Raw genomic sequence first — 144,179 nt, forward strand, 5'->3', positions numbered from 1 at the left:
CGGGTTAGGGTTAGAAATTGGGTGGGAAAAGGTCAAAATGTCCTCACAAGTATAGCAATACTCACAGTGTGACTGTGTGTGTGTGTGTGTGTGTGTGTGTGTGTGTGTGTGTGTGTGTGTGTGTGTGTGTGTGTGTGTGTGTGTGTGTGTGTGTGTGTGTGTATGGGGCTCCGTTAGTGCCACGAGGGGCGCATGACGCCTCCTGTGACCACATGATTTTTTCTTACGTGTGTGTGTGTGTGTGTACACGTTCGTTCTGCGCGTGCACTGCACAAAAGCACGCGTTACGCGCTGCAACGCGTCGTGTACATTTACGCGTAAGCTACATGCGCTACAACCTGTCACGTACATTCACACGTAAGCACGCGTTACGCGCTGCAACGCGTCGTGTACATTTACGCGTAAGCTACATGCGCTACAACCTGTCACGTACATTCACACGTAGTAATAATAATAAAAAATAAAATAATAATAATAATAATAAGGGTAATAATAATAGTAATAATAATAATAATAACAATAATAATCCTTTATTAAATAATGATACTGCCCAAGATATTGCCTTACTAATGTAATAACGCAATAAGGGTAATAGTGTAATGATACTGCCCAAGATATTGCCTTACTAATGTAATAACGCAATAAGGGTAATAGTGTAATAATGCAATAAGTGTAATAGGTGTAATAGTGTAATAGGTGTACTAATGTAATAGTGTAACAACGCAATAGGGGTAGTAGTGTAATAGGTGGAATAGTGTAATATTGCATTAAGTTTAATATGTAATAGGTGTAATAGTGTAATAGGTGTAATAGTGCAACGTGTGTAATAGTGTAATAGATGTAATAACGCAATGAGGGTAATACTCTAATAGTTGAACAGGTGTAATAGTGCAATAAGTTAATAAGTGTAAAAGTGTGATAGTGTTATAAGTGGTCACATTCACCCAATTCCGCCCACATCCACCCAAACCCCAACTACTTCACTACACTATAACACCTATTGCACTATTACCCTATTGCGTCATTACACTATTACACCTATTACACTTTTTACCCTTTCTACACTATTATACCTATTATACTATCACACATATTGCACTATTACACTATTAAACCTATTACACTGTTACCATTATTATGTTATTACACTATTACACTATTAAACTTGTTGCATCATTACAATTATTACACTATTACACGTATTACAACATTACCCTTATTCCGTTAATATATCATATAGCAGTCACTGGGTACCGGCCACTGGGTGCCAGGCAACGGCCCCGGTCGACCCGCCAACAGCCTTTTGGTGAAGAACCTGGGCTCGGTCCACCTCTATATTTTCATGGTATGCAGAGACTGACTCACGCATAGGAAATACATTGCCTTTTTCTCCAAGTCCTCAAACCAGCCAGGATGTGGAGTTGCGAATGAGAGGAAAGTGTCTTCCTCCTCCTGCCACTGCCCCAGTTTAGGAGACACCTTCAGGCATGGGAAGACGTAGTCTATATCCTCCTCCCACAGGCCCTCTGTTGACCAGTTCTCCTCCAAGAAGGTGTTCAGGTGTGGAGGAAGACTCATTGACTTCCTTAACGATCTGCTTTAGCAGCCTAGGCCAAATGTGGACCCGCTGTTGTAGGGTCTCAAACGGCACCAGCAAGTGTCCCAGCTTAGTACAACCGGGTTCCCTGAGAAATTTTCTTATGCACACCGAGCACAGAGTTCCGACCCAACGCAAGCCACAGCCACATACCAGTTGTGGCATCAGTGTCTCTAGCAACTTTTAGGAGTCTCCAAGCCTCCAGAATGGACTCATGAATGGTGACAGCCCTGGCAGATATGCATTGTCTTCTGACGTTTCCCGATACAAATATTCAATTCATTGGTGAGAGTCAGTGTAATGTTTTTTTTATTTTACAGGAACACTGCAATTAAATTCTGGAATCGCATCTTCTCATAGGAATATGGAGAAATATAACACAACTGCTCTGGGATTTGATCTATAGGTCCAACATGAATCCAAGGATTTTAGTCAGCTAATTAAAGATGCTATTTCTCAGGGTGTCAAAAATGACAAAGGCTGATCAAACAAGTTGAAAATAATTTATTCACCAAATCAAATTTCACACAGGGAACTTTCTGACCGAAATTGAAATATAAATTAAGCAGATTCGTTTGAAAACAGTATCGGTGTAACAATTGAACATCATTCTACCATCCGGATTTGAACTAGAGGTGTCGGTTTCATGGTCCATCTCCTGTCATGGTGAGCTAAGCAATCGCAAGAACAATTTGTTTTGTCCGTATTTCAACAATCAAATCATTGACACTTAATAGAAGGGCGAAAGCAAAACGGAATGGAATGGAACACCTGGCGCGGGTCGGACCGAGAGAACCCCGCAATGCCACACACACACACACACACACACACACACACACACACACACACACACACACACACACACACGTTGTTTATGTAGGATGGACAATCATGTGATCCATGTTTTATATTAAAATACATTATTTTGATAATGATTTTATGATTTTCATTTTAAAATATGGACTGACAGTCCTATAGCTATAATGTCCATAGAGAATATGTCCCCACCTGAAAGATGCTTATTAAACTTTATAGCCTAACTTGCCTGGTACCATGCATGCTTCATCTTACCATCTAAAATTATATTCCTTGGCTTGCAAACAGCCAAAAAGTGTGTAGCCGATGAAACACAACGGCTTTGCATTGATGACACCAGGTATAAGAAACTCATGAGCACACTGGCCAATACAAACTAATAGGCGAGTGCGCTCTGGTGCGCAATTTCCGCACTGCTGCTGTCCAATGTGTCCAAATTCATCTTTAAATGCCCTGTTTTCAGCACTGTCACATATCTTTTACACATATCTTTTATACTCTTTATACCAGGAGTCTTCAACGTTTTCAGGCCAAGGACCCCCTAGCTGAGAGAGAGACGAAGCAGGGACCCCCTCTATATTGTATAAAATTGTGTTTCAGATTAAACTTTTTTTGTTTACTTGGTCTGCTCTTTTTTCCCCTCTACACCTATATATCTCTTTGCCAAAAATAGCCGATCTACAAGGCGTTGTGAGCTTGTAGATCTGCTATTTTTGGCTAAAGTTCTCCTCAGAAAAGGGATGCCAGGGTTCAAGTGGTTAAGGTAAAAAAAAAAAAAAGATAACACACAAAGATTTGGTGGACCCCCTGTAGTAACTCTGAGGACCCCCTAGGGGTCCCGGACCCCCTGTTGAAGACCCCTGCTTTATACTTTTGGATAGTGTCATTTCTCTTGATAACTAGCAGATTAATGTTTAGCGATCTCAAGCAGTCTGTCTCTCTCAAGTAGCAGCTGCAATCCATCCAGTAACGACCAATTTATGCTTCGACGTACAACGGTCAGTGCATGGTGGGAAAAGTACTCAGATATTTTACCTAAGTAAAAGTCTGGAATTCAAAATTGAGTAAAAGCACAAAAGTATTAGTATCAAAATGTACTTAAAGTACCAAAAGTAAAAGTACTAATATTTGAAAATAGCAGATCTACAAGCTCACAATGTGTTGCAATGCGATGCATTAGATTGGCTATTTTCAAATAGCCTATGTAGGCCTATAAAATAGGGCTAAAGTGGTTTTATAATATAATAATTGATAATAGCAAAGTAACTAGTAACTAAAGTTTTCAAATGATTGTAGTGGAGTAAAAGTACAATATTTGCCGTTGGGGTGTAGAAGTAATACAATAGTAGGCCTACTGAAAATTGGCAATACTCCAGTAAAGTAAAAATACCTAAAATTTGTACTTAAGTGCAGTACTTGAGTACATGTACTTTGTTACTTTATGACAACGGTGTTGCGCCCCGAATATATTCAATCTGAGCTGCAGTGTGAGCTTGTGGATTTGCAAAGCGATCCTGATGAATCATGCTTAATAATGTGACGTTGCAGCCTACGTCTGGCATTGCGGGGTATAATGAGAATAAAAGTAAAATCATTCAAATTATTGAATGATTATGATGAGGACGGTAGGCTTTGCTACATGGTCAGTCTTGGAGGGGGGGGGGGCCGCTGTTTACGGTTTATTATGCCACCTAATAGCTTACATTTTGATTCATTCTCTGTGACTGTGAGAGTATCACAAATGTGTGCCAAATATAAGGCGTTCTGTCTTGACTCTTGGAGTTCCAGTACATTTGTTAACTATCCATTTCTTAAATTAGCCTTTCATTATGTTCTGGCCCGCCATCTAATGCTTTAGAAAAGAAACGTTCATGTTGGTGCACCCTTCATAGTTCTTAAATCCATGAATTTTGCAAAAATGTTGCAAGGGAAGTCTCTGTGCCAGCCAGGATTATTTTGTTCTTCGTCGCACAATGGTTTCGAGTGGTTAACATTATGCGATATTAGCTGTAGAATACAACTCTCGTAGACGTATTTACGATTCTGACGTTTTCAATCTACGAGAGTTGTAGGGTTCACCCCCCATGGACACAGGGACTTTCTGCACTATGCCCCGTAGACACTCCAAACATGTACAAATTGAAAATAAAGGTGCTTACCCCCACGCAGCAAATGTTAACTATCGCTACGGGGTAGTAGTTTAATGTAATAATCCATATCTTTCAATAAAGAAGTGTTTAATGCCGACTGTGGCTGATTCTGTCGGAAGTTCCCAATGGGCGGTAGTGACGCGCCCATCTGGTGAAACCCGGAATTACACTCAATGTAAACAGGAAGTAAGCGAGGGTGAAACAATGGCATTCGGCCATAGACGGCATTAAAACACTTCTTTATTGAAAGATATGGATTATTACATTAAACTACTACCCCGTAGCGAGAGTTAACATTTGGGGCATGGAAGCACCTTCATTTTGTATTTGTACATGTTTGGAGTGTCTACGGGGTATAGTGCTGAAAGTCTCTGTGTCCATGGGGGGTGAACCCTACAACTCTCGTAGATTGAAAACGTCAGAATCATAAATACGTCTACGAGAGTTGTATTCTACAGCTAATGCGATATACAAGACCACAAGTAGCCTACCGCGAATGAGACGCGTTGTGAGCTTGTAGATCTGCTCTGATGCGGTGCACTGTGTGTGTGTGTGTGTGTGTGTGTGTGTGTGTGTGTGTGTGTGTGTGTGTGTGTGCGTGTGCGTGTGCGTGTGCGTGTGCGTGTGTGTGCGCGCGCGCTGCGCTGCTCAGGAGCGCAGCTGGCTGTTGGAGAAAAACACTGAATTGACATATGAAAATGTTGCCTTCAAAGATTGGTGTGGATAATGTGGGAAGGGTCTAATTATTTTATATTGATCTTTTTTGGGGTCACATTATTATATTTAGGCCTATCTTTTTTTAGGTCACATTATAGCTTAATATGGAACATGAACATCTCGCCATCAGATTGGATTGCCATGTCTGTCAGGCTGTCAGACTGTCTGTCTGTCTATCTCGAGACAGAAAAACAGAGAGACATGATAGTATTATAATTTTCGGGGAACCATGACTTCATCACAACCCATCAATCATCATTGAATGAATAGGCACTTGGAGAGAGGAGAGAGAGAGAGAGAGAGAGAGAGAGAGAGAGAGAGAGAGAGAGAGAGAGAGAGAGAGAGAGAGAGAGAGAGACAAGTGCGTGTCAGATAAGTGGCAGGCCGGCAGCGGACCACGGACTAAACATCTAATAGGCCTATAGGCTACACATGAACATTTTGCAAGGGCTGTTCTGGTATATACTTTAATTCATCAACGTGATGAAAGCGACCAAATAGGCTATTTCCATGGTGGACACCAGCCTAGGGTTAGACTTGCACAGCAGTTCATTGTCTGTCCATTGTCTGAGAAGCGCAGTGCTGATCCAATAATACAACTCATAATGACTACAGGCGTCGAAATTAAAACCTGTCCCATCCATAGAAGCCAATCTATAATAACGCATAACAATGAAGTAACTGGAAATCTGATTTCCAGTTATATTTATTCCCATGATTTGCTCTTAGGATGAATTAAACCCCGTATTTAACCAGGTCAATCTAAATGAGATTAAAGTTTATTATCTATTACATTAACATTGTAAAACGCATATGAAAAACACACCAATGGGAGACAGATTCTATAACACTTTGAATTGTATCAAAATGTGTGAAATCGTTATCTAGACGAGCAGGTGAGATGTGGTTTCGCTACTTTTTTCTTTCTGTTTTTCCTCTCTCCTTTTTGAGAGAGAAGGATAATTGTTGCGCTCTGCAGTCATGTAACACAGAAGTAATACCTCTATGGCATAAACGCATATGTTTATTGTTGTTGGAAGGGAGCTTGGCGCATTTGGGGAGCATATAGGCATTTGAAAACATGGTCACAATTGGACCCGTTGGAAAGCCAGAGCGGCACCATTGATTTGACACCATAGGCTATACTGTACAGCTGTTTATTGCCTTGAAATAGAAGATTATTTAAGAGAAAATACTATAGCCTAGGGCTAGGCCTACATGTTACTGATGATAATATATTTGCAATGATGCTAAATGAAGCAAATTCGTGTCAGATCAAAGCCACGTACGGTGATGCCCTGCACCATGCACTCTGCTTAAAAGCCGCTGTTGCTTAATTGCTTTATCAATGGATATTGATAGAATATACAGTGATGAGCTGTACACGAAACAAAAGCTAAGGTTCCAAAGAACTTAAAATTGATTTGATTTGAGAGAGCTCTAAGTGTTAGAAGACACCCACGACCGCCGAGTTTTTGGCACCGACCGCGCCGTGATTGCGTAATTCCTTGCGTAATTCATTCATATCAGGAAATAATGAAAGAATCCAGCCATGGGCCAGATAAACATACAAAGCTTAGATTTCACGGATTCTGGCGTTCTTTTTATTTTAATTTTTGGTTATGATCTGACTGAGTATTAGCTAATATAAAAATCGCCTCGAACCTCCGGAAAAAGACGAGAAGAGTGCATGGCGCGGTGATCAACCAAACCCGATGTTGGAATCATACTGTACAGTTTATAATTGCCTTGAAATAAAAGATTATTTGACAGAAATTAATACAGCCTATATGTTACTGATGACTTGGAATTAAATTTTATTGCAATCAATGCAATATTGATTGCAAAGGACAGGATTCAAGAATGGAGACTTGGAGAGGGACAGCGCACCTTCTGTGCGTAATTGCAGAAAGCCACTTCATAAATTGAATCACATATCAGGAGAGGTAACTGAATTAATTAATACAAATATTTTATTTTTTTTATTTTAAGACTTACACGTGCATATGAGGCGTTCTGTGCAGGGCAGAGTTATGTCACAAGGGCACACGATGCGTTATGTACAGAGCTCAGTTATGTCACACGGGTAGGTGAGGCGTTCCACGCAGCGCGCACCAAGGTGGCACAGCACCCACTCATCTCTCCGCGCCTCGCCTAGTCGCGTGACCAAATAAATCATGCGTGCGTTGACGCGTGCCTTTGCTACAGACGCATGAATCTACACGTAGACGTGTTACCCTGTAGGTCAAGATGCAGTGGTTGCACTGTTACGCGTGAACGCGCGCGTGCACGTGTTCCCATTGTGAGTCAATGGGAAAGTACACTACACGTCTATGCGGTTCTGTGCAACACAAAAAAAAAAGTACACGATTACAGGACAGGGGGTGTGCTTACGTGGCACTAATGGAGCCCCATAGTGTGTGTGTGCGTGCGTGCGTGCGTGCGTGCGTGCGTGCGTGCGTGCGTGCGTGCGTGCGTGCGTGCGTGCGCGCGTGCGTGCACACTCCTGTCTGACCAGCTGTACAGTGCTCAGAGTCGGGGTAACTCGGAGGCAAGGCAGGAGACAGACGGTGAATGTCACATGTGCACGCTTGTTGTTCTTATCTCCTTTTTCCTGTTTGGCCTCTATAAACAAACGTCCCTGTTATTCACTCACACCAGACCCCTCTGTCTCTCCCGCTGTTCCCTCTCATTCTCTCCAGTGGTGGGGCAGCGGTGCACAATGGCATTCCGTGGTAAACAATCGGCAGTCGGCTTGTGTATTGCCTTGTTTGCCAGTGGAAGTTTCGGCGGGGGCCTCGAGAGGTCAGTGTGTTTGTAGGTCAGGTAGAGAGGTCAGGAGGCTGGTAAGGTCATGAGATGAGCGCACGGGAAACTTGCTGATTGGATGAAATTCTATAGGAGCCCTGTTTGTAGAGTGAGTGAAAGAGAAAATTCTATTAAAAAAAATAAAAACTTTTAAAATAGCTGACTCACTCAAGCTTGTGGGTCAGTTATACAAAAAAGTGATTCATATTCTATTTTATTTTAAATAGTTTAGATATATGTTTTTAAATTGGGCTTAAGTGGTTGAACAAATCTAGGGAGAATACCTGAGTGTGTTTTGAAGTTTCTTGTTAGCCACTGCGGTCTGGCCTCTGAACACCGAAGGCTGTGATGAACACGTTGACCACCACAATGATGAACACCAGACCTGTGGCCACGTCCTCCAGGATGTTCAGCCTCCAATGTTTGTGTTCATCATTCAGGTTCCATCGTACTGTGGACAAAAGCATGCCACGCGCACAGCCGTACACACACACACACACACACACACACACACACACACACACACACACACACACACACACACACACACACACACACACACACACACACACACACAATTGAAATGTTTACACTTAACAACATACTGGTTGCCTTTAGACAATAAAAGTGTAGATATGTAAACTGCAAGAAAACTGTAGATATGTATAGTGTAGAAACATTGTATATGCGTAGTGTAGAAAAATTGTATAAATGGGTAGTGTATAAACATTGTATATATGGGTAGTGTATAAACATTGTATATATGGGTAGTGTATAAACAGTGTATATATGGGCAGTGTATAAACAGTGTATATATGGGTAGTGTAGAAACATTGTATATATGGGTAGTGTATAAACATTGTATATATGGGCAGTGTATAAACATTGTATATATGGGTAGTGTATAAACATTGTATATATGGGCAGTGTATAAACATTGTATATATGGGTAGTGTATAAACATTGTATATATGGGTAGTGTAGAAACAGTGTATATATGGTTAGTGTAGAAACACAGAAGTCAGCTTCAGGCGCGCCGCCTGAAGCTGACTTGAGCCACGAGAGGCACCGCCGAGCAAGCTTAGACGAACCCCCCCCCCCCACTGTGACATATTTATGGGTACATTGGGTAGTGTATACGGGTAGTGTAGAAACATTGTATATACTGTAAATTTACCATATACTGTACTGTATGGCTAGTGTAAGATACAGTATGTGTAGTGTAGATGTAGATACATTGTAGATGTGTGTAATGTAGAAACATTGTATGTACAGTATGTGTAGTGTAGAGTGTAGTATAGGTATGTGACCTCAGATGTCCCTGACTGAACCCATAAATGTGAATAATGAATGTGGCAAGGAGCGACGAGGGAACCAGAGGTTAGAGGGAAATACGCTTACTGCATTCGCTCATCTTTGTAACAGTGGTTGACACTAAATGTTTCGAGAGCACTTGCCTATCGTTCAGTACTGCAGACAAACAGATGGCTGTTCATTTTATTGGCAGGTAAATATAGTTAGTGTGTGTGTGTTTTGTTTTGTACATTTCATAAGTGGGAGTATGTCCCTAGAGAAGTGCATGGATATAATATGCAGTAAAATGGAGGAGTGATAAATGTTCTGAACCAAAATACACAGACTACCTTTTTTCTTTTCCTTTCAATGTTTTGCTCCAGTAAATTCAGGGCAAAAACATCTGTGAATTGCAGCCATCATGTGATGTGATCCGGTGATTATGCGCGAGTGTGTGTTTGCGTGCGTGTGTGTGTGTTTGCGTGCATGTGTGTGTGTGTTTGTTTGCGTACATGCGCACGCGTGCGCGTGTGTGTCTGTCTATCTGTCTGTCTGTGTGCGTGTGTTTGTGGCAAATTAGCAGAGGTTAAACGGTGCAAAGACCTGTGTGTCTGCCCTGCCTGTGGGGTGGGGTGGGGTGGGGTGGTGGTATGTAGGCCATTCACGGCATGCACCACTGACTCCAATAGAGACAGGACTGGAGCCACCAGAGAGGAAAAGTGTGTGCGTTGGGGGGGCGGGCGCAGGGTACAATGGGCAATGGGTATGAGAATAGTTGAGCAGATGGAGGGAAAGGAAGTATGAAGTGAGGAGAGAGAAAGGGATGGACACAACTATTCAAACATGTTGTTTGAATAGTTGTGGCAGCGGGGGGATCAGGAGATGGATGATCAAAGGGGGGCATGTGAGAGAGAGCGTCATCATCATGTGTGATAACTCACGTGCTGGACGTTTTGACGCCAACTGGATTTGAGCTTCCTGACACATAGAGGCACATATCGGCTGTATTTGGTGCCCCTTAAAACCACTTGAACCCTAGCATCCCTGCTCTGGGCATGTTATAAGAGGCAAACATCTGACGAAAATAGGCAAATATTCTGTGTTTCGACACATTGTGAGCTTTAGATCTACTATTTTTGGCAAAGAGATTTGGTGTGGTACACATTCTAAAAAAAAAAAAAATTACGTAAATCAAAGTTTTAACTACTTAAAGGGATATTTCACTTTCAAAAAAAAATTGGGTCATTTTATCATCTACTCAGGCTTTTGTGAGCCCCCCAGACAGTTTTTAAGTTGCTTGATTCACTATTTAGATATTTGATATTCATTTTATCAGACACGCCCCCTTCCTATACAAACCCATTATAACTTCAAACTAAATTTTTAACATGTTAGATTAATCAAAAACACCCGTCCTTGGTTCTGGTGACTCACCCTGCCCTCCTAATACGCGAGGGGGCCGTGTTTTTTTTATTACTTTTTTCATTCTTTTTTTTATATTTTTGGGCGGTGAAACCGCCCCTATAAGTGAGATTTGGAAAAATGTACATTTTCCTGCGCTGTGATCTGGGCCCAGGAAATTAGTAGAATTATCCTGCGCTGTGATTGGCCAATCACAATCTATTCAGGACTGTGATTGGCCAGTGTCACATGACACATGTGCATAGCCCTATATAAGCAACCATAACTTGAAAAAAACCAAGTATTTGTTTTTTTCAAGTTATGGTTTCGTCCATCATAAAGAGTGTTTCAATAAATGTATTTATCTTTTGTACATGATTGGTTGACTCCATTCAGTATTGTGATTAGCTAGCAAGACACCGCCCACTTCACACAGGGTGTGATTTTTTTATTGTATTTAACTTTTTTCATTTTCCAATAAAAAATAAATGAAAAAACACGGCCCCCTCACGTATTAGGAGGGCAGGGTGAGTCACCAGAACCAAGGACGGGTGTTTTTGATGAATCTAAGGATAGGATAATTCCTTTAACAGGTCCGTTCATGAAAGTCCTTGCGGTCTTGTTTCCAATGAGGGCCTGTGAGCAATTAGGGGTTAAGAGTCTTGCTCAGGGACATATTTCATTTCATCGACACATTTGCTGGCCTGGCCTGGAATCGTACCTGGGGCAACCAGGGCCTCTGGCTCCCTAGGCGGGCTCACTAACCACTCAGCTATGGCCGACCCATCTAACATGTAAAAAAATTAGTTTGAAGTTATAATGGGTTTGTATAGGAAGGGGACGTGTCTGATAAAATGTATATCAAATATGTAAATACTGAATCTGGGGGGCTGACAAAAGCCTGAGTAGACGATAAAATGACACAAAGTTTTTTTGAAAGTGAAATATCCCTTTAACTACTGTGTGCAAGAGTTGTGGCTCTTCATTATCCTAAAATGTATTTTTTTTGTCTACTTCACGCTCACACGCCTACATATCTTCTCTCTAAATATGGAAATAACAGGTTTACTGACCTGATGTTCAGTCTGTCAAAAGAAAATGAACAACACTACTCATGTTACTAGTGCATCTTTCTGAATGTTTCTTGACCACAGCATTTGCTGTCCAGTCAAAGCACACTCACCTCAACTCAACTTCATTGTCACATCACAGGTTTACAGGTGTAAGGAAGTGGGCGAAATTCTGTGTCGAACAAGCTCCATCATTGCATTGTTTCAAGACAGGTGGAAAGAGGTCAGATATCAATATGGGCAATGTGAAATATAAACATTCTGTAAGGTGCATGATATATACATAAGGTGCATGGTTAAAAATAGATGAGGTGGCTAAAAGAGCAGCAGATGTAGCATCTATCATGCACCTTATGTATATATTTCACACTGCCATGTTGAAATCTGATCTGTTTTTCTGTTCCACCTTTCTTGAAAGTGCAATGATGGGAGCTTGTGCAACAAATAATTTCACCGACTCCTTTACACCTGTTAACCTGTAATGTGACAATAAAGTTCAGTTGAAATGAATAACATATTTTTATAAGGTGCATGGTTTAAGGAAAATATCAATACAATGAGGCAGTTATAACAGTTATAACACATATTTGACATGACCTTTATGTATGTAACATAATTTAGACTTTTTTTCTTCCTTTTTTTGGTTCATGTCTTATTGGCCTTTTTTCTGTCTAGTACATGTATTGACATAAAACATACGCATCTGCACACACACACTCAATCACATACATGCACGCAGACGCAGCACTAGCCTCTCTCCCCGCCCCTCCTCCACCAGTGCTGACAGCAGCACTAAAGCCCAGTGAACTCTGACCTGGTGGCAGGTGCCGTTGCCATGGTTGCGGCTAGGGTCTGGAAGGTAATGGGTTGTTTGTTAGGAGACAGTGGACTTGACAGTGCATGGTGAGGGGATTCTGAGGTAAAGGAAACAACAGCTCTGAGGGACAGGAGGAGGACGACAACACACAAAAGGTCAAGTGAAGGTGGACAGTAAAGCTGCAACTACTGATTGTCTTCTTAGCGATTATTCTATCGATTACTTTTTCGATTCGAGAAGCACATTTTTTCCCATAATTTTAAAACGTTATATATCAATGAATCAATATATTTTTTTAATAATCGACTAAACTAATTATTCTTACAGTATTAACCACTTTGCCCTATGTTATACTATTTTTTCCTTTTTTTCTCCAAGATGTTGTTTGGGACCAACCAACCGACCGACACAGCCATCCTAAGAGCCCTGTCGCTGATGGGGCTAAAAGTAGGCCTCAAAAAACAACATTCAGATCTTATAGAAATTGAGTCCCGGACCGGTACTGATTCAGGAACCAGGGCCTATTATGAAAAGCCATAGGGAAGTTTTAATTTTCTCACCCATGAAGATGAGCAGAATCCCGACAACAATCTGCAGACAGATGGAGATGCTTATGAGGGTGATGACGGTGATGTTGTAGGAGAATTGTGGTCCTTGAACCAGCGCTGCCTTCAGCTGGGAGGCGTTGGCCATCAGCAGTGCCACGTCCAGCATGCTTTCAGCTGCGCTCTTCTTGTTGACGTAGTGGTTGATATTCAGAGGGGCTTGATTGTGGCGGGGCCCGTCACCAGTACGCGAATCCTAAAGACAAGGACATGAGTGGACAAAAACTCATTGAAATACCACAAATAACATAACATAACATAACATAACATAACATAATATAAAAAAATATAAGTATAATTGTACAATCTGTCAACAGTGAATATGAGACTGATATGTACAGTACAGTGTCAGCTGGTCTTCCACAGTTATGGTTCTGTACTGTACTGTACATCCTAGTAGTCCATGTGCAAGTGTGCCAGACGTGGTGTGTGTGCCCACATGGTTATCAGATAATGTTTGATTGGCATTATCAAATGTGATGTTCCATAGCATACAATATGAAGTGTCAGGGATAAGGTTTTCCTTCCTTCCTTCCTTCCTGTGAAGGAAGTAAGGAAGGGAGATATGGCTATTAACATACAGGCTGACTTAATTAGTGTAGCACACACCCATTATGGGAGAATGACCTTTGGAAACAGATCCATTAGTAGGCAGACGACATCTTGACACCCTTTCAGTGCCTTTAAGACATGGGGAATATGTATACTATTAGTATGTATGTATGTATGTATGTATGTATGTATGTATGTATGTATGTATGTATGTATGTATGTAAATTATGTATGTACCATATGTATACGTATGGATATATGGATAGATGGATAGATGGATAGATGGATGGATGGATGGATGGACGGATGGACGGACGGACGGACGGACGTACGTACGGACGGACGTATGGACGGACGGACAGACCTTTACTGATGATCATGGGGTATGGACATGCATGTGCACTGTGCAAGGATTGACAGTGTGTTGACTTCCTATTCCTTATCTAAGTGCAGTCCCAAATAGCTATTGAGTTCTTGTGAACCATGCCCTTCACCCGATTCCACTGAATAGTACTATTTGTTGACACTGCACGTCAAAGCAGTATCTTGTGTTTGTAAACATACTGGTGGTGAATGATACTGAGACCAGTAGATTACATTGTGGTGGGTCATCATCATCTGTTTAAAGTCCACTGTCCAGGCACCACTGGGTTGGATTTGGATCTTTGCTATGGCTTTCTTCCACCGGGGACGGTCCATGGCCACCTCCTGGTCGATGCTGCACACTCTCATGTCAGCTGACATGGTCATCTGCCAGTGGGTCTTGTGATAGCAGTGGTTCACAAACAGTGGTGGCGTGCCGTTAGACAAGTCCAGGTGTGCCTTGGGATTTTTAACAACCACGCATTATTATTGCAATACAACTATACAAAAAGTTATGAATATTTGTTTCATGTACTATATCCAGTACTTTGTGTGCACTCATTTCCCTTTGTGTGCACTCATAACCCTAACCCTAACACTAACACAGAGGCGAATTCCCTAAAAAATATTAAATTTGGTGTCCCTAGTTTGGGCATGACATTATCGGCAAATTATTTTTCATTATTGTCTCCGCCAGGCCGAAGGCGTGGCAGAGACTATGTTTTGTACGCTGTCCGTCCGTCCGTCAGTCCGTGTGTCCGTCCGTGTGTCTGTCTGTCTGCGAGCAGCTAATCTCCGGCACCGTTGGCCCGGTGGCAGCGAAACTGTGCAAACACACTCCCTGGATGCCAGAGTAGAACCTCTGCCATGAATCTTTCAGATCGGCCTGTTATAGGAGGCCGATTTTTACAAAAAAGAGTTTATATTACTCCTACAGATTTTATCCAAACATCACGCAAATACACGGTATCTCTATAGTCATTTGATCAAGACGGATCTGTCTGATTTCTCAAATCATGAACGCAGCGTCCAATTGCCGTGAAAGGCCTGAGAAGAAATGGCACCCTTTTCACATTGGCCTATTATAGCGCCACCAGGAGGCCCCAATAACCTACCTGACCTGGTGGAGACCTTTGAGGAGCACTTTTTCTAGTTATATTATGATCTACAAGCTCACAACACATCGCATTGTCTACAAGTGAGCTTGTAGATCTGCTATTTTGATTTGTGAAAGTATGAAATAGTGTTTAAGTGGTTAAATTTTTATTTGGTATTAGTAAATAAAATAAACATTTACACGAGTAATAACACGTGCTATGCAGGGTATTTTTTTATGGATATGAATACATGCATGCCTTGAGATTTTGACTTGCCCATTGCTGTGTCTCAGGCACAAAAAGTTTGAAAACCACTGGTGTAACAGAGTCCAGTGCAGATTGATTTTAGACTTCCCATGACCCACACACAGGTCACTGTCGTACCATGGAGTATAGTCTAAAATTAAGCATTAGACAACATCCTGTTTGTCGGTGACCAACAGTTGATTACCAAATCCAGTTGGGATAAATTGACCACAGCCCACAGCCCAGGACACTCATCTGTTGAGATGATGAGAAACATCATAACTTAAAAACATATAGCAAACTAATAATGTTATGAGTAAGTATGAATAAAAGCATTCTTACACTTTTTTTGCTTTAACTATTGCTTGTATTAGACTCTCTAATACTTAGGAGTGATGCTGATGTAACATGTGAAACTGCTTTCCTCATCTCCAGTCTGTTCCAGTGAACTAAGTAACTCAGAGAGAACCATGTGCAATGGACCTACAGGGTTGAAAGGTTTAATGTGCTCGTTTATTTAAGAGAGATTACTCTATAAGATGATTAAAATACTTTGAATTGGAACCACATTAGCAGAATAAAACATTCTCAGGTGTTTACTGGCATAGAATATTTGCTGAAGATTGCAGCCTTACTGTTTTCCACAAACACCCCACTCCTAGAGAGCTGGCTTTTAGAGTATCAGTGATGAACAGAACCACAGAACTGCACTGAACCATCTTTCACTGTGATCCAGGAATAGAGACAACGGGCCGGAAATGCTGCGTTTGTAGAGAGAAAGGAAAAGCACTCTCTAATTTGCAACAGAGCACAGCTGAATTACCATCCCCTTGTGTGTGTGTGTGTGTGTGTGTGTGTGTGTGTGTGTGTGTGTGTGTGTGTGTGTGTGTGTGTGTGTGTGTGTGTGTGTGTGTGTGTGTGTGTGTGTGTGTGTGTGTGTGTGCTCGTGCACGTGCGTGCGTGTGTGCGTGCGTGCGTGTGTGTGTGTGTGTGTGACTGTGTGTGTGTGTGTGTGTGTGTGTGTGTGTGTGTGTGTGTGTGTGTGTGTGTGTGTGTGTGGATAAGGGCTGAGCTTGACTTGCAGGCCTGTAGGCTACAGCAATTATTTTGATTGAGCTGTTTCAAATGTTTTCAATTAATTTGATGTGATAACAAATTGACAAGCTGTGTTTAATTCTCTTATTGAGTCATTGCTGTATTTAGGCATGGCCAGATTATTTGGTTTGCTGAGCATCTATGTAATCATTAATCATTTTGTAATTTGGCTTGACCTCTCATGCAGGCACATGCACATATATGCACATATGCACCTTCCCAATTACCTCATAGGAAAAAGTGTTCATAAGTAGTCACTCTCTGTCCTATACTGTCATTCAATACAAAGGCTAGGCTAGATTGTTTTGTTGGCAGGGTCCCACATTTTCCCCTCCAGATAAGTCTGGTTTTAGGACATGCCTAGCACGTCTATCCCATGAACGACACACGCCACACCCCAATGTATGGTTAATCAATGAGTTAATTAACGGGTTAATCGGTATAGATTCTTAGGGATTATCTAATCGTTACCATCCAAATTTGCAACTAATATATAAAGTGCACACTTGTTTGACTGTGTCTAGATCGTATCGATTTTCTGGTTTGTAAATGGTTTCTACATTTATGAATGAATAGGCTATTTTCTTTATCATTTCAGTTTTCGTCTTCCTGTCTTCCTGTGCACAGCCATGCTTTTATGCACAGAACAGGGTCAATTCATTCACAAATGTAACGCAACTGGTATTCACATGAATTTCCACAATATATCCAAACAAGCCACCAATTTACACAATCAAAATGCCACAAATGGTACAGTGTCATGACGTTTCAGAGTCACCAATTCAAATACTGAGCACACGCTTTTCAAAGAAAAGATGATCCTTCATCCCCTTGTCATCAGCCCTGTCATGAGATAATGGCTGTTATGAAATCACAAGTCATGCCTTAAAAGTGCAGTTACTGTAGGTATTCCTGAAACATTGTAGGGCTACTCACTCTTTCCTTACAGCTACTGACAAATCTATAGTGCTGTTTCTTGCCTTATCGATACTCCCTCTTTATGTACACAATATTAGGCCTAGTGTGATGATATGATCTGTTGTCCACTCATGTCATATTGCTACCATACTGAGTTCTTCTTAAATGATAGCAGACCTCACAACTATTCCTCTCAGCAGAGGAGCTGCAACATTTTCATTATATTAAAGATACTGTATCATAAAGATACTGAGCATACAAGCAGTATGTTCAGCAGTATTGTGCATTCTGGCGCATTGTTCAACAGTGAGAGCAAAAGGGTAACCAAGAAAATGACTTTTTTGAAAACCCCAAAGTAGGCTATGGAATACCACATCCACTTTTGATGCACATTTTGTGAAGGTTGAAGTTCATGGAACACAGCCCATATTCACATATTTGCACTGAACTTTTGTTGTCTCCCATGAGAAGCAGCGAGCTCATCAGTCATCTAACCACGGCAGATCCATTGTTATTTTAGACAGCCTAAAACCAAAATGTACGGAAGGTCCTCATTAAGTCAATTGCTCTCTGCTGGCCCCAGCGTTTGATGCTTATTTTTGCGATAAATTATTCACAGTGCATTCCTTGTTTGAAATGGTCTCATGAGACTTCCAAAGGAGGAGGGGTGGCGAGAGGAGTGGGGACGGGTGTGGACAGGGGAGGACGAGGAGGTTTTACGCATCTTCTGCACCGCCTTGACAAGCGCGGCTCAGCCCTCAACTGTGACATAAAAAATAGAATATAATAGTAGTATCCTCAATCACAAATTATTTCAGTCAGGTGTCTGTAATGAATTCCTAACAGAAAACCAAAAGAGTCTCCTTCCTTCCTTCCTGAATGATGGAAGCTTAAAGGAAGCCATGTGGTGTTTGTCACACTCAAGCCTTGCCCTTCCTCCATCACAACCTATCACCCATCATCATCATACGTACTGTACGCACTGTAGGTATGAATGAAATTGTGCTGCAGCAGCCCGAGGGGTGCAGCACCACGCCCATTCCCACAATAAATCACCGTCTTGGCGGTCACCCTGTTGCCAGCTGAACACAGTACGCAAACCTGCAGGGCTTTGATTTACAAGATCCCACTGACGGCAGCGCATGTTTCATTTTTTTATGTTAAAATTATGGTTCAGCGTAACATTTTAATCCAAACCTCCGATTTGATTAAACCATATCAGAGTGGTGTTTTTGTTTTACAGTTTTTTACTGACATATTCTAGGCAAATCAATCAGTTCTACTTCTTGTCCGCATCAAAAACTGTATTCACCGTTTTACTAACATTTTCCACATCATAATAGCAAAGCCTAGAGTCAGTTTTGCTAACCATGGTCAATTCTGGCTTGCTGATCATTGTGGGAATCTGCCATGATAAATGTGTTACCTCTAAGTACTTGCAACAGATAATGTCAATAATAACATGGCGCGGTGGGATCACATATTATACATATTATTCAGTTCCTTCGACGTGTCCCTGTTTGACTTTCACTCTGTGTGTGTGTGCGTGTGCGTGTGCGTGTGCGTGTGTGTGTGTGTGTGTGTGTGTGTGTGTGTAATGTATATGCCAACGAACTTGCTTCTGCAGCTGGATGTGTTTCCCTCTTTAGTCTTTCCTTTTTTACCTTTTTCTTTATACATCAGCACTTCTATGCTCTCCAGCCATCCATTCATCCATCCATCATGTCTCATCAGCATGCAGCCTCCTGCTCTCCGTTACCTCAAACCCTGGCCCTCCTCCAGTGGAGGATCGACCCAGCTGTAAATCTAATATCCACGATTCACTGTTGGGGTTTCAGTTTTACAGCCTTACACACTGCAAAGCAAACATGGCTTTCTCAGGGCATGCATACTAGTAGTTTGCCAAAGATGACAGGCAGACAGGCAGACAGACAGACAGACAGACAGACAGACAGACAGACAGACAGACAGACAGACAGACAGACCTGCTCACTCTACTCGAACTTGGGATGTAAAACCTAGTGACAGTCACACACGGAGACGGAAACCAGGCAAGGTTCAAGAATGTGAGCGGGGGAATTATGTGCACAGAGACATTTCTGCACAGTAAAATCCTCAGAGTTAATTCATCCATTCATGTAACTCTGAGAGTGTACAAATGGAACCAAGTGGACATTTGTGAGTGAAAATATCACAGAGGATTTTATTGCTTGCGTTGGGTGAAAACGAGACGAACTGCAATCCTCAAAATGCCCATGGATCAATTTCTCTGTTATCGACTGACACTGCTGGGAGACACATTGTAAATGACACCAATTGCTCATTTTATCGAGCGTCAGGATTCTCCACAGAGCTGGGACAGGCTAAAGGAACTATATTTACCTACCGCCGTCTCTCCCTCTCTGTGTCTCGACACTTACACACTCAGAAACAAAAACACAGACGCGCGCACACATGCACACACGCGCGCACACACACACACACACACACACACGCATGCACAGCACACGCGCACACACACACACACACACACACACACACACACACACACACACACACACACACACACACACACACACACACAGTGAAAGTCAAGCAGGGACACATTGCAGGAACTAAATCATATTTAGTTCTTTCATTTTTCAGGTACAAACACACCTCCCTGAAATTAAATGGATCTGTTAGGAGAGTAGTCATTAAGATGTTACATTGTGTGCATTTGTTTTGCTTTTTATGTAAGCCAAGTATTATGACAAATAAATGACAGGTTTATTTCGGTCATACTCATACATGCATACATGCTGTTCACAGCTAATTGCTGATAACTACTACCACTACATATTCTACACACACAAAAAACACAAATTTAACAGTTTTATCACCACTACACATTCTGTTACAGAACGAAGTGTGTGTGTGTGTGTGTGTGTGTGTGTGTGTGTGTGTGTGTGTGTGTGTGTGTGTGTGTGTGTGCGTGCGTGCGTGCGTGCGTGCGTGCGTGCGAGAGGGGGATCACATCATGTAACTTGTCACATCACAAGTTAAGAAAATAGTCATAAGCAGATAACAATAAACAAAGTAAAATACATAAGGTGTGTGTGTGTGTGTGTGTGTGTGTGTGTGTGTGTGTGTGTGTATGTGTGTGTGTGTGTGTGTGTGTGTGTGTGTGTGTGTGTGTGCGTGTGCGTGTGTGTGGAAACAATTGGCAATATTCATTATTCAGCAGGGCACTCGGGTGCCAACAATACTTCACTCCTCAGAAAGACAGTCTGTCACTGTCACCCAAGCCTGCAGTGATCAAAAACAAACATAATGATATTTGCCTGACTATTTTATCCCAATTAGACTTTCCCACCATCATTATTATTATTTGTATTAATTAATTTTTTTGCAATGAGCCCATATGGCAAGAGAAGACAGGAACTATTCAGCAGAGGGCAAGGAAACTGAGAATCAATAGATGAATCAATACCTTGATAGGCTCTATCCTATCAGTCTCAGGCTGTCTTTGATCAACAATGCTGTTCTCATCAAAGAAAGCTGTGACGCTTTCAAATGAGGTCGGCTGGAAGTTAAATATACTACTCAAAAGCGACGGGCATTACAACTTGATGCAATTGTTCCTCTTATCGAAGCATGGTTCTCAAATGTCTTACCTCCGTTCCACTTTCTCTGTTGACGCTCGCGTTCATCACTAGTTCTCCATAAACTGTAGCTGCAAAGTTCAATTCAAAGGCCCCGGCAAGTGGTGATGGATCAAGAGAACAGCAACGTAATCTGAGAATAGTCACATTTCCACGGTTATTACTAGGCCCATTGTTGTATGTTTTTAGGCTACTAAGATAGTGATAGGCCTACTGACAGTACTGAGTGTGTTGCTCAGAGAGAGAGAGAGAGAGAGAGAGAGAGAGAGAGAGAGAGAGAGAGAGAGAGAGAGAGAGTTGGAGAGAGAGGGAGAGAGAGAGAGAGTTGTACATGAGAGAGAGAGAGAGAGAGAGAGAGAGAGAGAGAGAGAGAGAGAGAGAGAGAGAGAGAGGGGGGGGGGTGGTATGAAGGAGCTAAGGCATAAATGCGGATTTCATTTTCACCTTTATCCATTTAACTGTGCATATTCTTAATGTAGACACTAGAGAGTGAGACCACTTTAGTGTTTGGATGTGTTCCCTTCATTGCACCGACACCGAGCAGCACGGCAGCCAGGAGGTGCGGCCTCCTCTCACACCGTGCTGTGATTGGGTGGTCCTCGGCTCCGGGTCGTTACCAGGGGCGTGGCTTCTCCTCACAACGTGCTGTGATTGGGTGGTCCTCCTCCTCCGCTCCGGGGTCGTTACCAGGGGCGTGGAGCCACCAAGTGGGGCTGGATGGGGAAGCACATTTTGTCGCGATTCACCACCCGGCATGTCATCATTATTATCTGCTGTGTTTTAGACAGGAGCAGCAGGAGCAGAACCGCTGGCGAACCAGCGAAAACAGTTAAAGTCGGTGTTCAATTAGTCGCGGCTTCTTTATTTTAGACGAACGAACGCGTTTTTGCCTTGCCATCTCTCTCTTAAAGGAGCCACCGCGCTGCTGTGCTGCCACACCGACTGGTTGCTCATTTACACGCCTCTCTTCCAGCTGCGAAGACATATTGAAGAGACGCTTATTTACCGCACTGGACAGAACAGAGGTGCGAGGAGGACTCTCTGACTGCGGGAAATAATACAATACAACGCGTTTTGCCAACATTTTCTGTGATGTTATCTCGTGAGCGCGGGCTGTAGCCTGTGGTCTACAACTCCGCATCGCTTCTGGATAATATAGTTTGCGAAAACGAGGATATGTGGACGGTGTGCGTGTGTTCGTGGAATGCTAGTCCTGCCCTGGACTGGCGATAATAACATCATTGCTGGTCAGTCAACCTGCCGCTGTTCTGGTGTTGGTGTTGGACCCTCTTTTCCCCCCCGTAAAGGTCGGGTTTTCCTCCGGTAAGTCGTGTCACACATTCACCCAACACAGCCACTGTGGGTTGGAATATAGCTACTCCAGTGTTTGTGAATGGAATTAACGTTTTAAAGATGGCTAAATGACTGTTGATTATTGAAGTTATAACGACACTGTGGAATTGGCGTGTCTGTTTAAACAGCCATGATCTACAAGGCAACACCGCTCGAGCGTCAAGTGATGAATTGTGTTGCCTTGTAGATCAGGGCTTTTCGGAAAGCGACACCGTTATACTTAATGTTACGCATTATTGTTTGATACTGACTGCTTGAAAGATATAACACCATCATTCCCACTTGTCCTGGCTTTGTATTTTCACCAGGTTAGTTAGGCTATCCTGATTTATTCTCCTTGACATCACGCTTAATCCCCACGAGAAGCGACACACGTCAAATTTAAGCTCCCAGCTAATCGTTGGCTATAGTGTTATTTATCTGCTTTTCTGCTACATTATTTTGCAGCTCCTGGGATTTGATGAAACCTCATGACATCCACCCCGATGTTGATACGGGCCCATGCTGGAAAACTGCGTCACCGAGTGGACGCTGCAGGTATTCGGCTCTGACTCCTGTGTTGGACACTCCTAGCCATGGCTCATTCCATCTGGAAGTGTAAGTGATTTGAACTTTCCTATCACCATGGAGCCTGGGGAGGATTCAAGCTCGGAGACCCCCGAAGAATTGAAATCTCCAGCAGTACCTAACTCTCAATGCGAACTCAACATAAATATGTATGAGACCATAAGTCCTGGAAATGTCAATAATATGGACTCGACTCTAGTGAGAGGTGGCAGTGACCCCAGCGCATACCCTCCATCCAGTTATCAGCGGATTGTGCATCAGAGATTCATCAGGAGAAGTTTATGGTTCTCGGACTCGGATGAACAGGCATTTGAGGCACCTGAATGTGACAACAAGAGTAAGATCCTGAACATAAACCTGCGTACAATTGTTGACAGGACACTGGTGACCAACTCCAGGTTGCAGGAGGGTTCTAGCACTGAGAGTCAAGGTGGGCAAAAAGACAGCGCAACAGAAAGCGCCAGCGCTGACGAAGAAAGGGAGAAAGGTGGAGATACGTTGAACGTTGCATGTAATGATGGTGGAAAAACTGCTGTCAAAGCCCCCAGCGAGGAGAACGAGGAGGAGGCTGAGATGAAAGCTGTATCTACGTCCCCGGGAGGAAGGTTCCTCAAGTTTGATATCGAGCTGGGCAGAGGGTCGTTCAAGACTGTGTACAAGGGCCTGGATACCGATACCTGGGTTGAAGTTGCCTGGTGTGAGCTGCAGGTATGGTAGGATTTGGAAAACCATTAACCCAATTAAATCCTCCAATGTCTTGCATTTTAGACACCACTTAGTCCTATGTCAGGTAGGACTTATTCGTTCAGTGGGTGAGGAAAAATATGTGCGAAAGAAAATAATCTTAGCTATGCAACCACTTTAAACTAAGGCTAGTGATAAAGGATATTATTACTAAGGTGAAGATGAGTCTGTCTACCCCTATTCTCTATGATCGATGACACATGGGTTGTTTTTCCCTGAGAGAGTTCCATTAGTGGAGTATTGGACCCCTCTCTCACAGGAAGCCCCCCACCCCCTCTTATTTGCTCTCTGCTGTCTGTCAGAGCGGGTTCACACATCTTGACAGAGTAATGTTGATGACCGCAGGGACTTCAATCAGCCCAACGATGGTCAGGGAATCAAGTGCAAATGGTTTCCCACTAAATTTTAAATGGTTTACACTGGCGCAGTGAATGACAAGCATTAGTCACTGAAGTGTACTGGAAACACATGCCAAGCATTGTACTAGAGATCTGCAGTTTTGCAAGTACGCAAGGAGAGAACCGCTAGTCTTGTGGCATTACAAAGAGACAGGAAAATCACCAGCTTAGACTATGCAGAGGTATTAACTAATTATTTCCGTCCTTTGGAGACTGCAGCAGGGATTATGTCTCTCTCTTGTTCTCTCGTTCTCCCAGGAGGCTTAAGGCGACTACAGTAAGCATGACTGGCCTTCTCATGGGCAGAGTACCATTAGTTTGACCTCTTGTTTGCTTTCCTTATTCAGACTCTGGGCCATTAGGAAACAAGAGAGAAGTACTCTTAAATTAGTAAATACAATCATGTGCCCTATTTGTCACTCAAGTCAGGAATGTACAGTCACTGTGATGGACTGTACGTACATGAGGTGTTTGTTTGTGTGTGTGTGTGTGCACCACCCCAGTAGTGCATCGCCACTGCAGGTTGTGAGCTGCACTGCCCCCTGCCTCCCTCCCTCCATGCAACAGGAGGCACGCAGACAGGAAACAGCTGATGTACGCTGCAGCGTGCTGGGAGCAGTGTGGCCCATGGTATTCATCGAGGCCCTGTGGCCTCGATGAATACTTTGCCCTGGGTGCCGAAAACACGCTGGGCCAGTATGTCGGAAACAAAGGGCAAGAGAATGTGGCCTACGTGACCTGACCCGGGTGTGTGTGACATGTAGCAATCGCAAGACAATGATTTTTAGTAAATTCCAGAAAAAACTTTGGAAGGTGTGGTGTTGGCTAGGAGGGGTTTTGCTCGGATTATGTCTAGATTGAGGATGACTTCATGCAGGTGGTGATGTCATCGTGTATAGTAGGCAGCTTTCTGACTCAACCATAACTAGACACACCGGATGATACAATATTGAGGCTATTAAACCATATATTTTGCTTCTCCTCAGTGACACATTCTGCAAGTCCCCCTAATGGCCACTGTACATATAAAATGTACTGTGGTCATACAACAGGTAATTTCCCCACAGATAGATTGTCATCAGTGTAGCCCTCTGTCTTTTCTTTGTTCTATCGGAGCTTTGAACGGATGCCTTTAACAGGAAAACTGCTTGTTAAACAAAAAAGGCTATGCTGACTTGAACAGTGTGTTGCATCTGAAATCAGAATGCCTCCTGGTTCTTCCACTTGAAGAGCAAATTGATCAGGGATTGCGTGGCCATGTCGATCAGATCTCACATGCTGCATTCTTTGGTCAGTCAGTTGTGCTTGTGCTGATAGATTCCGAGTCACAGTGTCTGGTTAATATCGGCTGTTAAACTGATATGTATAACCGTGATTCTGCATTTCAAACCTGATGGTTCATTAGTAAATAAGTGCGAGCAGTCTTTTGATATCAATGCCAAACTACTGTAATCAACTAATTGTAGCCTCCACGATAGGTGCCCATAATGGGCACACTGAGTGTATAATGTGATTTATTCTTTGTTGCGTGCTGGGTCATGCACAGAAAATAGCTCACAGTGTCTTAAGCTGCAACGTGATGTGAGCTTGTAGATTGGCTGCATTCGGTCCATGACACTGGTCCGACCAATGTCCCGTTCATCAAAGTGCAGCCATTGTTTCATTGAGTTGCCTAATGAGAGCATCACAGTTTGTAGTCCCAGTGAGGTTCATCAGTATGTTTAATGATTTTGTCTTGTCATACAAGATTGGTGTTGGTAGTAGCCTGAAAAGGGAGGAGTCCAATTTACATATTGGACTACATATATGCCCACCACATCATTCATTTCTTATTTGCGTTCAGCAACATATCGTATGTGTTATCTGGGCACTGGGTGGCTTTTAGGGCAGACGGGTTATACCCATGTTATTCACATTTCCTTCAGTGATGTGACCGGTGCCACCTTGAGTTTGCCGCCAACTGGAGTGCCACAGGGGGCTTGGGGGATCATTCAGTGCAAGCCAGAAACACTGATTGTCCGTTGCGTACCTCACTCTTGTGGTCACATGGCTCCGTAGCATAGAGATAATCTGTGTGCTGTAATTTTACCTTCACTTACTGTCGATCTCGTTCTCTCCCTCTCTCTCTCACGTCCATCTCCGCCCTCGCTGCTGGCATCACACGGATGGCCCTGGCACAGGGGATGGATGTTGACCTGAGAAGCAGATCTATACATCTCTCTCTCATTGTTTGTCAAACACAAACACTTCTCCAGTTTCTATTTATGTCTTAGCTTTGTCACTTATCATCACCATTTTGGAAACGTACAGATTCTGCCGAGTGCCGACAGCTTGCTTGTAGATTTGATCTATGTGCACATCCACACTCTCACACGCCCAGTTCACCTCTGACTTTGTGCAGACAGGACTGTGGAATTTGGCTACAGGCTTGTTGTTTCACTGATAAGATCTGCTGTGCTGTTGAGCTTCTGCAGAACTGCTGATGACACCACGACAGCGGAATGAAGCTTCTCATTCGCCACTGAGAGTATGTGGGCTGAGGAACTGGACAGAAACACAAGTCTTTACATGATGACTCCATTGGAGAGTTGCTGGCCAAAGGCTTTAGCTCTTAAAGGGAAATGTTCTGATGTAAGGAGATCATAAATAGTGTGGAATAATGCGGAAGTATATGCCAGCGACGTCAAGCGTGTCATTTTGTGTCATCGTCGTGTGCGAAAAGACACGCCTGATGTCATGAAGCAGCTGGTTATACAAGCGGATACAATAGACGGTCTATGGGTCCTTAAAAAGTCTTAAATAAACTTAAATAAATATTTATAGGCCTTTTTATTTATTTTTGTTTCCCAATCTGAGTTTTGTCATGTGATAAACTGAAAGAAAACTAAATACAATAGAAACTGATTTGTTTCTAAAGTGGAAGGATCCTTTTTATGTGTTTGCAGGTACTTGTACTTTGCAACTTTTCTACAGTAGTGCTGTCAGTAGGAGCATTTCTGAGAAGATGTATGACTTTTTCCTTTAAGCTTCAGTCAGATTCAGTCAAGCTAGGTAACATTCTGCATTCTGCATTCTCTGTAAGGTAGCTAATGCACCAAACTTGCAGGTTCATGGGTTCATAGGCAAGTTTAACAATAAATTGCTTGAGAGAAGTGAATTCAACAGTCAACATGGTTAAAACCCGTGCCCGGTAATGTCCCGATGTTGTTTATTTTCATGGCAAGTTTGGTCTTCTTAGGTTTCATTCTAGGAGGCATAAAAATACATCTTACATTTAATTTCCTCATTTTCCTTACACCTGCAGACACCAGATTAGCTAATCTTGTTTTGGATAATAGTCTTTGGCGTTGTCTCTTTATATCACCGTGTGCAGTTAACAACAACAACCCCTTCTTGGTCAGCGGGATGGAAAAATAAAAACAAAGTGGGACCTGTTCAAGTGGGTCATTTGTTCCAGACCATTGGGTGGTAAGAGGCCCATGGGAGCAGGACCAGGGAGGCTCGTGGCTATAACTAACAAGGCCTCATCAGTAGCCACTGCTCCAGGCATGTCACAGCTCTTCTGTCACTGCCAACCCGGTACCCAGGGGAGATGAGGCCCAGGCCTGTTGGAGGCTCAGCAGATACCTAGTTAATGGGGTGTAGGCCTCATGGCCTGGTTTATTTAAAGGTGGCGCACGTTTTTAAAACCGTGGGCCCAAAATTTCAGTAGGCCTACCTGGGAATGCAACATATGTGTGCTAGCATCATCTAGAGATTTAAAAAGAGGGGCAAATGGTAATCCCAGTGGAGTATAAGAGAGAGACTAATATGAGTGACTATAGCAGAGCCACACAAACACAATCGCAGAGCAGGCAGAGGAAAGTGTGCTACATTAGAGTATCAGTGCACCAGATGACCAACCCCAACCTGCCAACCCTGCTTTGTGCTTTCCTTCCCAGGCGCAGCTCCATATAGGGTGGAAGTGCCTTTTTAACAGTAACTGCTCAAACTCGAGACCAAAGCCTGCCTAGCTCACAGAAGATTTCCCGGCATGCATGTTTGACTGTAACAAAGTGGCAACCATTACTTAGCTACACTTTGTATAGACCTTGGATATTGTACAATTTATGTGCATGCCACTGCAGTGCAACTCACAAATGACTGATGACATCATTGCGGCGGGCAGCTGGAAGGAAAGGAAGCTATGTGTAACATGGGGAGGGTATTTATCTTCTGGCGTGCAATCAAGAAGCCTTTGCAGATCAATACGGAGCATGCACACCCACTCACACTTATGTGCAATTGTGCATGAGACATTTTACATAAAGGGTTAGAAATGCTATTTGGTGACCGGAAGGAACAACAACAGATTATTGGACAGTCAAGGGAAGAACTGTGATTGAATGAGGAACCCAATACGTTGTGTGTTTTGTAGAAATCATTGAGGAGATCGTGGATTCCACGTTTTAAAAACGGAACACATAATACATGGAGCTTGTTTATGAGCAGGTGTATAATGCTTGGTAGAACTGGGCTACATGATGTGTTGTTGGCTTGTGTAGTGAAATCACATTTTACACATGGTAGATAAATCCCTGTAGGCTCACCTTAGATCTGACTGAGAACATTGGCTCTTGCGTTTTCCTTCATGGCACAGACCGCAACAACAGACACACCCTTTCCAACAGAGAAACTCAGACGTAAGACTTATGCTTGCCGTTTGTGCTTCTCAGTGTCATATCTTTGGTCAAATAGTATGTAGTTGTGTCTGTGATTGTATCGTGGTGGATGGGGAGGTGGTTTGTACAATGTCCCGGTCGCTCGCTAACCCGTGTGTAATGGTGAGGCGAAGAGGGCGAGGTGCAATAGCTGACCAAATTAGATGTTTGAATTAATTGCCAAGTTTTACGATTATGTGAAATGGAGATTATGTAATTGAGAAATATGATTATGTATAATTATGTAATTGAGAACACTATAATCTAATTTTTTGATTAATTGTGCAGCCCTACTTGGCTGGTAAAAAAAGAAAGAAGCTTAAATCTACACAGTGCCAGCATCCCCCAACAGTGGCTAGTGTCACAATAGTTCATTAGGACCGTTAATGCCTTTTGGAATTCGGGGCATTTATTTACAAACTCCTCAGCATCCGGTTGTGGCCCCATACTTAGCTCCTGAAGTATGAAGACAAAGGTTACTTTTAACGGTAAAGGCTTGTTGATCTCTAATGAATGTCTTCACTGACACATGCTGTTGGCTGCATGTTTTACTTTACCAGGTTTTCTATGTCCATGTGCACCCGGCCGTCATTACAATTACAATATTATCATATCGATCATATGGATCATATCGTCAGGCAGAAAGCTTGTAAAAAAAAATACGGAAAGAAGAACCTGTGTTCCAATGGATCCATTGTAGTTATTTAGTTACAAGCTCTAAATACTTTTCTCTGGTTAAATATTTTTAAAACCCACACACACTGTTAACCTGGTGTCCCTGTATTGGTCATGTCATTAAACAAAAATTCAGCTAATTTCACAACTTTTGCCAGACTGTCATGCTGTAGCAGGGGCAGGATTGACATTTTGGGTGGGCACACAAAAGTAACGGGTGGTCCTGAAACCTTTATTTTGAAGTCTCTCTCTGGTGGTTGGCAGACTGGTGCATTATCAATTAATGTATTTTTTCTTTACGTATTTTTTTAAAGTTTTAAGTGTTAGGCCCACTCTGGTCGTAGTATTAAATGGGGCATTAATTCATGAAAAAATATTAATTATGGAGATGGGCTTTTGTGCCCGACGGTGACGATGTGGATCATGTCCAACTGGGTGTAGCCTGTTCATAAATGAGTGTATAAGCAAGACCTGAAGAGTCCACGATAGTTGTTGTTGTATTGCCTCCCGTGTGGTGTTTAGTCTGGGATGGGTGAGGGTATTCTGCTGAATCAAGGCTGTTACCCTGGCTCAGTGCCCCCTCACTGCAGCGCCTGATAAAACGGCAGAGAGAAAGCGAGAGTGAGAGGCCCTGCTGGGCAGTTCAGCCCAGGACAACTCCACCCAGCCAGAACTTTGGCAGCTTTAAGTGCAAACCACAGCCTGGGAATAAGGTCACGTGTCTCTATGACCGTCTTCCCTCCACCAGATTCTGTCACTTACTAATTTACGCTAGTGCATTTTGGCTCCATTAGGTTTTACTAGTTTGCTCCATTAGGTTTTACTAGTTTGTATGGTGGTCATTCACGTTTGCATGGTTAATGCTGGTCCAGGGCAGATGGGTGAAATTGGGTATCATAGCACCACAGCTGTTACCAAATATCTTGTGTTGGCTCGCCTGGGTTTTATTTATAATGGATCCATCTGACTGTATCTTGTGTAATGCTTGAGCATGTATGGGTTGGACACTGTGTTTAGGATGTCACTGGCAGCTGTTGTGCTTCTGGATTTGTTGGCCATGCAAAATAACACTCCTGCTCTGTGTATGGGAGTTAAAAGGATCCCTGGATAATGAGCCAAATATGCCTTAATGCATTATAATTGCCCTCAAACCTTTTTATTTATTTTATAAATAGTTCATCTTTTACTCAGGGGGGACAACGCCTGTTGCAAGTTGATGACATAATTTGTCCATGTGTGGTCCAGCCCTAAGGAATGTTATTGGCATGTATTAATGATAAACAACTTATGGTTAAGGTTAATATGAGCATCAAAACAATATTGTAAATGCATTTTTATTAGCACATGCCCACATTCTATACATTCCATAGGGCTGGACCACACATGGACAAATGACATCATCAACTTTCAACAGGTGTTGTCTCCCTTGAGTAAAATATTTATTATTTATACAATTTTAAGTAAATTATTAAGTACCTTAAATATTGAAGGTGCTTTTAATTTAACATTTTAGTTATAGATGGCAATTGTAATGTATTCAGGCATATTTGGCTTAATAGCCAGGGATCCTTTTTAAATGGCAACTTGTCTTTTTAACCTGAATCATATTGTTGTATTGTGAGAAGGCCGTGAAAATCTGACACATAATTTCCCAGTGTGCTCTGTGTAGGGTTGGGTTCAAAAAGGATTTGATCGAATCCATAATTAAACGTGAATCAACTTATTGAATCCCAGTCTTTTCGAATTCCTATCAAAACTTTTCATTCAAATGTTAGTGGACAGCGGGTAGAAAACTATTTGTGCGAAAATGTGTGTTTGAGGGCAAGCTCTCAGACACAGAAGGCATTAAGTGTTATGCCAGATTTTCACACTGCCTCCTCACATTAGAACAAAAAAAAGTCCAGGTTTAAAATAGGTGAAGTGAGCCTTTAAGCCCAAAAGAAGGGTGGCACTACTTTGGTTTATCCTGCTGACTTTGGAGAAGTCCACAACAATCATAACAGGCTACTTTACTTTAATACCAAAATGGGCCTCATGTGGAACCACCTATAACCTATTGGTTGCTTAATGTGAACATAATTATCAAGTGGCCTAGTTCTTTGGTAAAAGGCCCAGACTCTACACTGACGCTTACGACACAATACCAACACAGAGGAACCTGAGCTGACCACTGAGATTAGGCGGCCTCCGTGAGCCAGATGCTCCAGTCCTACCGGTCATCTGACAAACCCTCACAACAACCCTCTGAGAGAGGCTCACTCATTAATTATAGTGAATAATTAAATCCCTAAAATTAAAGAGAAAAAGGTCAACCTTGTTAGATCAGAGAACTTATACCCTCCTACGACGTTGATCTTTAGGCAGCAGCTTTGCGTTTGAACCCCTTGAGAGCAGTGGAGGGCCTCTGGAGAGCAGCTGAAAAGCCACATTAGAGACCTCGGAGAACTGCCCTCTTCTGTGGCCTTATCTCTAGTCTCTGGAGACTAGCCTAAACCGCAGCCCTCGAGGGAGGTGGACTGGGAATCTGTCTGAGATGAGGCCTATGTTAAATCCATTATTGTAATACTAATCATGAATATATTGGGATTGTTTAAGCTCAAAATGACCTCAATTGCCCTTTCAAAACCCATCCATCCATCAAATGCCAGAAGTCTGTCTCTCTTCCTGCCAGGTAGACGTAATTAGCCAGAACATGACTCGGCAGATATCAGAACTGTTGCATAAGCAGAATTAGGGAAAGAGGAAGGCTTCTCGGTGTTCATTTTAGTTGCTTTGTCCGTTGTGCGACAAAAGCGCTGCTTGTTCGCAGCCTTCGTACTTTGCCTTTGACAAGGAAAGAGGTTTATATTAGGAGGTATGCATGTCCTAATACAGGCTGCTGAACTCCAGGTAACCTCCATCCAGACGCAATTGCTCACTTGCACACCCGTGCAAAATTGCGGGTGCCATGAGCCACCGGTATAACTGACAACATTTTGTTTTTGTTTTTTTTGTGTAAAGCCCACCGATGGGGTGTGGTTTCCCCATGACGTAAGAGCAAAATGGCCACTGTGTGAATATGATCAATCGCTGTGTCTCTATACCAGACATCTTAGCTTCCCCCATAAGTCATGACTCCTCATCCTCCTTTTGCCTGTGTTTACTGACTCCCAACACATCCACAGCACAGGGGCCTTGTAACTTTCAGCCTGATAGACCTGACTGTTGTATTGGTATTTGGCAGGTGTTGGCTGAGAGTATTTTAGTTTGTTTGTCGTCTTTCACTGTGGTGTGGCGTGGTTGTGTGCTGGGCTGCTGGCACACTTGTCTTTTCAGGCTTCTCGTCGCCGGATGATGCACGCAATGCGAAAAACACCTACAGTCCTCTCCCCCTTGGCCTTTTCACTGCCTCGTCACATCATCGTGCCAGTCGCCATCATGTTAAATATTTCACTCTGTCACCCTGGAGACCAGCAAGCCAATTACAGCTGAGCCTGTCAATGGAGCAACAGCGTAGCCAGGCTCTAACAGAGAAAAGGTGATGACAGGCCGGCAGGCGCGGCTACCGTCCAAATCCTCTTGCAGTCCATGAATGATGGGACACAATGCAGTTGGATTCTATCTATCTGCTGGCTCATAGCATGTCCTGTACCATCATATACTGTAGGCAGGAGTAGACACGTGCTAAAGTACAGATTAATTATCGCTATTTTTGCAGAATGTTTGCCCCAGCCAGAATAGGGACACTAGGCCTAGGGTTCATGTGGTTATTATTGTTTCGCAACACACAGCGACGACATTACTTCCTGCTGTCAAAGGGCTACTTTTGGCCTAAATCTCATTAGCCAAATGTTGTGACACATCAGGGGGGACCCCAAGTAGAGCTGACCACATTCTAGTGCAGAGGCTGTTGACGAGGCATGTTTGGAACATAATCCCCTTCACGCTTTTGTGCTTACAATTTAAATGAAAATAAGCCCAGAATATTGCTAATCTGGGCCTCGTTAACCACGGATCAGGCAGGAGGAGCTCATAGAGTGAAGGAGTGGAAATGGTGGTTGAAAACACCAAGTGGAAGTGCAGGGCCAAGTTGAATGTATATTGTAATGTAATTAAATCTGCAGTCCATAACTTTTTATGTCCTAACTCCTAACGGGATTCGAACCCAGTCTAAACATCTACACTACAGTATCGCTTATCCAAGAGGCAATCCCTACTGGGCCTGAACAGATATTGCACTTATGACATTCGGGCAGTACACCTTGTCAACCAGTAGGTGTCCAACCCAACACCCACATTTCTCAATGGAAGTGTAGGGAAGGAGACTACCTCCAATTGTGTTGGTAGTTATATTGTATTTAAATGTTTTTTTGTTTGTTTTGTTTTTCATTGTTGTATAAATTCCAGATTTAAACTGCAATAATGACAATGAATGCCAAAACCTTTGGTATCACAATAAGTCTTAGTGCTGTGTATCACCGATGCATTGGTATTTTTAGACAAGCATGCAAAGTCATGCATGCAAGATTATAAAAATTAGAGATCATAGATTATAAATGTTAGGTCCAGGTGGTGGTTTGCCTTTGCAGGGCACAGCAGCAGCACACGAGAGACTTCACATCTTAATTTCCGGTGTGGTATGAGATGAATCCATCTCTCTTAATGACCATACTCGTCTTTTACTGCCTTCACAGAGCAATTGTGGGCAGGCCTGCGTCTGTGTGCATGCGAGTACTATTAAGGATGAGCGACGGCGTTAATAAACAGCCCACGTTTTCCTCAGCCTCATAGCAGAAATACATCCTTCTGCCTGAGAATTGTGTGTGTGTGTGTGTGTGTGTGTGTGTGTGTGTGTGTGTGTGTGTGTGTGTGTGTGTGTGTGTGTGTGTGTGTGTGTGTGTGTGTGTGTGTGTGTGTGTGTGTGTGTGTGTGTGTGTGTGTGTGTGTGTGTGTGTGTGTGTGTGTGTGTGTGCGCTACAGTAAACCGATTACTGGACAATTCTGTTGTCAATTAAAGGATCCATATTACCTGTAGTCTCTCCCCTCCTGATCCACAATAAGAAAGTGCTTTCATGGCAAAACTTGGTGTGGTCCAGCTGACAGTCCCTTGACAGAACTAGAGTGAATGCACAGCTTACTTATTTGATGATTCTCAAATGCAAACCCGTCTTTCACTCCTCTAGCAGAGCTTTTACATGAAGGAGGGTTGATAGCAAGGAACATCTAGAAAGATATGACAAATTGCCGTCTGTATTGTGTCACATATTCAGCATGTGGATCCCTTAGTTTGATGCATGATGTAAATAGGCCTCTTCTGACTGCAAGCGATGTAGACTATATTGACTATATTGACTATATTGGCTTGTATCAGATGACCTTTTCAACTGGGCTCTTAATACGGCCCTTAATGTGTGCAGTAATAGGAAGCTATGCGTGTCTTAAAAGTTCACCAATAGTGCAGTGCTCCACTTAGCAGATCTATGTTTAAGCGCAACGTCTATCGGCCCTTGTTAAACAACTTCACTTGTCTGATCTTCTATCTTTTGTTTAACCACATTAACCCTTGAGTCCCTATTTTGGGCATGTTTTTATAGGCAACGTTTAAAAAAAAAAAGAGCCTAGGCTCAAGCCTTGTACAGTGTATATATACATTTACAATTTAGACAGTGTAGTGCCTAAAGAAACTAGCATACCAGGTTAACCAGGAACCTAGCATCAGTCTAACAATATGAAATGGCAATCTGTACCTTGAAACTATAGGATACCATATACAAAATGTATATACATGCATGCCGTTACGGTACGATGGTGCTGCGCAGCGAAAATAGCACATCTACAGGCACAGAATCACATCCGCGTTGTGAGCCCAAATAACATTTCTGTCCTATCAAGAATCGAATCAGATTGTTTTTTTTTAATCAAGTATGAACAGCAAAAAAAACAAGTGGAGACATATTTTTGATTATCAGATTTCAACCACATGGTTTGAATATGATTCAAATCTGATTTAAAACGCCTGCTCACAACCCGTTTTATTGCGACGCTTTGTGTGCATGTAAATCTGCTACTTTTGGCTGTACACGCCCATGCCTATGTTGCTATGTTGTTAGGACAGAAACCAATGCAGCTAGGTTGACAATGTCAATCAGTGTTGGGCAATATTACTTTGGAAAGTTATGTTACTTATTACTCCTTTTTATAAAAGTAATAGTATTCTATTACTTATTACTTTGTATCAAGAGTAATATGTTATATTACTTTTATTTTTATTTAAAAAATTATTAATAAATATCAAGATTCAAGAGATTTATTGTCACAAGGATGTATGACGAGTACATGCACTGTGAAAAGCTTAGGTTGGGGTGCTCCATAATACACATTAAAAACAATTCATAAACTAGAAAAAGTGCTCCTCGGAGCACAGGTCTCCGCCAGGTCAGGTAAGTTATTGTGGCCTCCTGGTGGCGCTATAATAGGCCAATGTGAAAAGGGTGGCATTTCTTCCTCGGCCTAGTGGGAATGTGCGTGCAAATTTTCACGGAAATCGCACGCCGCGTTCATGATTTCAGACATTTTGTTCAAAACGGACCAATCCTGCAAACTTTGGAAGTCAACCTTAGTCAATCAGGATGGAATATGAAATATCGGACAGATGCGTCTTGATCACATGACTATAGAGATACTGTGTACCGATTTGTGTGATGTTTGGATAAAATCTGAAGGATTAATATCCAAAAATGTATTTGACATAAGTCGGCCTCCTGGTGGCGCTGTAAAAAGCAGATGTGAAAAATGCAGTGCAGATGTTTTTCCTTGGCCTCTAGGGAGTAGGTGTGCAAAGTTTCACGCAGATCGGTGCAGTTATAGTTAAAAATGCAAATCGGCCTGTTATAGCGCCACCATGAGGCTGATGTGAAAAGTTTTAAGTGCCATTTCTTCCTCGGCCTAGTGGGAATGTGCGTGTGCAATTTTATGCAAATGGCAAGCTGCGTTCATGATTTGAGGCAGTTTGTTCAAAACGGACCAATCCTGCAAACTTTGGATGGTAACCTTAGCCAATGAGGATGGAATATGGGAAATCGGACAGATCAGGGTTGATCACATGACTATAGAGATACTGTGTACCGATTTGCATGAGGTTTGGTTAAAAACTGTAGGAGTAATGGGAAAAAAATGGGTTTTGCACAAATTGGCCTCCTGGTGGCGCTATAACAGGCCCATGTGAAAAATTTGAGGCAGAGGTTCTGAATTGGCATCCAGGGAGTGTGTGTGCACAGTTTCGCAGCGACCGGGCCAACGGTGCCGGAGATTTGGTGCTAACACACAGACAGGACACACGGACGGACGGACACACGGACACACGGACGGACGGACAGGGGCGAAAACATACTCTCTCGCCATGCCTTTCGGCCTGGCGGAGACAATAACAATACTAAATTAATAACAGCCCTAAATCCATTTCTAAAATGAGGTTAAAACATCCCTGTCCTTATACAGGAGGAGTCACAAATCAACCAAACAGCTGAACTAAACATATTGAAGATAGCCGATCTACAAGCTCAAACACGACGCGTTGTGACCTTGTAGATTGGCTATTTCCGGTGCGCGACCCAGTCGTACAACAAAGTATACATTTGGTTTTAGATGTCGGTTCAATACTTCATAGACCGCGGTTGAAAGCAATTAGCCCATGCTGCCTGCCCTGCACAAAGTTTACAATGGACAACAATGTTTGTATGTTTGACTGACACAAACTAACATAAAATAATGACAATACCTCCAAGTGTTGAAAGTATGCATGTGTACATGGCTTCGTTTTTTGAGCCACGCACGGAGGAACACGGTCCTGCGTCAGACCCCAGACCTGCATGTACATCATAACTTTACGCGATGGCGCATGCTTAACTCATTCACTGCCTGAATTATTTCTGGCCGCGTTTGCCCACTGCCAGAGATTTTTAATTGAAAAAAAAAAAGTACTCAGGAGCCGAGATACAACAGTTTTAAGTTAACAAGGAAGTGGATGGGAGTCTAGATCTTCGAAAAATCATATCTCCTTGGTCTTTGGGTCAAATGAAAATAGAAAAAAAATATATATATATTTTTTTTTTGTGAAAAAATTAAAAGTCGTTTTAGTCTTTCTAGGCAGACAGGGCTTATGGGACAAAAGTCGTTTTAGTCGTTCTAGGCAGTGAATGAGTTAAAAAGAACAGATCTACAAGCTAACATTCTGTACCATCGCCCAGTGTTGATGGCTTGTAAATCTGTTCTTTTTGCGCACGTGACAGCCGTTTAAATGCACTGCTCCACGAGTCTGCAGCTGTCTGCTGGACACACACACCGTGGCGCCGGCTCATAGACCTATACAGGGAGAAGAGAGAGCGCTTTTATGTTGATCAGAAACTAAAACAAATCACGTTCATTGTAACAAGTGATGCAGCGCTACTTGGATGAGTAATATGTAATATTACTGTTTTGGCATAGTAATAAGTTACACTACTCGTTACTGGGTAAAGTAATAATATTACTGTAATATATTACTAAGTAACGAGTTACTGCCCAACACTGGTCTTAACTCATTCACTGCCACTGACGTAAAAAACGTAATTTGTCCCGTTTACCAATCCTGCCACTGACGTAAAAAACGTAATTTTTTTTTTTTTCAAAAAAATTAAAAAAATTTTTAGTTTTTTTTTTTAGTTTTTTTTTCAAATTTGACCCAAAGACCAAGGAGATATGATTGTTTAAAGATCTACACTCCCATCCACTTCCTTGTTAACTTAAAACTTAAAAATTCTGTATCTCGGCTCCTGAGTACTTTTTTTTTTAAATGAAAAATCTCTGGCAGTGGGCAAACGCGGCCAGCAATAATTGTGGCAGTGAATGAGTTAATACACAAATATGATCTCATCACTTGCAAATAACAGTGTGGACAGTCGGTTCTAAAGATCTGATTTGAGAAACAAATTGGATTTGCCTGCAGTCTGACTCTGAACAAAACCTAATTTGATTGGAGACATCAGTGTAGTTGCTTTCATTGCAGTGCAGTCCAACATCCTCTCCTGGGTTATATTGGAGCCTCAATATTTCCTCATAATGGCCTTTTGCAGATTTACAGTATTAACCTAATGATTTCTTTCTTCACAAATACATGATTAGAAATTCATGTATTAAATAGACCTTTGGCAAATCCTACCACATGTCATTAAATGTTCATTTCTTTCTCAAATTATGGTTCTTAAAGTTAGTTTACACTTTCCAATAGTTATTGAGAAGGCATAATCCAGTTGTGTTGCTTGCAAAGATAAATAAAACCTGTACAATTGATATAAAAAAGGAGAATTTCCTAACCAAGGACTGCTGATGCAAAAAACATGTGTGTATGTGCAAAACAAATGGGTAATATTCAAAAAAGTGTATATTCATGTTTTTCATATTGGTGTGCAGGATTTTCAAATTTTGACCTTAAAATGTTATTTTCTTTTCTACACCTAAAATACGTATTACTCCCCCCCTACCTCCCATGGTCTCACTGTTTTCTTTGGTCATTTTGGTCTGTCTTGGTGTGCTGACATAGTCTCCCTCAACGGCAGCTGCACTAATATAGCTGAACATGAGAGAGATGTAGTGGGTGGCAGCTGTATGGAGCAGAGTTTTATAGATTACTTCCTGCTAATGTCACAATCAAATTTTTCGACCCCTACCAGTTGTGCGTGTGCCTTGGTGGCTGCATACTTCACTATGGCCAGCCTGTAGCTCTGTTCTTGCCAAGTTATTAACCACTTTCACTCTGGCGTTCCTTTTGAGCATAGGTGAAAAAAACGTTAAAAAAAAACAACTTCCATATTTTTCTAAAATGACAGCTCTGACTACAAGCTCACAATGCGCTATAGTGAGCTTGTAGATCAGCTATTTCTGAAAATATTTTGAATAGGGTTTAAGGGCAGCGCACGTGATGAGATTCCTGAAAGCTGCACCTGCAAATTGTTTACACACAGCTGTCAATTAAAATAATAAGAGAATAATGAGTGATGCTGTGCCAGACATAGACACGTTGATGATTCTGTTTTGCTTGTGAGATTTTGTGTGTGTGTGGGGGGGGGTGCGAGAGAGAGTGTGTGTGTGTGTGTGTGTGTGTGTGTCAGGGTGGGGGGCATGGATATACTTTTAATGCCTTGGTGTGCACATGTGTTTGTCTGTGTATCTTGCCATGCCAAGTGCAACAAGCCTCAGTCACCATGTGGCTCCTAAATTATGCAGGAGCCCCCGTGTTTGCTAAGAGGGAAAACAGATATGCAGGAGAGCAAATGGAGGAAGAGTCGGAGTGTGCGGGTGGTGGTGGGGGATGGGGGAGGACTTGGGGTTATTTAGGAACAGCCGTGTGATTCCTGAAGAACAAACGATGACAGAGGCCAGAGGGAGGCCCCTTGAGAACTTTAGGGTAGTGGGGCAATTGTTTGGGGAAAAGCAGCAGGATGCTGGGAAGTGGGATTACGATGATGAGGGGTGGGAGAAAGGAAAGTGAAGATTTTAGGGTGAAGAATGGGGGTTTGGTTGTCAACTTAAAAGTAACGGATCCTCCTGCGACTCGAACCACCTTCCTCCTTTTTCCTCAGTTTTTGTCAATTGACAGTAGACAACGTCGACCCCCCCCCCCCCCCCGCCCCGGTGCGGCAAGGTGCATTTGGGGATAACCCGGCCAAACTTAGCTCAGCCCAAACTCCACAGTGTCAGCCCTGTATAGCTCTGCTTGGCTCAGTGGAACAGGCTCTCTGCAGGACTGAATTATTCATGGGACTTTAGAGGAGTGCAGTGAAAATGCCCCCCCCCCACACACACACACAAATACATAGACCCACATGTGCACACATATCCGGATGTAACGCACACACAAGCAAGCCATGTTTTACCACCACATCACGACTCTCCTCCCTGCAACGCATTACATCCCAACATTTATTTCATATATTGATTTATTTATCTGCGTTGACTTATCATTTGTTGCACTTGAACCCTTTCAGTCTAATAACCCCTCTCACAGGGGAGATCGCTCCTGTTGAATAATTAAACAGATCCCCCCCCCCCCCCCCCCCCCCCCGGCTTGTGTCGTTACATTCTGCCGTTAATGTCAGTCTGTCTCCGCGAGGGGCGGGGACCGCGCTTCGTGCCCATGTGGTCCTTGCTTGTCTGTGTTACGTAAGCCTTCTCTGCTGTGTCTGTGTGTGTGTGAGAGGGGGGGGTAAAGTTATAGTTAAAGAAACCATAACACAATTGATCACCAAAAAAAAAAAAAAAAAACCATAACACTATGAAAGTGCTCTTCGCTAGTGTCGCCATACAATCGTGGTGTACAGAGTTGGAGTGTGCGTTGTTTGGGGGGAGGGCAGATGGAGCGGTGCGAGTGGGATGCTGGGGGATGGTGATGGGAGTGGTTGGTGCGAAGGGGTGCAGAGATGGAAAAGGATTGCAGATATAGGGGGAGGGGAACGAGATATAACATAGGGGTAGTGTGGGTGAGGAAAGCGAATAAGTGGGCGATGCGGGATGATAGGGGAGGTCTGGTGAGAGAGAGATCGATGAACTGTAACCTTTTGCTGCAGTGTCTGTTGGGTGTGACTTCGCTGATGCGTGAGCCCACGGCTCCCCTGGGGACCGCTGTGGTTATCATCCGCCTTTCCGTTTATCATTAGAAGGGGGGGGGGGGGCACACCATTTATTCACAGCTTCGGGGATGTTGTGTTTGGTTTTATTTTAAAGATCACGGATAAATCTGGGTGGTGCAAAGCTAGTGCGAACAGAATCACATCTGACTGGGACAGCGCTCTGAATCACTCACTCGCACATGTGCATCATATTATTATAAAGGCTGGCTGTTATTACTTGAAGAAGCCGTTGCCCTGGATTCCTCCCAGGTGCTTCCACTCCTGGCTGTCATCAGCCGGGACATTACACATGATCCAATTAGAGCAGACGTCTGCGCTGAGGTGGATACACTAATTACATACACGTATACGCATGCATACGCACACACTGCACAAACACGCGCACACTCACAAACAAGATCAAGGAAATTAACAACTCCGAACACTGTATTTATTATCTCAATAGTTATTATACCTTTGTCCTCTTATCCCTTTTGGCCCTTTATCTTATCCCCCCCCCCCTCTCTCTCTTTCTCTGTCTGTCTCTCTCTCACTCACACTCCGTCTCTCTCTTTCTCTCTCCAGGATCGTAAGTTGTCCAAAGCGGAGCGTCAGCGCTTCAAGGAGGAGGCAGAGCTGCTCAAAGGTCTCCAGCATCCCAACATTGTGCGCTTCTACGACTTCTGGGAGTCGCCCCTGAAAGGGAAAAAGTGCATTGTCCTGGTGACGGAGCTCATGACGTCAGGGACACTAAAAACGTGAGTGTTGTGCTGAAGATGAGAGGCAAACACAGTCACACTTGACACTAGGGCAGACACACACACAAACCACTGATTATCGCATCGCACACGCACAGAGACAACCCCAGGAAATGCATTAAATCCGTTTTTGCCATGGAGGGTAAAATAAAATGTGTAATTTTATGTTACTCATCACCCTCTTCTAGTATGACGTAAAACGTACCTCTTTTAGTAAGAATATGTTGTGTAAGTACCTTTTGTTACTGTATATAGGGGTGAACCGATTTACACTTTTTCATGTACGACCACTTTGTTTTTCAGTACTTGCATATAGCAAGGGTGGGTATTTTACACTACTGCAATTTCTTTGCCAACATGTCTCAAAGACAAGGACTCAAAGAACTGTCCGAACGTGTGCATATGGGAAACAAAGTAGCTAAGTGATTGTTGGAGGGCGGGGTTGGGGCATCAGTTCTTGGCATCGGATGAGTGCAAGTATTTTATCCTGGCATCAACCCAGCATCGGTGTCGGTGTGCCCACGTAATTTAAGTTGAGTCTTTTCTCTCCCTCTAGCTACTTAAAGCGTTTCAAAGTAATGAAGCCCAAAGTGCTGAGGAGCTGGTGCAGACAGATCCTGAAGGGTCTCCACTTCCTCCATACCAGAACCCCACCCATCATCCACCGGGACCTCAAATGCGACAACATCTTCATTACGGGACCCACGGGCTCAGTGAAGATAGGGGATCTGGGACTGGCAACACTCAAGAGGGCATCATTCGCTAAGAGTGTCATAGGTAGGAGACTCTGTCAAGAGCGCGGTGCAAAAATTTAAGCTCGTCATTTTACGCTCTTGATGGTTTTAACCACATGAAACTCTGCATCCCTATTCTGGGGCGAACAATTTGGGGGAAATGGGTAGGGTTTAAGTGGTTAATTAAATGACGTGCCTACTGACCCCATTTTCCGCAGGCACCCCAGAGTTTATGGCCCCGGAGATGTACGAGGAGCACTATGATGAGGCTGTGGATGTCTATGCCTTTGGAATGTGCATGCTAGAGATGGCTACTTCAGAATACCCCTATTCCGAGTGTCAAAATGCTGCTCAGATCTACCGCAAAGTCACAAGCGTGAGTTCCAACTTCTGTTTTGTACATCACCTCAACACATTCGCCAGAACTGAAAAAACTCCTAAAAGCACTCCTAATTTCCATAAACCATATCCAATTTAGAATATACAGTACAGCAAATAATTGTGTAATATCATAATTTACTCCCAAACAAGACGCCTCGCTTATACACAAGTTACTATATCAAAATCTTAAAGGAGAATAACAGACTACCCTTTTCTTACCTTTTTATATGATATTAATATATCCTAGGACGATATGATATCATATAAAAGGTAAGAAAAGGGTAGTCTGTAATTCTCCTTTTAAAGGATTACCATGAAACTTTTTTTTGTATTGATCAAAAAGCAGAGACATAAGGTCAAAACATATTTATTCAAGGTGGCACACCAGGTCTTTTTGCCCAGCAAGGGTTCCTAAGTTCTGTCCTCTTCCTCTAAGACCTCTGGGAATGACTCCTTGTCTGAAGGTGTGTCAGACAAAGGGTCACTGCAGGGGATACCTTCTGTGACGCTGGCTGAATTCAAATGATTCTTGGTGTATCCAGTGATGATTTAACAGTTTAACTACTACTACCATGGGTAAAAGACTCGACATGAAAAATTCAAGGCCTTTACGGCAGCATTGGCCAGCTGGCTGCGTGACAGAAGTTTGGTTACACTGTGGGGTCATAGAGAGTCTTATGTAATTCTTTTGAAATTGCTTGATCACAGGCCGGCACACAATAGTCGATTACATTTTTTTAATTTTGTATTTGCACAACAGGAATGATATGGGATTCATATACACAGTATGTAACTTCTTTCCAAAGGAAAGAGGTGACAGAATATTGTTGTGTGGGCGAGGTAAGAAACCCTAGGAGGGCTTATGAGAGAACCTCACCGTTAACAGTACATTACATTGCACTTAGAATTTGAATTGTATTAACATAAAAAATTAACACAACTTTAAAAGATAAAAATGTAAAACACTAAGTAGATTAAGTAGTACATACATACATACAGTCATACATACATACTGCAGTATACATATATAGTCCAGCTATGTTTGGATTGTTAATACACTTTGACGCTAATGAAAACTGATGTGTCACGATATGGACTCAAGGAAGAAGGTCCACTGGTTCATGGTTTTCTAGATGAACTTCAGGCTCTGTTGCATTGGCTCAGTCTGCTGAGCATAGGGAAAACCGTTTTGAAGTCATGTGATACTTCCTGATTTGATGAGAGGTATTGATTTCTCACTCCTGAGACTTGGCAGTGCTGGTACCTGATAGGTGAGTCATTCACCTGCTGTTGAAGAAAGGCCCTGTATGCCCATTTAAATGGCATGCCAACTGTCTCTCTCTGCATAGTGCATACTGCTGTACTCTTTGTTGTTACTGTATGCCTACCACAGTGATTGCGACTGCCCTGCAGGGACTGCTGTGGAATATTAGTAGGAGACTGATCAAAGAGAAATCTTGAAATCCTGTATGCTACGCTTTGGTACATCAGCAGGATTTTGCCTCTTCCCCTGAAGCCAGTTCTTTCTCAGATGCAAGAAGTGGCTCTGTGTAAGAATTTAATGAGCTGACAATTTTGAAATTGCTTCACCTCCAATAATGCACCGCTACGGAGAAAACAACTGAGCACAGTATTTGAAATAAAAAGGTTGGAATACCACTGAGAAGGATGAGAGTTTGACCAAATGTCCTGTCATATTTTAAGAGATGGATGAGAGTTTGGTATGTTTGCCACCGTCCTTCCTTTTTGTTTTGTGTAAAATAAGATTCCCCATTGGGAAAATTCAGCCAGCAGCCAAAAGTCATAGCAACAAGAGGTACGGGTACTGTAGTATAAGAGTCAATAACCAAACCAAGATGAATACAAATAAATACAATAGTTTGATTATAGTTGGATTCTCTCACTAGACATCTCTGCACTGGGTTTTTGAATGAATGAGTTAACTGTACAGTTCACTAACAGTGAATGTGTGAATGAATGTACATCTATCACCAATGAGTTAATGAATTGATATACAGTATGTACAGATTTTTTTTGTTTTGGATGAATATACTGTACAGCCTGAATATACTGTACAGCCTGTCTACAATGAATATATGACTAAATCTATGCAAGGCGAGTTTATTTGTATGGCACATTTCATGAAGGCGATTCAAAGTGCTTTACACAAAGCATTAAGAGCGTTAAAACAAAGTGCAAAGAAAGACATTATAAATGGTCATTTGCATAAAATAGTTATTAAAGTCATTTTATCCATGGTATATTCTTAAGGTGATAGTAGGATGACTTTAACGTGGCTGTTCAAATTCAGATCTAAGTCCATGACTACACTAACATTTCTGACTTGGGTTGTGGTTTCTAACTTTTTTGTCTTTACATCTTTTTCGTTTAAGAATGAATATGATTAAGTCTCTCAGCAGTTATCATAAATGGGCATCTGTCAAGATTCTGTTAGTACATCTTAATAGCCAGAGTCAAGTCAGTAATCCAAAGGACAGAGAGTGCCAGATTAATCCTAATAGAACAGAACAGACAGGGCAGGTCTTAAGCTCTCATATGGGGGTCAAGCTTTGTTGTGGAGCCTGATGGCTGCTGGCACAAAGGAATGTCCAAGTCTCTCAGTGGTGTGCTGAGGAGGGATGATATTGTTATTATTCCTTCCAGTTCACAGCACGTTCTCATTGTTTTGCTTTGATGTTCCTCTCCTCAGGGGGTGAAGCCAGCTAGCTACAATAAAGTCATAGATCCCGAAATCAAGGAGATTATAGGGGAGTGCATCTGCCAAAAGAAAGACGAGAGGTGAGTGATTACCTGCCATTTATCTATCAAATGTGTTTGATGATTCTATTAATTCTATGTGATTTAAATTGGACCATAATAAAGTAATAAAGTGTAAAATGATGTTAATTGCTCATCACAAGTTGAGCTGAACTAAACAGACGTCTTGAAATTGCTTAATTATCGAGCAGTCAGAAATATGACATGACGCATCACTAAACCGTATTATTCAATAACAAAAAGTTGAGTTGATTAAATTTCCCGACGATCGACCCCACCCAGGTACTCCATCAAGGACCTGCTGAACCACGCCTTCTTTGCCGAGGATACTGGTGTGAGGGTGGAACTAGCTGAGGAGGACGATGGGACAAAGGCCTCCATAGCTCTCCGGCTGTGGGTTGAGGACCCCAAGAAACTAAAGGGGAAGTACAAGGAGAGCGGTGCCATCGAGTTCAGCTTTGACCTGGAGAAGGAGGTCCCTGAGGGTGTCGCGCAAGAGATGGTGAGTTAAGAGGTGGCTATCTACAGTATCTGGGAATACGCCAAGATATAAAATTGGCAGAATCAATATCCTGATGTTGTCAGACAGTCGAGATCAACTCGGAGCAGAGCATGTGATACATGATGCTCCTTAGCCAAAGGATTTGTTATTTTTGTTTTATTGATCTGTGGTTCCCACACACACATTAGAACATATTATGCAAGATGACTACTCGAGAGCTTTCTCCATCCACTGAAAGTCATGTCACAGTAAATGGCAGCCAACAGGTCTGGACAAGGCAGATACATTTTTATTTGATTATATAATGGTGTTTTTGTTTTAGGTGATTATAATTGCATATATGTCTATCTCTCTCATATGTTAACATTTCCCAGTAGACCAGGAAATTAGTCAAAAACAGTAAATAAGCTTGCTGTTATCCCACTGTAGGGCTTACGATTACTGGTCACTGTGTTTTCACTTTTACAGACAAGCGAGGTATCCCACTTCTCGTTAAACAGGTCTCTTGTTCCAAATCATGTTTCAATCAATGATTTCAGAGGGAGCTAGTCTTGCAGTAGCCAGACGATTATATGGCTGCCCAACCTCTGTCGCTGGAGCTGATGTGCGAAGATGGGTCTGACCACGTGAGACTAGGGGGAGGAATCTGGTCGTGTCGGGGACACGGAACACTGATTTTAGTTCACTCAGTGTCCTGCCTATGTGTAATTTTGAAACGGGTATTAACCTATTCTGTCCACCACAACTTGCCAACCCGGATGGCGCACTAGTCTATACTTGAGGCTGCTTGCCGTGGGCACTAGCTTGCATAGTGGCTCGCTCTGGCACGTCTCACAAGCCTCAAGGCGCCACTGACACCGTGCTTGCCTTCATGTAAGTGATGCATGCAAAACCACTCTTTATCCAGTTGAGAGTAAAGCAAAATGAGCACTCCCTCTGCCTCTGAAATCTAGCATTAACCACCTCATATTATTCAGATGGACCGCTTTTGGGTGGGTGTTATTTTTTTCACATTTCCTGGTCTGCTGGGAAATTTTCTTTGTAAATAAAAACAAATCCTAGTAAATAAAATGAGAAATTCTTCCACATTCATTGTGACGTTTACATGTTTTAGTCACATTAATTATTCCGTGTGTGAGGGCTCAGTGAAAAGTTTTCCGGGCATGGCATTGCATCGTGTGTGCCAACAGTGCCAGTATCTCATCATCAGGGAATGCGCCCACATGCAGATGGCCAGTGATAAGCTACTGCGCATTTCCAGGAATCCGGTGATTGGCCCTCTATTTTTTTCTCTTGCTTTTCCTCAGTGCCCATCATCAGATAAGATGCCCTGGGAGAAATGTATGATCCAGTAAAGTTGTACAGTACATGCCTCTATTTATGCTTGTTAATATATCTCTCATCTAACAGTGAAAACTCAGATTAACACATTGACAGATGCTTTGGAGAGGTCAACCTTTGGTTTGACACATTTAGGATACGGTTTGACACATTTTAGGACTGTTTCTGTATCTAAAGTGGCTCAGACACAAATGAACCCTATCTATTCCACCACATACAGTACGCGATAGGAGCATCTTGTCTGCCATTATCAGATGTTACTTAAGCACCGTTTCTCAACCAGTGGTCTACGGACCACTAGTTGTCCATGACATAATTACAGGTGGTTCATGGTAAAGTGTTTAAATATTTAATCCAATTTGTCTTTAATAAAATTATGACTGTTAACTCTTTGACTGCCCCGGACGGGAATTCCCGTCCGATGGCTCTATGGCTATCATGGCCAATGACGGAATGACGAAAATATAATTTTTCTGAATTTTTTGGTCTTTTTTTTTTGGTTTATCTCAAAGGAACTAGAAGATAACACTATCCAAAAAATTGCTGCTCCATTCACTTCAATGTTAAAAAACAAACAGAGGAAAAATGCACCTTTTTCCTGGCACTGGGACGACACAGTCTGAAATAAGTCTGGCAGTGAAAGAGTTAAGGGCTTGATATACTTTGTTGCCTGTGGTTCCGTGCGCCACGTGATGCATTGTGACCTTGTAGATCTGATATATTTGGTGTGCAATACAGGCACAGTATAAATCCGGCTTTCAGATTTGTAATTGTATTAAATATTAATAATTTAATGTATTTACGAAATACTATATTGTTGTAGGGACTAGGGAGGTGGGGTGGGGTGGCCCCTGAGGATTGTTTGAAATATGTTAGTGTCCAGAGCTAAAAGAAAAAAAGATTGAGAACCACAGGAGCCCCATGTCGATTGGCAGGCTCTTGTGTGTGTGAGAGAGTAAAAAAAAAGCTAAAGATACGTTTTGAAAGAGAGAAGTATTAAATTATTAGATGCGAAGATATACTATATTGCTTTTGTTGATGGAACAGAGCACTCCCTGCTGTTGTAATGGGAGTGAAGCTTCTGAGAATATCAATTTATCCCACAGACAACTGACCTGTTTTCCCATCCTTCTCTTTATCTAGATCCCTTTTCCAGTCAATATTTCTGAAAATCTTTTCCATTTTATAATTTGTCGTCTTTGTAATTGTGTTCTATCTCTTTCTATCGTTCTGTCTGTGTGTCAGTATATCTGTCTCTCATTCCCCCCGGCTGTGTAGTCCTGCCTCAGCCCTAAACACAGTGACTGTGGTGAAAATGTTAGGGCTTGGTTTTTAACGAATGCTGTGGGAATGACAGCAGACATTGTGGGCTATAAGAGCACAATGAGACTGCACAGTCAGCATGCGCCCATCTCAGATCTCCCTGATGACTAATTTCCCAACAGACGGAGAGATTCAGGTCATCTTCATAGACGGGCCTCCTGTCTGCGGCCGTGCACCTCCATGCTATTTGCGGATATGGTGTCATATTGCTCTGGTTTATTATTTAGGTCGTATTCTAACATATTCATAACATATTTTAAGTGTTATTATAATATTATGTGGCTTACGTATAGTCATGCCTACTTTTTATGTCAGGTTCTTTAACAATATTGCGAACATCTTTATCTTGTATTATTGTAGTAATTAACTACACCTTTTTACCATGTTTGTTATGGTAGTCTTCTCCTTAAGGTTGTGAGACAAAACGGCAGGTAGAGGTGTGTCCTCTGTATAATTGGTGTGTAATGTATGGTGCATTATTATCGGTAGAGGAGGTAGCTTTAGCAGCACAGCCGGTTAATGTTGGGAACCAACTGAATCCAGCTGCTTTCAGAAGCAATAGTGCTCCACTCCTCTGAAACACCCCAAAATAGATTTTCTATTCCTTCACTTTCCTGCTCTCTCACTTCTCTCTCCCCTCCTGTATCTATGTTGCTCCCTCTTTTCTCTCACGTATTCAACTCTAAAAATATCCTATTAAGCCACGCTTTCCCTCTTTCTGTAAGGTGGAGTCTGGCTTCTTCCATGAGAGCGATGCAAAGACTGTGGGAAAGTCGATCAGGGACCGCGTGGCGCTTATCAAATGGAGAAGAGAGAGAAGCGCTTCTGCGGCGGCAGACCGGGGTGAAGGGGTTCTTGGCACCCAGACAACCCCGACTCAGGGCTCCTCCACCCCGGCCGCACCTGGTAGACAGCCCCCACCGCTGGAAATGGAGGAACACGAGGTGGACAGATTGTCCAAGCTGCCGGCTAGTGCCACCTCTGTGACATGTAAGAATTTCCCCGTGCCCTCTGCCCTGGGACACACAAGCCATCAACGTTGTTTGTTTTACCTGTGCGTACACTGTACGTGACCCTTTGATCTCTGTACACCCCTGCAGCAGACAGCACATTCGACAGTGGTTTGGGCTCGGCCGTGTATTCAGACTCCCACAGCAGCCAGCAGAGTGTCCTCTACCAGTCTCTGCACGAGCCCATCACCATGGCAACGCAGCAGGTCTGTACCGTGAGCAGAACACATGCAGGGCCCATGTACATTTATTAACACACACTCTCTCTCACACACAAACACACACACACTCACAATGTAAAACAAATTACTGGACATGTGCATCAAGGTCATTAAGTGCAAACAAGCACTGTGCCCACACACAGATCCGCAGGATCATTACCCCACACAGAAGCTTAGCAGACTCTTGGCACACATCAGCCCTAATTAACATAGTCATATGCATTACATATATGTATATTGTATGTCCATGTCCATCCCTGACAAGTGTGCAAACATGCCACTCAGTTCTAAATCGCTGTTCATCATCATTCCATCCTATTGTATTGTTTTGTTTTTTGTGAAAGTGTGATGTGTAGTAACATCTGTTTTGCTTTCGGGTTGCTGTTGGATCAGCACCCACACAGTGGTCTCTGTTTGGCCTCCTGTGAGAAGCGTGAGGCTTGGCAGGGAGCTCTGGGCCCACAGCTCAGGGCAGAAATGGGCGGCGTGGCACGGAGAGGAAGTGCCCCCGTCATCGACAGTCTCGGGGCCAACCGCATCGCTCAGTTCCAAGCCCTCGCCCGAGCCCAGAACGCAAGATCAATCAGCCCCATCCCCACCACATCGGAGAACCGATCGGAGTTCAGCCCCACCGAGGTCCACTTCGAGGCCGAGGATGGGTTCCCCTCCCAGAGCGCTTTGCCTCTGCTGCGGCCGTCCAATCCCGTCCTCTCGCACCTAGAGGCCCGTCGCCACAGCGACACGTGCATGCAATCGCAGCCGGGAGCCCCCAGCGGGGGTGCATCAACACCGGTTCCTGGTGGACGGCGACACTCTGACCTCAGCAGTCTCCTGAGTCTGAACTCTCAACACCACCACCAGGCTCTGCCTAGAACTCACATGTGCCACGCGTGTCTCTCTCTGTTGCTCCACCACCATCTCCCCCCTGTTGCCAGGCCAGCTCATTCCTATGCATGTGCCTTCAGACACCACCATCACGCCTCTGGTGGGGCACCGACCACCTCCGGGTCTGGAGGTGTTAAAGGTCAGAGTGACTGTTCAGACTTCTCCCTGCTGCAGAAGTCCCTGTTCAACATCATCAGCCGCAAAACAACCCCCGCTAACGCCTCATGCGCACAGGGCCCAACCCTGCCCCACCCATCCCCCCAGCGGCCTGCCCGCAGCTATGGAGACGGCACCCTGAAGGTTCACCCTCAGAGTGGCGGTCTGGTTGGGGATCCCAAGCCCCCCCATGACCGCAGGGCCAGCTACTGTGCTGGAGAGCAGCGAAGCGCCGGGGCTGAGGGAGTGGTAGGTTCTCATCGGGCGACAAGCCCCCCCACCCCCTGTTGTCCTCCGTTTGGGTACCCCGAAGCTTGCATAGCCGATACCTCCTAGCCTGTAGGAGGCACAGCACTATTCTGCATGGAGCCAGTCTGATCTCCTGTCTGCTGTCTGCACCTTGCTGCCTCTTGAAGGCCTCTTGGCCTTACTATCTTCGTAGAAATCAGTAGTCTTAATGTTTGGGGGAACGTGGGACAAACTGTGGGAGATCAACTTCATGTCCTGCTGACTAATGACCTTAACATGCTGTCTTTCCGCTTCACTGACCCAGTGCCCAGCTGTGTTTTGTTTTTTTCCCTGCCTCGGGATTGTGTACATCCTTTGACACTCCTCTGGACAGAAGGCCACTGGTGGTACTAGGAGCAGTGGCCGCCTAACCTCTTTCCTCAACACCTCCCTCTCCTTCCCTCCTTCCCTTGTGTCCTTCCTTATTTTAGTGCACACCTGCTCATTGTGGAGACGGATGTTTTATGAACTTATTTTTAAACCTTCATCCTCTCATTATGTTTACATCCTGCATTATTTATTCTGTATTGAGGGTGTCATTTTCTGTGGCTTTTGTGGGCTTTTGTCTTGGGCCCAGTACTGGTCTCCCCCAAGAGATTCTAAAATAGTTAATTTCTTTCTTCCTCACTCAGGTCAACACTCCCGGGCTCCAGAACCAACCTTCACTCCAGAGCCTTGCTTCCTCCAGCCCAGCTCATCACACTCCTCTCCAGTACATTCAGTCTGGACATAGCTATCCTACTGCAACCCTACCTCCAGCCTGTCTGCCACCCGTTACTGCAGCCAGCTATGCTGCTCCAGGTCAGCCGCAGGTCCAAGCTGCGTCGGTCACGGCGCAGCAATTTGCACAGAACTACCAAGCACCGTTTCAGCAGCAACAGACGGCAGCTGCAGCGACGGGCTACCCTGCTCCCACTCAGCAACACACTGCAGTAGCAGCAGCAGCCATGCCTGTCCAACAGACTGGACCTACAGTGACAGCAGCAGCAACCTCCATGTCACTGCAGCAGCCAACGCAGAGCTACCCTGTTTCAACAGGAGTGCCCACTATGGCAGCCACTGCCCAGTGCCTCCATACCCAGGCTCCCAGTGCTCCTCAGCAGGTGTTGCTGACCAGTCATCAGGCGGGTCAGAGCTTCTCCTCACCGACGCATTATAGCCAACAAATCCCAATTCAACAACAACAGCACCACCAACAACCCTCGCAGCCGAATGTACAGCATACCCAGCAAGCTCTACAGGCTCATGTTCAGCTCGGTTATGACCAGCAAATGGGACAAGTTATGCAACAACAGCAAATGGTACATCAGTCTCAGCATAGCCTCCAGACCTCTATTCATCAACAACCACCCCCAATACTTCATCAACAACAACAACAACAACACAGCCACCAAGCAATGCAGAGTTTAGTTCCATCACAGAGCCAACAGCTAGCCCAGCCTACATTTCAGCAGGTCCCTGCCTCCCAGCCCTATCCCACGTCTGCTCCGACTACACGAGTCCCTCCAGCCCAGCAAGTCTACCTTGCTCCAGGTCAGTCTGATATCACCTCTCAAAGCAATGCACCCACTGGTTTGCAACCACAGATGGGCCAAGTACAAAGCCAGTACATGCCTGCCCAATCTGCTGCAGTGGGCCAGGCCTATTCATCTCTTCCTCAACAAGCTGCAGCCCCGCTGACCTACCCAGGATCAAGCCAAATGGTGATGGCCCAGAACCTTCCAGCCACTGCACACCCGATGCTGGATGCACCCATAGCACAACAGGTGAGTGTACAGTGATAATCATGAACTTTAACATCATCTAGCCATTTTGCATTTATTGGGCCCAGGTTTGAGTTCCCCCAGCTCTGACCTTGCTTTTTCTTTAATTTCTCATCAGTTCAATCCCCATCTCTACACCACAGCTTTCCTGAACCAGGTAGAACTCCATTCCTCACAGCACACTTTGTCACAGCAGTGCCCAGTAAAATTATGTTGTCGTAACATAAAAATACAAAAAGAAATGCTAACTTGACTTGAGAAATATTGTTCTTTTATGACAACATAGCTACCGAGTTCTGGAACCGTAAAGATTAGACTTGAGTAGGGGTTTCTGGCATAACTTCATCTACTACTTCCACCGTGCGTGGAGAAGGGAAAAAGTGTTAAGGGCACGGTCACACATGAGCCAATTGAATATTCGCCTCCCACTCACTGCCATTCTATGTGAGCGAAGGGGCGAATTAAAGATAGACTCTGGGTGGCAAAGCAATTTTGCGTCGTGTCCTTTGTGTGGAGTACAGCATTGGTAAACTCTGACTGGCCCTCAGCCAGTAGCAAAGAATTGTGAGTTTGTGGTGGTTTGACTCCACTTTGCTGTAATTAGCAGTAGTTTTCTTAGTGAGCCAAGATGGAGGAGACCAACAACCACATCAACTCAAACTACAGCCAGTAATAAAAAAAATAAAAGTCTACAAGCTCACAACGTGCAGTGAGCATGTAGATCAGCAATTTTTTAAATGTCTTTGAAAATTGCTGCTTTTGCCCTGGTTTTGACCTCTTTAGACAAATATTACTGCAGCCTTTTTTTGGGGGGGTGCGTGAACTAGCCCAATAAACAGGAGTTTCCTCGGACACCGGCCAACAGAGAGCTAACGGAAGCAATAATGAAAACAATAACTGGTGTTATCCGCTAAGCCCCGTGCCTGCTCGGTGTCTGCAGAGCAGTGGAATTCAGAGCTCAAAGCTCTGTGCAGCAGATGCACGACAGGATGGAGAATGTAAGCCATTCTAGTCGGAGTCAATAGCAGGAAAAGCACAGAGAAGGGGGGTGGGGGCTGTAACCAGAGTCCCTTCCATCATCCAACTTCCGGTGTATTTATTTCCCCCCCCCCCCCTTCTTCTATTTTGATGCTTTCTGCTGGTCAGGGCATTTCACAGCTCGGACAAGACGGGCCGAGTCACGGGCAGAATTTCAACCAATCAGCACCCCAGCCACTGCCTCCTCAGCATTCATTGGTTCAGGCCCCTGTCCATCACCAGGTCCATCCCCTGCATATCTCCACCGCTTTGCCACCATCCCAGGTATACGCTTATAGAATCGCTCACGCTTATCACACCCATTTCTGTTTTCTTGAGTCTGGTTTTTAGATTCAGTGGATGCCTCAGCAGAAGATTAAGGGATTTGGACTTTGTTTAGCCTCTCGAGACAGACTGTCGACTCAAAAAAAAATGCCACACACGTTTCTCCTTTACAGTCACATAAACAAGTCCTACTGTAAATAACATTAGTCAAATCCTACCCATTACCCAGCTGCTTAGCAGAAATGGAAAACCCAAAAGATATTTTAAAGATATTTTAAAATATATTTTCGTGAAATGACAAACGGATGACAGCTTCCTGTGCAGAACTTTTAGGGGGGGCGTAATTACAGACTCTGTAGCATTCGAAGGTTGTGGAAGAGTTGTCTGGCTTGAGAGGCTAGACTTTGTTTGATGCACCATCCGCCTACTTTTGAACCTTCGCTTAATTTTGTGACGTCTTCCTGTTTCCTCCTGTTTCTTCAGTTCCCTTCACAGTATCCCTCTGTCCACGCGATGGCGGCTATGACCGACAATGACTCCTACCCTCAACCCTGTCCTGCTCCTCCACCCTACTCCTCCTCCACCTTGACCCCTCTACCTCCGATCTTCCTCTCTCCTGCCAAACCCGTCCCTCTAACGGTCCCTGTGATGGCGGCTATGACCGACAACGACTCCTCCTACCCTCAACTCTGTCCTGCTCTTTCACCCTACTCCTCCTCCTCAAACTTGACCCCTCTACCTCCAATCTTCCTCTCTCCTGGCAAAACCGTCCCTGTAACCCCCATGGTCTCCCCCCTCTCCCCCCTGCACATGGAAAGCTCTTTGGCTCCCCCTGTCTCGGTGCCCTTCTTACAATCACCCACACCCCAACTAGCTATGGTAGGGCCCCCATCCCCACTGCACCAGCAGGTGTGTCCCACTACCCCTCAACACACGGCTGCGAGACCCGAAGTGTCTCATCCGCAGCCTGCGCTTATGGCAGCCCAAGTCACGCACGCCATGCACTCACACCCCACCCCTGCACAACACACACACCCGCCCCCAGTCACCAGCGCTCAGCCTCTGAGACAGGTAATTATTATGGCTGCAGCATAATGCACGTGTTTACCAAGAAGGTGTGAATCGGAACTAACTAACTAGTTGTGTGTGTTGAGGGTGGATTTACTGTGTCTTGGGTGTGAGCCTTCGCTTGATAACCTCATTCAGACTGTGTGTTTCTGCACAATCGATGTGCGTCATTTCACCAAAGAATCTAAACGGCAAAACATCCCGTCAATATATGGGTGGCATTTCAAAACATGCTGAAAGATAATCAGGTTTCTATTACTGACAAAGGAAATTTGTTTGTGTGTTAAATTTAGCTTAATGCAATGATGGAGATGAAAACAACATGCCTTAGTGGTAGTGTGACATGCTGTTGCCAAAAAAAAGTTGTTAAGTTTAGTTCTATACCTAATAGCTTGAAATGGGTTAACAACATTAAGCACAGTCATTAAAGGTCTAATGAAGTTACGATCGTACCAAAAATCTTTCTGGAGAACAAATGACTCCCTTCGACACAACACAACAGCAGCGCATAATTACGTGTTATCTGCAAATCCATTTAATTTCTGGCTTCCTCTATGCAGGTTCCACAGCAGACCCTGCTCAGCCACCCGGAGCCAAAGCCTTCTGCTCAGCCGGCCCAGCCTGCAGTCTTTACCCCACCTGTATTGAATGGGCAGGACACTGGCACAGCCGCTGCTGCTCAATTGGACCCCACCCAAAACTTGTGCCAGATGCCTCCGCAGGCCCGGCATCAGGCCCAGAGCCACGCTCCAGTGCCGCTGCCCAGTGACTCTCAGATAGCATCATCGGGGCCTTCCAGCTCCAATCTGACTCAGCAGAAACAGGCCGCTGCTCCCTTGGGGGCTGTGAGTCAGAGCACAACAGAGAGCAACCTGGAGGTATGGATAGTTTAATTCCTTAGGCTCCTCATAGTTAATTAATACGTGGTCGTACAACGGTCTCACACGCTGAAAATAGCTGATATACAGTATGTCAACTTGTAGATCGGCTATTTTCAGTTTGCCATTAAGTATAAACCGGGCTTTGACATAGTGCTAGTGCTATCTACCTTTTCCTCTCCTCTCTCTTGTCAAATTCTTACCGGCATCTCAAAATGAAATGCCTGACACTTGATGTAATCCTTTATTTCCCCCTGGTGGTTCTTATTTTCTGCATTTTGTTCTGTCTGTAGGATCAAGCTACTGAGAAACAGACAGCAGGACAGAGCTATGACAGGTACTAGCTCTTCTCAACTTAGAGAGGTGTTTGGATCATGTGGTGAGATGCTCTGTGATTTTGACAGATGCACGTTAGATGTGGCCAGTCTAGCTAGACCAGCTCTCAACTTTAGACAACACTCTGGCTTAACATTTACCCTCTGCTAAACCTATTTAAAAATAGTTTTTTATTTAATAGGTTAGTAGGTACTATTTAGGGGTGATATTATTTGATTGAATAATACATTATTTACATACATTTTATCTAATTCCATTTTAGTAATCAAATAATGGGTTTAGTGATATATGTCCATAAGGACTACTTACGGTACTAATACTTTGTTATTTTACCTTGACTTTATGGTGTTTTTTTAAAGATTTTTTTGGGGGCTTTTCTGCCTTATTGATAGTGCATAGTATAGACAGACAGGGAACGAGAGATGGGGAGTGACACACAGCAAAGGTCAATGGGATTTGAACCCGCCACGACGTGTCAGGCTGTCAGGCTGCATCAGAGCCTATATGTGGTATGCGCCTAGACCGCTAGGCCAGCAGGCGCCCTTCACTTCATGGTTTAAATGAATTACAGTACATAGATTCTAAAGATCAGATCCTGAAAATAATTTGTATTTTCTAGTTGCAGTCCTAGTTCTATTTTTGACTGCAGCCACAGTTACTCAACTACATTCCTTAATAATGCTGTTGTGAAATATTAATGCAGATGTCGCTGCACTTTAGGAGGTAAGTTGCAATTTCTCATTTGGTTGTGTAAAGGTTGAGCTTTTATATGATAATGACATGAGGTTATTAGAGCATATTCTTAGAGCATCCTAATTCTGTAAATGGTTTATAAGCTCGAATGAAAGCCTTATTACTTGCTGTCCAAATCCTTGAATCAATGACACGCCCTGCGTCGGGATAAAAGTTTTGCAGCAGAATCGAGACTCTTGGGGCCTATCGTATGCCCCATTTACTTTGTCTGGATCCATCTATATTTGGATATGCCCAGGCATATTGAACACAACCCGTGTTCCTTTTACATTAGCAAGAGGAACATGGGTATTAAGTATTAAGCACATTAATATTATTTGGTCTCAGACACCCATTAAAGGATATAACAATCATCCAAGACATTTCATACTGCCGGTAATGAATAAGGCACTGATCCGTAAAATGTTCCCCTCCCTTTCTTCACAAAACCAGTATCAACTCAGATGCCACCTCAGGGAAGGAGATGAGTGATGGCTACGAGGGCACATACGGACTGAAAGGTGAAGGGAAAGTCCGCAAACATCACCGCAGGTCCACGCGCACCCGTTCCCGTCAGGAGAAGATCAGTAGGGCTCAACTCAGCATGCTAAACGTGGGTACCTATTAAACACGTTGTTATAGGATCTGTTTCTTACCCATGGACTACAAATCATATACACTTTACATTGCTGCCAACAATTTCCCAAAGCATACCGCAATTTTTTAAATGTGTTTTTCCTACCTTGGAGGCAAGCTTTTGATTTCTATTCACTTCAGATTTGGTTCAAAAATAAACTTGCAGAGACCTGTAACTTGCTAAAAATAAGTAATCATCACAATGAACTTCATGTGGCCTTTGTTTTGTCAAAGTTACTTACATGCCACACTTTGTACGGTCAGTCACAACACATTGAAGACACACACACAGAAACGGTATGTTACCACGACAAAACAAAATTAGAACATGTTCTCCATGGTGACATGAATAGTAGCTGGAGAAGTAGAAACAAATGGGTTTGTCACCTGAAAAGTTTGAATATAAATAAATAAAGAGGAAAATCTGATAATTATTCTAAAATCTAAAAACTGAGGTATCCTTTGGAAAATGGTCAGCAGCAATGACAAGTATAAATGATTTCTAAAACTTGAAAATGTTATACTGTTCACTGTCTTTAGTCAGCAAAGCATATTAATTGGGGTGAATGGTGTTGCTCTTCGGTACAGGTATGTAACACAGGTGACAAGATGGTAGAATGTCAGCTGGAAACACACAACCACAAGATGGTCACCTTCAAGTTTGACCTGGATGGAGATGCACCAGAGGAGATCGCTACATACATGGTATGCATTTGACTGCAACTGGTGAAGCAATCTGAGTGGTTACTACTTCAGTAACATTCAAATGTCCTTCCAAAGTATAGACTGTCCGCCTCTTAGCTCTTTGTGAAATTATCTTTCATTTCATTCTTTCATTTCTCTAAAACTGCCAAAGTCCCAGTGATTGTGCTTTTCACTGCATTGCAGCAGCAGCAGAAATCTGTCTCTCTATCCTTTCTCTCTCTCTCTCTCTCTCTCTCTCTCTCTCTCTCTCTCTCTCTCTCTCTCTACCCCCCCTCCTTTCTCTCTCTCTCTCTCCCCCCCCTCCTCTCTCTCTCCCCCCCCTCCTTTCTCTCTCTCTCTCTCCACCCCCCCCTCCTTTCTCTCTCGCTTCCCCCCTCCCTCTCTGTCTTTCCTCTCTTTCTCCCTCTCCCTACCAGCCAGTTCATACTGGGATAGTTATTTGTATAGACTGGATCTGTATTTAATAGAGCATCACTTGAGCAACAATTATTCATATATCTCTGCTGTCGGGCAGAAACCAACTCCAAAATGTTCATTTTTCAGGAAATGAAAAAAAAAGTGGAGTTAGGAGGTTTTGTTCATCATTAATAAGAACAGCTGAATGGACCTCCAAGCTCACAATGAGGTTGGAGGTCAAAAGGGGGCTGAGCCTAGAGTCAGAAAAACCAACTCCACCCACCTTTGGTGGACTTAGCTGGTTTAGCAGAAAGTTTGAGGATCCAATGGAGTTAGCTGGTTTTGTCAGAAGCGCTTTTTAATACTTTTCATTGGTTCAATATTTTTTTTTACCAACACACAGACGTAAAGAGTGTTCAATAGCACTGATTTATGGAAAAAAAGCAAAAGCGTCAAAATGGAGTTAGCTGGTTTCTGCCCGACTGCAACGAAAACGGATGGCTGTCAATGTAAGTTTAATCAGATCCAATCACAGTGAAACAAGGGGTAAATTCAATTGGTTATTTATGGCCATTTTGCTGGTTTTTGAATATATCAATATTGAGTCATAAAAATGCTCTGTACCATTATCAGAGGAAATTGGGTTACACGATTAAGTAAAAAACTCATCTTAGAGCAATCCCACTATCGAAATCTCTTACAGAAAGACTACCAAGTATAGAATTGAGAACTTTCTGCATCCATTTTTCTCCTCAGTGTGTTGGACAATCAATCACAAATTGAACATATGCAGGGACTGACCAAGACGTTTTGTTTTTCCCAAAGTTTATTAGTATTTTGGGGGTTAAACTGTCAACATCTCCTGCGTCCTTCTACCTGTCACAGGTGGAGAACGACTTCATCCTGCCCCTGGAGAAGGAGGTTTTCATAGAGCAGCTGAGGGACATCATGGAACAGGCAGAGAACATGCTGAGTGAGGACAGGGAGGGGGAGAGAAGCTTTGACCAACAGGGAGGTGGTCCCCAGCAGAACCAAGGAGGAGCTGGCACACTGGTGACAGAGGTGAGTGAGGGGGAACTCTTGGCTGAGAGGCGATGCGGCCATCTTGGCCCGGGAGGAGAGAGGCGAGCGTTTCTATCTTGGGAACTTTGTCCTAGCTCGTGGCACCGTTCGAGATGATTTTGCATGAGAAGCTGCCAACAGTTTGCCGCAAAGACGAGCATTGTTGCTGATATGACACTTTCATCTAACTGAATTTGCTCTCTGAAAGCCAAGTCCTGTGGCTGTTTATTGAATCGTTTTAAAAGTTGTTGTTCATAATAAGCACCTTTGCTGTTTAATAACCACCCCCTTTCTCTTTAGAGTTCAAAGGCTGCCACGCCCAACAGTCCACAGTTGGTGTACCAACAGAATGGTGAGGGTTTTAGCTCTGCATTCAGGCTGCAACTATCTTACCATTTATTTACATAGTGATTATTCTGTCAATTACTATTTTTTGTTTTGTTTTTACGATTTATTTTTATATCTCAAAGAATCAACATAAAATGTGATGGGTCTGATTTAACCTTTTAAGCCTTATTTTAGGCTTTGTTGTACAACTGTGTCAAAAAGTAATGAAAATAGCCAATCTGCAAGTTCACAATGCATAGCCTTTAGATTGGCTATTTTTGCTCATTTAGACATTTTTGGTCGCCTATAATGGCAAGAAGAAAGAAAAGGGGAAAATGCAAAAATCAAACTCGATTAGAATAAAAATAGATAATTTTTTAATCTATTAACTCTCTCAGTGCCAAGCTACGAGTTATCCCGAGTTTTTTCTGACACCTAATCGATTTAACTCTCTCAGTGCCAATGAAATAAAAAAACATGTTCATACTGTGCCAGCATTTTTTTTTAAATAAAACAAAATAATAATAAGTTGCCAACTACGAGTTATCCCGTTGCCAACTACGAGTTATCCCGAGTTTTTAAACTTTTTTTTTTTTTCTGGAAAATAATTTTCACAACCCAAGATATCGTGATCCGAAGATTTGCTGCTCCATTCACTTCTTGTTTAACTTATTATTATTATTTTGTTTTATTTTAAAAAAAAATGCTGGCACAGTATGAACATGTTTTTTTTATTTCATTGGCACTGAGAGAGTTAAATCGATTAGTTTGATTAACTGTTACACTCCTAGTTCGAAACTAGTTCGAAATTCGTTTAAAACTCAGTCAATGTCTGTGGTTTACCGCAGGTACAGTTTGAATTTGCATTCTTTTGGAGACCTATTGTTGTGGCAAAGTATTGGGATGGAAGAGGATTTGATAAATGAGGTGTCAGAAGGCGGAGCGATCTCCGTGTCCGATTGGTTGCCTCGTGACTGGGTTTGCACCCTTCCTGTCTCAGTTATTTTGCCCTACGGAGGATGTTATAGTTGTGTGTTTGAGGGTATTGTGTGTTTGTTGTCCTTGACAGTCCTCCACACTGGCAAGCGTTGGTTCATCATCTGCCCCGTGGCTGAGACGCCCACACCAGACCGAGAGAGCACCTCATCACATGTCTCTGCAGCCAATGGTACAGTATTCTGTGACTGAATGTATACACCGGTGGTTTGCAAACGTTTTGTTTCCCAAGACCAGTGGGCAAGTCAAAATCTCAAGCCACACCTTTATTCATTCATCAGCCTCTATAACTTGTGTTATAACTCTGTAAATGTTTTATATTTACTAATGCCAAATAAAAAGTTGAGCCACTTAATCCTATTTTACCCCCCCCCATCCCCCCCACACACACACAAAATAAATAAAGATTTCACCCACAATTTTCACCCACAATGGCAGGTTTTTTTATTGGAAAATGAGTGCGCACAAAGTAAAAATAAAAAATACCAACTTTTTGTATAATTATATACGGTAATATTGCATTAATAATGTGCTGTTGTCACAGAATCCCAAGGCACACCTGGACTTGTCTTATAGTAATTTGGGAACCACTGGCATAGACACATTTGTACAGGGTATGTTAATGTGTTCTACACATCAGCAGTCTCATGTGGCTAATGGACACAATTGTGACTCTTAATTTAGCTAATGGAGATTTGCGTGCCCTTCCCTTGGATTTGTTAATTACAGCAGACATGAATGTCTGTGTAGATGTTTTCAAGATATCAGACACAACCGTTATTTCACTACTGTACCCATCTGTTTTTTACAATATAATTATTATTATTTGCTGCTGTTGGATAGTTGATAGGATGTTGTAGGGCTGGGCAATTAATCGAAAATATTTTGAAATCGATATTTAGAACCAATAACGGCCGTAATATTTGCTTGTGTACTGTAGGTTAATCAAAAAATGAGAAGCAGAGTTCTTTGTTGATGATTTTGTTGTTGACACGAAAACATTCTAATATATATTTTTATAATCGGCTAAATTGATTAGTCTTAACCCTGTATTTATTATACTTCGTTGTACAATGGTGGCCTACAAAAATAGTGAAAATAGCTGATCTACAAGCGCATCAGTGTTGTAGAGCTTGAAGATCTGCCATTTTCACTATTCATTTTATAATCGTTCATAAATCGTAATCGAGGAAGAACTTTGAAATAATCGTGACATTGATTTGAAGTCATATCGCCCAGTCCTAGGATGTTGACAAGGGGTTCACATTCTCCTAGCAACAATAGGATGTCTATATGATTGGCCTGCAGATGCTGCTGAAGAAGCAGTGTGTGCATTAGTGTTGAGGTCAGTTACATAAGCATGCTGCTGCAGAGGCTCTCGGCCTATACCAACTTACCAAGTCCACTCCAACCGAACCTGATGGAAGAAGACAATTGATGCAACAATCCGTCACCCACAGGACTCTGTCCTCTTTAGGGCTGCAACTATTGAAGATTTTATTATTGAAGATTTTCTGATGTATTGTGTATATATACACTCACTGTATAATTGATTTTCTAAAAATGTTTATAATCGACTGAATGGATTGATAATCTGATTTAACACTTAAGCCCTATTCTATACTTTTTATTGTGGAACAACGGTGTCACACATTTTTATAGTAAAAATAGTGGACCCACAAGTAAGTTGTGAGCTTGTAGATCAGCTATTTTTGCAAAAATAAATAAAAAATAATAATCCACAAATTGATTATTTTATTCAAATCTGTTATCTTTTATAATCGATTAAATCAATTGGTTCAATAAACTGTTTAACCCCTTAGACCTCTTATTCACACAGCACTTTGTTTTCATTTTCTAATAAGCTCTGCTTTTTAACTTTCTCTTCTCTCTGTTTTTGTTGTAGCAGAGTGTGAGGCGTCAGCCCCATCCTTGGTCAGATCCGGCAGCGACGCGTCTGCCCGCTTGCCCTCCAGAGCCCCCGCAGCTCAGAACGCCGTACAACCTCAGGACCCCAATGTGGGTCGGGCGCACGTCCAGCAGCCTCAACCCTCCACTGCCACCGCCGGTGTAAGCCGCCACGACTCCCCTCGTGCGGACGAGCCTTGCATATCGGCCGTCTCCATGGTAGCGGATATCCCGTGCTGCGCCATTGTGCCGCCTGTGTCTCTGGATGTGAACGCAGGACATAAAGGGGCAACTGGTCACTCAAATCTAATGGCCAGTCCTACCGGCGAGCCGCCGCCATCGATGGCCTCCCATCAACCAGTGGTCCTGCAGCAACCCTATGCCACGCCCATGCAGCCTGGCACGGTCGCCTCCCAGCCCCAGAGCCCGGCTCACCAGGCCTCCCAGTCCCAGCAGCAGGCTAGTAGCGGGGGGCTGGGCGAGTCCGATAGTGACGTGCCTCGTCGGGTGGAGTTTGTGGACTGTGCCATTAAGACCTTGGATGAGAAGCTGAGAACATTGCTCTACCAGGAGCACACTCCCACCCAGCCTTCCGCCGCTGCCACGGACCCCCAGGGCTCCAGTGCAGAGGGCAAGGGGGAACTTCTGGTATGAATAAATCTATTTGTGTGTAGGGCTCAACATTTTTTACTTGGTTTGCACTGTGGATTAAAAAGTTAGAAGCACCAGAAAAATGTAGGGGCACCCACCAAAATTTAAGAAGCTATTACAAATTATGTCATTGATTTTTCATTGATGGAAACCACATTACAACTTACAATACAGTTTACCAGTAGGATAATATGGTGAAAGTAGCCTTTAAAACGCATGGTAGGCCACCGCTGGGGCTTTATGCAATATACTGGGGCCAGGATTTAAAATGAAGTCTCTTGGCTGTCTGTCCCTCTTCAATCCATTCTCTTTCGCTTTCGTTCACTCATTGTCCCATGTTGGTCGCACCACAGCAATCATTTGGACTTGCACAAATGCTCCCAATAATGTTTTGAGGTCGAGCAGTTAAAATTTCAGGTGCATTTGTGACCAATGCGGTCACAATTTAGAGCTCTTTGTGTGTGGGGGAGTTTTCAGACATTGATCAGTGCCCAAGTTTTTGGCAGTGTCTTTGAATCCATTCACTGCAGTTTAACGTTGACTTTACCATTGCCTGTAATCACTGATTTTTACCATTGCCTGTAATCATCAAGACTAATGCTGTGTTCGGGAGAACGGGGAGGGTAATTAAATTACTGCTGTCAACCAGATGTTTTATCATTATCTGCTCCTCTTTATCTGGCATGTGTGCCTTGCCTAAAAAAGACTCGGGGACTGACAGTGCTGAGGCCAGGACATGATAATGGGTTAGCACACAATCTGATTTACACATGGGAACATTCTGACCCTTGTTTGTCTCTTTTCTTTTTTAGCCTCAGATTCTTGAACGCACAGATAGTGTGGGTGGCTCTGCAGTGGCAGGTGAGTGACAAGAGCTGGTCTTACATTAATCACACTTTGACAAGTGATTCCGATGTTTGTATCACAATACTAATAGTTTTGTTTTCTCCCCCCCTGCCTCAAGTGTCTAACGGGTTAGTGAACAGGAAAGATGTGGTCACCGGTTCATACAGCTTCAAAGACCGCTTCCAAGTAAGACTACTTACTACTCTGATAACTCCACATAGGCACATCTGTTCCCCAGAAACTATATTTTGACCAAGTCCTGACTTCTCATTGTCTATCCTGTACATTGTCCAAAGATTTAATTATTTGCTGAAGCTAGATCATGTTATAATTTACCACTTTCAACCAGTTGTCCCTATTTTGGGCATGACATTTTTCAAAACAATCTTCATAAATTGAACAATTCTCAAACACTAGAGATTCGGGCCGCTACACGGCCCTCACACCTACGTCGCACCGCCGATCCAACTGATATGCCTATATATGGAGATCCCTGCATCTGTCAGTCCTTGTCCCTTTTATGCCCATATATGGAGATCTCTGTATCTGTTAGTCCTTGTCCCTTTTATGCCCATATACGGAGATCTCTGTATCTGTCAGTCCTTGTCCCTTTTGTATATGCCCATATATGGGAATGCCTTTTGTGCCCATATATGGAGCTGAATGATTTGTTTGTTGATGCCATGAGGACACATTGAGGTTATACAACTATATTAGCACTTTGAGATTTACTCAAATGTAAAGAGCATTATAAATAAAATCCATTATTATTATTTGGGGCGTAACTGCATTGGGAACTCCTTATATGATTATGGCTGAGTCATGGTGACATGAGTGTGACGTCAGAGGTCCGTCCGCCCGCCGGTCCTCTTTATGCCAATACACAGTCTTCTCCATCTCCCCAGATTGTCCCAACTCCTCCGGATGTTATCTGGCGCTTGGAGAAAACCCGGAAGAGCTGCAGCTCCTGTAGCTCCCAGGCGCCCTCCAGTGGCTCTGGAGGGTTTCACGCCCACACGCAGGGCTCGAGCAGACGAGAGCAGGGGTGTGTGGCCGTGGGCAGGTTCTCTGTGACGGCCGCCGACGAGGAGGGGGACGCGGAGACGCCCCGACCTCATTGCAGTAATCGTTACTCCGCCCCTCCCGATTTCTACCGTGCCACCAGTCCAGACATCACCCCCACCCACATCCCCCGCGCTCACACCATCGACGCCCCCACCCATCGGCCTCGCCTGTTCCGCCTCTGCTCTGACTCGGCAGAGGACGAAGACAGCAGCGCCTTTGCCCCGCCTTCCCCCCACGTCCCTCCCCCTGCCCACTCCCTCTCCGAGCATAGCGGAAGTGACCTCATGAAGAGGGCGGTGGCCTTCTTCCGCCGCTCGGGCCGCAGCGGCAGCACGCAGAGATCCGATTCGCCGAGTCGTCAGGCCGTGGCGATGAATGGCCATGCCACCTCACCTCCCGGGGGAGCGAACGGCTATGTCAGCAGCGACAACGACTCTGAGTTCGAGGATACCGACATGAAGAAGGAGTTGCAGAGGCTGAGAGAAAAGTAAGACACACAGATGCATGTGCACTGGATGCCCATGAGTGCACATAGTTGTTAAAAGCTTACTGTCAGTATAAATACCCCAGAAAGCTCACACTTAACACAAGCTTACACACTTGATTGTGCACCATGTCGCGCACCAAAAATAACCGATCTACAAGCTCACAACGAGTTGCATCACAACGCATTGTGAGCTTGTATATCAGCTGTTTTCGGTGTGCGACACCGACGCACAGCTAAGTATAAATCAGACTATAGGGCACTAGTTGATGTGCTCATAAAACAGTGCAGAGCTTTAATAGGCAGTCAATGACCTTTCTCGAATCCGTCAAGGCAATAGCTTTGACAACCAACAGAGGAATGGGGTACAGTCTTTATTAGTGCCTGTCTTTTTTTCCCTGTAATTTTTCATCAGGCACATGAAGGAGATCTCTGAGCTGCAGTTGTACCAGCGGGGCGAGATCGAGGGCCTGTACAAGGACCTTGGTAAAACTCTGCCCCCCAGTGTTGGTCTGCTGCACGCTGCACCCCCCAGCGGCCGCAGACGCAGGGCAAGCAAGAACAAGCTGAAAACTGGCAAGCTGCTCAACCCCACAGTGCAGCAGCTCAGAAACAATATCAACAGCACCGCTGGTGAGAAGAAAGGTGTGTGTGTGTTAATTTCTGAACTTTTATGATTCTTTCAGGAACTGCGTTATGAGAAACAGATTTTTATTAATATATGATTAATTCATGTCGGTACATAAAAATACTTAGAATTCAGTAATTTGAAAGAATTAACTGATCTACTCTGTATTAGTGGAGTTACGCAGTATAGCTTCAAGTTTCAACTTCTCAGCACATATTTTCAATACGTACCATATTTCATTCAATACTATTTAGGCCAAAGATTAAACGATTCTATTCGATTCTAACAATGCAATAGAATCGCCACTTTTAAGATCATAACAGTGTAGCGATGCATTTTTACACCCCTAGTGCCCACACATTTGTGCCAAATAATATGGTAATGTCACAGTGGAACGGTGTTAAGGCAACCATTTTGACTTGCATCCTCTTCATGTCTGTCACCACCAAGGTGAGAGTGCCAGTGACTCCAGTTCTCCGGCCAAAAGTTCTGTTGTGTCGGACAGCTCTGCACGCTCCAGCGGCGGCAGCAGCAGCTCCAGCACCCGGCCCGACGTTAGCGCACCAGAGATGGTCCACACGCAGCAGCCCTGCTCCCTCAAGGGCTCCGTCTCCTCAGACAACATCTATGCTGGGCTACACGGTGACAGCATGGCCTCCCAAGGACGCCCTAGCCAAGGTATTTTAGACACTTAAACCCTCTATTCTTAGTAAAAAACGGACCTGAGTTGCACCTGTACAGTGCACTCTTTTTTTTCCCCACTCTATACCAAATCTCTTCGCCAAAAATGGCCGATCTACAAGAGATCGGCTAGATCGGCTATTTTTGTCAAACATTCCCCCCAGGATAGGCAAGTGCATATACGTGTACACACACACCAAAATATGCACACAGCTTGCAGATGGAGCATGGTGTTCAGATAGGTTGTGTAGACACATCATTGTGCCAAAGATGAAGTTAAGGAGCATGAGTTGTCATGAGCAGGTTTGCACCTTAAAGGATTGTAGTCCTTTTTAGCCGATTTTTCTTCACACTTGGACTGAACAACCCTGTATCTAAATATTTATATCCGTTCTGAAACTTTCTTTAACAGCCTTGAGCTACTAACTCTGGATGTTTCTGGAATGTAACGTTTTGGTTAATATTTTACACCCATCAACACACTCTTTTTTCTGTGTGGAATTTTACAGTGGGATTGGTAGCATCCGTCGGATTGAGGAAAGAAGCAGAGGTTGAAAGGTCGCCGGTTGAAATCCTGGGCGACCTGACAGCTGGGCTCCCCTTAATAATCTGAGTCAAATTTGACACATAAAGAATTAGGGGTGCGCCGATACCACTTTTTCATGAGCGAGTATGAATATGTTCATAGTTCATACTCATACTTTGTATTTCAATAAAGTTAATAATATTAATGTTTAGGAATGTATTCTGAGCAGGATTTGCCCTTAAAGTAGCATCAACGTATCCTAAAGTTATATTACTTGTGGCCTAGCGGTTGCTTAACTCCCTCTGGGTTATGGGATCTAGAGAGCCGACACATCCCTCCGGGTTATGGGAACAATGCCGCTTATGGTTTTTACACTTAGTTTTACAGTAGATGGACTGTAAGACCTTTCTTGACCCCACAGGGGAAATTCAGCTGTCATGCAGTTATGAAACACAAGATCGATACAGAAACGTTACTAGGAGTAAAAAATACATTAAAATAATAAACAATAAAATAATATCGTATACATGTAGTAGCACACAGCGATTAGGAATAATCCCTGGCGACTAGTGGCAAGATACTACACAATGCACCTTCAAAATTCTCCATAATTGGCAACAGTTTGGAGACAAAGAAATGGAAAAAGAGAAAAGAAGTGGGTATACTGTATGTGAGTGGACGGGTGCTTCAATGATGTTGTATACAAATATTTTAGCCTGGTATCTCTAGTGTGCAGCTCTTTGGCCCCATATGGAGCCCCTGTAAAGGAGTGATGACATTAGTACATACAGTAGTGTTTACTGACACCAGACAATATGACAATCTTATTTCTCAGTATCCTTTGCTGGTGCTTTTAACCACTTTCAACCTGGCTTTCCTATTTTGAATTTTCAAAAATGTTCAATTTGATTTTCAGAAATAGCTAAAATAGCACATCGCCAAGCTCACAATGCATCATGTGAGCTTGTAGATCTGCCATTTTCGTTGTAAAGGGCTTAAGTGGTTAAATGGTGGAGGTTTCTCATGCTTGTCTCTGTGCACTTTTACAGAAGTGTCTCTTGTTTTCTTCTCTTCTTCCCTCTTATATTCATTTTTTTACAGGCTGGACGGTTTACCACCAAACGTCAGAGAGAGTGACCTATAAATCTAGCAAACCGCGCACTAGATTCCTCAGTGGACCCGTGTCACTGTCCATCTGTTTGTATTTGTTCCTTTCTATTTTCTCTCCCCACACTCATTCTCCATCTTTATCGCTTCTATTTCACCTTCTCTATTTGACGTAGTGGATCTTCTTCCTCGCCCTCCTCCTCACCGACCACTGTCCAGGACACAAACATAATGTCATAGATTTCTGACCCCCTTCCCCATGGGTCTGACGTTCCTCCATACAAACGCTTCGAGCACTGCTTTCTGGCTTTAGCAAGCAGATCCCCAACATGCATGGGGTTAAAGCTAGTCTTCTCCAAACATGGACAGGTGATGCCTGAGGTCAGATCTCAGCCCAGAGTGTGTGCTGCGTGTGTGCGCGTGCACATGAGTGAAAGAGAGCGTGAATAAATCTTTTTACCCTTATTTTTTTGTATGCATTGTTTTCATCCACAGTTTATTTTCATTTTATGGCGCCTCCCCAGTTAAAGCATTTAAATACGAGCTGAAATGAAAAATACGTTTTCCCCCCTTTTAGAGCATATCTGCAATCATAATGGAGACATACAGTAGTTAACAATAGATGGCAAAGACATTGAAACAAATTCAATTATTATCTTCTAATCTTATTTACTTCCTGTCATACAAAAATGTTATGCGTGCAATACATTAGCATGTACTAGCCAATTTGAACCAATAATATGTTATGCACCTCTCAATCACTCTTCCACATGGAGATATGATCATGGAGGTATGAAAGAATTGGAGATGGCGTCCAAGCATGGCCGCTCATTCAATTACACGTGTTCACCCAGCCATGACTATGATTCATTATGCTAGACGCTAGAGCACACTACTTGTTGTGCTACTATGTTGAATATCAGCAAACATGGCTGTCGCACGTTACAAATTATCTCCTTTTTAAAGTTAAACGGTACACTCAAATATGTTTATGAAAACATTTGAGGTGCGAAATGCAGTACAGAAACTTTGTTCAGCACTGCCTCGTTTCTTTCTTTCTTTTTTTGTTTGTGGACCGACGTGACATCAAGGCGGCTCATGGTATTCGCCAATGCTCAAAATCATTCCTCATAGCCGGTTAACAGATACTCATCAGCACTCTGATGGAGGTTAAAATCTCCAGTGGTTCAACCCCGCCCCATCGCTGCGTTTGGCTGAGACGCACCCCGCCACAGTTTCACTAGGAAATGCATCCAATTAAATTAAACTCTCAAAATATCATTTCATTTCATCTTTATTGCCCCAGTGTGTGGTCTTGTGTATGTACAGTATACTTATACAGAGACTGCCCACCCCCACCACCACCTTCCCACTAAGCCAGGGGCCGTTTGCTGTGCTAGGAGAACTCTGTCCCTCATGTTTGGACTGGGGAAGACGTGCATGGTTGCAGGCGCCAGGCAGGGCACTGATGGAGACTTACTCCACCGTATAAAGGGCTGTATCATTAAATATTTCTACTTTGTTCTCCTTCCAACCCCACCCCACCTCTGTTACTTGCATGTTCATGGGAAGTGCTGACTCTGCTGTGTGCTCCTTTGTTTTGGATTTTCCGGTTCCTTATTTTGTAATTTACAGGCATTCTCATGTTGACCAATGCTGTGATCTCTGTCTGGATCAAAGCTGCAATGAACCTGCCTTGCTAAATTATTCTCCTGTCTGCTAATTTGCCTCTATATGGCCATGCAGGAGTTATTAATCCACATTGCTGTAGAAAACTAACAAATGAGTAATTTTAGGCCTTTGTTTTACATTATTGTGAAAATCTGCAATAGGACACGGTCACTTTAGGATTAGTGAATATAGTTGAGCCATCTTCCTGGATGACTGGCTTCAGTTAATTGCAAACCAGTCTCTTTTCAAACCAAATTTTTAACCCAGCAAGGGTTCAGGGTTCCATTTCTGTTTCAGGCCTTCCTTTCCCTATTTATGACCCTTTTGGAATGACCTCACATGTTAAAGAACACGTAGACTCTTGTTCCCATTTTATTCTGTGATTTCAAACCCCACACCTCTCCTCCTTTCCCCACTCTCTCTTCCTCTCTCTTTCTATGTCCCTGATTGATTTGATAGCTGTGTGTGGCTTTGAGGCAGCTTGTCGTCAGGCCAGTTTGTACAGTGGTGTACAGTGTGTCCTGGTCTAACTGTTTCTGTCTTGTGCTGTTCTACCTTTTCATAGGGTCCACTCTGAAACGACTATGTCTAGGCAAAGATCGCAGTAGTAGTAACTATCTCATTCATTTTCTATCTCTCTGTCTATTTTTGTTCCATTTTATGTTTGCATGGGCACATAATTTGTTGTTGATGTGTTCCTTTGGCACTTAAAATGTGGCCGGTTCTGTTGGGAAATCGGATGCAATGAAAATGTGACACTATGCCTTCATTTACTTTTGCATCCTATAATGCATGGCAGTATGCCTACATGTCTGGATGTTGTGTTTGCCTGCATATCTATGTTTCCATTTTTCTGTTTTAATTTGTGAAGGTAAACCAAGCTGTAATCCTTTGGCTGCTCAGCATGGTTAACTACAGGAAAATATGTTTAATCAAATTTGGTTCACTAAATGTACTTGAGAACTGGCTAGAATGGATTTTATAGTTGACAATAAAGCCGTTGGCTGTGCCGGTTCGTTGTTGTAATGGTGCCTTACATTCTGTGGCCTCACAGCAGCCAACTGATTCGCTGGGAATTGTTCAAACTGGGCAGACTTTCCAACTGGGTAGAGTGTAAATTGCTTTCTGTCTTTCCAGGGTCTGCTCATGGCACCGCGACGGCTCCGACAGCCCCCAATCAGACGCAAGCACCACCTGCTATGGCTGCACCTTTACCATCTCCTCAGCCAATCGTAGGGCTAGCGCAGGTCCAGACGAACAACAGCAACAACAAGAAGGGCACCTTCACAGATGACCTTCACAAACTGGTGGATGACTGGACAAAGGAAACTCTGGCGGCATCCCAGCAACCTCGACCGTCCCTGAACCAGATCAAACAGCAGAGACGCTGGCAGGATCTGGAAGGCAAAGCGCCACCCATGGGCGCAGCCACACATGAGGTATCTGGCATGGGAACAGTGAGAGAAAACACATGAATTGTTCTTGAAACGGCACTGTGATTATTTTAACCACATTAGACGTCCTTTTTTGCGCAAATCGTCTAAACTTCTTTTCTTCGTTAAAAAACTGCAAAAATAGCAGATCTGCAAGGTTTGTTGTGTGATCTTGTGGATCGGTTATCTTCTCTATTTGTCATAAGACAAGTGGTTAATCCAATTTGCTCTAACTTTTAACTTCGGTTTTCTTCCCAGGTGAGATGCCCCTCCAACAGCAGCAAGTTCCAGCTGCCCCTCTCCTGCCCAATGACTGCTGCTTTAGCCCCTGCAATGCCCACAGCCTTAGGTGCCGGCTCCTCTGCAATGCTTCCTCCTGGGTATATTTCGGCTGCTGGCACCTACAGCGGGGCAGTGCCTGGTCCTGTTTACGGGCAGCAGTGGCCAGGCTTGCAGACCCCTGCGGGGTCTGTGGGTCCTGTGGGCCTGCATGGCACTGCAGGAGTGATACCCTACGCTACCATGGCAAAGTCAGGGGTACCAGCCTACCCTCTGGTCCTGCACCACCCCGAGAATGGCTCCTATCCCAACACTACCAGGACTACCTAACCTACCGTGTCTAGTTTCCGTCAAGGCTGCACCCCACAACCTTCCTGCGCAGGATTGTCTGGCAACAATCTGCTCTGCTACACTAGAGCCACATTATGTACATAATCTGTGAGCTTGTAAATAATACATTGAGTGTTGGCGTCCTTTATAACAACACCTACAGTTTATTGTATATATACTATGTAAATAGTATATATGTTCAGTGTGTGTGGGGGTGTCTTGAGTTCCTAATGCTTTTCGCTTTGGTCTTGACTAAACTCATAGCCATACTAGACATAATGTCAGTGATCACAATACGATGTTTCACCATATCCTACTTTAATACCATTTTCAACATTGATTTAGCCTCTCTCTCAATTTATGTCCACTTGAAACACTACATTAGAATCCAAACACAGTGGCGTGAGACGACAGGGCCGTGTTTATGTTGAAGATATCTGAAGGAATGTAGTGCCTTGAACATAACGTTTTTCTTTTTCTTTTCTTTTTCATTTTTTTTTGTGAAAGAAAAGCATGCAACGCACCCAACTGATTTTATATCACGGTGGCTTGAGTGCTGCTTCCGTTTTTAATGCATTACAGACACTTTTGTTGTTGGTTTACATATGAATGCCCTTGTAGTACTGCACTATTAACACAGTATATGCTCTTATTAAAGTAATAAATTTGTTTTAAACCCTGTTTACTTTCCACGCCGTGACAGAGAGAACGCCATAGTGGTGAGACGTACGGTTGCCTTGCAGGAACAAAAGATTGATGTACGTTTGAGTGGGGAAATCAAAACCCTAACCAAGCCACCAGCCAAATTCCACTCTTTCAGGTCAAATGGTTCAGTTGGGCACAGACTCTTTTGGATGTGAATGATAATATAAGAGTTGGACATCGAAGGCGTTGGCAGTGTTGTAATAGGTAGTGTCCAGAGCCATATACTGCACACTGTATATATGTAGGTTCTCTCTCTGTATGCCTCTGGTAGTGCCCAGATCAGAATGTAGCAGTGGTTTTGAGAAGTAGTTTGGCGAGGCTTTAAAGTGCAATTCAACCCCTCTACAAAGCTTTGATCGTGGCTTTGCCACAAGCCTTATCCCCGACACGTGCAACAGGAGCGACAGTAGCTGCAAAGTTGAACAGATGTAGAAGAAATCACCAAGCAAACACTGAATTTACTACCGCTAAATGTTTTCATTGCTGCCCCAACGGGGCGCTGCTCTTTTCCAGCATATACAGTGCTGTTTGTAAGTATTTTTCGTGCAATCATTGGTTAAGTGTTATTGCGTTAATGTTTCAAAGCTTGATTTTGATGCTGCTATTCTGTCAGGTGATTCCACTGTACATATAAAAAATGCATCAGTGTATTAGCATACTGTTCGATGGTACACTAGAATCACCCCAAGGAATAACCTTCTGAATCCTTTACATGCGAGATGCTTGTGAAGCAGTGTTATTGCCTTGTTGAAATTATATTTTCTATTTTCCCAAAGTTATTTTTGATGATAGACTTGATTTTGTTTTATTGCATTGTTTTTTCTCATCAATTATCAGTATTTTAAAAATATAGAAAATTTACATAATACTTGATAGGGGAGATTTGCACAACGTAACATGTTCTCCCTCAACCAATTCCAACCTGTATTAATTTCCAACATTCTGTATATAGAGTTCCACCCCCACAATTGAGCATGGCCAGCTGTTCATATTTTCCAACAGATATAAACGCAACTGTGGTTTCACAAATCCATCACACCACTCAAAGTTTGCAGCACCCCAATCCTGCCAAGCTGTGAATTGTACAGTTTTCTTGTAATTTATATTTGTACATTTTGTTTGACTGTTTAGGGGGAGGGATGGGTTTGCTTTGATGTATATTATTCCATCAATTCGGTAAGAATTGGACTTTTATAGGATATTATGCAGAGTCTTCTGCTTCTGGTAAAAGTAGTAAGAGATTTCTGTTCTCTGTTACTTGTATCTGGTATCCTCTGCTCCCTGGCTGTTGACTCATATTGTGAGCAGATGAGGGAATAACACTGTTTTGGAGAAAATTGAAATGCACAGAGTGCACTCACTGTGCTTGCTCTGGTCATGTCACTGTTTCTGCACAGCATTGCCCCCTATTGAATATGCTCTGTCAATAACTGATTTGCATTTGAATATCTGTGTGGGATTGCTTCTGCCTGCTGTACTTCCCACTGCATTATAGACTATACCCAGCCCGGTCAAACCCTGTCAGCCGCACTCTAATCACTAAAACTGTACATGTTAAGAGAGAAATAAACATTATTTTGTGCTTGATTATGTGTCTGTTTTGTTTTTCATTCATAATTTTGTTGTGGTCTATTAAACTTGTTTTTTTCAGGGATAACAAGCACATGTTCATGGCAGTTTTAGGCATTGCCATGCAACACGTTGAACTGTTGATAAAATTGTTTTTTTTTAAAAGACCGGTTATTCGTGTTTCTACAACAGGAAACTTGACAGGTGTAAACGTCGATTAGGCTAAAAACTGCAATTAAAAGTGGCTGCTCCTCCGGCTATGGTGGAATCGTAGAAAGGTGTACATTAATCGAAACCAATATTTATATATAATGAAAAGCATTTCCATATAATTTACAGCAGTATTTTCGATCATTTTTTCCGGGTCATGGCATAATGTGAAATGAATCCGCAGATTCGTCATTTTTTGGGGAGGAAACGGCAAGACGCGGTCCGGAGACATTAAAATTAAATAGTTATGTAAAGATCTAGAACTGAACTGGTTTCAAACAGTAAACGAATCATAATCAAAAACGGAATTACGTCTTAATTTAATCTTGAAAGGCAAGAAGCAGGCCCTGCTTTTAGCCGAATGTGTGTAAACGCTAAACGCGCCTAATATGGCGTACAGCAATGGTTGCCCCTTTTGTTCGTCTGAGTTCCTGAATTATTCCCATCACAATGAAGCCCCCGGGATACCGTGTTGTTTTTTAAACATATTTTTTTAATGTATAAGATCCGTGCGGTCGATCCTGGGACCATTTTTGATTTATTGAAACTGATCCGCAGACGTTTATGGGGCATCTGTATGTGGGCTCGGTTTTCGCAGCACGCAGTCTTCATCGGAACGCGGAGTAGTGAGTATTTACATGCACATAAATGATCGCATTCTACTCAGCATGATCCAATGATTCGGATCTCTATGTGGATATAATAAGTTCCAGGCAGATTCACATATGGATCAGAATATTTCAGAACGATTACTGCCTGAAATATGTACCTCTGAACCCTAGAACGCAAACTATATGAACGCATCCATCACTCGTCAGAGTAAATATACAGCCTTGCGTTTCCTTTGATCACTCAGAACGGTGATATATATCTGTATATATCTGTTTATATTGTATTACTTATTGAAAATACAATAGATATGTGAGATTTTGGCGTTTGTGGAATAAATAAACGGTGCAAATCTACCCCTCACAATAGCAATAGTGTTATTGACTAAGTCAAAGTGTTATTTTGTAGCTACGGTGTGTCTGGGTGTAAGGAAATTGTTATTGTGGCTCAACTCATACTTCAGAAGTAACCAATGTGTTATTTTGTATCCACATCGCCTATATCGCCCTGATAGATACATTGTATCTCATGTGTTCCATACTAACATGCTAACGTTTAGCGCGTGAATGTGAACCAATGTAAACTGAATGGGACTATAATACAATATCGGAGTTTTAGCAACGACTCAAGTATCGATCAGGACGTGAACACCGTTAGCCAGCTATAACGCTTACAGATCAATCATCTTCAATTGAGAGATCAGTGTGGGGGTGTTGTTGTTGTTTGTTAGCTACAGTTAGCTTGTTGGCTAACTCTAAGATGGTATGTTTCTTGTTGTTTCCTGGAGAACGTGCAGCATTCATTTAACCGCCAACGTTCGCCAGGTTCCACTGAGTGTATGTATGTTTGTTGTTTGTTTGTTAATCCAGATATGGAATTATTTGAATTAGTCAGAAACGGTCTTCATTAGCATGGGTTTTCTGAAGTGGTAAAAGCAACATATATATTCAGCCTGTGTAGCTAATCGTTCTTCAACCTTAAATGAACAATACCTCTACTTAGTAGCAATAGTGGCAATGAATTAATGTATACCTGATGCCTGCTATTGACTAAGAACGAGAACATTGATGATGGTTGCCATGGGGAAAGGGCGATTCGTGGTCACGTGATTCCAACAAGACAGGTGGTAGTAACTGCAGGCATAATGTGGATGGACTAAGGTTGCAAAACAATTATAATGGTACAACCACAAATGAGAGGAGGAGAAAAAAAAATGGAATTGTATGTGTATTGAATACACAAGAAAAGCTGATTCTCTGCAACTGTTTGTTATTTCAGATGTAACCGTGAGAAGTTTCTGTCCCAGCAGTGGCCCTTGGCACAATGGGGCTGGACTTTGATGTAAAGACATTCTGTCACAATCTGCGAGCGACCAAGCCCCCTTATGAGTGCCCCGTCGAGACCTGCCGCAAGGTCTACAAGAGCTACAGTGGTATTGAGTACCACCTCCACCACTATGACCATGACAACCCCACTCCCGCACAGAGTATGCCCCAGAAGAAGAGGAAGGGCCGGCCCCCTCGCATGTCACTGGTGGGTTCAGGGGACGGGGACGGAGGCGGAGGTAAGGGAGGTGGCCCGGGTCAGGGGGGGAACACTCCTGGTAGTCCGAACCGGTCAGAGAACTCTCACTCACCGGGCAGGGAGACAATGACTTATGCCCAGGCCCAGCGCATGGTCGAGCTGGAGATCCAGGGACGCATCCACCGAATCAGCATCTTTGAGAATATCGACGTGGTGTCAGAGGAAGACAGCGACGCGGAGGACCCTCCGTCCTCTGGCGCCGGTGGCGGAGGGGCAGGGGCGTGCAACGGAGGGGACAGCGGGGCGGGAGGCAGCGATGCTGGGGGCAACGGCAAAGACCGCCCAGATACCCCTGCTGCTAATGGCGGCAAAGCTACCCCAAAGTCTGGCAAGCACAAGAGCAAAGAGAAGAAGAAGGAGGGCTCGTCCCATCACCACAGCGCTCCGTCCGGACCGGCGGTCAAGCTTCCTGAGGCTGTGTTCAGGGAACTGGATCAGGAGAGACCTGAAGCCCCTGAACGTCCCTCATCTTATTACAGGTCAGCATTGACAGTCATAGCTTCTTTTACTGGCCAGTAGTACTGTAACATACGTAGCAGCTATGTGACAAGTGTTTTTAAGAAGCTGTTACACATGCTGCAGTGACATACAGGATCTCACTGTAAGGGAGACAATGAAAAATGTCCAAACTTGCACAAGCAGTAGACTGTACTGTAATAAATGTAAACACACAGACAGTAAATGCTGCTACCAGGAGTATTTTTTATAACTTTAAAGAGATCGTTTTGGTTATAGTGTACTTGAGGTAGGATCATGGCCTATAACAGAGCAAACTGTATTACAGTACCACTTAGTGCTAAATAATAGATACGAGATTCAAGGCATGGAGTCTGTCATTCAGTTAAGCGCCCAGCTCTTTATGGCGTCTGTATGTGAAAGTGCTTTGATGTGGTGCGGTACAGTTAATTGAAAGTAATCAAACTATGTGATTTCATGTTTCGCAATTATGTAACCATCGGAACTTGGCAATTAATTCATTTTATTTGGTCAGCTGTTGACCCTTTCCTCCTCACCATTACCAGAACCTATTACAACTCATCTCCCCATCCATCAGGCACACAGGGGTACAAAATAATCATAGACATACCATTTGACCAAACATGGCCCAGAAAAGCACAATGAGCAACAAAGGCATTAAGAACTATATATTTTTAAAGAAATTCTCATCATTAGCAATAATTACTAATCGTGATTACAGGTTTAAGCAAAACAAATCAGGATGATCATTTTAGCCATAATCGTGCAGCCCTTGATATGATATTCTGCATACTGTTTGGTTCCAGTGTCTCTTCCTTCTTGGTTCATCTGAAAAGCATTGTCAGCTGTCATACTCATCCTTGTTGCCTTTTACCCTCATGATAATTATTTTTAATCACCACCTTTGTCTCTCTCCACCCTTTATCATTGCACCTCAGGTACATCGACAAGTCAGTGGAGGAGCTAGATGAGGAGGTGGAGTATGACATAGACGAAGAGGACTACATCTGGCTCGACATCATGAATGACAAGCGCCGCAGTGACGGTGTGACACCCATCCCTCAGGAGGTCTTTGAGTACCTCATGGACCGGCTGGAAAAAGAGTCTTACTTTGAGAGCCACAATAAGGTGCTTGCTATACCCTTACACTGAACTTGGATGACCACTGAGTAGAAATGTCCTCTTCCAACATATATAAGCCAGTGGTTTTCAAACTATTAGTGCCCAAAAGGCACACCAATGGGCAAGTATTCATAGTGAAAATAGCCAATCTACAAGCTCACAACGTTTTGTGCAAGCTTGTAGATTGGCTTATTTCACTATTTTATTTCAGATAAAATGTATTTTGCCTAATAATGACATTCCCAACATGGTTAAAATATCTATCTGTCTGTTTATTTATCGATCAATCGACCGATGTGATCTGACCTGATCTGACCTGATCTGTGGTTGTCACAAAATCCCAAGGCACACCTCGACTTATCTCAAGGCACACCAGTGTGCTTCGGTGGGCACACCATCTAATCCCCCCCTTTGTTTCACTTCTGCACTCTTGCCAGGCTGACCCCAGCACGCTGATAGACGAGGATGCCGTCTGCTGCATCTGCAACGACGGCGAGTGTCAGAACAGCAACGTGATCTTGTTCTGTGATATGTGCAACTTGGCCGTCCACCAGGAGTGTTACGGCGTGCCCTACATCCCCGAGGGCCAGTGGCTCTGCCGCCGCTGCCTGCAGTCTCCCAGCAGAGCTGTGGACTGTGCCCTCTGCCCCAACAAAGGAGGAGCCTTCAAACAGACAGACGACGCCCGCTGGGCACACGTGGTGTGTGCCCTGTGGATCCCTGAGGTGAGTGTGCAGCAACTCGATGCATAAAGTAAGCAAGCCTTGCAGAGCCATGCGGCCCATAGGGCAGGAGCCTATCTCCTGTTTCTGTAGTGTGAGGCAGCTTTAGGTTGAAGTACACCCCCTGGACGTGACGCTAGCATCTCGCAGGGACTTACCCCCAATCCAACCCTTGGTGCCAAGTGCCAAGCAGGGAGGCATGATTGGGTCCCATTTTTATAGTCACCAGAGGGAGCAACAGTGATCTGGTAGTACCACCCAAATTTGGAACACGCTTCTCATTCTACTACTCTGCCACCAGCCCACCAAAATGTGGAATGCCCTATCCATTAAAGCAGAGGTCTTCAACAGGGGGTCCGCGACCCCTAGGGGGTCCACGGAGGTACTGCAGGGGGTCCGCGAAATTGTTGTTTGATTAAACAATATTTTTGTTTGAAAAAAAAAAATGTTTTTTTTTCATTTCTTTCTCCAAAATGTCAAATTGTCTTTAAACATAACATGAATCCATAGCAAACAGATAAATGGAGGCACAATGCACAATAACATGGTATGTTTATACATATTTTGTAGAGAATTTTTATTTTGCACACCTACTGGGGCAGGTGCGTATAGGAGCAGGCAATATAAAACACAATTGTATACATAAATATACAATATATGTGGTAGCCCCCCCTACCCTACGAGGTAGGGGGTCCCTGCTCCATCTCCCCATCAGTTTGGGGGTCCCTGGCCTGAAAAGGTTGAAGACCCCTGCATTAAAGGATGTGTAACACTGGTTTCTTTCACAATTGGCCTGAAACGTAGACCACAAGGGGACGGGGAGGTACCGGTAAATGTTCCCATCTCTTTTGTACATATAGTGTTTGTATGTATTGATGTATTATTGTGTACATTATTTTTATGCTATTCAGTATGTTGATGAATTGAATACATAGGACCACAATGGAAACAAGTCCCCAGGACAATTTTGTGTTATCCTTTTAGCATTAATGTCTTACTGTACCACGTGCAGTAAGCCTTTGGTTTGAGCCGGCCTCTGTGAATCGAATCCCTGACCTCCCAGTGTCAGGGCGCCGGACACTCTAACCACAAGGCCAGTGAGCTGGTTAACTCAATGCATACTCCATGGGTATTGGCAGGTAACACACTATACGATACGTTTCCCGATGCGATACATGTGACCAAAATGCCACAAGGTGAATAAATTAAAATGTTGCAGATATGCGCATTGAGAGTAACAGGGGCTAGCTTTAGTTTCACTGCTATTTTTCATGTCCTTTCCTTCTTCAGTCTCCCTCTAAATTGCGGACGGATTTACCAGTATGTAGGGTAGGTCTTAGAACAATACAAATGCAGACATTTTATTAACAACATGTTTACTTAATCCTTATTCTGGGTCAAACACTTGAGATTTCAAGATTTTACTTTTCTTCCTTTTTAAAAACAAAAACAAATTTTCAGTCAAAACATCGGTAATCTGTGGTCTAGGACTCTCAAAAATCTGAATCGGCACGGGACCTAAAATTCAGGCATCGTCAGGCTCTAATGGTTTAACTTATTGTACTGGACTGGATTATTTCTTCTCCCTACGTCAGGTCTGTTTCGCCAACACCGTCTTCCTAGAACCCATCGACAGCATCGAACACATCCCTCCCGCACGCTGGAAGCTCACCTGTTACATCTGCAAGCAGCGGGGCTCGGGCGCCTGCATCCAGTGTCACAAGGCCAACTGTTACACCGCCTTCCACGTCACGTGCGCCCAGCAAGCGGGGCTCTACATGAAGATGGAACCAGTCAGGGAGACCGGAGCCAACGGCACCTCGTTCAGCGTCCGCAAGACGGCCTACTGCGACATCCACACCCCGCCGGGCTCGGCTCGGCCTCTGGCAGGGGTGGGAGGGGGAAGCATGGGTTCCTCCCACAGCGACGGCGAGCTGGAGGAGGACGACGAGCCCAGCATCGGCCACGACGATGACTCCAAGGGGTGGAGCTCCGAGCGGGCCAAGAGAGCGAAGGCCAAATCCAGGCTGAAAATGAAGCGAGCCCGGAAGATCTTGGCTGAAAAGAGGGCTGCTGCTCCGGTGGTGTCTGTACCCTGCATACCTCCCCACAGGTACTCATACACTACATGCACTGTATGCACTTTATGCATAGGAACATGGCATTGATTCTATCGGCATGTACTGTAAACGGAAGCCTCTCATTCGATTGTGAGTGATAGGATTCAGGATTCAGCCCATGTAAAATGTACCTGATTGGCATGTTTTACATAGGCTGGTTGTTGTTCCAGAGCCTTCAGAGCAAGCCCAAGACACAGAGCGCAATGGGACGTTTTAAAGCCAGATGTACATAGAGTATGCCCTCCTTACAGAAGAACGATAGGTTAAAAATGTGTGTGTGTGTGTGTGTGTGTGTGTGTGTGTGTGTGTGTGTGTGTGTGTGTGTGTGTGTGTGTGTGTGTGTGTGTGTGTGTGTGTGTGTGTGTGTGTGTGTGTGTGTGTGTGTGTGTGTGTGTGTGTGTGTGTGTGTGTGTGTGTGTGTGTGTGTGTGTGTGTGTGTGTGTGTGTGTGTGTGTGTGTGTGTGTGTGCGTGCGTGCGTGTGTTAAATATAGTTTATTGTTTTATTTAGAGAGTGTAGAGAGACAGGAAGCTGAGCGTAGATAATAGGGGGTCTGGTGGGAATCAACTGGAGACGTCAACACACTAACCATTCACCATAACCATTCACTTAGCCCCTGGCGAAGTTTCCTCTTAATGTCTCCAGGGCAGTGGACAGTTTTAGTTCTGTCCTTTGTCGAGGAATTCTGGATCAATCAAAATGTTGAGGCAAACAGAGTCGGAGACGCTTTGTACTTCTAAGATAGAAGTTTATTGCATGAGCTCACGGGAGAAGTACATTAAACACAAAGCTCAGTGGTCAAGTAGTTCTCTGGCAAAAGCAAGTATCGGAGCATAGTTATAAACATAGATAAGAGGGGAGCTTGTGTCATAGAGCAAAGCTGTACTCAAAACAATAAATACCAGGCCTGCATGGTATGGCGTTATGATTCTATAATCAGATTGTAAGAACATCACATCATAAGGCCGAGGGTGAACAACATCCCCATGTCAGTTTGTCAAAGACAAACTTCTTACACAGCCTAGTACACGCACGTGATAATAAAGACAGTAAGGCTTTAAAGGGCGTGTAAGTGATATGTTTTTGTTCAAATAAATGTAAAATCTCTTTATTATGATAGTAATTATTTGCTAGAGTGTTTGTTCAGCAGCGGGTCTACCCGTCCCTCCAGCTCTTGAGTAAACAGAAATGACCTTTTCAGGTTGGGATACAAATTTTATCCAATCAGGAGAGAGAACTCATACAGGATAACCAAGTACAATTGGAAGTGATTAAACAAAAAGAACGAGCTGGCAAATTTGGAACTGGAGCACTATATATTGAAGCTAATACAAGGGAAATATGTCTGGTAAGAACCGCCTCTTTGTGGAGTTTTCTCTAATGATTTTGGTATCCTGACTGAAAGTTTTTTTTTTCTGTTTACTAAAGAGCTGCAGAGACTGGGATACCACTGTTACTGAACAGTCTGCTGCAGTGATTCCTATCCTATTCCTAGTATCCAGTGATTCTTATTTTAATCAAAACCGATCACTTACTCCATATTTAAAGCAGCACTATGTAGTTTGTGGTATCATTGGCCACTTTGGACACAAATAACATGGCAGCCAACATCTTTGACTTCATTACCCCCAAGAGTCTTTGCAAGCATGTCCGGCGAGGACGCGCTGTGATTGGCCAGTCTTCGCTTTGACTGGCATTTCTGCCTTGGCAAAAGCCAGGATGAAACTCATTGTCTCCCCTATACATAGTAATACAGTCAACCCCTAGCAGGGACCCCCTGAGTCTATACATTTATGGAAGGATGATTGTTATTGCTTAAACAACTTTATAATTTTGTGGGACATAATATGCTATATATTTGTTTAAAAAGTTACATGCTGTTCCTTAACTAGCAGTGTATGAAGACATTATTCCACACCATTCAGATCCTGTTCAAAGTGCCGATCTAAAAATGTCAATCTTCTGTCATCTCCAGGCTGAGTAAAATCACCAGTAACTTGACGGTACCCAGGAAGAGTCAGTTCATGCAACGGCTGCACAGTTACTGGACCCTAAAGAGGCAGAGCCGCAACGGAGTCCCTCTTTTGCGGCGGCTACAGACCCACCTGCAGTCACAACGTAACATCGACCAAATCCCACCACAGCAAACCCCCCCACAGCCACCATCGGTAACGATGTCTCCCACCCCCTCCACGATGAACTGGTCAACAGAAGGAGCACGTTCAGTGAGAGACTCATTATGGCAAATTATACCACTGAGAGGCACAGGAGGTCATTCCTACCTGCGGCCATTAAGCTTTACCATGTTTAGAGGGCATTTGATCGAGGGGATTGATGTAGGCTGTAGGCTTATATATGCTGCTAGAGTTAAGTTAAAGGCTTACAGATGTGCAAATTGACATTTTGTTTTAATTGATTTTATCTCATGTTTTATTATTTATTACCTTGGATGTGATTTGCTGATGAGAGCGGCTGGGGTTCTTAATTTCCCTTCGGGGATTAATAAAGTATTTCTATTCCATTCTATTCTAACGCGCCTAACTGTTTATAATAAACAGTTAATTGCTTTACAGATTAATTAAAGAATTATGGTCCTAATTCACCGGGAGCGTTTATTGTGTGCGATTAATTCGAATTAATTTAAACTGCTGTTGTGTTATGAGTACATTCCACACAGAACTTGAATATAATGAGGCGATAAAGCTACGTAATTCTTTTATTTTTCAACGAGGTAGATTTTTCAGCCTGTATTTGTGTACAGTCCTTTAATATGTAAAGCAATTTATTTTAGTCTCCTCTACATACAATATACATCATGACGTATATATCTATGTGCGTGTGTCTCTACTGGTGCCTCAGAGGGACAGTGAGGAGAAGCAGCAGTGTGACTTGAAGGAGCAGCTCAAGGCTTGGCAGCGACTGAGGCATGACCTGGAGAGAGCCAGGCTACTGGTGGAGCTCATCCGCAAGAGGGAGAAACTCAAGAGAGAGACGGTGAGACCCATGGAGTCAATACGAGTTAAACCCCTGCTTCTAACAGTGCCATGTTCAATGTTTCCCATAACCTTGTTTATCACTTACTCTGATTTAAGCCCGATTGCAGATTGATTCGGTCTCTACGTTAATTATCCTTTAGCTTGAAAGGGCTCAGGATGCCCAATTGTTCGAGTACTGGTCGGCAATGAAAACATGCTTGATTTTCCCAAGCATTGTCATAACTTGTGTCTGTCTGCTGTTTGTTCAGATCAAAGTGCAGCAGATGGCGCTAGAGATGCAGCTGACTCCCTTCCTGGTGCTGTTGAGGAGTACACTGGAGCAGTTACAGGAGAGAGACACCAGCAACTTTTTCACAGAGCCTGTTCCCCTGGCAGAGGTAAGGAACAAGTTTGTCAGCATGACACACTGCTTTTCACCTTTTACCGCTGCGCCATACCTCTGGTACGTCCAGATGAAAGAATGGAGAAAGTCCTGTTGTCTCACCAACTAGACGATTAGGCAGCTTCCCTTTACTGCACCAAACATGATATATGTATTCCAGTTGGGGCTCCTCACTGGCAGGTGATCCAGTAATAGCATAGGCAACACAGAAAGGTGTGGGGAGGGTTAATTGGCATAACGACTAAATTGGGAGAAAAGGGGGCTAAAAAGAATTGGCTTCTCTGAATTAAAAATAAAGATATAAAGAAATTGGTGCTTACATTTTTCTGACTTTCATTCATGTCTTTACAGCATAAAGAATACTTGCCTAGTGATGTGATTGTCAGAAATTGTAAGCCTGTTTCCTGCTCAAAGCACTTTAACTATGTAAACAAATAACCCAACTAGAGGGGTTTGATCCATGAAGTGCACCTTAGCAGTCTTGCAAGAGAAACCCATGTTAAGTAAATAGGTTGAAGTGGCTTATTGTCGGTATCGGCAGGGCAACGAGGGGGACTATCCCCTTTACAAGGCGCTAGACCCCTGGGAGATGGAATGCTGAGGTAGAACGCCACCGCACCACTGCACTTACTTAGTTACCCAAGCCGTGCTTCTGATACACTGAGTTGGTGGTGCCCAGTATCAAACCCAGAACCTTTGCGATGCAATGCGAGAGTGCGGACTAGCCAACACCAACTCGGGACTCGCTGCCCTCCATACCTCCATACTGAATCACTGCCCTCCATACCTCCAGAACCTTTAACCTTAATACATTTTAAGACAACATATACTGTAGCCAATATGTGCATTCATAAAATATGAAATAATATAAATTATTTGTTTTGCAAAAATCTGCCTCGTGGTGGCGCTGTAACAGGCCGATGTGAAATATTTGGGGCAGAGGTTCTGCTCTGGCCTCCAGGGTGTGTGCGTGCACAGTCTCACGCCGATCGGTCCAACGGTGCCGGAGATTCGCTGTACACAGATGGACGGACAGACACACGGACAGGGGCAAAAACATAGTCTTGGCCACGCCTTCGACCTGGCGGAGACAAAAATATCTGCAGTCAATAAATGGCACTTACTAAGTTGATGCACATATGCAGTCTGGCTTAGTTACGTAGATGTATACTGTGGGCACTGTTTTTGCATGTTAGAACATTTGATGCACGTGTACATTGACCTGGTTAGCTAGCAAGAGGTGTCAAATTAGGCTCTCGGTTCAAGGCAATGTCCCAAAAGCAACTGAGACAAAGTGAGATGTCCTATATGCACTGGTGGGGTTCCCCATGCACCAGCTGAGTTAACTGTAGGTGCCTATTTTTCTATTTTCACCTGTTTTTGTTTGCGATGTTCTGTTTCATGCCATTTATTTTTGAAATGCATGACATGGTGGAATAGCCAGCCTTCATTCAGAAGTGGTCTCTCATTTAAGTAGGATACAAATATTTGTACTTTCAAGGGCCTATGATTTGCCTGATGACTTTATATTAAAGGATTTTATTAACAATTGGTATGAGCATGTATGACATACAGTAAGTAGGTTACGCCTCTTTGATATCAACCTTTTTTATTGTTATAATAATAAGGCACTCAGGTTTTGTAAACATTTAAATCTTACCTTCTAGTTTTCTTAATATCAAATTGTTTTTAAATTAAAACCTTGGGTTGTGCTCATTAATAGCCCAGTGCTGCTGAGCTGTTGTTTGTCTTTTTATTTGCATATTCAATATAAAATAAAAGAATCCTCTGTGCTCCAGGACTATTCTCTGGTTTAGTCTTACACAAAGTTATCCAGAAACGCCGATGAGAGTCCATATGTAATGGGAAATACTATCTCGCTTTGTAATGCAATCATTTATGAGGTATCCTCTCTCTGTTTCTGTGCCTTCCCCTGTCCTTGTGCCAGGTGCCAGACTACCTGGACCATATCGACACCCCCATGGACTTCCAGACCATGTGGAATCTGCTGGAGTCTCATCGCTACCTCACCTTCGATGCCTTCGAGGGCGACTTTGGCCTCATCGTCAACAATTGCCTCAAGTACAACGCCAAGGACACAGTGTTTTACCGGGCCGCCCTGCGCCTCCGAGAGATGGGAGGCGTGGTCATCAAGACGGCCCGCCGGCAGGCCGAGCGCATAGGCTTCAACTACGAGACGGGCATGCACCTCCACCGGGAGCCCAGCCCAGACAGCCAGCACGACCGAGAGAGGGACCGAGAGAGGGAGAGGGAGAGGGAGCGCGAGAGGGAACGGGAACGGGAGAGAGAGCGGGAGAGAGAGCGAGAAAGAGAAAGAGAAAGAGAGAGGGACAGAGACAGAGACAGAGACCGGCCTCTATCTTCCAATGAGGACGGTCAGTGTTCCATGCTTCTGTCTCGTCCACCCCTCAGCTGCCAGTTTTTTTTTTTTAACACATCACTATTATTTGCTTACCCCATCTCTTTGACATTCATTTTACATGTGTACCATTCGGCAAAAAAAAGGCTCACAAGTTAACGCTTCGCATTGTGATGTGTTGTGAGCTTGTAGATCGGCTATTTTCAGCAAAGAAATTTGGTGTAAATGACTCTCTAGCTGTGTGTGATAGCAGAAAATAATACTTGACAATAATTATAGGCATCTCCACAAATAAGTAATATGCCGATAACGTCATAGACGACTGACATCACAGACTGGCCACATGAAGTCTGTCATCCACACCTTTCCCATGAGGATCCCGAGATCAACATGATTTGAAACCAGTTTCCATCACCCTTTAACACTCTCTCTGCCTGTTGTAGACCTACTATTGCCAGAGAACCGGAGGCGGCTGCCGTTGGAGGAGCAGCTGAGGTACCTGCAGGCGCGCTTTGATGAGGTCAGCTCGGGGAAGCACAGCATCGGTCAGTCCCGCCGGCTCAAAGCCCTGAGGAAGGAGATGACGGTAATCAAGAGGAAGCTGGCTCACCAGCGGGAGGGAGGTGGCGGTTTGGGGGGCAGGGACTCTGTGGGAGGAGGGGAGCGTGGTCCGGCCCTCCCCCATCACCCCTCCTCTACCGGACGCCATGATGAGGGAGGAGAGAGCAGCAGCCAGGAGATCGGGGGCAAAGGTCAGTCTTGGCTTGGGGTATTTCTGAGGAATTTGTTATATTTGATAGTGATACATGATACACTAACCACTGACTTATACTTTGTCGTACAAGCTCAAGCATCTCGAGCTTGTAGACCAGTGTGAACTTTGCAACCCATAAAATAATAATAACTAGAAAGTACTGTTCCTGAAGAAACAGTGTGGGATCGCTAAGGATGAATGTTGATAGTATCACACTAGAAAGTTCTGTTCCTGATTAATTCTGTCTTACCTATTTATATTACATATTGTGATGTCACGTGAAGCTTGACCAATCCAAAAACGGGCGGAATAATAATAATAATAATAATAACTAGTGAAGATAACATTAGTGTGATCGCTAAAGTGATCCCACAATAATACATTTTATTTATAACGCACTTTACATTCTCACGAATCTCAGAGTGCTACAGATTAAAAGCAAGGCATAAAAACAGCATAGGCAGCAAAACAAGTACAAGAGACCCAACTAGGCTAAACTAAAGGGCCAAAATTAGAAATTAAAACTCAGTACGAAAAACACAGAAGTCCACGAAAATTAGAAAAATGCTTTTTTTAAAAGGTAGGTTTTTAAAAGCATCAGCGGATTGTGGTGCCCTCAGGTGGTCAGGGAGGGCATTCCACAGACATGGGGCTGTGTAACAGAAGGCCCGGTCGCCCATGGTGCAGAGGTTGGTGTCAGGGACAACGAGAAGGTTGGTGTTGTTGGAGCGGAGGCTTCGGGTGGCGGGTTTTAGGGTGAGGAGTTCTTTGAGGTAGGGGGGGGGGGGGGCGTTTCCGTAAATGCACTGATGGGTGAGAAGGGAAATCTTATATTCGGTCCTGAAGGAGATGGGGAGCCAGTGAAGTGAGCGGAGGATGGGTGTGATATGATCATATTTTCGCACTCTCATCAGGACCCTAGCAGCGCTGTTTTGGATGTATTGGAGCCTTTGGAGGCTCTTGCTAGGGATCCCGATGAGTAGATGGATAGATACTTTATTTGTCCTTGCGGAAATTTATTTTGTGCCAAGCAGCCATCAGGATACAAAAAAATCACAAACACATAACATAAATACAAAATACATACAACTAGACAAGGCCACCAGTCATGATTCAAGAGGCATCACATTACATTTTATGCACAGAACTGAGATGGGGCCTGTTTGTTCAGGAGTCCTATACTTGTAGGGACAAATGATCTTGAAGCCCTAGCCTGCAACATTGGCACTGTGTACCGTCGTCCTGATGGTAAAAGGTGGTATTGACTGTATAACGGGTGCGTTCTATCCCTAGCAATAGCTCTCCCCTTCCTAAGCACCCGGGTCTCATACATTGCTGCCATGCTCTCATGTCGTACCCCAGCTATCTTGCTGGATACATTGATGACTTTATGGAGTTTGTTCTTATTAACCAATGATAATGAGCCATACCAGGAAACAAAACAGAAAGTCAGTGCACTCTCCACAAAGGATCGATGGAAGAGTACCATTACACTTTTTTCCACGTCATACTGTCTCAGTCTGCGCATAAAATGCAGCCTCTGCTGACCTTTCTTATAGATGGCATCAGTGTTGGAATTCCATGTCAGCTTGGAATCAATTGTTGTACCCAAATACTTGTATTCCTCAACAGTTGCCACCCCATCCCCATCAATAACTATTTGCTGGTGTGCATCATGAGCACTAGTCCTAAAATCAAATATAACCTCCTTAGTTTTCTTAATATTCAACTGAAGGAAGTTACTCTTGCACCAACCAGCAAACTCATCCACTGTTCTTCGGTAGCTTATCTCATCATTCTCAATCAGACCAACAATAGCTGTGTCGTCGGCAAATTTAACAATACAGGTGTTATCTGAGTCACTCCTACAGTCGCTTGTGTACAGAGTGAACAATACCGGTGAGATCACGCTCCCTTGCGGAGCCCCCGTGTTGGTTGTAATAGGGAGAGATATTGCTTTATTCACCCTGACATGTTGTACCCGATCAGTCAGGAAGGACTCCACCCATCTGATGATATTGGTGTTAACACCCAGGTCATATAGTTTCCCCATCAAAATAGTAGTGCATTGTAGTAATCCAGCCTGGAGGAAATAAAGGCGTGGATGAGTTAAATACAGGTCTGTGACCCAAAATGGACCTTATGTTTGGGAAACACTGTTCTTGGATATTTCAGCAGAAGTCTTTTAGGGAAGGAACTGTTTCGTAACCTCCAGATGAAAGACATCTGTCAGCGCTGTGCCAAGAGATTGATGTAAATTATAGATGACTTATTCATATTCATATGGATTTTCCTTCATATTTTTTGTCAATATGGCTGTGAATTAGGTATTAAATTGCATCTCCCTTTAATTTCTTCTCCCCATGATTTGGTTAGGTTTGTGTCCAGAAAAGCCAAAAACTAGTGCATTGTATTTGAGGTGAATGAACAAGGAAAGGCAAAGAATACCAGCAAGTCATTTGTGGACCCTCAAAGTATATATGTCTATCTAAATAATACAGACATAGTATATGTGGACAAGTAACCAACATACATCTGCATAGTACAATTAGCCTCTATTGAAATAGGCAACAAGTAGCAATACAAGGAAGGAAATAAAGGAGTGCTAGGACGTGAGGTGGATCCATTATCAAACAAACATTAGCCGCAGCTGCAGTCATCTGGTTTTACCAAAACGCTTGTCAATTTAAATTCTTGAGTAAAGAATCACTTTAAGTTGGCTTAAAAAAAACATTTATTTAAGAATTCTAATAATTCAGAGCACGTGCCACTTTTTCTTCTGAGAATCATTATTTAACATACAGCACTGTTCCTTTACAGCACATGAGCACTTTGACAGTTTTTGGTAAAATTCTGCCTGATTTGGTTCACAACTTAACGTGTTATGATCTTATAGATCAATTTTTTGTTGAACGATACCAATGTGCAACTAAGTACTTAGTTGTTACTTAGGCTTGTCTTTTTTATTTTCTTGAGCACAATGTAAAAAATGTGATGGCAGGTTATTTAGACAGATGCTAGGTTCATTGTTTACCAGTTATACTATAGTTTCAATGTATAGATTATTATTTTGCTATTAATTGTTTAGACTGATGCTAGGTTCTTGGTTTACTTGTGCTCCTAGTTTACTGAGGCACTAACTACACTGTCTCTCTGCATTTGAAGTACATGTATGTGTTTACCTCTGGTTAGCTCTGGTTAAGAGCGTCTGCTAAATGCCTAAATGGTAAAATTGTAAAGTATAATTCAGGCTCTCGACTATACCCACCTCTCCAGACACCACTACACCACTTGTATCTGTTTATGTTAGGAAACCTATGATGTTACTGTGATGCTCTTACAATGTCGCTCCACCATCTCTCACCACAGATCTGAGCACGTCGTCTTCGGCGTTGGCACCGGAGGTGGGGCGTCGGACCTCTGTCCTCTTCTCCAAGAAAAACCCTAAAACGGCCGGACCACCCAAGCGGCCTGGGCGCCCCCCCAAGAACCGGGACCTGGCCCACGTGGGGACGGGCGTGAGTCCCAGTCCCATAGGCCCCCCACAGCTGCCCCTGTTGTCCCCTCCCAGGCAGAGGAAGAGGCCTCGCAGCCCCCACAGCACCTCCAGCTCTGAGAGCGACAGTGACAACGACGACCTCCTACTGGGTACAGAAGATCAGATCACCTTAATAATAATAATAATAATAATTCAGGTGTCACCCAGCTGATTGCTGCCCAAGTGGTCAGACTTGAGCACAGGGTGGGGGGGGGGGAGCAGTTAGAGGTTAAGTGTCAGGGACACCTTGCCGGGGCCGATATTTGAACCTGGGACCTTCTGTTTCCCAGGCGACCTCTCTCTGCACATTCAGCTATGGCTATTGTATGTAATAATGCTTTTATACAACGGTTGTGGTATGAACTATTTATCAAGTAATGGGTGACAACCATAGAGTTATAACATATCTAGAGAACGGACGGTCCCGCTCACCAGCGCATGAAGCACCCGGAAGTATACTCTTCTGGGATTGGCTCCAACGTTGGAGCCATACCTTGCAATACCAGATCTGGCCACCAGGCTTCTATGGCTTCAATAATCCTCTGCGGTCCTGGGGACTTGGTGACAACAGTTTATGATTTTCTATCTGTCCTGTCACAGTTTTGCCCAGTAACGGTTTTGATGGAGGGAGCCAGCCGGTAACAGAGAGCTTCCGCGTGTACAGAAACGAGCGGAGTCTCCCTCGCTCCAGCTCCGACTCCGAGTCCACGACCAGCAGCAGTAGCAGCGCAGCCTCGGACAGGACCAGGTATACAGATAGATATACCAAATACGTTGTGCTCAACGGTTCATTGACACGTTTTCTTTCTCATTGCTGCTTGCCTAACCTCACCCCTCACTCTGTCTCTCTCCTCAGCACTACTCCATCCAAGCAGGGCCGAGGCAAGGCTTCCTTTTCTCGCTCTGCCTTCCAGGAGGACAGCAGTGAGGAGACGTCGGGCACCGAAAACGACTCCTACTCTGTCGGAGGCTCCCGCAGCTCGCACTGTAAGAACACTCTCAGATGCACACACACACACACACACACACACACACACACACACACACACACACACACACACACACACACACACACATACTCCAAACAATTCATCTATTTACACCATCGTCGTGTCCTTCCTCTTGGGGTGATGAACACTTATGTCTGGCATCATCTTGTTGAGGCGATATATTGTGTAATGCTGACATGACTGTGTTCCTGTGGCTGTGCTGATGTCAGTGGTGCGTGGCCGGTCCAGGTCCGGATGCTGGATGACCTCTGATGATTACTCATCTCTGGATGCCCTGGACCTGGTGTGGGCCAAGTGCAGAGGCTACCCCTCCTATCCTGCTCTGGTGAGACACTCACACAGCACACTGGTGCCTGATCAATGGAGCATTCAAAGCATTTACTCCACAACTAAAAATATATGTGGAGCATTGCTACCCCAGATCAACCCCCTCCCATCGCAGCTAGGGGAATATCAATTCACACGCTGCCCCCCCCCCCCCCCTGTCATATTAGCAGTCCTGCGTCCCGTCTTCCTTTGCACATATTTAGCTTGGGACGGATGCATTTGAAATGGCTCAAATACGGATGAGGCAAATGACGTGCAGATGTTCTGCCCTTTTCTGTACTATGATGCCACGTAGTGCAGGTGGAATGAAGAGAGAGTAGCCACAAGTGAACAGAATAGAACAGCCCCAGCATGTTTGAGTGCGCATGAATGTGCGCATGTGTGTTACAGTAGGTTGCTCATTCCATTTGGGTTGGTGCAGTTGAAATTATGAATGCAATAAGATGCAATAGTCAACAAATAATCAAAGCCACGTTAAGAAATAATTACCCTTTGTCCCTGGACCACAACAGTGGCTGACCACACCCAGGACATACGTAGTTCTGAAGGTAGTGCAGATCTATGTCCGTCCGCACTGCCAGCGACGCGAGCGAGTCATTAAAAGACTTTGTCTTGATGTACCGCGAGTGACAGCGCGTTGTGCAGCAGTGTCGTCCACCCCTCAAATATTTGCTTGCTGTTTCTCTATTTGAGCGAGGTTTTGAGGCCATGTTCCTCCCCCAGAACATGTTTATTGGTCAAGATCTGCATGTTGCTTTGCTCTCGTTCCTGGAAAGACAGCTGTTTTGATGGTCAGAAGTTGTACTAAGAGTGAAGGAAATTGGATGTTCAATTAGCATAGTGGATAGACCACACAGTAGCTTCTCTAGCTCACATTGCTCCCAACACACTTCATAATTATATTTCAGGATTGTTCACGGTATAGTGAGACACTCGATGCTTCATATGTATAGCCTACGCCATCAAACGGTACAGTGGGGCCCTCATTACTTCATATTTAGAGTCATGTCCAGGGGGTGTGCTTGTACATCATGCTGCCTCACGCTAAGGTAACAGGAGATAGATGGCTAAGAGCCACGCCCTGAGGAAGACATGTTGTCGAAACTGGTCGGCGTCTTTGGCATTTTATTGTTTTTGATATGCAAAGCTTGTCGTCTAATTAAAGGCTTTTTTAAAGTGAGTCCTTGCTCAAGTGTTCTTGAAGTTCACCCTTTTGTTGGGACCCGTCTTCATCAACAGGAGATAGGCTCCTGACCTATGGCCACATGGTCAGGACACATCCGTTGGTTCCGAAGGCTACTTACTTATTATATTGTCACTGTCGTACTGTACCTTGTACAGGGTCTCCAAAAATAAGTTATTATTTAGTCACAAGCTCTTGTTAATACTTTTCATTGGTTAAATATTTATAAAACCCACACACAAACTTAACCACTTTCAACCTGGCGCCCCTGTTTTGGGCACGTAGGCAAACATATACAATATTAAAATAAAAAAAAGTTCTGCAAGCTCACAATGCGTTGCATTGCAACACGTTGGGAGCTTGAAGCCCGGCTATTGTTGTACTTTTGCACGACACTGTCTCACAACAAAATATGCACATTATATGATATGACTTGCCATCAGGCAATATCTTGTATCTTTTTCCAAATAAACTAAGTCGTTGTAAGACAAGTGCCCTTACAATGCTGCCCTCCTTACCCTTGTAGATCATTGACCCCAAGATGCCCAGGGAGGGGGTGTTCCACCGGGGTGTGCCTATCCCGGTGCCCCCGTTGGATGTGCTGAAGTTGGGGGAGCAGATGACTGATGAGGCCAGGGAGCACCTCTTTCTGGTCCTGTTCTTCGATAACAAGAGAACCTGGTCAGTGTGTGTCTTCGCTTTTCTTTTCTCCCGTGCATGCCACTCATTCTTTGCTCATCACTCTGCTCTGAATGTTTATTTTGCCGTCCTCTGTCTCTATCTCTTTTTCACCCTTATGGAAAATTTGTATTTTCCGCGTACTAGTTGCTAAGGTGAGCATGACGTTAAGTTTGTGACATCCGTGTGTGCATCCCAGATACCCCTGACTGCACATCACAAGATAAGAAAAACGGACGTGAGGAGATCTGTCAATACCTTCAGTATTATATGTGTATTTGACAATAAAGGACTTAAATAAAGGTGTGATGTTAGATGGCAGGTTTGTTAACACATTGATTGCCAAGAACGAATTGATGCGTTCTTTCAAATCCATCGCTTGCGTGCCGCAATTCAAAAGATCGCATATATGCGTTCTTTGGAATTTTCATTGTTTAATCTGTGATTGCGCTGTTCTGTTTATTTTTCATCATCAGTTTCGTTTTCCACTTACTTCACACTCACCGGGATCCGGATTCATGACGCAGATTCCGTTTCCGGTAAAAAAAAAAAATTCCCGGTCATTTTCGGCCAGAATAGGGAAAAACACGTTTTTTCTCACGGTATAAAAAATTAACGGAGAGCTCCAGTTCTATTTTCTTTAGTCCGGGTGACGAACAGTCATCGTCGTCGTGTATCACATCGTACTTAAGCCCGATCAGCGATTGTCGAAAACGTCACATCCGGTTATGACGTATTGACTGTTTGAGCCTGTTTGGGGGGGGTCGAGCGAGTCAGTGAGTGATCAAGGTGTCTATTTGCTGCTCTCTGCTGGTAGATCTGTCGTATGTGTTTAAACCCGCAGCCAGACAATTTATTTGAATGAAAAATTTCAAAATAAATAAATAAAAAAACACGCAAATCGCTGGCACAGGGGTGAGTACATTATGAATAAACTCTGGCAGTCAATGTGTTAAATGGTATGCAAGCAGAACAGAATAAAGTAAACACAAAAGACAGCGTAGACGTTAAAATGACCACCGAAGTGCTTCAAAGTGAAATACCCCTTTAAACGGGTAGCAACGCACATTATTAGGAATAAAGTACCAGAACTAAAGCTGAACTCTTTCTTGTGAACTGGAAATGGCAGTGGTGCCATCTCACTTTTCATCCGACACGCCTTTTTACCACTGCTTTACCACTGCTGTGTGTCAAACCTGCGAACCCATCGATTGTGCTGCCGATAAACTTTTGTTCTAACACACTTCCTCAAACTTGAGGCCTCAGTGTCTTGCCTCTATCTACACCATCATTGCATGGAAGTGCTTAGCATGCGGCATATGCTCGTAATGTAGCGTGATACAATCAAAAGATCCTGTGTTATCTGCTGAAGTGCACGAAGGCAGAAAACTTGTATTGCACTTTAGCAGAAATAGGCCAGCCGTGGTTTGAGAGGATAGAGGTGGGGGAAAAACGTGCTGCATTTCAGATCGCGGTGGTGCACAACATAATTCCACCAACATGTCCTACTGATGTGCGCGTGCGTGCATATGTGTGTCAAGATTATTATAGTTTTGAATTGTAGTTTTAAAATAGCCGACCTACAAGCCCACAATGCATGCATTGTGTTGTGGGCTTGTAGATCTTCTATTTTCACAATCTTCTTTTAAAGATCTTTGGTAATGTTTGAAAATATTTGTCTTATGTATGAAATATTTACAAAGACTAAAACTAAGGACATTTTCTCTATGATTAGAGTTGGTTTCAGTTAGTTTTACGTACACAATAGTTTACTGTTAATTTTTCTTCTAAAGCCTTGTTGTGCGTGTGTGTGTGTGTGTGTGTGTGTGTGTGTGTGTGTGCGTGCGCAGGCAGTGGCTGCCGCGCTCCAAGCTGGTGCCTCTGGGCATGGACCAGGAGCTGGACAAAGAGAAGATGCTGGAGGGACGGAAATCCAACATCCGGAAGTCAGTGCAGGTGGCGTACCACCGAGCCATGCAGCACCGCAACAAGGTCCAGGGAGACCCCAGCAGTGATACCAGTGATAGTGACTGAACAAGCGCACACAGAAATGCATGCCTTTTATAGGTATTGCAGTGGTCTGTGTGGGGAAACTCAGCCTTTAGCCCGATTCATACTTCGTCGTACAACAGAATCGTGCCTCGAAAATAGCCGATCTGCAAGTTCACAATGCCTGCCTCACGGATGCGACGCATTGTGAGCTTTGTAGATCGGCTATTGTCGGTGCACGACTTGTCGTACGACGCAGTATAAATCAGCCATTACACCCCAGAACACAGGAAGTAGTGCCACTAGCACCCCAGTGGAAAGCACATCCCGTACACAGTAAAGTCCTGAGTGCTAATTTAACTCTGAGAGTGTACGAATGGACCCGAAAGGGCGTTATTTACACTTTTACAGTGTACATACCTCCCCAGCCTACCCCACGAGACAACACACAAACACACAAACCTTTGCAACATGAAGCCGTATTTAATCTGTTAATCTGACATGTAAAATATTGTATTTAAGAGAATTGAAGAAAAAGGGTATTAATAATGATATTGGAAAAAAATGATACTATGCCCAGAATCATGAGTCATGATTTAAAATATTTCTTGTAAGTGATTTGATATGAGTGTTTATGAATAGAAGATGATGGTGTGCAGACAAGAGAAGCATACTTCCTTCCGCCACTATGATGCATACATGCAATCTGTCTCTCCTCAGCACTCGTACACGCACTTGCGCACACACACACACACCACACACACACACATTCGGGGAAATGCCTATACTGTACATTCAAATGGACACATGGGTGTGGTTCCACATGCCGTCATGTCGTTGCCTCATCGGCCTTTTTAATCCCTTGACATTGCTGAATCATGTGTAGTCTGGTCACTTGTCACGACAGGACGACAGGCTCGGACTGGACACATCCGTAAGCGAACCAGCATTCTGTTGTAATTCCACCCCCTTCGAGGACCATCCCTCACTCACCACTCCCCTTCTTCTCTCAGTTAAAGCCTATACTTGGTCGTACAATGGTGTCGTGGGGCGAAAATAGTCGTTCTACAAGCTCACAACACGTCATGATGCGACGTGTTGCATGGCACGTTTTTTTCTCTTGAAAATCTCTCATGTTCGGCGAGCGACGCAGCCATATGACAAAGTATACAAAAATAGGCTTTAACGTTGTGCAGTCCTCTTGTCTTCCCTATACTGTGTGTTTTTATCCCGTCTCCTGTTTTTAAGGTCTTGTTTGTGTCTGCCTGTGCCACGCAGGCTACTGGTGAATGAATAATGAGGACTTGTTGAAATATTGACATGAGCAACACACAATAGTCTCACTGTCTGTTCTAGTCTCAGGCCGATGGCTTTAGAACTTTTATATACAGATTACAAAAGATAGAAGTTTAATAATAAAAAAAAAAAGAATTGAGTTTTGTACACTTCATGGTCCCGGTGTTTTTCCTCTTTCTTTCACTTAATTTTCTGGTGTGTGTACTTGCGTGCTTTGAAAATATTTACACTTTTAACCCTTTATAGTAACCAACTCCCAACTTCTAAGGAAGGGGGAGTTGGTTACTCCCAACTTCTAAGGAAGGGGGTGAGTCATACTGTGGTCATCGAGTGTACTAAGATAATTACATACAACATCTTTAATGACTCTTCAACAACATGATGGCTCATGGTGAGCCAAAACCAAGGTTGTGCAATGGAAATTCCAGTAATATAAGGGGTCCCTAACCAGTTAGATACTAGATTGTCTAAACGCGGATAAACTCATGTGTGCCGTCGGGCTTACATTCACAGGGATATAATGTATATATGTATTAAAATTGCCTTGTGGGTGGACGTTGGGTCTACGAACTTCACAAACGTAACATGCCCAAATATGGAGATTTTCAGGCCGCTTCGCAGCCTTAAGACCTCCGTCACAATCAAACGTAACATGCCCATATACAGATGGAGACTATTCTGTCACACGTATATAAACCATGCTGGTATCGCTCATGATGTAACGCTCTGACATCGCTCTGTGAACTCACAGAGGTCACCATATGAAGACTATTCTGGCGTGCGGAGTGATGCACCAAGTGGAAAGTCAGTCGGATCAGCGTATCTCCTAAAAAGATTGATAAACCCGCAAATACCCATTTTATGGAGTGCTCTGATGTCATCGATATGACGTGACTTGACGTCATAGACTGGTCTGGACTCCATATTTGGGTAGCATACCTCACACGAAACTCCATATATGGGCATAAAGGGGACATAGACGGATACAGAAGTCACCGTATATGGGCATAAAGGAGACACAGACAAACAGATGCCGGGTACAGCGGGTAAACTGACAACGGGTAATGCATAATCAAGTGCGGCAAGCATTTCCAACTTGCATCTACTGTATGTGTGCCAGTGTCCTTGGCATTGTGTAACACTAAAGACTGCCTCTGACCTCAGACAGTTTTGGGAAGTGTGTGTGTGGGGGGGGGGGGCACACTGGCTTCCCCTGACAGTTGGAGAAAAGTAGGTCCATACAGGCTAGTTTTGTCTTGCTTGGGGGAGTGTACTTACAGCAAGTGTCCTGTGTATATGCCTCCATGTGTAACAAACAGTATTGAATGTGTTGGGTTATAAAGAGGGTGTGGCCTGTTGGTTTAGGATTACTTTTGTATTTTTTGCCTAGAAGAGTATGTGAAAAGGAGCAGGATGATAGCTACGGTGTCTAAACATAAATGCATTGCACTGGTTCTGCAGGTTTCCTGAGCTATGCAGTAATCTACCATTCACTCACTTTACACTGGTTCAGCAGCCAATTCTACCTCGACATACTGCTTATACCAGTGGTTCTCAAAGTGGGGCCCGGGACCCCCAGAGGTCCTTGAGGGGGTTCCAGGGGGTTCCCCAGCAAAATGACTGATAGTTATGAACCAAATGGACACTTAAAGGTTTGTAACTGACAGTGCACAGGTTCCATTTTGTACACTGTCAAGAGTTTATCCCCATAAACTATCCCCAAACTGTCCTTGAAATTAAAAGGTATGAGAACCACTCGTTTACACAATGGTCTCAAATGACACACATTGTACCTTTTTGTACACTTTTTCCCAGACCATGACAGATTTAACGTGTTAGTACGATTTCTACCACACATGGGGGATTGTCCAGATGACTGTGTCTCTTCACTTTAACTAAGCACCTCTACTGCAACTAAATGGTGGGTTCATTGGGCTTTGATGAGAAATATTTTCTCATGAAATCAAATGGCAACTTTTTTTTTATGGGTTTCCATATATGATAATGTTCCCCCACCTAACCAAAATCACCCACTCAGCAGCGCCTCCATTCACTTCTGCACCAGATTCACGTCTTGTTTCCTGCCTTGAGCAACAACAAAATGAGTGGAAACGAGCGATTTGTATCAGTTAGTGGTTTAGACAGAGAAGTCATTTTTCAAAGCTATATTGTCTTTGATCCTTCTATTCATACCGCTGTAACGTAGCAACCATATCCAGCACCCATGAGCCCTTTTGTGTTAGCACCCTGCACTACCCAAAAAAACAAAAGAAACAGACTTCAATGCATGCACGTGGATGTTCTTATATTGACCTATAAGGGTCAGTTTTTACACTCAAAGTTTAACTGGTATTGTCAACCATTATCACCAAATGTTTTCATGTATCTTTCAAGGACCCCAGTTTGATGGGTAAGTAGGCCACAGACCCATAGAGAGAGAGAGTCATGACACGCTTTGATCTCGCCGCATTGCGGGCAGCTATGGGCTATAGTTCCTTTTCTTTTTTTCTTTTTTTCTCCCACGTTTTTGTAACTTTTTTTTCACCCGGTGCCAATTTTCTAAGTGATCCTGGGCGCTACACTCCCCCCACCAGCCTAGGGAGCCCAGGGCCAAGCTCATGCCTCCTTCAATGCATGAGAGCCAACTGACCTTTTTGTCACCTGACAGGGGGGAGTTTCCCCGGTAGGACGTAGCGTGTGGAAGGAACACGTTATTCCAACCAGTTCCCTTCCCCTCCATCAGTATTAACTACCCTAGGAGACACGGGGAGAACATGCAAACTCCACACAGAGTAGGCCCTTTCGCCAACCCCACCTAGGGTATGGGCGCTGATGACGTGGAGGAGAAGACACGCCCCCAGCGCCCACAGCGTCCCCGGCTGGAATCGAACCCAGGACCTTCTAGCTGTGAGGCGACAGCGCTACCGACTGCGGGCTATAGTTCCAAACATTAGAACTTCTTCATTGAGATAGAACGGGCATTTCCACATTCCATTCTTACAGTGGGAGTCAACGCTAGTGTCGTTACTCTCATATTAGATCACGCTGGTAGGACCCCTACTTGATTTGACCATCTGAGATTTTTTTATTGTTGTCTCCGGCAGGCCGAAAGGCATGGCCGAGAGCCGAGACTATGTTTGCACCCTGTCCGTCCGTCCGTGTGTCCGTGTGTGTCCGTGTGTCTGTCGCCCCCTCCGTCTGTGGACAGCTAATCTCCAGCACTGTTGGCTTGATGGCAGCGAAACTGTGCACACACACTCCCTGGATGCCAATTCAGAATCTCTGCCCCTAATTTTTCACATGGGCCTGTTGTAGCGCCACCAGGAGGCCGCTTTTTTCAAAGCACACACACACACACACACACACACACACACACACACACACACACACACACACACACACACACACACACACACACACACACACACAGCAGAAACCATGACCTAAATCAAGACCCGTTTACTGTCAATAAGAGCGGAAAACCTAGAGCAGCATCAGCAATTTTTCAAATCAGCCTCATGGTGGCGCTATAACAGGCCGATTCATGTTTTTACCTATAACTGCACCGATCTGTGCAAAACTGGGTATGTGCACTTCCCAGAGGCTAAGGAAAAACCTTTGCCCTGCATTTTTCACAAATTGGTACATATTATCTCTTTAGTCAAGTGATCAAGACGGATCCATCCGATCCGTCCGATTTTTCATATTCCAGCCTGATTGGCGAATTCCGAACATTGCTGGCCCACACTAACCTACCTGACCTGGCGGAGTCCTGTGCTCCGAGGAGCACCTTTTCTAGTTAAACATGATTTTGTCTGTTTTGGTCCAGAATTCCTTTTGTCTTAATAGGTAGGTAGGCATAGAGATAACAGTGCAGCTCTGATCAATATCGACATTCTTGTATGATCTGTTCTCTCTATTTGCTAATTTACTTGAGAACCAGTGGTGTGTACAATAGGGTCTGGCTGCAGAATGGGCACACACACACACACACACACACACACACACACACACACACACACACACACACACACACACACACACACACAGCAGAAACCATGACCTAAATCAAGACCCATTTACTGTCAATAAAAGCGGAAAACCTAGAGCAGCATCAGCATTGGGCAGTGTTGCATAATATTCAAGTCTAGTCTATTGGTAGGTAGCCTCGTTTTCAAGCCTTTTTGTTTCATAATTAGCCTACATAACTTGTTGTCTACTCTAGTATACATAGCCTATACACATCTTGCCTTGGCCGTCCAACAGATTTAATTGAACTGGGACTTATTTACTGGTCAAATTAAAGCTTGAATATAAAAACACACTTATCTAATCCTATATGTTTACCAATTAATCAAAGTCACTCATTTGCCAAAGTCGAGCTATATTTTTCCAGAGTTTAAAAGTTGAGAGAACAAAACTAAACTCAATTCAATTAAAATGAGCTTTATTGGCATGAGAAAACAGTTTACATTGCCAAAGCAAAAGTGGAACAAAACAACGTATTACAAATACATATTGAATATAAATAGGAAAAAAATAAAAGTGTAAACAGAACTGTGTTTCATTGCAATGTTGAGGGAAAACTATCTTAAACTATAAAAATTGTGCATTTTCTGTCAGAAATAGTTATATAGGAGAGGTTAGCTTGGTATAAACTTTTGAAAGTTCACAGCAGCATTTCAATGTTTTGTATTCACTTTGTATAAAACCTTTGCGACAAGTAGCAGCAATTCTCTCTCTCTCTCTCGCTCTCTCTCTCTCTCTCTCTCTCTCTCTCAGCCTGAATTATTTACATAAGAGGCGGGGCTGAGTGAGGCAGGGGTTTACTCAAGCGAAAAATTCTAATTGGCATTATGACAAGACGACACATGGGAGCCCAGAAGACAGTGGAGGTAGTTGATTGGATCGCAGCTAGTTAGCATCTACAGTGTTTCGTTTAGTTTATTACCGGGATATGTAACCTATTCTATTGAGCCTTTATTACCCATGGGATAGATGAGGTCACGTTACTGAGCCTATACCTGAACAAAGGAATGACTTGATTATGGATTTTACAAGACGACAGAAAGAAGAATACAAACTTGCCATAGTAGTATTATGTCTTTCTTAAGTATTAAGATTCAGTGTTAAGATGTGTCCTGTCAAGGGACTGTCATTCATTTTCTTCTTGGTGTCTCCGGTGTGCTTTGTGTTTGCCTCAGATGTTTTTACATGCCACGTGAGTATAGCTACCGTTTATTATATACATTATTTTAAAGTAGCTGAATTAAAATCATAGCTCTTCAAAAATCCATCTATTTATTTGTTTGTTTGTTTACATTATTATTATTATTATTATTATTATTATTATTATTATTAGGTTAGGGTTAGGGTTAGGGCAAGTATTATTATGACCATTATTATTTTACTTTTTTCATATTTATTATCTTTAACAAGTGCAGTGAATTATATCAATGGGCATTTGCTTTTGCTTTGTTTCATAATGTCCCTTACAGGCTTGTGATTTCTTAATGTTTACGCCATGTCTTTCTCTTCCCCTCACTGTAGATGGGAAATCAAACTGGTAAGTTGGTTACCCTAACCCTAAGGAGCCAACCTGAACTTTGTTCTCTTACATAGTATGACATATAATAAAGGCTTTCTGTGGTGTCAGTATCACATCAGTAACACATTATACTGTATTATCTGACAGATTGGAAACACCAGCCTGTTCTGGTGCCAGTCCGCTCCTCTGTTTCTGGACGAGATGGAGAATGTATCAGTGTGCATGTTTGGATGACAGCTGAAGGTACGGAGGAAAATTGCACACTATCCTAAATACACAATCGAAACTGTAACAAATTGAACCATATATATATATAAATAAATATATATGAACTCCTCACAAAAAGTTCGGAAACTTAACTTCGGTCGATTATCTCTCCCCTTCAATAGTACCAATTGGTATTGTGTTTTATATACTTTTCATTGTTGATTAGTCACCTTTAAAACAAGGTAAAACGTGTGTGTGTGATGAGCAACACAGCTAAACATGTGGGTAGTAGCACCCCCCCAAAAAAATTGCCGAAATCCCCCAATATGCTTCTGTTGGTAATCACTCTCATTTTGTGTGTGCCAGTCACAGGTGTGTGTCTGGCACCGACCTGACTCTGAGCATGGTCCTGCAACTTTGTTGTGTTTGTGTATGCTCCAAGCTGCAACACTGCCCCCATGGCCACGTTTGTCCCTTCAGGATAAGGCCTGTGCAATAGGCCAAGTGGAAGCTGGTGTTCCGTTACACTGAGTGGCAGCATTATTTGGTGTCAGCCCTGGTACCATTTCCAAACTTAGGACCAAGTTCCGTGAGACTGGTGAAGTCAAAGGAAGACAGCGAAATGGACGTCCCAGGAAGACGACACCCCAAGAAGACCAGTTCCTCACCCTTGCTTTCTTCCAGAGATTTACAGGCAAAATGTGCACAACGGTACCACAGACGGATGTCAAAGTTGCAGGACCCATGCTCAGGTGCCAGTCACACGCTTATGACTGGCACAAAGTCAGAGGTAACCCTAACCCTGCCAGCATGTGTGTTCTGGTAGGTCGCTCAAAATGAGAGCGATTACCACAGAAGCACATTGGGGGATTTACGCCCTTTTTTGGGGGTGCTACCCACACGTTTAGCTGTGTTGCTCATTTTACGATTGCACAATCCTTATACCTCGTTGTAAAGGTGACTAATCAACAATTTTAAATACAATACAATAATTATTAATACAATAATAATTGGTATTATTGAAGGGGAGAAATAAACAAATAAGTAAAGTTTCTGATCTTTTTGTGAGGAGTTTATAGATATATAGATGTATATGGTTCCATTTGGTACACTCAGTTACACATTGATAAATTAACAAGGGCACTTCACTACATCTGCTTTATTTCATTCATATTTTTCGTCTGGTAATTGTTCAGTATATGAATGGCAATGCTTTCTTCTAGACTTCCAAAACGAATCGATGCTAGAAATCCAGTGGTCGCAATCCTCCAGGAAATTCACCATTAAATCTAGGAGAAAGAATAAAAAGGTTTGTCCTGCTCTATGTTTGTACGCTACTTCCCTTAAAAATAGGGGTTCAAGAAATATGAACTAATAGCCTGTAGATCATAATGCAATCTAGCGAGAACCCTTTCTCTTTTGTCTTTTAGTTTATTAGGATTGCTGATAGAGGGAAGGTCCATTGTCAAGAACCTGGTGGAAACAACTTGACTGTGGTAATATTTATTTTTTATTTTTTATGACCATCTAAAAGAGTCTTTGGGTACTCAGAAAAGCGCTATATAAATTCGAGACATTATTATTATTATCTCAGGTCTGATAATGTTGATGGCGATGATGATGAAGAGGATGATAATGAGGATGATGTGACGTTATTTTTTCTCCTTGCAGTGGAAACTGGTTTATAATTGTGTCTACGTGCATTTCGGGGAGAGCATCAAAGTGTTTTTCACAACTGGGACAGGGAGAAAAGAACAAGGAAGTTACAAAGTATCAGGTAATGATTAATATGTGCTTCTTAACCACTTACTGTAAGTGTAAACCCCTTAGTGGTCCGGGGTGCCCCAGGGCTCTATACTAGGTCCGCTAGTATGTCCCTCTACACCAAATCTCTGCGATGTACAAGGTCACAATGTGTCACAATGTGTATCAACACATCGCATTATGAGCTTGCAGATCTGCTATTTTTGCCAAATGGGATGCTACAGTTCATGTAGTCAAGTCCATGTCACATCCCAGCTCTTTTTTCTTTTATGATATCATTTTCCTTGTTGCTTTTACAAAAGGAACCACAAACCACAACATAAGGAAACGCAAAGCAAGTTACATGACAACACAATGGGTTTCAGATCCAGAACCAGAATTCCATCTGTCTGTGGATCGGCGGTCTAGATCTGTCAATGTGACCATTCAGCCGGGACGCAGAGTGCAGACCCGTTTGTGTTACAAAGGATTGGATGTCTGCGATTCTGTGTCGTCTTCTAGTGATATTACAGTAAGTATCCATTGTGAAGTGAGTGTGTGTAAGTGCGTGTCTACTGTATGTGCACATGCAATGTATTTGGATATGCACATGTGATTGTGCACAAAAGGCACTGATGGATTCAATTTCACAAACATTGTGTGACCTTCATAGACTCTCTGCTTAGTCCCGGGGCTAAACAATCACCTGTTTGACGCATCATGTTCTATGCAAAAACAATGAGGAGGGAGACCACTGTACAATGCAAAATAATTGTTTTAATGCCTTCAAACAGCTATTCTTACAACTTTTGTTTAGACAAATGAACAAAGAAATGGCTTAAAATCCTACAGGCTACTCAGCTTTGCGTTTGGAGTACAATAACTCTTCCTCAGGCAGCAGTTCTTGTACTTGAAATACGTTGCTGAGTAGTCTGTAAGATTTTAAAAAGTTGTTATAGCTGTTTGAAGGCATTAAAACTATCCTTTTGCATTGGTCTCCCTCATTGTTTTTGCATTGGATTTTTACCTCCTTGGGAACCCTAGGAGTCTCAACTTTTTTTTATGAAGCATGTCCTTCAGACTGCCGAAACCCAGCCGTTGCTAATGACATTAGAAGTACTTGGTTATCTGAAAAGCAATAGGACTATATTCTAGACTCTGTTCAGGCCTCTATATGAGTGAGGCACAGACTGCAATGCAAAATCGTAGGGGTAAAGGTCCCTCCTGTCTCTGTGGAGACTTTGCCTCTTATTCCTCTGCAGTGCTCCATTTAACACAATTGGCTGTGTTCCCGGGTGGCAGACCGGCAGGGGTTTGTTTGTGTTCTCTGTCACTGCACTAAGGACTCCTACAGGTTGGTCTCTTCAGCAGGTAGCGGAACTGGGAGGGATAGCATGTTCCTCCTCACGCGTTATGCCCTCCCGTAGAAACTCCTCACTGTGAAAAGAAGCCGCTGATGAGCAAGTGGGGATTAGCAGCAACAGGACCCAAGTTGTACTTTGTTGTTCCAGGGGAATTGGCATAATGACTAAATTTGGGGAAATGTGTGTGTGTGTGTGTGTGTGTGTGTGTGTGTGTGTGTGTGTGTGTGTGTGTGTGTGTGTGTGTGCGTGTGTGCGTGTGTGTGTGTGTGCGTGTGTGCGCGTGTGCGTGTGTCTGTGTGTGTGTGCGTGCGTGTGTGCGTGTGTGTGTGTGTGTGTGTGTGTGTGTTAGAAAAAAGGAACTGAAAGGAAGAAGATCTTTCTGTTTTACATACACTGGTGTTTTTTCATTTCAGATTGACCCGTTGAAGTCTCTGTCTGCCATTTTCAACTTCACTTACCTCCTGCCCTGTGTCTGTGTAGAGGTGAGATCTGTTCCCATATACGGTAGCCACATTTCTGTGTTATTGACAATGAGAGACAGCCCATCAGGGGTGTTTCCTCTGGACTTACCTGCATTTACGTGCTTGTCTTTGCGTCCAGGTGTGTTACACCCACAATGATGCCAGCCGACGGCTAAGGTGCCCATTTGAAAGTGACACTCTATTTGGTGAGTGTGAGACATGAGTCATGTTTTGCCTGAGACTGTTAATTACTTAAACCCTATACTTAATTGTGGAGAAGTGGAGAGCTTTGTTAATCCCGCGGGGGGAAATTCTGTTTCAGTTTAACCCAGCTGATGGCTGTTCAGATGGTCACAGTGAGCGCTCTGGGGGGAGCGGTTAGGGGTTAAGTGTCTTGCTCAGGCACACTTCTTTGACGCATAGACATGGGTACGACCGGATTCCCAAGGGCTCTATACTAGGCACCCTCCTGTTTTTGCTTTACACTAAATATTTTCCCAAAAATAAAATCTTCCCCAAAACAGCTACAGAGCTTGTAGATCGGCTAGATAGACAGACAGACAGACAGACAGACAGACAGACAGACAGACAGACAGACAGACAGACAGAGAGAGATACCTATGATCTGAATAGTAATTCTTACACGGTACGTTGTGATTCTTGTCATTCCTAGTCATTCAGACACTGTACACACAACAAATCGGTATGAGCTTTTAGATATCTTTACTACTTTTCGTGACATACGTCATATGTCGAAGTATAAAATAAGGCAATGATTTACTTTTGCATGACACTGTCCGTGTCATACGACAAAGTATAAAACAGGGCATTAATAGGAAGAAAACATAAAAAGATAGAATGTGGAGATACAAGGTTTCATACAGTGTTGATAATGTGTTCATATTTGTGTATGCAGATGTTAGGGATGTGTGGAATTCCGGTATAGTCAAACCATATGAGTCAATGGTAACCTGGATCTCTATGTGTACATCCAACAACCTGAAGCCTTCTGCCGCCCTCTGCTGGAAGCACTATGAAACACACCTCTGCACACCCATCCTCAACTCAACACTTGATGTGATACAGGAAGACCAAAAAGTGACATGGACCAAGGTAAATTTTATCTGTCATTTACATGTTTACACATGAAAACCGAAAATCGTACTCAGGACCAGCAGTGTACAATAAGTCTCAAATAAACTAAAACTAAAATAAGATAATAAGCAATAAGCATATCGAATATAAATACTAAAGTGCAATGAAATTAAAACTGCATATTAAAATTCATCAACATTTATCGAGGCAGGATAAACATAAACATGGCAGCATAACAAGCAAGGCATCATCAGTTTAAAACAGTCTCTGGATTGAAGCCGATTGAAGTCACAATTATCACATCATCAATTATTTGAGATAATCGCAATTATTTTGCATAATTGTCATAAGTGTTTCTATGTTGAAAAATGTTCATACATTTTGGCAGAAGCCCAAAACGCATCACGTTGTGATAGCTTCAAGATTGGCTATTTTCACTATTTAAAACAAATATTCTCTGCTAAGTCATTTGTCATAACATATTTTAGTTTACAAAGCTTTTTTCATTTTTTCTTCATTGGTTCCAATGTTCAATGGCAAATACACAATGAAATCATTAACCAAAATTATTTGTATGACAATTAATCGTCAAGTAGAATGTCATGATCGTGACAGCCCAAGTGATGATGATGATGGTGAATATGATGGTGTTGATGAAATGTTAAAATTGTTCATATCTCCCTGTCTCCTCACCAGAAATATAACATATCTGCTGTAGACAAACACCCTCAGATGTGTGTGCAGGTGAGGACCTGTGTGTGTGTGTGTGTGTGTGTGTGTGTGTGTGTGTGTGTGTGTGTGTGTGTGTGTGTGTGTGTGTGTGTGTGTGTGTGTGTGTGTGTGTGTGTGTGTGTGTGTGTGTGTGTGTGTGTGTGTGTGTGTGTGTGTGCGCCTGCCTGCCTGCCTGCCTGCGTGCGTGCGTGCGTGCGTGCGTGCGTGCGTGCGTGCGTGCGTGCGTGCGTGCGTGCGTGCGTGCGTGCGTGCGTGCGTGCGTGCGTGCGTGCGCATGTGTGTGTACCTTGGTATGAGTGCGTGTGTATGGATGTGCTCTTTTATTTCTTCTTATCACTCATGATGCTTAACTCTGTCCTTCATCTTTCAGTTCTCTTTCCAGGGCAGCTATGACACTCGTTGCCTTTTCCAGAATGGTGAGTTCAATGCTGCTGTCTTTTTTTTGTTCATGTTAACTGTCACCCTATAAGTCCTCCCCTCACAAACAACTACCTATACTCTCTCTCTGTTCTCTATCCTATAGATACGCCTAAGTGGGACGCACATATTGGAGCTGATAGGCAGAGGGTGCTTGTGTATCTCACCTCCTCCTCCCAGACAGCCAACTACTCTGCTCAGCTCTGTGTCCTGAGTGAGATGGGGTGCCATCCCAGAGGACGTGTTTACTCAGTAAAAATGGTACGTCTGTGTGTGTGTGTGTGTGTGTGTGTGTGTGTGTGTGTGTGTGTGTGTGTGTGTGTGTGTGTGTGTGTGTGTGTGTGTGTGTGTGTGCTGCGCAATATATTGGTATTATATCGATATTGTGCTATGAGACTAGATATCGGGATATGGCATAAGCGTTATCTTTTTCCTGGTTTGAATCACTTAAGCCTTATTTTATACCTTCAGAAGTTGTCAAACGTTTTTAAATATAGCAAAAATACAATCTCACAACGCTCCCTCCCTCCCTCTCTATCTCTCTGAGAGAGAGAGAGAGAGAGAGAAAGAGAACTTGCATGTGCAGATATACTGTAGATAGGCCAGGCATTATTCCTATTATATTTCCCCAAACAGGCAAATGGAATTTCATTCATCAACAGTGAGTGACAGCTCCTCTGATGTGTTTTACAGGTAGGGGGCGCCGCTGAGACGCAGATGAATGTGCCTTCTGAAGGATTGCCTCTTGAGAAGACATGTGTGCAGGTAGAGTCACGTCACAAAGCCGTGCAGGCCAGGGCTGAGAAACGTCTTTCTGACACTTTTCATGCCTTTTCTTTTGATTTTTAACGTGTTCTTGATGCTGTGAATTTGTAGGTGTGGCGGTCAGATCCGGCTATGCATGGGAGAAGAATACTGTGCCTTGACAGTGAGTTTATCTAGATGTATATGTCACAGTACGTTTGGAGAACCAGTACGATTGAAGACAGAGCGCTCGTTTTTAGGCACGGGGCTCCTTCGGGGCGAGGCGGGGCTTTTCGAGACAGGGTTTATTAGCGAGGCTGGCGAGGAGGAGAAGGAGGACGCGCGGCGCTGCGAGGCGGGGGTTTATTACGCGAGGCTCGCGAGGAAGAGGAGCCTCCTCCTCCTCCTCCTCCTCCTCGCGTAATAAACCGTCCTCTCCTTCTCTCCTTCTCCTCCTCCTCCTCCAAGGAGAAGGAGAACGCGGAGAGGCGGGGCTTTGATGCGCCGAGTCGGACCTGTCTTTTGTTGTTCCCCCCCACATAGCAACCAGGAAGCTACGCTAGGGGAACCATAATATCTATGAGGGGAACGCTGAACACGCGTTCACACGCACACGCTTGTCCATGACGGAGGCGCGCCGGCTCAATAGAGCTTGAGGCCGAGGAAGCGCGCCCTCGCGCCTCCAGGCGCGAGTGCCCGCGCTGACCGGCCGATGCTCTATTAGTCGACTCAGCGCCGTTTGATTTGTAAACCGATAGGGACAGAATAGTTCTTTTCATGGATCACTTTGTGTGTGTGTGTGTGTGTGTGTGTGTGTGTGTGTGTGTGTGTGTGTGTGTGTGTGTGTGTGTGTGTGTGTGTGTGTGTGTGTGTGTGTGTGTGTGTGTGTGTGTGTGTGTGTGTGTGTGTCTCAGGGAGAAAGTAAAACAAAAGCCAGAACACAATAAAAGTATCTAAACAGTCCTGCTTTCAATAAACCAAAAAAAGCATGAGCGCGTGCGCATGTGTGTGCGCTTGTGTGTGTGTGTGTGTGTGTGTGTGTGTGTGTGACTGTGTGTGTGTGTGTGGCCATATATGTTTGTGCACAAGCCTGGCTTGTGGCTCCCTCTAGTGCTGGGTGGGTGGTAAAAACGAGCGCGCTTTCTTCAATCGTACTGGTTCTCCAATCATACTGTAACATATATACACATACACATACAGGTGTGTGCACGTACACACATGCTCTCCAGTGGTGGACAAAGTACTCAACCCCCAGTACTTGAGTCAAAGTATACAGTAGATATTCTTGGTCAGATATTACTCAACTACAGTACAAGCTCGACCATGTGTTGCATTATGACACGTTGTGAGTTGCCTGTAGATCAGCTATTTTCAGTATTATATAGTATATTATTTTTTTAATAGGGCTTAACTGGTTAATTCATTTTGTGTTATAGTAAGTTTGTATAGTATATTGTATGTCTGATATGTCTGGGCCACAATGGAAACAAGCCCTCTGGGCTTTTGTGTTATCCTTTGTGTGTAGTTGTACCGCTGTACTGTTTGCAATTTGTTAATAAAGTATTCAATCAATCCAAAAAACTGGCAACGCATACATACTGTTCGTACGTGTACATGCTGCCAGGAGCACACAGTAATACTACATTCTTTGTTGTTTACCTGTAGCCACACACAGAAGATGTGGTTTGTTCGGATTGGCAGCCTTGGCGTTTGCGGTTACTCTTGCACTGTTGGGAATCATTGTACGCCACCTGACGAGGAAAGAAGTTGCAGGTCAGGTCCAGTTGCTTCCTTGATAAATAGTTAATGGTACAGTATAAGCATCAACACTCTTTGACAACTGAGGTTCTCTTATTACATACAGAAAATCAAATTGTTTGTCGATTCTGGCTTGGTTCCAACGTCAGCTTGCTTACAACTCCTGATCCTTCCATCTAAGTTGAGGTCTTTTTTTTCAACAATATGTTTATTTATTTTTTCTTTCTTTACACAAAATATATCAACATTACATTACAAACACAACAGAAAACAAAAATGGACAATTACATTTAATCATACAAGACAATCAATGAAAAAACAAAAAACAAAAACAAAAACAAAGGAAAAACATACATAGGCATCAGCACTACTCCTCTCCAGATTCTTCCATTAAATGTGGCAGATTATTGTTTTCCATATATTGTATGAAACAACCCCACACCTCCTGAAACATCTCTTGTTGGTCCTTAAGTATGTATGTGATTTTTTCTAGAGGTAGGCATAAAGACAATTCCCTGAACCACTGTGGAATGCTTGGTCTATCCGGCCTCTTCCAGGTCAATGCAATTACTCTTTTAGCTTGTAAAAGACAAATATCTATGAATATTCTTTCACAAGTTGAGGTCTTTTATTACTGGTTGATTGTCAACCTGTGGCGGTTACCATGTCAACTTGCTTTACAACTCTTGATCCTACCATCTAATTAGATTGGCAAACTTTAATACAGTCAAATGTTATACAGGGATATACTGCAATAACTGTTATGAATGAGAAAAGTTAGTCATTTTAAGTCAAATTAAAAATTAATCAAAATTGATTTCCCCCTTTTTTCCTTTCTTCCTGCCTTCCTTTCTATCTTTCTTTCTTTTCTACCGTCCATCTATTCTACATGCCCGCCTTTCCACCTCTAGGTTGGCTGTCTGCCCACAGGCCAGTGTTGTTGGTGTCCTCCTCCGACCAGACGTCCCATGTGTCTGCTGTGGGTGTGTTAGCCTCCATCCTGCAAGGGGAGGTGTGCACCACGGTGCGCATGGCCCAGTGGGCCCACTGCTCTGACAGAGGGGCTAGGAGTGCTGCGGGGGCTGCAGCAGTGGCAGACCTGGGCCCGCTCCCCTGGCTGTATGGACAGTGGGAAGCAGTACGCAGGTCAGAGGGGAAGGTGCTGATTGTCTGGAGTCCTGAAGCCAAGAAGTACTATGAAAGGTGGCGAGGGGAGAGCGGGAAAGTGGATAGAAATGAGAGAAGAAAACAGAAGGCATGTGAAGGGGAGAAAATGAACGAGGAGTTGGAGGAGGATTGGAAACTCAAAGAGAAGAGGATAGGAAAGGGAAGGAAACAGAAAGGCAATGGGCAGCAAGGTTCCGGTAAGTTGACTGATGTCGATGGGATGGAGGTCCCACAGAGTGAACCGTCTTCAGTGACAGAGCCAGTGTTCATAGCCGCCATGGCCAGCCTACAGGGGGCACTCCAAGAGCAAGGCAAGGACCACGGAGTTGCCTTTGTGTACTTCGAGGGCCTTGGTCACAGTAGGGACATTCCTAAGGACCTCAGAAATGTCCCTCGATATTGCTTACCACAGGACTTTAGGGGTCTGATACAGGAGTTAGGTGGTACAGTGAGAGAACCTCAAAGTGGAAAATCTGGATGGTACTGCTGGCCCCAACTCCTCTCCAAAACATTGTCACTATGGTTGGCCCAACGACTGGCCCACAGGCTACGGAATTTGCTGCGGCAGACACAGGCTCAAAGAACGAAGGTACGAAGGCAGAGGCTCGAGTCACCAGTGTTAACACCAGAGGCTGAGCAAGAGCAGGAACCTCTTCACGTGTCACCATGCTGAGTGGTGGAGCTTGAGTCTCAGATTTCACCTAACTGGTCAGGACACACTTTTGTCCAGGATGTAACATGAGGCAAGGTTCATTGGGAGTTGATGTTGCACTGTAAGCAACTCAGAAACACTGTCTCAATGAGGGCTATTCATCGAGCTTCACCCAGTCCGTCCACTTGTTTTGCCTATTAATGTATATGTAAATGTAATATTTACCTGTGATACTTGTAGTTTATGGCCACCAACAGTGTCTCTTTATGTGACGTGCTTTCCACTGAAGCCACACTGAACACCTGTCTTATCTCTAACCTCTGTAAATAAACTAGGGCTGCAACTATTGATTATTATTCTATTATTATTCAATTACTTTTTCAACAAATCAAATTATATTATGTTTTTTTAATCATGTTTTTATTTATTTTTTTTATAAATAAACGAAGCAGTGCTGAACAATTCTAATAGACTTTTTTTTATAATCTACTGAATCGATTAGTCTGATTTGTCACTTAAGCCCTATTTTATACATAGTCATACAAGGGTATCATGCAAAATTGTGAAAATAGCATATCTACAAGCTCAGAAAGATGCGATGTATTGTGAGCTGGTAGATTATTTTTTTTGCTACTGTATCTAAAAACAAACAAACAAAACATTGATTATTTCATTCAAATTGATTAGGTTTTATAATCGATTAAATCTATTTATTTATTTGTTCCAATGTTCAATACCAAAAACACAATGAAATCGTCAATCGCAATTATTTGTGTGACAATTAGTTGTCAAGTAAAATGTCATGATCGTGACAGTCCGTGATGATGATGATGATGATGGTGACAATGATGGTGTTGATGAAATGTCCAAATTGTTCATATGTAAATTTATTTGTATTGTAGTATTGTAGTATATGTATGCGACATCATGCAGCTCAGGGCAAGTGTGCAAACTAACAGAACAGACTGTTCTGTTAGTTACCAAAACTTAAAACAGTATCAAATGTGTAAAAAAATATATATAAAAAAATAACAAGACACCACCAATGCTAAGAATCTTAATTTAGCATATTGTTAGCATATTGTTTACTTTAGACAGATGCTAGGTTTAATGTTTACCTGCTATCCCAGTTACTTTGTATGATAATTTTTTTTAATCTTTGCACTATATTTATGTGACCACTTACCCCGTTGTTTTTTTTTTTTTTTTCATGCCTTTTACTATGATTGCACTTGTAAGTCACTCTGGATGAGTATCTGCTAAATGCCTAAATTGTAATGTGTAAATTATAGCTCCGGTGTATACATTGAAACATACTCTACCTCCTGTTTGCACCAATAAGTTTATAAACAAAATGCAGGTTTTGAACATTTATTATCAGCCTCCCACTTTATTGGTCCTTTGTTTTGATTGGACTTATTCATTTGGTTAATGCATGCCATGGTTATGGTCATTAGCACCATAATGAACAAGAGTCAAGCCCAACTAGAAAAAGTGCTCCTCGGAGCACAGGTCTCCGCCAGGTCAGGTAGGTTATTGTGGCCACCTGGTGGCGCTATAATAGGCCAATGTGAAAAGGGTGCCATTTCTTCCTCGGGCTAGTGGGAATGTGCGTGCATTCATGATTTGAGGCATTTTGTTGCAAAAATGTGTTTTGGTAAATTAGACCTGCTGGTGGCGCTATAACAGGCCAATGTGAAAAGGGTGCCATTTCTTTCTCGGCCTAGTGGGAATGTGCGTGCACGTTTTCACGGAAATCGCACGCTCTGTTCATGATTTGAGACATTTTGTTCAAAACGGACCAATCCTGCAAACTTTGGAAGCCAACCTTAGCCAATCAGGATGGAATATGAAATATCGGACAGATCCGTCTTGATCACATGACTATAGAGATACTGTGTACCGATTTGCGTGATGTTTGGATAAAATCTGTAGGAGTAAATGGGTTTTGCACAAATCGGCCTCCTGGTGGCGCTATAACAGGCCCATGTGAAAATTGGCATCCAGGGAGTGTGTGTGCACAGTTTCGCAGCGACCGGGCCAACGGTGCCGGAGATTAGCTGCTAACACACGGACAGGACAGGACACACGGACGGATGGACGGACGGACACACGGACGGACGGACAGGGGGTAAAACATGCTCTCTCGCCATGCCTTTCGGCCTGGCGGAGACAATAAAAAGACTTGAGTCATTGTCGAGCAACACGGTATGCAACAAAGTATAAACTATTTAAATTTAGAACATGTTGCTTGACTATTAATGACAGATGTTTCAAATGGAAAATATGATGCAACTTGATCAACGTCATGCTTTTCAGTTGAAGATCTTTTACAGTATTTTTGTCAAGTGACACAAACGGGTCAATGAAGTATGAATTAACCCTCTGTTTTCTTTGTGCTTAGCTCAGCTTTATTCATATCTCAGTGTGTCTGCTCACTCGAGAGCCAGTATTATTCAAATATCACAAAGAGTAAACATACAGAACAACTTTTACTTTGCAAATGCTTGAGCCATAGATCCAATTGCTTACAGGGATGTGGGAGGTTTTCAGGTTGAGTTTAATACCTGAATACTATTTTGACATTCGACAACAGACTCCCGGAAAAGCACCTGTAACCTTAAAATGCCAAGAGACAGTTTGTTCTCCAGAGGTCAGGTATTTGAAGATCTTGTGCCTAGCCCTAGATTAATCTGGTCTGTCACTCACCATGTCAAGACGTGTACAGTGTTGCTCAATGTTAACTGACATTTGTATTTTCTAATCTACTGTACTTTAAAATATGATCTGCACCTTGTTCCCATGATAAACTGTTGTGAATAAAAACCTGATGCTTCTTATTTATTTTTAAATATAGCGTTTTATTTATTGTCTATGACTCATGTAGGCCACTTTATTTTAAAGCTTGACTGTACTGCTTGGGGGAAGTAAGTTGAGGCAAAACTTCAGTTTCAACTTTTATTAAAATTCCTTAAATCTGGCTTGTCAACATTCAGTTCCAACTTACAGTTGAGCAAGTGATGGTGTAACTGGCTGAGCCAGAACCAAATAGCTAGACTGTCTTTCAACACCACAACAATGTTCCTGAACGGCTTGCTGATGTAGAAATGTAAACTAATCCGTAAAGTCATAGCTGAACCTGCTTCAGAGCACATGCATGTTGTTAGTACAGAGACAATGAACAATGGTTATTTAATGATAATACCTATTAACACAGGCCAGCTAAGTGCTCTCACTTTCCTAGTGAAAGGTTTGGAAGTAAGGCAAGGCAAGGCAGTTTTATTTGTATTGCACATTTGAACAATAAGGTAATTCAATGTGCTCCACACGAGGCAGCGGCAAATAGAAAGGTCTTTAGTTGTGTTTTAAAAGAAATAAGATCGGCAGCAGACCTGCATTTCCCTCATTTTCTGGGTGTTTGTTCCAGATGTGTGGTGCATAAAAACTAAATGCTGCTTCTCCACGTTTATTTTTGGTTGTAGAGACAGAAAGCAGGCCTTTCCCAGATGACCTGACATGAGAGGTCTGGATAGTTCATGCACAGTAAGAATAGAGTAGCGGTAAGCCTGGTAGCCTAATTTTGTCATTTTTGATTATTAGGGAAAGTCAAAGACACATTCTAACAAGTCAAACTGACAGTAGGCCTAGGTCGTAAACACAGCAGTTTGTATAGGTGATACAAAGGACAGAAAAGGAGTTACACTGTGTCAATTCCCCTCATGGCTGATATTTGGAAATCAAATTCAAAACAAACCGCCTGTGTACCCTGGTTTATTGGCTGTTGTCTTTTGCATATAACAATTCCACATTACATAATCATTCAATCGTTACAGATACAGTATATGATTAAACAAAAATGGTTTAGGCAACTTGTATAGAGCCAGCCTACTTCAATGCAACCTAATAGACATTTATTTAGTTTCAGCCTCAGGTGCAAGCTTATCATTAACACCATGATATTCCGTTTACGCATGTCAAGCATCTTGTCAGCGTCCCTGTTTTTCCTTAACACTGAACAAACATCACACATTTCATGTCTTTAGAAATATCATTTGTAGGGAAAGGGAAATTCAGAAGATGTACAACAGGTGTGGATGATACCCGAGATGGAGAACACAGATGGAAGATTGTCTGTCTATCCAGTTCGTAAGTCCTGAGCAATTTACTATTGTGCCCTGGAATACAGTAAATGGACACTTGAACTTTTCATATTACTGAGCTTCAATCCAGACCTCATTTACCTCAACAAAACACATGATCTGGATTACATATAATTCAATTGATGTTGACACACTTGGTTTGGCCATGACAGAAAAACTCACCTTAAGGCCCCTAAAGGGTCGGTGGGTGTAGGTATCTTGGTAAAAGTGTTTACATTTGATTAATTCTGTACAAGTCCTGGATCCTTCAATGAAGTTTTTTCTTCAATTTGCAACCAATAGTCTGACGTCTTTATTTCTGTGTGCAACCCCTTCCCTGTTCTTTTGTATCTTACGGAAATTACATTTTTAGGTCATAAGTCTAATTGATACATTAATAGAGGGGTTTACGGTTTAAGCATTTGGTATCAGAATATTGCTTTAGTATACTTTTCTCCTGCTATCTACCCCCTTCTAAACATTATTATATATTTTTTTGCATTCAAAACGTTTAATTTGCTGCTGTTTATAAACGTTTTGGAGCATTGAAAGTGAGTTGCGAGCCCTTAATTCCTTTTGCTGCTTTTGCAGTTTGGCTCAGCACCAAAGATGGAGCATGTGAATTGTTTTTGTTTTCATTCATATCGGAAATGCATGCATGACATGCATGTTTTTTCTGGGAAAAGATTTCTTATGTGACATAATGATAGGGGAGATCAGGGCTAGTTGTCACACGGGTACATTTTCACACAGGCTATATAAACCAGAAGGCATAATCTAACAGATTGTACAGATTGTGTTGTACGGCACATGCAGCTGACAGAATTTGTTTATCTTAGCTCTTGACATACAGTAGTGTAGCTATATGTCACTGTGATCTGAGGTGAGAACATGTGTAATATTTTACAGCCATAAAAGTAAAAGAAAAATGGCACATGGCTCCATCCTAGCCACACCAGGCCCCAACTCAATTCCAGCCATGTCACCAGGTTAAAAGTGATAAACGTGACCAGAGCACAGATCCATTTGTGCCCACTTGAGATGTGATATATTACCTCTGGCAGTGGAAACCAGACGCTTCAGTGTTACCTGTGTGATCTGGGAGTGGTTGAAAATGAAATGCAGAAAGCTTAAAATGTCTGCAGAATGTCCTGATTGTATTAAATGAAATAGCAACCATGTACAAGGGTGTGTAAATGTTTGATGTCTTGTTGTTGCCTCAGATAAGATGAAATGTCTATATTGTGTTCATATTTGTATTTGTTCGTTGATTTTCATGTTCTTTCACTGTGTTTTGTTATGTTTTGTAAAATTTGTAGTGTCTTGGGTAGGGGCATGGGCAGTGTCCCACCCATAGAGTTAAAAATAAGGGTCCCACCCCACCAAAGCTCTGAATGTTGTGGCAAAACGTGTTTTATAATTCAAACACAATATTGAATAAATGGTGAGATTGGTTTAAAGATTATTATAGTTTAGCATTTTTGTATTTGTTTTTTTTTATTTCGACTTTTGGTTTTCAATTTCAGTTGTAAAGCGGATTTGCTAGTTTAGTTTTTGATAAGGTATTGTTTTAGTGTACTTTATATTAGTTTTAGTGTTTGTTTCAGTTGTTTATTGTATGGGATAGTCAGGAGAGAGATTCAAAATGAAAAGGTCAGAAAAATAACGGAAATGCAAGCTCACAGACCCCTTAGCTGAGAGACAGATGAGGCAGGGACCTCTGCTACTGTATAAAATTGCATGTTCAACTGTTAGTTTTTTTAGAAAGTGGCTTTCATTTGATAGGAAAAAACCTTCCTATCAAACAAACCTTTGGTGGCTTTCCTGTAGTAACTCTGAGGACCCCCTGTTGAAGACCCATGGTTTCAACCATTAATTAACTGTGAGGTTTAGTACATTGACTTTGGAGAAGTTGAAGATGAAGTGATTAGGACCACACAGACAGGATGATTTTCTCATGCTGCAGGCTGGGGATAAAGTCACCCGTGCATTCAGACAGAAAGTGCATATCGCCATGGCATCGCAAAGCACAACAAACAGACAGAGGAGAATAGTTTTGTTCTGGACAGACCGGAATGAACTCTGTGGGAATCTGTTTCACTTAATTAATGATTAACTCATACATTAATTCACCATTCATTTATCATGAATGAATCATTACTTCCTGTTGATTATTACTTAACCCAAGTTAATGTATCATTAGTTAACGTTGTGGGTTAACAATACATGTTAATGGTGAATTAAGGTATGAGTTAATCATTAATTAAGGATTAATTGCGTGTATGAATTTGCTCCCTATAGTAAGTTGTGACCAGAATGTTGTATGCACACATTACAGTTTAACAAAAATGCTAATGATACATATAGTAGCCTAACTGCCAATGTTCATAGCACAATGGCACTTCATATAATTTGTTCATCAGTGTGTTGATCTTGTTTTTCATACAAATACTTTCTTTATGGATAGGCCACACATACTTTATGTTTGTGTGTTGGGAAGATATGATATGATTATTAATTCTTAAAGAAGGTCAGTTACTGTTTGATATGCTAGTTACAGTGTTTTTTTCTTGGTTGCATCAGTTGGATCAAATCATTCAGTGTTGCACGATTAGCCTATAAAAGGCCTTAAATTGTAAGTAGCCTACAATCTGGGCTGTCTTTTTTTCTTCAATCCTCCAATATAGATCTTGCATTTCACCAAGACTGAGGCAGGTCAGGGATCTTGGGGTAAAAGGTTGGAGACCACTAGACTGATGATGTCATAATAAACTGCCCTACCTGAATGCCATGCTAAAATCACCATGGTCTTGGTCATGATAACATCATGAACTTATGATAGGCCTATGTAAAACATAAAATAAAAAATAATTTAAAAAGAGCTATTAAGAAGTGACCTTAAGCAGTTTTCTATAAAAACTGTGCTGTATTCTTTGAGACAAACATCCGGGTATTTATTTGACCAATAGCAATAATACGCACCTTTGTTTGCACCTTCATCATCATAACCCTTATCAGTTGAGGGGCACCTTCAAAGGCAGTCAAAGAAGTCTATTACTTCTGTGGAACAGTTAATAACAAACAATGTAAGCTTTGTTGTAAACCCTTTCCAGTGGAAGTGTGTAATGTTTATTTTGCAATGTTGACAATGCAATGAGTGTTCTGAGCTTCATAAAGGTAGGATCAAACTCGCCAGGTGTTTTAACAAAGGTCTCGAATCCCACGTAGCTAAACTTGAAAAAGAAAGAAACAAGCTAAGAAACAAGGTTAATGGCATGCTCGAATTAGCAGAAAAAAGCTTCCTCGATGACAAAATTGAGGAAAATAAAAGCAAACCACGAGAGCTTTGGAAGCTATTCAACAACCTACTAGGCTGCAGCAAGAAATTGAAAACCAGGTTTACAAACATAAGCCTCAAGGTGAATGACACTCTCATCACATCCAAACATGAAGTGAGTAAAATCCTCAACATATTCTTCACGACCATAACCTCAGATTTGGTTGAAAAACTACCCCCTCACTCTGGGTGCTATGGTGAAGAGCATGTTGACTCATTTTACGAAAAACAGGGTGTACGCAAAGATGATTTTAAACTCTCCCCTGTGAAAACAGAAGAGGTGTTTAAAAAATTGAGTGCTCTTCATCAACACAAAGCCACAGGCCTCGACAATATCCCCGCCAAATTTCTAAAAGACTCGGCCGCCTCCATTGCTCCAATCATGACCCACATAATAAACCACAAAAAAAAAAGCAAGGGTGACCCCTCTGTACAAAAAAGGAAACAAATTAGACCCTGGCAACTACCGCCCTATTTCTATTCTTAGCTCCATCTCGAAAGTCATGGAAAAAATAGTCTATGAACAGGTCGATAAGTATCTTGCCGAAAAAAATCTAATCTACAAATTCCAATCTGGTTTCAGAACAAACCACTCCACTGACACATGCCTTCTCTATTTGAACGACTCTATCAAACAAGATGTCGACAAGGGCAAATATTGCGGCATGGTCATGCTGGACCTCCAGAAGGCCTTTGACACCGTCAATCACCCAATTATGATCAATAAGCTCAAAGCAATAGGTTTTGATGATACGTCAGTGAACTGGATGAGATCCTACCTGGAAGGGAGGGAGCAAGTGGTGGAAGTAAACGGCACCCAGTCCCCCCCCCTCCCTGTGACTTGTGGTGTCCCACAAGGAAGTATACTAGGACCTTTACTGTTCCTGATATATGTGAATGACATGTCATCGGCCTGCGACTGCAAGCTGTTCCTGTTCGCAGATGACTCGGCCCTGCTAGTCTCGGACAGGGACAGGCTGCAGGTTGAGAAAACTCTCAGCTCCGAACTCAACAAGATCTGCATCTGGCTCTCTGACAACAAACTTTCATTACACCTGGGTAAAACTGAATCCATCCTCTTTGGGTCCAGTCCTAACCTTAGCAAGGCAGAGAGTTTCACGATCAAAGTGGGTGATGATGTCATCAAAAGAAAGGATGAAATTACCTACCTGGGCTCCATCTTGGAGGCAAACCTCTCTGGTAACAAAAACGCCGAAAAAGTGATCAAAAATGTCAACCAAACAACACGCTATTTGTGGAGGATTGATCGCCTAGTCAGTAAGAATACTCTGAAGATTCTTGCAGGGGCCCTCATTCAAGGTCATTATGATTATGCATGCACTTCATGGTATCACAACACCTCCAAGGCCTTAAAAACAAGGCTCCAAACATCCCAAAACAAACTTGTAAGGCTACTTCTTGGCCTCAATCACAGAACCCATCTAACCCCTGCTCATTTTGCTAGGATTGGATGGCTTAGGGTTGAGGACAGAGTACAGCAACTTGCTATGGGCCTGGTCTTCAAGATACACCACAATATTGGGATCCCCCTGTATTTGTCAAAATACTTCCAAAATGACACCAGAGGCAGCTCCACGGATCATGTTCAACCCAGATTTGGCTCAACTAAGGGTATGAACTCGTTCTCATGCTATTCAACAAAAATGTGGAATGCCCTACCAAAAGGAGTAAAGGAGTGTAAAACCCTACTCACTTTCAAAACTGCCCTAAAGATACACCTTCAGGAGGCTGCAATTCGAAAATGGCCCCTGTCCAAGTCTTAACCTACCCCCCCCTACCCCCCCCTCCTTCATTTTCCTCTTTTGTATATATATATATATATAGATTTTTTTTTCTCTCTCGTCATACCAGTAACCTGAAAGCTGATTGTATGACTTTCTGTATAGTAATGTGTATATCTGCCTGCCTCTTATATTTCATCATGATTTGTGTGCATGGGGTTCTCATCTTAAACAAGCTTAGTGCTTAATGAGGGTTTCCAGTTTAGTAGACCTTGTATTGTGAATTTGTACTTCCATGTACTGTTATGTACTGTCATGTACTATTCTCATGTCTTTCTAAATAAACTACATCAATCAATCAATCAATCAATGAGATTGGTGCGTGGGTTGTGTGAGGGTGCTGGGGTTGTGGCTTTGCCCCCCCCCCCCTCCTCCCCCCAAACAAATCTCCTGGATTCTGACAGTCCAATGTTGGCAGCCCTGAGCCTATGTGTGTAGGCAGAATAATTAATGTAGTGGGTCAACTCAGGTGGATAGTGACAAAAAAATTCAACATCACTGCGCAATTGCTTGACGAGGCGTCAGGTAACGCGACCCGCCCACAGTTATAATATGACCCGCCCCCTCTCCAAACCAACACATGAGCAGCGGCAGATAGGTCAGCATTCCATTGAGTGATCAAATGGGATAGACTACTAGTCATAATGACATCCTCAACCTACAGTAGGTGACTGACACACACACAGCTCATTTAAAATGCCTACACCCTGAATAATTTAAACCTGCTTTAAAAAAGAATAAGAAGAAGAAAAGAAACAAAAACGAGTGTTATATTTTGCTGCTCTGCTGGGATGATGAACTATAAGTAAAAGTCAGGAATTTTAGCCCTGGAAAAGGAGTGGAGCTGCGGAACGATCGTGCTCTTCAAGGAATGGCTCTATGGGTCCAGCAGGTTTCCTCCATTATGTCCCTCCTGCACCTGTTGCTGTTCTCCTCCTCGGGAAGCGAGGCGTTGGAGATGATTGACGTCCACCCACCTGTATGTAGAGACTTCAAGGTAACAGAGACAGCACTCGAATATACAGCTGAATAGTGAATTTATAGTGGTTTCTGAGTTCTGACATGGGCAGTGGTGGAAAGTAACTAAGTACTCTATTATGTACTTAAGGACAATTTTGAGGTATTTGTACTTTACTTGAGTATTTCCAATGTCCAATACTTTTACTTCTACTCCACTACATCTCAGAGACAAATAGGCTATTGTACTTTTACTCGACTACAATTATTTGAAAACTTACCAGTTACTTTGTAGATTTTTAACCACTTCATCCTTATATACATTTTTGGCCATTTGAAAATAGCAGATCTACAAGCTCACAATGCGTTGCGATGCCAGGCATTGTAAGCTTGTAGATCTGCTATTTTCAAAATATTTTTATACATTCGAAAACTTGAAATGGGACATTCTGCATAATGAGTAGGCTACTTTGACTTTTGGTACTTAAGGTACATTTTTTACTCAAGTAGTAAATTTAGAATTCCGGACATTTACTTACGTAACAGAGTATTTCTATATTGCAGTATTGATACTTTTACTTAAGTAAAAAATGTGAGTACTTTTCAACCCTTGGATTTCTGAGTTCTGACATTGAATATCACACTCTTGTAATCATTAAAGGGTCGGGTGATAACAATATTGAAAAGCTGGGTGTTTTAATTGAAAACCAAAATAGTAGCTATTTCTGAGAGAGACAGAGAGGGAGAGAGCAGAGTTTAATGAGTTTAATTACTAATTTACTATTGTGCCTGAACATGATATCTTACGCCACTTCTCAATTTCCAAGGCTATTCTGGCTTCACTTTTCTAGAAAGTGTTCAAAGGTGAACCACAGAGAATGTAGCCCAACTAACTTTTATAGATAGGCTAGCATAATCAATCTGATGATTATGCTAAATCATCAGATTTAGCAAATGAGATATGTTTTTTTTATTCATGCATGATGCATCTGGATGTGCTAATTCACAGTTTATTTTTCCATTCAAGGGTTTGACTGACTGCACATTGGCAAGAGGTGAGGCGTCATTGCATGATTATTGTGTAATTTCAAATGACAGCAGTCTGTTTTCCAAAGCATCATATACATAATATCCTCTTTCTCAGCCTCTCTGGCCTCTCCGCATCCAGACCATACCATCGATGTTAGAAGTGTGGCGCTCAAAGCCATTCTGTGCTGCTCAGACAAACAAGATTGTGAACCATGCCTACAAATCTTCATCACAATCCAAGGTAGCTTTGGTCATCATTCTCATTTCTCTGATACACTGCTGGAAAGTGAGTGTATGTAACATGTTCAAACACCAACACTCAGGCCTGACTGTTGTTATTATTATTATTATTTAGGGGTGCAATGACGACTTCACCCATTTTCAACCTTCATCTTCATATAATTGGTCCTCATTAATGCTCTTGATAAAATGGTAAAAAAAAATCTACTTGGTCAGTGTCTCATAGGAGGGCTGTGGACACTTCAGAAACCTGCCTACCAGGCAGTTCCATTAGCAGGAACAGAAAGCCTGCAGTGTCCATGAGCTTGGATTCCCCATCGATGATGTCACTGATAGGGTTTCTGAAGTTCCCACAGCCCTCCTTTGAGACACAGACTGAGTGGACAAAAAATGTACCATATCATTATGAGCATTAGTGAGGACCAAGTAATACATAGAATAATCACTAAGAAGATAATCAATACTTGCAACCTTATTATTATTTCATGCTAATGGCATTTTAGTTTATGGCTTCTGACTGCAATAGATTTGTATTTCCTGAACAGTGGCATCTCAACAAGTGAGATGGTTTTGAACACACAGCAATTTCCTCACAACGGTTTCTGTTGTGTCCGACATCAGTCGTAAAATGCACATCAGTGCATTTTACGTTTGTGACGTCCACTATCCACCGTCAACGTATAGTCTCCATATATGGACATGTTATGCTGTGACGGTAACCTCGGTTAATGTCCGTTTGTGATAATGCGCATGTTACGTTTGTACCAGTGTCAGTTAGATCAGTTTTTACCAAACGATTTAGCTCAAGACCCAAAAGATAAATTAAACGTTATGAATGAACCTCTTACACCCTAATAGTGAAAATAGACGATCTACAAGCTCATGGTCCCGACCCACTGTTAGATTGACTGGCTGGTTGTTGTGACAGATGGTGAGGAGATGGAGCTTCCTGAGGAATCTGGAGAGCAGATGAATGAGGATGAGAGCTCTGGGAGTAAACAGCTGATAGATGGGAGTGGTCAACATGTGCTACGCAACCCAGGTACTGAATCACATGCTTCAAAATGATAACACACACGCACACGCATATGCACACACATGCATATGCACACACACACACACACGCACATGCACACGCATGCACGCACACACGCACACACACACACACACACACACACACACACACACACACACACACACACACACACACACACACACACACACACACACACACACACACACACACACACACACACACACACACACACACACACACACACTCTAATTTGTGTCCGTTATAATTAAATTTGCTTCATGTGTGTTACAGCTTGGGTCAAAGTGTGTGTCAGCTCCCCGTATTTAATTGAATACTGTGAGGCAGTTCGTTTTACACCTACCCTGTCTGTGCAGGATCACCAGCCCACACCTGAGGTACAGTAGCTTACATTTTGTTGTCTCTCTCTCTCGCTATGATGGAATATTCTGTTGACTGACTGTCAGTTTGCCATTGAGTCTCCTGTAGAGAAACTTAGTTTATACAAACATAAAAAAATAAGGTGACTCTGCACACTGCCAAAGGAATAGCTTAGGAGTAAGTTAGCATAAAAAAAACTATTAAATTTCATCGGTCCATCCATACATCCATACATCCATACATACATACATACATACATACATACATACATACATCTTCATCCGCTTATGGTCCCAGTTTACAGTTGAGTTTGAAGCGTTTGGGATGAGTTTCAGCATCTCAAAATTTTAGGCCATGGTTCTCGGCAGGAATCTTTTCACTTTGGCCAATATGTAAATAGTTATTTGTTTTTTGTTCTTTAACTTTTTCCTAGCCCATTTCTTTCACACTGTGTGGCTGCATTTTTGACGAAATCCCCTTTGACATGCCATTTTGCACAATAGATGATTGATATTCATGAACATAAGCTTCATAAGATGATCCTGATTGACAAGATGGGTGTTATAATTACAGGTTAGGCCATGTTTCCAAAACACCATCCATCATCAGCTCGTATCTATCTAACATATTTATCCATGCTCTCAAATATTCCTCAAGGGCTACAAAAGTGAGACATGAGGTATAGGGTGTGTGCCAAAGCACTTCAAGATTGAACAATAGGGGAGCTGTTCAATTGAATTTCATGAGATTTGGTGTTTGCCCTTACACCAAATCTCTTCGCTGAAACCTTTCGCTGAATGTTTGCCTTTTATGACATGCCCAGAATAGGACGTTTATGTGGTTAATATTTAAAAAAATGTTCACCACCAAAGCCTATCTGGCCAACTGGCACTACTTTGAATGTTACACCATTCACAATGAATTGAATTCTGAATCTGAATCTGAATTATTGGGAATTTTATTTGCTTTGTGTGTGTTTGCAAGTCAGCTTAAAGGTATAAATGTATGTTTGTACAACTGAGAACCTTAGTGCATGTCTTTATTTGTAGTGATTAAACCATATTTCATTCAGACCCATCAAAGGTAGAGTGAGCTACATCCAATAGGGCTGGGAAATATATCGATAGTATACCGATATCATATGAGACTATTATATCGTCTGGAATTTTAGATATCGTAATATATCGTGGTATGGCATCAGTGTTGTCTTTTCCTGGTTTTAATCATCTTATTTAAAAAAATCAAAAATAGCACTAATCTGTTTTCATTTTGAATGCATTATCATTATCAGTTATCTTCCCTTGTAACGGGCACCCTCATTGATGATAACTGCACATAGTAGGCAGTAGTAGCATTGTAATATACTTAATTTGTAAAACACTGGAGTAGTGAGGACACACTAGACACACGTAGCAAACGTTAATGCAAAAGTGTGGATGCAGCCTGTCAGAGCCTGAAAGTGCATGGTACATTGAGTGTGTCATCATTCACAGTAATGTTATTCCATTGATGTATAGTACTGTACGCCAAATTATGGCTTGCGACTTCAGTTTTGTGTCTAAATTGTGTCTGTGTTTGCTTTAATGTGTGATGATCAGATAGTTTAGGATGTATGTACTGTATTATGTTTCTTGCAGATGTGGCTGTCAGTGATAGAGAAAGTAGCATTTGGCAGTCCTGTTGTTGTCCAGGTTAAAGCACGTTCCACAACAATTCACACCATCGACATACCATCTTTACAAGATGGTGAGATTATAAAACCAGCATCTACTGTACTGTAGATAGAGACGCATTAAAATGCATACAGTAATGCTTATATTACAATAAGTTAGAACCCTCTCTTTTTCTTACAGTTTGCTCCCTGAACTTGGATGGCAATGTGAAGCAGTGTGATGGTAAGCTAATAACGATATGAATGAATTAACATCGAAGCTTTGATTATGAAGTAAATCAAGATTAAAGATGCGTTCCACATGGGTCAGTATGTTTTTGCCCAGCATACAGCACAAAATATGCATGTTGTGCGCATGCAAGTCAATACACTTGAAACTTGAAAATCTGCTCAGTAGAGCACACACCTCCGCCACAGTTTGTCCATAAGGTGTTGTGGTGCTTCTGGCTATCAGTGTGACAGGCCATGCCTTCTGCCACACCCCTTTTGTCAAATCGCTGTGATGACATCATTATTCCATGGCCCAGGGCCAGCCTTTCTACCAAGTTTTATGCAAATCTGTCAATAACTGCTCAATATCCTGCCAAAAGACATGGTTGGAAATAGTGTCTGCATCACCATATACTCCCAGAGTACTATAGTAGCTTGATCCCCACCGTTTGATGTAAACCCATCTCAGCTCCCAGACTTCGGGCTGTGCCTGACCTCCCGAGGGGCGTGGTCCTCCTTCAGTTGGAAACAGACACCATCAAAGAGGAGGAGGTCGTGTGCCAGAAGTTCTGGAATGAAATGCCTGTAGAGCTAGTCGAATGGGTCAGTGAATCCATCTCTATCACTGTATATCAATACTATTTGCATAAGGAAGTGTCTGGTATATAACTTTGGTTTGGTTTTTTTTAGCACAAGGGCCAGAGAGAAATGATCATTCCAGCAAATTCTGTGGTGCCATGCCTGTGCTTCAAGGTAACTGTTATGTTAATAAAAACGGTATACTTCATTGTCCGGGGTACTCCAGTGGTCTATAGTTGGTGGTCCCCTCCTTCCCCCCCTCTATATCAAATCTCTTTGCTGAAAATAGCCGATCTACAAGCTGAAGTGTCATGTTGCGATGTGTGGTGAGTTTGTAGATAGATCGGCTATTTTTTGCAGAATGTTCACCAATTATTGTTGAATGTTTGCCTATTATGACATGCCCAGAATCATGTGGTTAAGCAGCGTGAGACAGTTTGATGGAAATACCCCTATGTAAATGAAGCTTTTATTTTTCACAGGTATGGTGGAAGGGAAAGGAACTTCGTAGGAAATCATGCCCTTTCAAAAATCAACAAGGTGACACTAACCACCAGTCACTATATCAAGTGGAATCTTTGTACAATAATTACAGTATTAACCCATTTAGACCTGAGGCCGATTCTAAAAATGTGTTCTAAATCCTACGAGTTTTCTGAAAAACTTTACAGAATTGTCAAAGTTCACTTTCTACGCCTCTGTAGCAGATGGAAACATGAAAAACCTTTGGCCTTTACTGAAAATTACTTTCATTTGCCCAATGTTCATAATGAATGAAGGTCAGACATACAGAGATTTGTGGAATTTATATAGATTTGTTTTCATTTTCTTTGGTTATTGATTTTTAAGATTTTAAAGGAGTTCCATTCTTTTTTCTTAGATGTATATGAAAGAATGCAGCGCAACATTTCTTTATCTATGGAGGAGGTACATTCTAGAAACGATGGCAGAGTGCTGAACTGGAACGTGACTGCCCCCTGCAGACTGGAGGCAGAGTTGTGGCTGTGCAAGAGAGATGCAACCGGACAGTGCGATGAGGTGATGGGATCCAGACAGAAACTGTACAACCACAGCCATGGTTGGATGTCCATGCCAGGTGGTCCATGCCAGGTGGTAAACAAAACAAAACAAAACAGATTATTTGCTTGGCTGCTTGATAATGGCAAAAATCATATCACTTGTTGTTTTTGGTCACTATTGAAATCACAACATGATTACACTTTGGAAACATACCATTAGCATAGTACTTGGAGGCTTATTGATGACTTCAGGTATCTCCATATATGGGCATAAAAGGAACACAGGCAAACAGACTCACAGACAGACAGACACATACAAGGATTTTGCCAACCGCCGGTCCGATCAACTTCCCGAGTGTCGAGTTATGCAGGGGAAGACACACAGACACAGACAGAGATTCTGTGCATTTATAGATACATACAAGAATTGCTTCTGGCTAGACACACACTTTTGTGTGCAATATACTCTGCCCAGAAACACATGTTTTAAACTGCTGTTTGTGTCATGACTCATGAGTGCATCCACACAGGAGAAAAGTGACATAATTTTCATTTGGAACGAGGTTCACCGTTAATTATGGCATCAGCCTGTATAAATGATGCGAAATACTCGCCTGTGATTTTTGTATCATCTATTTGTCCTGCCTCCGGTGTGTAAAGATCTTAAGGTGCCACATGAAACATAGACAACTGATAAGAAATAGGACAATGACACTTTACAAGACAACAGCAATGTGCACAAAATCTTCAATAGCATAGGAATGCATTTCAGTTCAAGTCACACGTGTTATCCCTGTGAGCAGTTTAATACATAGAGAAAGTATTCTGTTCCAACGCCTAAAATAACAGAAACAAACATGAATCTAATGAGTAGTGTCATCATGTTAATAAATCATGATGTTAAATACTAAGCAGAGGTTGCTCGGCATGCACTGTATTGACACACCACTTAGGATGAACGTCACTGGGGCTAGAGTAAATACATGTGCTTTTAACTACTATGAATTTTTTTTTCTGTTGTCATTGTGAGAAATTAAAACAGGAACTAAAATTCCATGTGTCCACAAAGTCAATCACCCACACAATATTTGTCTGTAGGGCAGCGTGCCAATGTCACATAATACATTATTTAGTCTTAGTCTTATCTGAATCATATATTAGGAGTTATTTTTGGTTGTCAAATATGAAGCATTACAAACTGATCTTAGGAATAACATTTTATATTGTACTTTTTATTTAATATATAAATGTGATTTCAGGGCTGATTTTGATTAGTATTTATTGTTTGTTTTCTCTTTCAGATAAGGGGAGAGTTCATCAACATGACATCACTTCCTGCCCTTTGTGTTCAGGTGATGTCTCATAAATCACGTTTAAGTTTAACAAGCATTTATACTTTGTTCAGGTGAAGTCTCATACATTACATTTAACAAACTTTTATAATTTTCATTACTTGAACGTGTTTAGATCCAGATAAATGGTATGGACTCAATCCTGGAGCCCCATTGTCCATTTGCAAGTAAGACTGAAAATAAAATACAAATTCTGTTCCATTTGTACACTTTCAAGAGGGTGTACTGTAATAACAACAACCTCTGGTTACATAAACCTCTGTGATGTGTATTTTCACATTTTCTTAACAGCACCTCGATGGAGATGGAGTTTGCCCCTCCTTATTTGCCTGCTCATAATCTGTCTAACAATCCTTGGGGCCTATGTAATGCAGGGGCTCCTAAAAGGTCAGCTATATGTATTGATAGGTTAATATTATATCAGGGTACAACTGTTACCAAATATTCAAGCTGAATGTGTACTCTGTCATCCATCTAGAATACGTCTGGGGACTCTTGAAAGAAGATCATGTAAAAGGTATGACAAGATCAAAGATTTAAGTAATTTATCTTTGTATTCCTTACAAGGTTTCAGATTTTTTTTCTATTGTCTCTTTCTGAGGTGCAGTGGGTGGTGGTCACGTGGTGTTACTCTTCCCATCGGATGACAACCAGGCTCTTCCGGCGCTGATAGGTCGTCTGGGCTCCTCCCTCCAGACTCTGGGCTTCAGTGTGTCACTGGACCTGTGGAGCAAGGCCGAGCTCGGCGTCCTGGGACCCGTGCCTTGGCTCCACTCACGGCTGGACCGCATACAAAGGCAGGGGGGCAAAGTGGTGCTTGTCCTAACCCAGACCGCCTGGCTTAAGGCTGAGGAGTGGGGCAAATGGGGCTGGGACAGAGACCTGCCCAGAGAGGAGGCAGAAAAAGGGGGTGGTGTTCCCGCCCCGTGCTCGGACGTCTTTAGTGCTACTTTTAGCTGCATTTTGGCAGATTACCTGCAGGGCCGCGCCGGCGAGCGCTTTGTCTTGGTGCAGTTAGAGGCCCTGCCCTCCCAGCCTCCAGGGTGCAGCCGCCCGCTGCCTGAGCTGTTCCGCGGCCTCCAGCTCTTTAGCCTGCCTTCCCAAAGCCTCGGCTTTCTGATTGAGTTGGCTGTGGGGCGGCACGGGGGCAACGCGGCAGCCCGGAGAAAGAGAGCGGGGGGTCTCAGGGTAGCATCCCGCGCTCTGGCACGTGGACTGAGAGGGCTCGCAACAGGACCGACGGTGCTACGTCTCACGGCACTGTCCCAGGACTGTGTTGGGGTGGGAGCAGAGGAGTCTTTGGAAACAGTGCCTCTTCAACCATCTCTTACTGCCCCTGACTCCTGTTCCAGAGTCAATGGAGTGGAGTGGGTCTGAGGGCAACAGAGAACTGAGGGGGGTCTTAGGTGATCCCTAGCAGGGACAGGACAATTAGAAGCACCTAATCCTTATTGACTTGAAAGAACTCGATATGCTCCTGGGAAAAAAACTACTTTCCCCACTCTTGAACTACAGGCGTTTGACATGAAGCAGCTTAAAGCCCAGTTGTAGCCCAGGTAATATATGTATTACCTTGTGTTGTCCTTGCTTACTGTAAATAGCTCTGAGCGTCTGCAAAATGCCTAAATTGTAAATGCCTAAATTGTACTTTGTTGCGCAATGGTGTTACGACACATTCTGCTGTGATGTGTTATTGGCTTGTACATCGTCTGTTTACGGTGTAACACCAGCATGCAACTAAATATAAAATCAGGCTGTAGCTGTTGAAATGCTGTTTAAAATTATTATTTTTTAAATAGAAAAGAAAAAGAAAAGCTCAATAAAGTACTGTATCAGAGCTACAAGTGTGCGGCTACTTTTATATTTCATTGGCATGCACCTCATCAATACAGATGTGTATTGCACCTATTTTGAGCCTGACATAGTTTTGTTTTGTCATTGACATTCGAGATACACATGCATTAAATCTTTAAATCACAAGGATTTTCATTTTATTCAGGTATATTATTTCTCCCTGGGTTCAGACACGATGGTCCTTTCATACAATATTGACCTTTAACAGTTTTTTTGTATTATAAAGTCTGGCTACAATATTTGATATTTAACACTTAACATGCAATCATTCTCACATTTCATGTGACTGAACTGTAGGCCTAAGCTGCATACATCCATCATTTTCAGTTATTATTTAACATTGATGTCAACAATTGATATGCTTAAATGGCACAGAGCACATTCCTGAAGACCTAAAGGTGACATGTTCCCTGTATTTGTTCACTAATATTGTTTATGCACAATGCTGGTATGGGAATAAAAATGTATACTTTGTTTTAGTGCAGAATTCAGTTTGGCGCAACTTTAAACTTTTGTTTGGCTTGATTTATGTCAGTGATTAATTTCAAGGACCCCCAATTTGATACGCATTAGGTCATTTCTTTCTTTTTTTTTAAATATATCTCTGGGGCCCTAATCTACAAAAAAAAATATATATATATATATATTAGGGCCAGAATTCCTTTAGTCTATATACTGTTGGATAGAGATAACAATGGAACTCTGTTCAAAATAGCCATTTTTGTATGTTCCTTTGGTTGTATTTACTTGTACTATAAATCAGTGGCTCTCAAAGTGGGGTCCGATGCAGGGACCCCCAGGGGTCCTTGAGAAGTTACAGCCGTGTCTGTAACTCTAGGATTTTATAGTGTAGATTGGGGGTCCCAGAGGTCAACAAAATCATATCAAATGGGAGTCTGTGTCCTAATGCATATAATCAAACTTGGGGGGTCCTTTAAAGGTAGGGTAAGGGTCGGGATATTGTTTGTTAAAACATTTTTTGGGGGATAAAAGGTTAAAGTATTATACCGGTATTCTGATAGTAGTAATCAGGGCAGGAATTTCAGGGTCGAGGCCATGAAGGAGGCCATGGCCGCCGTTGCCCCACAGTTTGGCCTTCTGCCCTTCAAAAAATGACCTGCCCTGAGGCTACAGTGGCCTTGATCTCTTTCCTGTAGTCTTCACAGACAGGAATCGTTTTTGGTCAGAGAAGGACATATTTAATTCATACAAATTCTTTCTTAACCCTTAAATTAAATGTATTATATCAGTGTTTTATTTGATGGCCTTGCTGTCCCTGTATTTGGCCTTTGTGCCCTCAAAATATTTACAAGGCCAAAGGGCAAGTGGATGAAATTCCAGGCCTGGTAGTATTTTTTTTTTAACCTAAGTAAATCACTTCCCCTACCTTTAATACAAAGTTTGAGAACCACTGCTATAAATCATTTAGCTGGGTCATTTAGCTGGGACCCCCCCCCCCCCCCCTCAAGGACCCCATGGGGACCCCCACAGCTGTTGTGGCACACCGTCTGTCGTGCAGCTGGCACATCGGGCGTCAGTGATTGGTTGGTTAAAGTGACTCCCAGGGGATGTGGGCGGGGCCCTGCTTGCTGCAGGCTCAGCAGCGGTGTTGCCAGGTCCGCTTATTATAAGCGACTTTGGGCTTATTTTTCTGTGAAGTTGCTTGTAATATTGGTTAGTTCCGGCGCGGGTTGCGTTTTTCGGCTTGTTTCTAAAGAGTAGTTGCTTATTTGGGCTTGCTTCCAATTTTTACATTATTTTAACCAGTGGTTCTCAAATATTTTCATGTCATGGACGGACCCCAAATTAATTTGTATTTGTCCCTAATATAACCCCCATCTGAAAATGTTGTGTGCCAGGGAGCCCCGTACCGTTACAACGTACCAGATTTGTGTTAAAAATATTCCAAATATTCCACATTTTATTGCAAGAGTTTTTGAAAATAGCCGACTACAAGTGGTAGATCGTCTATTTTCAAATAACCAATGCATTTAAAGTGCTCATTATGCTCATATGTTGTAGTAGTTGCTTTTTCTGGGCTTGTTTTCCTAGACCTGGTTGCTTGTTTCTCTCGCGAAACCTGGTAACATTGTTGATCAGCAGCTGCAAAAGACAGACGGAAGAGAGAGAATCGACTAGAAAGAAGCTTCTCATTCACTGTAGCTTCAGCAGACAGACAACGAAAAAAGGACTGATACCCGGCGAATAACGGGATAATATTACTGCAGCATAGTGACAAAAATGGAGGTTAACTTGTGGTTATTATGATTGTTTGTGCGAGGAGGTGCCACCACGGAACCAGAAGAAGCAAATCGTCCGCCACTAACCGCATATTCCAGGTAGGACTAGCCCTGATTATCATGACAGTCATGGCGAAACTTCAACCAGTTTTTTGCACTTTCTCCATTAACAGCCCGTACATCTACATAAACGTTCAGATTTCAAATATAAAGTGCTTACCCCATGGCCACGGATGTTACAATTCTTTTCGGGTGGGTGTAAGTACCCGTATCTTCCGTATTGTTTAATAACAAGCATTTTAATCCGATTGGCGGCCATTTTCTCATAGAGTTATAATGTATCAGAGTGCAATACAGCTCCCAACCGATAGGGTCGCGTGGAGGAAATGTGGCTCCGATCAATAGCCACCGATCAAATTAAAATGCATTTTATTGAACAATACGGAAGATACGGGTACTTCTGAGGGCCCGAGTAGAATTTTAACATCCGTGGCCATGGTGTAAGCACTTTATATTTGAAATGTGAACGTTTATGTAGTTATACGGGCCGTGAATGGAGAAAGTGCAAACACCAGGTTGATGTTCAGCCATGAGGCTCGTGACGGACGAGCGTCGTGTGATCCATGGCTATTAGGACCAGCTAGAGGAAAATGGCAAACTCCAGTTAGCTAAACTACTTAATTGCCTCTTGAATTGATGTATAGTTCCTTATTACTGAGTTGATTAAACTCAAAAGAAAAACTTGGCTTGTTGTCTGTGGTAGTAGCAGCAGCAGCATTCGCTATTGTAGCTTCCCATTGACCTTAGCTAGGTGCTGCTAACTGGCTATAACTGCATCTTGGTGCTGATGCTGAGCTGGCTGAGGATGCATGGAGGATGGAGCATCCCCAGTGGTGGAAAAAGTACTCACATTTTTTACTTAAGTAAAAGTATCAATACTGCAATGTAGAAATACTCTGTTACGAGTAAAAGTTCGGAATTCAAAAATGTACTTGAGTAAAAGTACAAAAGTATTGGCATCAAAATGTACCAAACTTAAAAGTACTCATTATGCAGACTGTCCCATTTCAAGTGTTCAAATGTATAAAATCTTTTGAAAATAGCATATCTACTGTACAAGCTCGCGACACATTGTGAGCTTGTAGATCAGCTATTTTCAAATGGCCGAAATGTATATAGAGCTGAAGTGGTTAATGTATATTTTTTAATAATAAACAAAATCTACAAAGTAACTAGTGACTAAAGTTTTCAAATAAATTTTGTGGAGTAAAAGTACAATATTTGGATCCGAGATGTAGTGCAGTAGAGGTAAAAGTATTGGAAATTGGAAATACTCAAGTACAAATACCTCAAACTTGTTCTTAATTGGAGTACTTAAGTAAATGTACTTAGTTACTTTCCACCACTGAGCATCCCTGACCACCAGACCCACTTGGACTATAGGAAATGTTAGCCATCTACAGAAATAATGCTGTTCGGATAATATTCACTCGAAGGAAATCATTATATTACATTGTTATATTACAGCTGAAACATTTCCATTAATCGTGTGTGTACGTAATTTCAGGAATTGAATAGTCAGACATGTGGTGGCGGTCGTGGCCCTTCCTGCCCGCCTTTGTGCTCCTGTCAGAGCTCTCGGTGGTGAGGGTTCAGACGGCACCGTGCCAGACCTGCCGAAAACTCACGGAGAATTTCATTAAGGTACCATGCCACTACAGTACGACCTACGCACTTACACGTCATGCTTTTGTTGTGTTGTTTTGAAGTGTTGTTTTACTCATACTGTATATTTACACTCTGCAGGGCTTGGAGAGAACAGCCAATAAAAACTTTGGGGGCGGAAACACCGCTTGGGAGGAGGAGAAGCTGGCTAAGTATGCCCGCAGGTAAGACTATTTTCTGCATTGGACAATGAATTCCATTTTGTTAGATTAGGGCTTTGTGCATTGGACCTAATCCAGTGGTTCCCAAACTATTTAGCTTGAGACACAAAAAGAGAAATTTGATGTCCCCCCGGGACGCGAAAGTGAAATAGCCGATCTACAAGCTCACAACGCGAATTTCTTAGTTTTTTTTTTTAATGTATGAAATTCTTTTGAAAAATGTTTGAATTTGTATAAATGTTTTTATCTCTTGAAAGGAAAAATTGCGGGATATTTACTCGCGACCCATAAAAATGGGTCTGCGTCATGACCCCGAAAATGGGTCCCTGACCCACTGTTTGGGAAACACTGATATAGAGGCCCTATTATCAGCTAACATATTCAAATAGTACAATGTAAGTTGATGCACTGGCCTGATAACATTGAATGTGGTTAGTGAACTGGTCTTTTCCAGGGCATCAAAAGGCTCAGCTTTAAAGCATCACAAAATTAGGCCATACAGAAAGTGTGTGGAGGACATGGAGCGGGCAGATTATGGTGTGTGTGTGTATGCTTAAAGGAGAATCTGGCCACTTTTTTGTGGATATTGCTGATGGTTAGGTTAGTCAGTTGGAGCATTCAAATCCTGACTGCGGACCATGTTGATTGAGTTCTCCTGCTCACAGAGCGTTACTGACTGACTAGTGGTTACATGTACCTGCATGTGTCTGCACACACCAGTCTACACTAACCTGCAGTTTTTCTGCAAATGAGTTAAAGAGTAGAAGGGCAAAACCTAGACCTAGATAGATAGATAGATAGATCGGCAAAAATCTGAAAATACTGCATAATCATTTCAGTGTAGTCTTCTTTGAATTGCTAACTGTTAGTCCCCTGTTTTAGTGAGACTCGTCTTCTGGAGATTGTGGAGTCTGTATGTGAGAAAACAGACTTTGAATGTAACCAACTGCTGGAGCAGATCGAGGATCAAGTGGAGACATGGTGGTTCCATAGGCAAGTATAAATACTCCCAATGTCATGTGAGTCAGCTCACGTCAATGCCCTCATATCAAGGACGAAACTAATAGTATACAGGTGTCCTCAACGTTTTTCAGGCCAAGGACCCCTTAGCAGAGAGAGAGAGAGATGAAGCAGGGACCCCCACTACATATTGTATAAAATTATGTTGCAGATTCAATGTTTTCATCGATTTCATAGATAGCTTCATAGACTTGTTTGACAGCACTATCATTAGTGTTGTGTAAATTAATGTTTTTTGGTTTGTTGACTTATCTTTTCTATTAATATGTTGGATTCATATTAATGTGTCTTATCAGACATTTAACGACTTAAACCCTCAATACTTAGTAAACTTGACCTTTGGCTCTGTACTTGGTCTGCTCTTTTTTCCATCTACACCAAACCTCTTTGCCAAAAAAAATCATATCTACAAGCTCAAAACACCTCACAATTCGAGGCGTTGTGAGCTTGTAGATCAGCCTATTTTTGGCTAATGTTCCCCTCAGAATAGGGATGCTAGGGTTACAGTATATAAAAGAAAAAAATCCTATCACACAAAGATTGGCGACGCCCCTGTAGTAACTCTGAGGACCCCCTAGGGGTCCCAGACCCCCTGTTGAAGACCCCTGGTATATCATGTATGTCATCCTTCTATCCATCATGGACAAAATAGCTTTTTAATGTTTTACTGTTATAACAGTACTGATGTGCTTCAACTAATATTCTGTACTTTTACAGTATACTCCACATTCATTTAAACTGGTGACATAATTATGATTGTTTTGTGTGTCGTGCAGGCAGGAGGAAGCCCCGGACTTGGTTGAGTGGCTGTGTATACAGGAGCTGAGAGTGTGCTGTCCACCAGGACGCTTTGGACCAGACTGCAAAGGTTTGGAATACATTGTTAGCGTTTATTCTAGGGGTTCGAATCCTTCGAAGCCACAATTGGCCGTGTTCAGGGGAGGGAAGCCGGACGGGGAGGACAATTTTAAAACAAAGTACTTAATAGGCAAGATACAGTAGTTCACACGGTGTAAGAAAAAATGGACACTCTTAAAATCACAATCACAATTTCATCTTTCACAGTCTGAACTGATTCTTCAAGCATGCCTCCATTTTTAATTGAAGTTATACTGAGTAGTATATTGTCGCAACTGTCCAAGTGAGAAAAGTAATAAATGTCACTCTTCATCCCCAAACTGTTCTCAGCAATGGGGTAAAGCTAATCCAACATTCACTCATATTTTGTAACAAACCTTGTCTGTATAGCATGGCGTATGGCTGCACTTTAGTCTTTTTTTGCACTGAGATTACCATAGATCATTTAGATCCCATGAACAGAGGTGTGGTTGCTGTTTACATCCCACAGCCCAGAGTGACACTTGTGTTGTAATTGGGTAGTTGGATGTCAAGTAAGTAAGTATATTTTATTTATATAGCACTTCTCACAGAGAGATCTCAATGTGCTTTACATACAGTGGGATTAAAAACAAAACATAAGGCATTAAAGCAGTTAGAACAGAAAAGGCCTGTACAATTCATCTCAAGCAAGACGGCAGACAAAAACACAAACATGGAAATAAAATCATGTACCTTCTGCAAACGCTTGTTCAAATAGTGGCGTTTTAAGGTTGTTCTTAAAAAGCCTGCAGCTCTCAAGACCTGTGGAAGAGCATTCCAAAGTTTGGCAGCTACACTTTCCCACTTTTGTTATTAATTAACAAGCAGGGATATTGGTTGCAGAGATGCAGAATCAACATGAAAGGTTGACACAAAATCATGTGCATTTGTAACGTTATGGTTTTGATTCCAAGCTGTGGTCTGTTGTTTTGAATGTTACAGATTGTCCATCTGGCCCAGGCGGAGTCTGCGGAGGTCTGGGCCGCTGTGAAGGAGAAGGTACCCGCTTGGGAGATGGAGAGTGCGTCTGTGACCCTGGATACTCGGGTCCTCTATGTAAGAGCTGTGCTGACGGCTACTACAGAGAGACGGGTTCCAACCACAGTACAGGAGCCTGTGCAGGTATCCATTCACCAACTCATTCAGTTCTTCATATTAGGGGTGCAACCGTTCATTTAACTAATCAGTTTAATCTATTATGAAAATATTTTTCAAAAATAGCAAACAGCAGGTCTACAAGCTCACAACGCATCGTGATGCGTAATAATCAATTAGAATTATTTTAATTAAGATAATTGACAGTTGCAGTACTTGTTCTCATTTATAGACCCTTTTCTTCCAGCTCGCAGCGGGATTGACTCAAGTCAAGACTAAGTAACTGACTCGTGCCTTTCTCTCTTTTTCGATCCATGTGTAGCTTGCTACCACTCATGTAAGAAATGCGCGGGTCCACAAGACTTCAAGTGTCTGGACTGCAAACCAGGCTGGATGCTCCATGATAACAAGTGTGTGGGTGAGTCCTGCCCGGAAGGTCACATGTTAAACACGGTTGATGATTTTGTCTTTGGTCTTTGGCATTTTGTTGCTTAACTTTTCCTGCATGCCTCGTTTAGATATCGATGAGTGCGGCACAGAGCTGGCCCGCTGCCCCTCTAACACCTACTGTCACAACACAGATGGATCATATGAGTGCAGAGGTAAGCTCCATTGTCCTGTAGCCATGTGAGTTACTGCTCTTGTGTCTGTATTTACACTGCCATGTCTATTGCACACAAAGATGCTGCTTTATTAAGCAAGCAGAGGTTAACAATATTTGACAATTTTGTGTTCAATTCGCGGCAGCATTTTTATTTAAAGTGTTGCACCTGTATGACTGTAGTCTTTTCACAGACATGTTTGTTAGACTTGCCTTTGTTTGTTACTTGACTGAACTAAACTGTTATATATATATATGAAATGAAGGCTGCCCCCCCCCCAAGTGATAACTGCCCTACAAAGCCCAAACAATTAACTGATAAATGGGGTTAAAAGTATTTCAACTGGTCAGCCAAATAAGATATCAGCATATAAGTGATATTACACTAATTGTATATATCTGTTCTTGAGGTAATTGTTTATTCCCAAAAATCACGAAGGCTAATTTGACCTTTGGGATACACAAATAAGTCGGTGTGTCCAAAAAACGTAGTTACTGCACTTTGGCTTTGTAGGGCAGCATACTATAGCTGCAAAGTTCTTGCTTTCTTTCTTTGTACATACATTCTTCCATCATACAATCACAGGTTTGTGAGGTAGCTGCTATGATATTGCTGTTTTTCCTAATGTGGCTAAATGCGAACCTCTCTGCTCTACCTGTATGCAGGCTGTGATCAAGCATGTAACGGGTGTATGGGCAGTGGTCCGGCCCGCTGCAGGAAATGTTCCCGTGGCTACCGGCTTAAAGGAGCCAAGTGTCTTGGTAATGAATTACTGCTTATGTATTTAATACGTATTACTCCTTTCTACATACATTGCATTTTCTGTCTAATTCTGCTAATAAGATCTGTCTTTCTTGTTTTGCTTGCACAGACATAGATGAGTGTAATGAACGTGCGATAGCATGCCCAGGGCTGAACGAGGCCTGTATCAACGAGGAGGGTTCCTTTCACTGTGACTGTGCTGAGGGCTTCATCCGAAGAGATAGCATATGTGTGGAGAACAAGCCAAACGGTATGCTAGTCATAGGCACACACGCACACAAACTACCAGGGGTGAAATGAGTACTTAATATACTATTCAATGTGGCATTGGGACCGTAATTGTTTCAATATGAAGCCAGTCCTACCAACCAATCGCTCTTCATTTCAGTACAATAAAAAATTACGTATTTAGTAGACACAATCAGACCGACTTACAAGTGCAAGATTGGAGTAAATGGCATGAGCTTTGTCAAGGACTGACTTAAAGAGGGAAAAGACGTTAAAAGTCTGAAAACTCACCCCTTCAGACTAGGCTTGTTCAATAAATAACAATATTATCGCCTCAGGACGAAAATGAGTTGCAGACGATATCGCAGATCGTCACACTATTAAATGCATGCATTAGTTTTATCCCAGTGTGTTTTGGCTGCCTGTGGCTGTGATGCGCTTCAGCAGTAGTAGCTCCGCTACTGAATCTCTCTGCTTGTGTGGGTGTGTTTAGCATCTGCTAAATGCCTAAATTGTAATCTCCCGATTGTGTCATAACAGCATGCATAACTGTAGGCTACTCTGTAATTCTTGCCTAGATATGGCTTATTTAAATTGGTAATGAAAATAAATGAAAGTCGACAAATATAAATACATTCAACTAACCCAGTTCTGTAAACGTGGTTATCAATTTTGTACCACACTCGAAAGTTGGATTAACTAGTAAACAGTGCGTATTTACACTTTTTTTTTTTTTTAAGAAATGTTAAAATATTTTTTAACGTAAGTCAGGGGTTTTCAACTGATTGTGAACCAGGGACCACCACCCTGACTAAGAATCAACCTGGGGACCACTGTTGTGTTGGGTGAGGATATGAGCTAAGTGCTTTGCTAACACTTGCTACTGTATGC

General features: G+C 42.9%; 6 protein-coding genes across 15 annotated transcripts in view; 5 read left to right on the forward strand and 1 right to left on the reverse strand.

Moving 5' to 3' along the window:
- Nucleotides 1-8,396: 8,396 nt before the first annotated feature.
- On the reverse strand, nt 8,397-14,570 carry LOC308096549 (ninjurin-1; the record flags this gene model as incomplete). The annotated part of the gene is made up of 3 exons (XM_080443966.1): nt 8,397-8,539; nt 13,230-13,470; nt 14,424-14,570. The coding sequence occupies 3 exons, from the start codon at nt 14,568-14,570 to the stop codon at nt 8,397-8,399; spliced, it is 531 nt and encodes a 176-aa protein (XP_080300092.1).
- A 7,365-nt stretch (nt 14,571-21,935) lies between these two features.
- On the forward strand, nt 21,936-75,726 carry LOC308097263 (serine/threonine-protein kinase WNK2). 4 transcript variants are annotated; one of them, XM_080444937.1, is made up of 29 exons: nt 21,936-22,512; nt 22,990-23,817; nt 41,833-42,005; nt 42,562-42,782; nt 42,958-43,115; nt 45,831-45,919; nt 46,181-46,400; nt 49,790-50,054; nt 50,165-50,280; nt 50,689-51,585; nt 52,257-53,390; nt 53,506-53,544; nt 55,173-55,760; nt 56,318-56,635; nt 56,929-56,972; nt 58,157-58,316; nt 58,928-59,044; nt 60,326-60,502; nt 60,803-60,854; nt 61,899-61,997; nt 63,732-64,381; nt 65,197-65,245; nt 65,349-65,416; nt 66,136-66,782; nt 67,195-67,424; nt 67,858-68,085; nt 71,958-72,002; nt 72,530-72,831; nt 73,084-75,726. In XM_080444937.1, exons 2-29 carry the CDS (start codon nt 23,167-23,169, stop codon nt 73,432-73,434), a joined length of 8,088 nt encoding a protein of 2,695 aa, XP_080301063.1. In that variant the 5' UTR covers nt 21,936-22,512; nt 22,990-23,166; the 3' UTR covers nt 73,435-75,726. The 4 variants fall into 4 exon arrangements, with proteins under 4 accessions (XP_080301063.1, XP_080301064.1, XP_080301066.1 ...); XM_080444938.1 differs by lacking the exon at nt 71,958-72,002; XM_080444940.1 differs by lacking the exon at nt 55,173-55,760.
- Nucleotides 75,727-76,129: 403 nt separating this feature from the next.
- brpf1 (bromodomain and PHD finger containing, 1) lies at nt 76,130-99,223 on the forward strand. 3 transcript variants are annotated; one of them, XM_080444948.1, is made up of 16 exons: nt 76,131-76,544; nt 77,806-78,590; nt 79,527-79,716; nt 80,148-80,435; nt 82,028-82,545; nt 84,527-84,776; nt 85,402-85,545; nt 85,796-85,924; nt 87,878-88,325; nt 88,753-89,061; nt 92,433-92,711; nt 93,202-93,349; nt 93,458-93,588; nt 93,821-93,936; nt 95,648-95,802; nt 97,650-99,223. In XM_080444948.1, exons 2-16 carry the CDS (start codon nt 77,851-77,853, stop codon nt 97,831-97,833), a joined length of 4,029 nt encoding a protein of 1,342 aa, XP_080301074.1. In that variant the 5' UTR covers nt 76,131-76,544; nt 77,806-77,850; the 3' UTR covers nt 97,834-99,223. The 3 variants fall into 3 exon arrangements, with proteins under 3 accessions (XP_080301076.1, XP_080301074.1, XP_080301075.1); XM_080444949.1 differs by having other exon boundaries at nt 76,132-76,544; nt 85,411-85,545; XM_080444950.1 differs by lacking the exons at nt 93,821-93,936; nt 97,650-99,223 and having other exon boundaries at nt 76,130-76,544; nt 95,648-95,779.
- Nucleotides 99,224-103,959: 4,736 nt separating this feature from the next.
- Nucleotides 103,960-116,446, forward strand: LOC308097274 (uncharacterized protein). 2 transcript variants are annotated; one of them, XM_080444961.1, is made up of 17 exons: nt 103,960-104,305; nt 104,635-104,650; nt 104,780-104,875; nt 106,063-106,148; nt 106,270-106,335; nt 106,511-106,616; nt 106,906-107,114; nt 108,360-108,428; nt 108,547-108,613; nt 109,324-109,520; nt 110,199-110,246; nt 110,605-110,650; nt 110,758-110,912; nt 111,345-111,416; nt 111,528-111,579; nt 113,061-113,168; nt 114,065-116,446. In XM_080444961.1, exons 1-17 carry the CDS (start codon nt 104,219-104,221, stop codon nt 114,991-114,993), a joined length of 2,409 nt encoding a protein of 802 aa, XP_080301087.1. In that variant the 5' UTR covers nt 103,960-104,218; the 3' UTR covers nt 114,994-116,446. The 2 variants fall into 2 exon arrangements, with proteins under 2 accessions (XP_080301087.1, XP_080301088.1); XM_080444962.1 differs by having other exon boundaries at nt 106,969-107,114; nt 114,065-116,445.
- Nucleotides 116,447-124,864: 8,418 nt separating this feature from the next.
- Nucleotides 124,865-135,050, forward strand: LOC308097279 (interleukin-17 receptor C). 4 transcript variants are annotated; one of them, XM_080444972.1, is made up of 16 exons: nt 124,865-125,247; nt 126,235-126,262; nt 126,352-126,477; nt 127,405-127,518; nt 127,804-127,907; nt 129,528-129,636; nt 129,744-129,785; nt 130,242-130,375; nt 130,463-130,525; nt 130,834-130,891; nt 131,232-131,464; nt 132,672-132,722; nt 132,838-132,889; nt 133,014-133,109; nt 133,201-133,239; nt 133,324-135,050. In XM_080444972.1, exons 1-16 carry the CDS (start codon nt 125,122-125,124, stop codon nt 134,097-134,099), a joined length of 2,151 nt encoding a protein of 716 aa, XP_080301098.1. In that variant the 5' UTR covers nt 124,865-125,121; the 3' UTR covers nt 134,100-135,050. The 4 variants fall into 4 exon arrangements, with proteins under 4 accessions (XP_080301098.1, XP_080301100.1, XP_080301099.1 ...); XM_080444974.1 differs by having other exon boundaries at nt 133,330-135,050; XM_080444973.1 differs by having other exon boundaries at nt 131,232-131,461.
- Nucleotides 135,051-136,707: 1,657 nt separating this feature from the next.
- Nucleotides 136,708-144,179, forward strand: part of creld1b (cysteine-rich with EGF-like domains 1b) — a 9,449-nt gene continuing 1,977 nt past the window's right edge. The window contains exons 1-10 of the mRNA XM_080445002.1: nt 136,708-136,915; nt 138,384-138,520; nt 138,623-138,705; nt 139,585-139,699; nt 140,503-140,590; nt 141,544-141,723; nt 142,019-142,114; nt 142,215-142,298; nt 142,964-143,059; nt 143,170-143,310. Of these exons, the coding sequence (XP_080301128.1) occupies nt 138,401-138,520; nt 138,623-138,705; nt 139,585-139,699; nt 140,503-140,590; nt 141,544-141,723; nt 142,019-142,114; nt 142,215-142,298; nt 142,964-143,059; nt 143,170-143,310 (1,003 nt within the window). The 5' untranslated portion in view covers nt 136,708-136,915; nt 138,384-138,400. The remainder of the gene's footprint in view (nt 136,916-138,383; nt 138,521-138,622; nt 138,706-139,584; nt 139,700-140,502; nt 140,591-141,543; nt 141,724-142,018; nt 142,115-142,214; nt 142,299-142,963; nt 143,060-143,169; nt 143,311-144,179) is intronic.

Source organism: Gymnoscopelus braueri (assembly GCF_963280865.1).
Source record: "Gymnoscopelus braueri genome assembly, chromosome: 12".
NCBI lineage: Eukaryota > Metazoa > Chordata > Actinopteri > Myctophiformes > Myctophidae > Gymnoscopelus > Gymnoscopelus braueri.

Excerpts from the sequence above, each read along its gene's own strand:
- LOC308097263 (XM_080444937.1), top strand. The coding sequence starts at position 23,167 with ATGGAGCCTGGGGAGGATTCAAGCTCGGAGACCCCCGAAGAATTGAAA. Across the intron at positions 45,920-46,180 it reads TGCCAAAAGAAAGACGAGAG|GTACTCCATCAAGGACCTGC; the intron begins GTGAGTGATTAC and ends GACCCCACCCAG. Across the intron at positions 59,045-60,325 it reads AGGAGATCGCTACATACATG|GTGGAGAACGACTTCATCCT; the intron begins GTATGCATTTGA and ends TACCTGTCACAG.
- brpf1 (XM_080444948.1), top strand. The coding sequence starts at position 77,851 with ATGGGGCTGGACTTTGATGTAAAGACATTCTGTCACAATCTGCGAGCG. Across the intron at positions 89,062-92,432 it reads CCAGGAGATCGGGGGCAAAG|ATCTGAGCACGTCGTCTTCG; the intron begins GTCAGTCTTGGC and ends CTCTCACCACAG. Across the intron at positions 93,589-93,820 it reads AGGCTCCCGCAGCTCGCACT|TGGTGCGTGGCCGGTCCAGG; the intron begins GTAAGAACACTC and ends TGCTGATGTCAG.
- LOC308097274 (XM_080444961.1), top strand. The coding sequence starts at position 104,219 with ATGTGTCCTGTCAAGGGACTGTCATTCATTTTCTTCTTGGTGTCTCCG. Across the intron at positions 107,115-108,359 it reads CGTCTTCTAGTGATATTACA|ATTGACCCGTTGAAGTCTCT; the intron begins GTAAGTATCCAT and ends TTTTCATTTCAG. Across the intron at positions 108,429-108,546 it reads TGCCCTGTGTCTGTGTAGAG|GTGTGTTACACCCACAATGA; the intron begins GTGAGATCTGTT and ends CTTTGCGTCCAG.
- LOC308097279 (XM_080444972.1), top strand. The coding sequence starts at position 125,122 with ATGGCTCTATGGGTCCAGCAGGTTTCCTCCATTATGTCCCTCCTGCAC. Across the intron at positions 126,263-126,351 it reads TGACTGCACATTGGCAAGAG|CCTCTCTGGCCTCTCCGCAT; the intron begins GTGAGGCGTCAT and ends CCTCTTTCTCAG. Across the intron at positions 127,908-129,527 it reads ATCACCAGCCCACACCTGAG|ATGTGGCTGTCAGTGATAGA; the intron begins GTACAGTAGCTT and ends TGTTTCTTGCAG.